The sequence below is a fragment of the Lissotriton vulgaris genome, unplaced genomic scaffold (assembly GCF_964263255.1).
Source record: "Lissotriton vulgaris unplaced genomic scaffold, aLisVul1.2 SCAFFOLD_3016, whole genome shotgun sequence".
NCBI lineage: Eukaryota > Metazoa > Chordata > Amphibia > Caudata > Salamandridae > Lissotriton > Lissotriton vulgaris.
The window spans coordinates 108,814-252,992 of NW_028246033.1; the positions used below are offsets into that span (position 1 = coordinate 108,814).

At 46.8% G+C, this 144,179-nt stretch overlaps 1 protein-coding gene across 2 annotated transcripts; it reads right to left on the minus strand.

The window, feature by feature from the left end:
- Window positions 1-46,785: 46,785 nt before the first annotated feature.
- LOC147666163 (endonuclease domain-containing 1 protein-like) lies at window positions 46,786-104,462 on the minus strand. 2 transcript variants are annotated; one of them, XM_086949254.1, is made up of 3 exons: window positions 104,409-104,462; window positions 80,756-81,054; window positions 46,786-47,750 (listed from the first exon to the last, which is right to left on the minus strand). In XM_086949254.1, the coding sequence occupies exons 2-3, from the start codon at window positions 81,035-81,037 to the stop codon at window positions 47,148-47,150; spliced, it is 885 nt and encodes a 294-aa protein (XP_086805380.1). In that variant the 5' UTR covers window positions 81,038-81,054; window positions 104,409-104,462; the 3' UTR covers window positions 46,786-47,147. The 2 variants fall into 2 exon arrangements, with proteins under 2 accessions (XP_086805380.1, XP_086805381.1); XM_086949255.1 differs by having other exon boundaries at window positions 104,363-104,443.
- Between the last annotated feature and the right edge of the window lie 39,717 nt (window positions 104,463-144,179).

Consider the following 144,179-nt stretch of genomic DNA (forward strand, 5'->3'; position numbering starts at 1 on the left):
TGTGTCACTTTTCCCATGTAAAAAGTGTTGCAAAAGTGGCGCAAGGGGCTTGAAAATTCGCCCCATTGTTTCCAAATACGTAGGGGTCTATTTATGAGCACTTGTGTCACTTTTGCTCGCCGATGCGTCACTTTTTGTGATGCACCAGTGGCGTAAAAAATGCACCTTGTTGCACCATATTTACAAAGTGACGCATCTAGGCAGATGAGTCACTTTGTAAACCCCTTCGCCACATTATACCTGCGTCAGGTATGATGTTTGCAGGGGGGCCATTCCGATGCAAGAAATGGTCGTAGAAGTGACACAGACCACCACTTCTAAGAAGCAAATGTGTCAATATCTTACGCCTGCCTCATGGCAGGCGTAAGACTGACGCAGACACATTTCCCATGGGGCTTGCCCATGTGTAATGACCCATTGCTGGAGTTGCATCACTTTTGTGACAGACTCCAGCAATGCATCATTATTGCGCCTTCAGATATGTCCGAAATACGGACGTATCTGTGACTCCGTGCGACATGATGCGTCATACTGTGAATATGACGTATCATTGGTGTTGCAAGGAGGGCGCAATGAAAAGTGACGCATCGCTGTTTCCATGCAGCGAAGCGTCACTTTTCATAAATGAGGCCCATAATGTGAACTTAGAGTGGGCTTTGGGTCAGCCCCCTGCTCATGACTGGATGGCGCTTGTTGTCCATCGCAGGTATGTGCTCTGAAGTGCGCCCGCCACCCCAATGACCGGCTGCTCCATTGCCTTCCCCACCCATTCCCAATGTATTTTTTGTGTGCTTGGGGGCGGGTGGGAACCATTCTACTGATGCTCTGTTTGGGGGTGGGCGGGGGGGGGATTAAAACTTCACTGCATTTTGTAGTTCCTGTTGTGTGCAGGGTACTACTTTCATCTTTTAAACAAACATTTGCAATCCAATAGGTCTTGCATTTACGTAAGTTTAAACTATTGGCATTGTAAATGACAATGCCTTTTATTTATGTTTTGGTTTGTACAACATAAATTAAAGATATTGTCATTTATAATACCATTTACAATACCAATAGCTCCAAAACTCGCAGTTGCGTGATCTATTGCATTGCAAATGTTGTTTTTTTACCTATGTTACACAGCATAAGCTAAATATTGGCAAAGCCAGTAGGTCAATAAGGTGCGACCTATTGGCATTGCCATTGCTTGTTTTATTAAAAAGCCTAAAGTGTGTATTATTTTTATTAGCTTAAATCGGATGGTTTATCAAAGACACCTTTAGTGTAGGGTTCTCAAAAAGCAGTGTCAGAGTGTCATAGGGCTTCTATGACTATAGTTGACTTGATGCAACAAAGCCATGGTCACTGACTCAAAATAGGGGCGAGCGCCACTTATGACTGTATGGAGAAGCACTGCTGAGCCCACACTGGCACCAACAGACCACAGGACATACCCGGGATATCCAAGGTAAGTGTCAAAACTACACTCTCAGATACTTAAAAAAAATCTAAGGCAAGATGCGATTTATGCGCAGTTTCTCAACTGAGACACCACTGGGTTAAGAGAAATCGGAAACCCCTATAGCTAAACAAACAAGCGGTTATTTCTTTCACCAGAACATTTCAACACTTTCAGAAATGACCGGAGAAGTGACTGCCTGAAATGTTAATGGTGGGCTGCCAATGTTATGCATTTTTTTTGTCCTGCAGTTTTATAGAGTGCAAATTCGACCTGAAGGGATTGGAGCGCTGAAACAAGGACACATAAATCCCGGAACTGTGCTGCTGACGTCTGAAGCTGTTCAATATATACAATGGTTCTGTCGGGTATATAGACTGATTACTTCAAACTGCATATTCATTTTACAAAATTATTTCTTAGTCAATCATCAAATACTTTGAACAATCATGAAATGCAAGCATAATCAAATAGCAAATCCCGTACCAAGGAGAAAAAAGTAACAATATCTTTTTAATCAATGAAAGTGGGAAGGTTTGGTTGCTTGTCGTGAACACTTTATGGGCCAGTTTCGATATTTAATTATAATTTATTCAGTCCGCCACTTCATTTGGCATTCGTGACTGAATATTCTATACTGGTCCGATGGTTATGATATCGTCGACGTTTCGAAATTGTAGTTTTCTAACAAATCTAGATGCAAAGCTACACAGGGTTATTTCTAAGTAGAACTGTGTCCACGACTGGATCTAAAGACTGCTGATTGAGGACTTTGTCTCGAAATTATTCCCTCCAGTATGCAGAAATTAGGCAGCCCAGCCTCGTTGCTAGGTCACTGACAAACTACGCACACATATAGAGGCGTCCTCGTCAATACGGCAATTCAGCGTTCCCGGTTGCCAGGTTTACGCTCGGATGCACCAATTGCAGTTTTTGACAAAATGTAAGTACTGTACCACACGGAATGGTGTGGGATTTGCTATTTGATTATGCTTGCATTTGATGATTGTTCAAAGTATTTGATGATCGACTAAGAAATAATTTTGTAAAATGAATATGCAGTTTGAAGTAATCAGTCTATATACCCAACAGAACCATTGTATATATTGAACTGTTTTGCCCAGGTTCTGAAGGGATCCTGGGTTACCGCCATAGCGATTTATGCTGACGTCTGAAGCAACATAAGCTGTGACTGGCAGCGTGTGTTGCTGAACACGGTTGAGAAGCTTGAAGCAAAACAACTGCTATGTAAACGGTCAGAGGTGAGCTTTGTTCAGCTCGCCTTTGACCGTTGTTGACATAGCAGTTTCTGCTAAAAGCTTTGTGATAGTATTCAGGAAAACACGCTGCTTGAAATGTAACACCAACTGTAAGGAAGTTAAACCAGTTGGCCAGCAGAGGAAAGAAAACAAAGGCGCCCTGCAGGAAACACCATGAAGCGAACACCGTGTCGGGAAAAACAAGACACGCCACAGTAAGGGCATGGATGGGGGAGGAAGGGGGAACATTGGGACATAGCAGGCGTCGCGCTGATTTAGAAAACCATGACGAGAGGAAGCGGCAAAGGGTATGGCATACCAGCGCGTACGCCACAATGGTAATTTATTAAATAAAATATACCTGATATGCATTACTATCTCTTCCACGTGTATGTACTTTTTGTTTTAATCACCTTCTGATCCGCGCCCCGGGAAGTTCACGGATACTCCCTTCTCCTCTACCTCTCCCTTCTCCTCTACCTCGCCCATGGCCAGGTCACGAGCCTGAAAGTGGCAAAGGCGGGTTTTGGTCAGATGCAGGAGCATAGACTGCAACCGTAGGAGAGGCTGCGGCGTGTGTGCTGCAGAGGTGGGGGAGAGATTAACGGAGGGCTGCCGATATTGTCCGGTTTGCACTATTAAAACAAGCATTTGCAATGCAATATGTTAGAATGCAAATTGGTACGGGCCGTCATAAACATAAAGCTTTGTGCACAGCACTTTGTAAAAGCACATACACTTTAGAAGTAACACATTTTTGTGGCACACACGACAATAACAAAGCCTGGCAACTTTATGTGCTGTATTTTTACAAATGTAATAAAAACAATTCACTAAATATATACTCTGTCTGCTATTGTTAAATGTGAAGGCATTGGGGAAAGGCGCTCTGCTATCAATATGAAATGTTAGCGTGCAGTGCAGAAGAGAAATACTTTGCCATGGGCAGCAAAAGAAAGCCTAAAAGCCCTTCGCTTGGAAAAACAAAAAATAATAATTTCCAACATGCGGGCTTTTTTAAGCACAGAATAACGCGAATGTTAAAAAGCTGAAAAATGCTTTGCCATGGGCGGGGAAAGAAAGCCTAAAAAAAAGTCCAACGACGCAAACATATCTCTTCAGACCACGAAGGAATACATGTAAAGGGGCGGATAGCTGTAGGGGTGAATAATCGCCAAAAGGAGGGACATTATGACGGCTTGCACCAACCACAACTTGGACGGAACTCAGGCGGTTTGAGTGACACACCAACAAATGAATCGAAAGTCTGCGAAAAAAGAGGCGGTTACCAAAATCGTATAGTGTATACACCACGTCTCGTCGAGACAGCGCATGCGCTGCCTAGGCGAGACCTAAAAAGTTGCTTGTGATTTTAGCCACTTGATTGTACTTCCTCGTTGCTCTTGACTGGGCTTCCTAGAGGTGCTATTCTATGGAGACAGCGCTCTAATATTTGCACGTGCCCAGCCCATAAAATAAATGCAGCAGCGATATCAGCACCATTTACAGTGTCTGACTGCATGCCACTGGCTGCCAGGGCTTTATCATCACTCAAACGTGCCGACAAACTTCAAACTACAGTAGGTATGGCTGGCAGCCATAACCCTCTCTCCTCTCCTAAACAAGGCTGAGCGGAGGCATTTATTGTTCCTTTGCCAAGATGACTTCCTTGTTACACTCCTTAATCTTACTGTGGTACTTTGAGCTCATTTATTGCTGAAGTTAGCGCCCTTCTTCAGATGAAATATACTTAATCAATGTTGACAAGGAACCACCTCTGAGTCCCAGAAGTTTAATTTTCCCTAATGCATCTAAATTGGGCAATGATTATGTTCTGCGCCTATTGTGTCATTACTTCTGACAAGACGTGTGGCTTACTGGTTAGAAGCGGCAGACCCTGAAGCAGAGGTCGGCCCGGGACCAGGGTTCAATTCCCGATGCGGCAGGGTCTTGGGTCAATGTCCGCGGACTCGATGATTCTCGCCTATGTGCCTACGCTAAACATGGGTCCCACTCTGCAACTCTGGGCAATAGCTTGCTTAATCTCCGCAACGGCCCTATCAGCGCCGTGGATGCCTGGCTTCACCTTGGGGGTGCCCAGGAGGGACCATCTCACAGGGAAAGTCAGGACGGGTTCCCCAGCGGTATACAGCGCCAGGACGCCCCGAGTGATGGGGTAACAGTGCGCTTTACAAGTATACATACATTTACATTTACATTTACATAATGTACGTTGATGTTTCCGTCACAGGAGGTAAAAGAAGTGTATTTGTATGTACGCAAGCAAAATGCTTTCTCAAAAACAAGTCATAACACTTTTGCGGAGTTTCCTTAACTTATATTGCACAACTGCTCACCAACTTAAAACAACAAAAAAATACTATTGATCACATAGGTGAAACCAAATGTATTTAGAAAGGCTTTCTCTCTTCTGTCAATGGTAGGACGCCCGGGCGATCCACTCCCCAGCGCTACGGTGCACGTTTCTGCCCCCTCCCTGAACATCTTCAGGAAGCCGCTCAAGACCTGGCTCTTCAGCTGAACTAACAACCATTGGCAAAGCCAATAGTCCTGGCTTGTTGTAGGTGTAATGTTACCTATTGGATTACATATCTGGATGCAATGACAGAAGCAGCAAAATACCAGTCGGAGGCACACTATGCTAACCACCGATTTTTATATTATGTATTTTTAAGCCACACCCTTAATTACATTGGCCACGCCCCCTTGAGAGATCCCCCAGGTGTTTCATCCCACTTAAAGCCCTGCTTACAGTTACAATTAATTATAGGAGTAATGTAAAGGATGAGAGTTGCTGATGTCAATAAACCTCTGGGCAGCAGGGGTTTGTGGTTGTAACGTGTATGCCACTGATCAGGCAGGGTACAGGGTTCAGCACCTTCTGCTTCAAGGCACATAGTATATTATCTACTTATCCAGATCACCAATTAATACCTTAACAAGCGCATTGCGTGGTGTTGTGTTCTACAGGATTGATTGTGTTACGTTTACTTGTATTGAGTTAAACTGGGTTTGAAGGAATTGAGTTGGGTTCTGTTGAGTTGTGATGTGTTGGAGTTGTGTTCGATATAACTGTGTTATCTTGGTTTAGTTATGTTTACTTCCGTTGTGCTAATTTGTGATGTGTTGAGGTTATGTATTGAATGGTTGTGTTGGGTTTCATTGCTTTGGGTTGTGTTGAGTGGTGCTGTCCTAGACTGAGTTGTGTTTTTTTTTAAGTTGGTTTACTTTGAGCTGTGTTCTCTTGTCTTGCACAGTTTAGCTTGCTCTTTCCAAATTAATTAACATAAGAAGTTCAACAACATTGACTAGACTTTCCATCAAGCGAGTTACATAGCCTACCCCTTTAATAGAGTTGCTTATTCAGAACTCACTGATTTACATGAAAACAAGTGTATAGGAAGACATGATTAGGTATGATGCCAAGTGACTACTTGTGAATGGACATAGCAGTAAATGTCCAGTTAATATTAACATATAACCCGCCTCCTTTTTGAAAGGTAATGATCGATGTGGAACCTATAGTACAGTCTGTAGTTGTTACCAGGAAAGTTCCTCTAATAGTACACCAATTTCATTACTGTATGTAACAGTAGTATTACCAGTAGTAATAACAGCATAAGAAACGCTCAAATTCTATTAGCAATTTGACTAATATTTTGTGCAATATTAATAGTACTAGGCCATGGATTAGTGTTCGGATAGTAGTAATATATGATTGAGCTGTGAGTCTGGTATAGCTCTATAGTTGCCCTTTCAATCGCCTCTTGGCAGTGCCGGCAATCGTGCTTTTATTAGCAGAAGTAATAACGGTAGCGCTACCACTGTTAAAGGCAGTAATAGTTGCATATGCACTGTAGTACGGTTGTAAATGTTGGGGAAAGTTATATTAGCAGCATTAGTAGATGTAATAAGTTACAGCACTAGGAAAAGAACTACAAGTGACGATTGCTTCCAAGAGAATAAAGATTTGACTGTTGATCATTGGATTGAGAAACCTGCTGTGTTGTACTTTTCATTTCGTTGGTAGCTTAGATGCACTGAACATCATGAATTTACCTAACGCACAATGAGCCTCCTCGCGTCAATATACTTTGAAAATGAAAAATCAGTAGATGAAAGTAACTGTGTGCTTTGCAGAAAATGAATGCGGGCCTTGACATAATATATATACCTTCAGCCTCTACAGTGACCACGCTAGCCTTCTTTATATCTCAACAGTGCAACGTAATGAAGTCTCCTGACCAGACTTCTTGAATCACAGTTTAGCAGCATAGTTCGAATCCCACAGTCTGTCATTGAAGGTCGAAACCCTTCCGCTCCCCCGCCCCTGCTAGGTGTCCTTATCTCCTCAGACACTCACCTAGCGTCTACCTGTGTCTCCCCAGCTCCTCACAGTGCCATGTGTCCCCAGCGCCTCGCACTGCCTTTCAATATGTCCCGTGCTCCTCACGCTATCCGTGTGCCCCCCCAGCTCCTCACAACCGGCTCCTCGTGTCCATGCGTCCCCTCAGTGCCTACCCTGTGCCTCCGGTTCCTCACAGTGTGTGTCCGCGCGACCCATGGCCTCCATTATTGTACTTCTCTCCCTGTGCACTGTGTTGCTCTTGGTCGTGTGCTTCTCTCAACACCTTTCCATGTTGCTTTTGTGTATACGCCTCATCTTTCTTGCCAGTGTGCGTGCTTCTCTTCGCCTGCTCCACGCTGCTCTTTTGCACGTTGCCTCTTCTACCCCTCCACCCCCACCACACACACGCGTCATTTTGAAGAATTGTACACGTGAGGTGCTGGCGGCCACGTTATAGTTTTTTTTAAATGTTTGTATTTTAAATACTTTGTCTATGAGCATCTATAAACCACTCGCTCACTCTGTCTCTCTCACACACACACACTCTCTCTCTCACACACACACGCACTCTCTCTCACACACACACACGCACTCTCTCTCACACACACACACTCTCTCTCTCACACACTCTCTCTCTCTCTCTCTCTTTCTCTCTCACACACACACTCTTTCTCTCTCACACAAACTCTCTCCCACACACACACACTCTCTCACACACACTCACTCTCTCTCACACTGCTGCATGCTGCACACTGCTGCACGCTGCACACTGCTGCATGACACACTGCTGCACGCCTCACACTGCTGCACGCCTCACACTGCTGCACGCCTCACACTGCTGCATGCCTCACACTGCTGCACGCCACACACTGCTGCACGCCTCACACTGCTGCACGCCACAGTGCTGCACACTGCTGCAGTACTCACACTGCTGCATGCTGCACACTGCTGCACGACACACTGCTGCATGCCACACACTGCTGCAACACCACACACTGCTGCACGCCACACACTGCTGCACGCCACACACTGCTGCACGCCACACACTGCTGCATGCTGCACACTGCTGCACGACACACTGCTGCACGCCTCACACTGCTGCACGACACACTGCTGCACGCCTCACACTGCTGCAACACCACACACTGCTGCACGCCACACACTGCTGCACGCCACACACTGCTGCACGCTACACACTGCTGCATGCTGCACACTGCTGCATGCTGCACACTGCTGCACGCCTCACACTGCTGCATGCCTCACACTGCTGCACGCCACACACTGCTGCACGCCTCACACTGCTGCACGCCACAGTGCTGCACACTGCTGCATTACTCACACTGCTGCATGCTGCACACTGCTGCACGACACACTGCTGCATGCCACACACTGCTGCAACACCACACACTGCTGCACGCCACACACTGCTGCACGCCACACACTGCTGCACGCCACACACTGCTGCATGCTGCACACTGCTGCACGACACACTGCTGCACGCCTCACACTGCTGCACGACACACTGCTGCACGCCTCACACTGCTGCAACACCACACACTGCTGCACGCCTCACACTGCTGCACGCCACACACTGCTGCACGCCTCACACTGCTGCACGCCACAGTGCTGCACACTGCTGCATTACTCACACTGCTGCATGCTGCACACTGCTGCATGCCGCACACTGCTGCATGCCACACACTGCTGCACGCCACACACTGCTGCCCGCCACACACTGCTGCACGCCACACACTGCTGCACGCCACACACTGCTGCATGCTGCACACTGCTGCAAGACACACTGCTGCACGCCTCACACTGCTGCACGCCACAGTGCTGCACACTGCTGCATTACTCACACTGCTGCATGCTGCACACTGCTGCACGACACACTGCTGCACGCCACACACTGCTGTAACACCACACACTGCTGCACGCCACACACTGCTGCACGCCGCACACTGCTGCACGCAGCACACTGCTGCACGCCACACACTGCTGCACGCCGCACACTGCTGCACGCCTCACACTGCTGCATGCTGCACACTGCTGCATGACTCACACTGCTGCATGCCTCACACTGCTGCACGCAGAGGAGTACTACTCCTCTGAGGCGGAAGCCGGAGGACGAGACAGCTACTATTTTTAAAAATTATTGCTTTTGTTTCTGTTGCGCCTTGTAATTTGTGCTTATTTTAAAATTCCATCACTCACCCCTGCCTCGCCGCATTCACCGCCCGCTCCAAGCGCAAATGATTAGGATCTGACGCGTTGGAGGCAGGGCTTGCCGCCATATTGGGGGTCTGAGTCAGTCAGCGCACCAGTGCTGGGATGAGTCCCGCCCTCCCGCCTACTTAATCGCTCGCCTCTTTGCGCACCCAGATCAGTGAGTACTACTCCTCTGAGGCGGAAGCCTGAGGACGAGACAGCTAATATTTTTAAAAATTATTGCTTTTGTTTCTGTTGCGCCTTGTAATTTGTGCTTATTTAAAAATTCCTTCACTCACCCCTGCCTCGCCGCATTCACCTCCCGCTTCATGCGCAGACGATTAGGATCTGACGCGTTGGAGGCAGGGCTTGCCGCCATATTGGGGGTCTGAGTCAGTCAGCGCACCAGTGCTGGGATGAGTCCCACCCTCCCTCACCCCTTTATAGTTCATACCATTTCCTGTCCGCGCAGCGGGCGGGCGTAGCGGGCGCGCCAAAGGCAAGCCCGGCTGCGCCCATCCGCGCCGGGACCGGGCCTAGGGCCACCCCCCTTGGTCAACTGCACCCTCAAGCCCCAAAGGTCACAGGAACGGTTACTTACACTTTCTCACAACTCTTAGCACTTAATCCATCCCCTAACCTGCCGCATTGTATGCCATCAGTTCTGCACACTGATCCTTCGGTAGGCCCTTTCAAATTTCGTGCTTGCAGAAGATATTCTCCATTACCTGCTATCCCTAAACAGGTCTCGGCAGCACTCATTAACGTGCGTTCCCTTCCAAGACATAAACTTGATATTTTGGAGTTCATTTCGTCCTACAACCTAGATCTCCTGTTCGTCACTGAGACTTGGAGGACAACTCCTCTGGCCCAGACTTCAAAGCAGCCCTACCTGAGGGTTACTGCATATGTAGATTAGACAGAACTATTAAAAGAGGTGGCGGTATAGCCATTATATATAGAGACCGCTATAATTTAAAAACGACAGCCCTTAACTATGTCGGCTGCGAAGCCGTTTCTTTCTCTATTGGCCTTTCCAGCAACCAGTCCTTCACAGCCACTCTGCTTTACCGCCCTCCTGGCCTAAACTTAATTTCCTGGCGAGTCTTAACAATCTAGTCAAGACTACAGCTGGAGCTCCTCACTACACCATATTAGGAGACTTCAATTTCCATTTGGAATCCCTTACTGACATTGACACCATCTCCCTTATTAGTGATTTGTCAGCTGTAGGACTTCAGCAACTTGTCACCCTGCCTACACATAAAGCAGGACACACCCTGGATGGGATATTCACTAACAACCCTGACATTTTGATTTCCACCCCTATTCCCTTCACTTGGACAGATCATTCTGCGGTTTGTTTTTCAGTGAAAATTAAGTCCTTTCCATCTCAAGCCAGACCATCACCCCCAGCTTTAACCTGAGACTGGAAAAACATTGATATTCCTCTTCTGACCTCTATGTTTACCAATGTCCTTAATGTGGTTGAGCCGGATCCGGCACTAGCATCTATTAACTACCTTAGAAACCTGGACACTGCCTGCACCACACGGCACCTCCCAAGACTATTCTCCGTAACCGCAGTTTCCCTTCCGCTCCTTGGTTTTCTGAACCCCTCCGCTTACAAAGACAACACTGCAGAAACTTGGAAAGACATTGGCGCTAGCACTACAACCCCCTTGATAAACATTCTTACAAAAGCGGCCTGTCCAAGTATGAAGAACTCATTTTCGTAGAAAAGACTACATACTTCACGACTAAAATCAATCAGGCACACAACTCTGCAAAAAAACTGTTTCATGTGGTTAACCAATCCCCTAATCCTCTTCCTGACACCTCTCAAGCCCTCTGTAATTCTCTGGCAGATTTCTTCTTGGACAAAGTTACTGCTATCTTTTCTGCTTTCCTTCACGAACCTTCTTCAACACATATCACTGCTAGGCACCCCTGAACCAACACTTCTTTTCCTAAGTTCAATCAGGTTTCTGAGGAACAAATCTCTCATTTATTCTCTATTACCAAATCAGGATCACCCCTTGACCCATGTCCTCCCTCCATCCTCAACCTCATTCCTGATGCCATCTCTCCTGCTTTAGCCAATATTTGCAATACCATGTTCCTCACAGGTTCTTATTCATCAGTATGAAAAAAACTATCATTAAGCCACTTTAAAAAAAAAAGCCACCCTTGATCCCTCATTACCTTCCAGTTGCAGACCTATTGCCTGCCTTCCGTTCCCTGCAAAAATATTTGAAAATCTAATGAATAGGCAGCTCTCCAAATTCATTGACTCAAACCACCTGCTTGACGATACCCAGTTCGGATTCAGGCAAGGGCATGGAACTGAGACGGCCCTTATAAAAGCGGCTGATGAAATCAGAATGACCCTAGACAAAGGCGGTGCAGCAGTTTTGATACTGCTTGACCTGTCCGCGGCCTTTGACACGGTCGATCATGCTACTCTGATCGACCGTGTCTCAGCGATTGGTATCCAGCACAAGGCCAAAGACCTTCTTGCATCTTTTCTTGCCAACCGCTCTCAAGCTGTAAAATTAGGCTTCCTCTTTTCCCCCACTTTTTCCCTTCCTTGTGGAGTGCCGCAGGGCTCCTCGCTAAGTCCGACTTTGTTTAATATCTACGTCTAGGACTTAGCGAGGGTGATCAAGTCTTATGGCATCAGTCTCACAACATATGCCGACGACACCCAGCTGGTTCTATCAGAACATCATGATGTACTTTTAGTTGCAGCGAACTTCCAAGAGGGAATGCTTGCCTTCAGCTCCTGGATGTCCTCCAACTGTTTAAAATTAAACTCTGTAAAGACGGAGGTAATGCCCTTTGGGAAGCTTGAACCCGCTTGGTCCCCACACTGGTGGCCTAATGAGATGGGCTCTCCACCCGAACCCGTCACTAAGGTTCGTAATCCTGGAGTCCTATTTGACGATAGGTTGCTTTTCCATCACCATGTCAATGCGGTAGTTTCCACCTCACTCTTCACCCTAAAGAAAATCAAGAAGCTTCTCCCTTACCTTCCCATAACTGCCTGTAAGACTCTTATCAGCACCCTTATTTTTTCCAGGACAGATTACTGCCATGCCCTCCTCCTTAACGCGCAGGAAAAGGTTCTAAATATAGCTTCAATTGGTGCAGAACGCTTCAGCTAGAATCTTATTGGGCATACCTAAGTACACCTCCATTACACCTTTCATTCGACCGCTTCACTGGCTTCCTGTCAAAAGCCGTACGAAATTTAAGGCACTGTGTATTGCTTACAAGGCTATTAACAATTCTGGCCCGCAGTTTCTTAAACATGCTTTTCGCCCTCTTGTAACCCCCAGGACTCTTCGCTCATCATCAGCTCATCTGCTTAATGTCCAACGCACAAGGAAAGCGAACTGGGGCGACAGATGCTTTGTGATTTCCACGGCTAGATTATGGAATTCCCTTCCCCTTACCATTAAAACCTCCCCCACCCTCCTTAGCTTCAGGAAGCAAGTAAAAACGTGGCTGTTTCCACATTAAAGATCTTGTAACTGTCATCATCTGATCATTTAAGCGCCGAGAAACCCCCGGGTATTTGCGCGGTATGAAAATTGCCAAAACATAAACATAAACACACCTCACACTGCTGCACGCCTCATTGCTGCACGCCTAACACTGCTGCAAGACACACTGCTGTACGCCACACACTGCTGCGTGCCTCACACTGCTGCGCGCCTCACACTGCTGCGCGCCTCACGCTGCTGCACGCCTCACGCTGCTGCATGCCTCACAATACCATCACATCACTTATGGACACCACCACATCACTCTAGGACACCACCATATCACTCTAGGACACCACCATATCACTCTAGGACACCAACATCACCACCACATCACTCTGGGACACCACCACATCACTCTGGGACACCACCACATCACTCTGGGACACCACCACATCACTCACGAACACCACCACATCGCTCACAAACACCACCGCTCACGAACACCACCACATCGCTCACGAACACCACCACATCACTCTGGGACACCACCACTTCACTCTGGGACACCACCACATTACTCTGGGACACCACCCCATTACTCTGGGACACCACCACATTACTCTGGGCACCACCACATTACTCTGGGACACCACCACATCACTCTGGCACACCACCACATCACTCTGGGACACCACCACATCGCTCACGAACACCACCACATCACTCTGGGACACCACCACATCACTCTGGGACACCACCACATCACTCTGGGACACCACCACATCACTCTGTGTCCCACATCACTCTGGGACACCACCACATCACTCTGGGACACCACCACATCACTCTGGGACACCACCACATCATTCTGGGACACCACCACATCACTCTGGGACACCACAACATCACTCTGGGACACCACAACATCACTCTGGGACACCACCACATCACTCTGGGACACCACCACATCACTCTGGGACACCACCACATCACTCTGGGACACCACCACATCACTCTGGGACACCACCACATCATTCTGGGACACCATCACATCACTCTGGGACACCACAACATCACTCTGGGACACCACAACATCACTCTGGGACACCACCACCTCACTCTGGGACACCACCACATCACTCTGGGACACCACCACATCACTCTGGGACACCACCACATCACTCTGGGAAACCACCACATCACTCTGGGACACCACCACATCACTCTGGGACACCACCACATTACTCTGGGACACCACCACATCACTCTGGGACACCACCGCATCACTCTGGGACACCACCATATCACTCTAGGACACCACCATATCACTCTAGGACACCAGCATCACCACCACATCACTCTGGGACACCACCACATTACTCTGGGACACCACCACATTACTCTGGGACACCACCACATTACTCTGGGACACCACCACATTACTCTGGGACACCACCACATCACTCTGGCACACCACCACATCACTCTGGGACACCACCACATCACTCTGGGACACCACCACATCGCTCACGAACACCACCACATCACTCTGGGACACCACCACATCACTCTGGGACACCACCACATCACTCTGGGACACCACCACATCACTCTGGGACACCACCACATCACTCTGGGACACCACCACATCACTCTGGGACACCACCACATCACTGTGGGACACCACCACATCACTCTGGGACACCACCACATCACTCTGGGACACCACCACATCATTCTGGGACACCACCACATCACTCTGGGACACCACAACATCACTCTGGGACACCACAACATCACTCTGGGACACCACAACATCACTCTGGGACACCATAACATCACTCTGGGACACCACCACATCACTCTGGGACACCACCACATCACTCTGGGACACCACCACATCACTCTGGGACACCACCACATCACTCTAGGACACCACCACATCACTCTGGGACACCACCACATCACTCAGGGACACCACCACATCACTCAGGGACACCGCCACATCACTCTGGGACACCACCACATCACTCTGGGACACCACCACATCACTCTGGGACACCACCACATCACTCTGGGACACCACCACATCACTCTGGGACACCACCACATCACTCTGGGACACCACCACATCCCTCTGGGACACCACCACATCCCTCTGGGACACCACCACATCACTCAGGGACAACACAACATCACTCAGGGACACCACCACATCACTCTAATACACCACCACATCACTCAGCTCAACCACATCATCACTCAGCACCACAACAGCATCACTCAGCACCACAACAGCACTGCCCTTGCTTGCTACCAACAAGCATTCCCTTAGCCAATAGGACTCGCATTAGGAAAGTGTAAGCTATTGGCTTTGTGAATAACAATGCTATTAATTTATATATTTTCAAAGCCAACACATATTTAAAAAATTGTCATTTACAATACCAATAGCTCACACTTTCCTAATGCAAGACCTTTTGCATTACAAATGCTTGTTTATTCCTGTTGTGTGCAGGGTACTACTTTCGTCTTTAAAAAAAGTTGCTTGTGATTTTAGCCGCTTGATTGTACTTCCTGGTTGCTCTTGATTGGGCTTCCTAGAGGCACCATTCTATTGAGGCAGCGCTCTAATGTTTGCACGTGCCAGCCCATCAAATGAATCCCGCAGCGACATTAGCGACATTTACAGTGTCTGGCTGCATGCCCCTGGCTGCCAGGACCTTATCATCCCTCAAACGTGCCGACAACCTTCAAATGTTTACAGTAGGGATGGCAGCGATAACCCTCTCTCCTCTCCTAAACAAGGCTGAGCGGAGGCATTTATTGTTCGTTTGCCAAGATAACTTCCTTGTTACACTGCTTAATCTTAGCACTGTACTTTGAGCTCATTTATTGCTGAAGTTAACACGCTTCTCCAGATGTCATATACTTACTCAATGTTGACAAGGAACCACCTCTGGGTCCCAGAAGTCTAATTTACCTAATGCGTCTAAATTGGGCAATGATTCTGTTCTGCGCCTATTGTGTCATTATTTCTGACGTGACATAATGTACGTTGGTGTTTCCGTCACGGGAGGTAAAAGAAGTGTATTGGTAAATGCTTTCTCAAAAACAAGTCATAACACTTTTACGGAGTTTCCTTAACTTATATTGCACAACTGCTCACCAACTTAAAACTTGCAACAACAAAAAAATACTATTAATCACATAGGCGAAATCTAATGCATTTACCAATGCTTGGTCTATTCTGTCAATGGTAGGACGCCCGGGCAATCCACGTCCCAGAGCTCCAGTGCAGGTTTCTGCCACTTCCCTGAACGTCTTCAGGAAGACGCTCAAGACCTGGCTCTTCAGCTGAACGGAGCAGCCGCGGTGCGTCCATTGGGGCGTAGGGGCGGAGCCCCACCAACCACCATGGACCCGCATCGCGGCCGCCGGCTGTATCTTAAAAATTGCGCAGGGGGGGTGGCCTGCTGCAGCTTGAGTGACAGTCCACACATTCAGGCTGCAGCAGACCGTAGTGTGCAGTCCCGCTGGGGAACTTACAGTGCGCATGCTTGAGAAAGTTGAAAACTTTCTTTAGCATGCGCACTGTAAGTTCCCCAGTGGGACCCAGGGGTGCTTCACAGTGCTGTTCGCCTGCCACAGCCCGGGTTTCCTAAGGGCGACAGGGCGAGCAGCAAATGTGACCCCCTAGCCAATCCTGGCGCTGCATGCAGCGCCAGGATTGGCTGGTCCACCGGCGCAGCATCCCATTGGATGCCGCGCGTGGGGGTGGCCCAGCAGCATTCGTCTCGCAAGCTAAGGAGGACTGGTCGTTGGCGCCGGCGGTGCCCGATTCTGGTTTCCCTCACCCTCTTACTGTTTTATAAAGCCCTGAACGCTTCTCTCTTGTTCCTTGCCTAGACTCGTACGCCGTATTTCGCATGCTTGTAAGTTTTTTTCTTTCCCTTCCATAGTAATCCAACTCAACTTTTCGTTCTCCCGTATTTTTATTTATTAAGTGTGATTGTTGGTCTTTTATCTTTTGATTGCCTCTGTTTGTATAGCTCTCCTGATCCGAATGGCCTTGCGGTACTTCATAAACTTCAAACTACATAAAAGAGCACATCGTTATACAACATAGCCTTGGGGTTAGGTACTCAATGAAATGGAGCGTAAGAAAGTGAGAGGAGAGAACGAGACGCAGAAAGGGAGACGGGGGCGACGTGCAGAGAAGGGGACGAGAAGAGAGAAGATAAGAGAATGTAAGAGAGAGGGAGAGAGAGAGGGGGTGAGGAGAGAAGCTAGGTCACTGCTGAGAGGGGAGGGCAGGCACGAAGGAAGAGGAATTGCATGTGAAACATAGGGGGGGAGGGTTGAGGGAAAGAGTGACCCAAGCAAGGGAGAAGGGATAGCTGGGTGGAAGAGAAACGTGTGAGGTGAAGGACAGTAGGAGGAAGTGAGGGAAGAGGGGACAGAACGTGGGAGGGAGTGACACAGAGGAAGGGGGTGACACAGAAGGAGTGAGTTACACAGAAGGAGGGGGTGACACAGAGGGAGGGGTGACACAGAGGGAGGTAGTGATACAGAAGGAGGGGGTGACACAGAGGGAGGCTTGACACAGAGAGAGGGAGTGACACAGAGGGAGGGAGTGACACAGAGGGGTGAGTGACACAGAAGGAGTGAGTTACACAGAGGGAGGGGTGACAGAGGGAGGTAGTGACACAGAAGGAGGAGGTGACACAGAGGGAGGTGTGACACAGAGGGAGGGAGTGACACAGAGGGAGGGAGTGACACTGAGGGGGGAGTGACACAGACAGAGGGGGTGACACAGAGGGAGGGAGGGAGTGACACAGAGAGGGGGTGACACAGAGGGAAGGGGTGACAGAGAAGGAGGGAGTGACACAGAAGGAGGGGGTGACACAGAGGGAGGGGGTGACACAGAGGGAGGGGGTGACACAGAGGGAGGGAGTGACACAGAAGGAGGGGGTGCCAGAGAAGGAGGGAGTGACACAGAGGGAGGGGGTGACACAGAGGGAGGGAGTGACACAGAAGGAGGGGGTGACACAGAGAAGGAGGGGGTGACACAGAAGGAGGGGGTGACACAGAAGGAGGGGGTGACACCGAGGAAGGGGGTGACAGGGAGGGAGTGACACAGAGGGAGGAAGTGACACAGAGGGAGGGGGTGACAGAGAAGGAGGGGGTGACACAGAGGGAGGGGGTGACACAGAGGGAGGGGGTGACACAGAGGGAGGGGGTGACACAGAGGGAAGGAGTGACACAGAAGGAGGGAGGGGGTGACACAAAGGGAGGGAGTGACACAGAAGGAGGGGTGACACAGAGGGAGGGAGTGATACAGAAGGAGGGGTGACACAGAGGGAGGGAGTGACACAGAAGGAGGGGTGACACGGAGGGGGTGACACAGAGGGATGGAGTGACATCGAGGGAGGAGTGACACAGAGGGAGGGAGTGACACAGCGGGAGGGACTGACACCGAGGGAGGGGGTGACACCGAGGGAGGGGGTGACACAGAAGGAGGGGGTGACACAGAAGGAGGGGGTGACACAGAGGGAGGGGGTGACACACAGGGATGGAGTGACACAGAGGGAGGGAGTGAGGGATGGAGTGACACAGAGGGAGGGAGAGGCAGTTGTTGCAACGCCAATACGTTGATTGCTATTGGGCAGTACTTAACTTCGCAGACCACAAAATCGCACGCCCCGACAACGCGTTTTGTTTTTTGTACCCCTCTGTTTCATGTGTGAACTGCTCTTTTATCCTACTGAAATGAAATTGTTGTAAAAAAGACAAGAATACATATCCCATATCGGTCCGTATTTAGCCAGCCACGCATTTCCCAGAGTGTGCTTGCTGCCCGTCCTATAAGGCACCTGGACGCCACCCATAGCGTTATGAAGCGCTATGTAAATATCATTCTTGTTGGGGATAGTCTGGTCCGCTGTGCATGAATTGTGATTGGCTTTAAAATCTGTTCCCTAAAGTGCAATTTATATCGATTCATATTTCGTCAGCCACGCATTTCACAGATTGCGCTTGCTACCCCTTCGATAAGGCACCTGTACGCCACCCAAAGCGGTACGAAGCGCTATGTAAATACCATTAGTGTTCGGGATAGTCTGGTTCGCTGTGCATAAAATGTGATCAGCTTCATAATCTGATTTCTAACGTGCATTTTTCTTTTCTGCTGTGTACGTTTCTTTCGCTTGCAATTACATTTTTGAGGCACAGTGTTTTCTATGGGAACGCAAACTGGCACTGACTGTACATGATTTACGACCTGATTCTTTAAACATGGCTAGTTTTTCTTTTTAAACCTAGTTCATGTACGTAATGGAACAACAGAGGTATTTGTGAATACATTTATTGCAGCTCGCTCCTCCCGTCTACAAAAGGCCCTGAAATGATTATGCCTGCAATTCCATCCATCCACCCTGTACAGACTTACATGAAGCAATTATTAAGTATTTGTTTGCGAACTATCCACCCAATCATCCATCCACCCACCCTTTGATCCATCCACATACCCATCCAGCCATCCTTCACCCATCCACCCTTTGAAACATCCATTCATCCATGCACCATTTCATCTAGCCATCCGCCCATCCTTCACGCACCCACCCTTTCATCCGTCCATGCATCCAGCCACACTTTCATTCAGCCAGCAAGCCATCAATCATCCACCCACCCTTTCATCCATCCACCCAGCCTTTCACCAGTCCTACCATACACCCTTCATCCATCCACCCACCCTCTCCCCATCAATCCACCCATCGCATTAACAAAGGAATGATGATAGTGACATTGCGCACGTTTTACGTTATTTGTAGCTTTGTTGAGCGTTTGCAGTATTAATGAATGCATTACAAGCAATTCAGTCAACTGGCATTAAGTATATGACCGTTATTAAGTATATGAGCGTTATTAATACGCGCGTCAATAAGCTAAGGTGACATAGCCGCTGTTTAAAATAACCATGTCTTCAGCTTTTTCTGAAAATAAAGAAATGAGGTACACTTTCTCAGAGACTCAGGAACAGCGGTCCACAATTTGACTTTGACAAGGATGTTTTTAGGTCTTGTGGTAGCCACGACATTTTGATTTTCCTAACATTGTATACAATATACTTACCTACTGGGGCTTTCAGCCAACCGAATTGGACTGTTGTTGACCCATGTGCACCCTTGACTTGTGCCTGATTTCAAAGCCATGTACTTCAACATGGCTAATGTCCATCTCGGTGGCCATGTTTAGGTCACCAAAAACTTCATAAGTACCTGAGTATGAGAGACAGTGGAGGATGTGGGGCTATTTAATACATGTCCTGGGGCCCAGTTCCACTTTTCAGGTATTGGGTGACCTAGGAACTGAGAGGTTAAATCACAGGAGGGGATGGGAAAGATTGGAAATCATGGGAAGGAAGGCGCATTTATCATGTGGAGGACAAAAGAACTGTAACTGAGACCTCGAAACAATAAGGGAGTGGAAGGATGAAAAATTATGAAACAGGAAAAAAAAAAGAAAAACAAGCAGTGGCTCTGTGTTGAGTAATGTAGTCTTTTTAAACCATACTGCTCACGGTTCACAGGATATAAGCAATACACCGTGATACTGGTCCCCCCAGGGATCTGTAGTGGTGCTTAAAGTTTCAGTAAAAAACTCTCTTGATTTCTGAATAATAAGTATAAAAGTGTTAAGGTAGCCATGTTGTCCTACTTACATTTCATATGCTTTACTCAATCTTGCATCCATATGAGGGTTTGCTTTTTCCAGGAAGGTACTTTTTTTCCAGGCAGCATATCACTCTTGTGCATAATTTGAATTGAGCCGCAACCAGGTACATGTAGCAGGGCACAACTGGGTTGTAGCTGAAGGCAGTGTGGGTGTCTCAGTGGGATAGTATGGTGTTCATTGGTGGATGTGGCACTACGCCAGAGCTGCTGAATTTCGTTCTGGGGAACCAGGTTCAGCCTTCATGAACAGTCCACCAGACCACTCTCCTGGATTCGTGGAGTGCCTCTGACTTCGTTCTGTTTCTTTACTTTTTGTGACTGTTGGTCCTGCGGGGAAACATTTTCAATTTATGTTGTCTTGTTTACTGGGAGCATGGCTTTTATTTTCCTTTAGTGTAATAGGCGGGCTGGTGAAGTGCACTTCCCATAGTGTGCAGTCACTTCAATTTGCCTTTAGGTGACTACCTGGCTTGATGGTGGTTTTCTATTTGATTTAATGTAACTCCTTGTCTTGATGAGTGCATTGGTTTTAGTTTGTTTGAGGTAACTGCTTCACATGCTGGTTTCATCACACAGCTGACACCCACCCTGAGAAAGCCAGAGCTGCCCTGTTATTGGTATCAACACCAGTGCGCTTAGGTTCCTTACAGCTCCTTCACTTGAAGTGGGTTACCACTTACTCGTTTCCTTTTTGTATCCTGCTCGTACCAAGTCAGATCCAGACCCAGACCAGTCATTTTTCTTTCATTACACTGTTTGACTTGCTTGGTGCTTTTATGTTGGTGCCTGCATGCTGAGGTGTACTCTTCTTCAGTTTAAATGTATGTGACTGGCCTGTTGACTAGCATCCTGCTTTCAAAGTGAAGGTTCACAGGTTCACACTTGCTTTAGTTTACTTTTGTATGGTTGACTGCATGCACTGTTTTGCTGGATGCATTGCTTTAAGTTACTACTTGATGCATTGCTTTCAGCTTGCTTTCAAGTAATTGCCTCTAATTTTCCTAATGCTTTGTGAAGGCTGTTTCCCAACTGCTGTGAGACTTCTTCTACTCTTAGAGCTGAGATTTTCATGAAAGTCTTATAGTCTGAATTCAGCACCTGAGAGTAATAGGACGGAATGAATGAAGCTCTGTGGTTATGCTGAATAAGCAGCTACCTATGTTATGTCATCTATTAATGTAATAACTGCACTTTCACAATTGCTTTATTAACCTTCCTGCTTTCTCAAATTTGCTTGAAAATGCACGATTTTTCTTCTTTTTTTTCAAAATTTTCTTGGGGGGGTTAATCCCCCCAAATCCCCCTTTTGGGGTTCAGGCTCGCGCGCTGCGCACGCTCGCTACGGTGCTGTATGCAAATCACTTGGTGCCCCACCGCTTTGAAATGTCACCCACCGCCCCTGGAACGGAGTGGCTTTACCTCCCTCTCCCCCTCCATCCCCCCAGCGCCTTGAGACAGAGCCTCATGTGTGAGCGCTTACACATTCCCTGATTAATTGATTGGTTGTTTGTCCCCCTCTCTTTATGAAGGGATATCCTCACCGCCTGCTCGCCAGTTCCAGCATTGTTGCAGTGTAACATATTCCTGAGGTCTGGGACGGGGGCAGGTCGGGCAGCTCATGCAGTGGGTGATGTCTGAGCAAACAGCAGCAAATGTCCCGCAGGGGCGGCTCAAGGCTCATGGCGGCCCTGGGCAGGGAGCATAGGTAGGGGGCCCCGGAAGAGGGGGTCCGGGTGGGGTGGAGCCCCCCGGAGCTCAGGAGGGGGGGTCAGGGTGTTAGGAAGTGGAACAGAGCCGGAGGCCGCCAAATTCCTGTCAGGGGCTGCCATGCAAATATGTATCCATCCTCAGAGGATTATTATATTAAGGATATATATTGGCGTGCAGACCCCTGGGGTTTGGTGGTCCTGTGCAGGTGCACAGCTTGCACATGCCTAAGACCGCCCCTGTGTCCCGGTCCCACTCCATGCAGCTTCTGGGAATGGGCACAGGACCGAAAAGGTTCATTAAGGGAGAGATTTCATACAACAACCCTCGCGCCACACTGCACAACATGTACATATGTTTTTTCGTACGAAGACAGCGATTCCCACAGTGTGAACGCTCCGGGAAGGACGCTGGGCGGAAGCCCTTGTTCACTACCTTGTAGCACACCATTGCCAACGGTCAGAAGTCTCTCGGAGCCCCCATTGCCATTAAGACCCCCCAAGAGCGTGTAAAGGCAAGGCATGTTTGCTAAAAGGGTTTTTATCATAATTTGGGCTTTGTCCAGCCAATGCACCACAGGTTGCAACTGTTTCGCACCGGCGAACAGTGTTTCTCTATTCATTCTTACAGTCAGGGCTTTAAGTGGGCTGGTCCTGCCGGTGTTCTTAAAAGCAGGAGCTGAGATGGGTCTCTTTCGGACTCTCCATTTTTGTCCTCACCCTCAGGGTGAAAAAAAAATCTTAACTCTGCAGCAGTGCCACCCTTCACTGCCTTTGATGATTAGTTCTTTCACAGTCTCATCATGCCAGGACTGAAGCATTTGAAATGTTTCATACAACGAAGCCATAGTTGGTGCTTATTTATCTTATGCCACTAACAACCATTGGCAAAGCCAATAGTCCTGGCTTGTTTTAGGTGTAATGTTGCCTGTTGGATTATATATCTGGATGCAATGACAGAAGCAGAAAAATACCAGTCGTAGGCCCACTATGCTAAGCACAGATTTTAACTTAGGTGTGTTTGAGCCACGCCCTTAATTCCATTGGCCAGGCCTCTTTGAGAGACCCCCCAGGTGTTTCATCCCAATTAAAGCCCTGCTTACAGTTACTGTTATTGATAAGAGTAATGTAACGGATGAGGGGTGCTTATGTCAATAAACCTTGTGCCAGCAGGGGTTTGTTGTTGTAATGTTAATGCCCACTGGCCAGGCAGGATACAGAATACAGCACCTTCTGCTTCAAGGCACGCAGTATATTATCTACGTATGCAGATCACCAACCAATACCTTAAAATAAGCATGTTGTGCGGTGTTGTGTTCTACAAGATTGATTGTGTTATGTTTACTTGTTTTGAGTTAAGCTGGGTTTGAAGGAATTGAGTTGAGCTCTGTGAGTTGTGATGTGTTAGAGTTGTGTTCGATATACCTGTGTTATCTTGGTTTGGTTACGTTTACTTCCGTTGGGTTAGTTTGTGATGTGTTGAGGTTATGTTGTGGATGGTTGTTTTGGGTTTCATTGTATTGGGTTGTGTTGAGTGGTGCTGTTCTAGACTGAGTTGAGTTTTGTCAGTTGGTTTACTTTGAGCTGTGTTCTCTTGTCTTGCACAGTTTAGCCATGTGTTGTGATATTTTGAGGTTTGTTGTTAAGTTGAATTGTGTTGAGGTGCTTAGTGTCATGCTTTGTGCTACACTGAAGTTGTGCGGTGTTATGTTTTATTGAAAGGCTCTTAATAGAGTGTGTTACGCTGCACTCGGAGTCGTAATCGCTAATACCAGAGGGGTGTTCCACCAAGTGTCCGCCCACTCCCCCGCCGGACATTGCATCTGTATCCATCGACCGCAGTGCCCAAGACTCAGGGGCGTAGCTTTGGGGGAGGTGGGGGTGTGGGGTGTTACACCCCCCTAAACATGTATTCTGTGGTGAATAGTTGATACAGGTGCTTTCAGTCGGGTATTGTGAGGTGTCTGTCGGATTTCACCTGGAATTTTTACACGCTCACACTGACAAAGACACACACAGACTCTTCAGCTGTTTTGAAGGCCTTCAAAAATGTTGATCAGTTTACAAAATATTGTATTTTAAATACCTCTAACATTCCACACTTCTTTTCCTTTCCACGGCCTCTTAAGCCCCCTCATGTCCTGCTTCTCACATATTTATTTATTTTTTATTTATTTATTTATTATTAATCTTATAGAGCGCGACAGCTACCCGTAAGGGTTTCCCGGCGCTAATTGACAGTGAACAGCATAATTGATCCTGAAGAAAGAATTATTGGGCAAAAAGCCAGGTCTTTAAGGCTTTTCGGAAGCGGAGATGGCACTGCTCCATTCGTAGGTCCAGGGGAAGAGAATTCCAGAGTTTGGGTCCCAGTACAGCAAAGGAACGGCCACCTACTCTAGAAAGTCTGAACTTAGGCACGCAGAACAGGTGTTGGGAGGAAGAGCGAAGAGAGCGTGCGGGTATATAAGGTTTGACGAGTGCTTGAAGATAAGTAGGAGCGGCTTCAATTTTAATCTTATGCATAAAGCATAGTGCCTTAAATTTTACCCGGTTGTCGAGATTAAGCCAGTGGAGTTGCTTGATGTGTTCCGTAATTGGATCATATTTCCGGCATCCACACAGAAGCCGAGCCGCGGCATTCTGGACTAGTTGGAGACGGCGCATGACCGCTCTGGTAGCCCCCAGATAGAGCACGTTACTGTAGTCTAATCTAGAGGTCACCAGGGCCGTCACAACAGATCTTTGGGTGTCGGATGGCAGAATCCAGAAGATTTTTCTCAGCCATCTTAGGATAGTAAAACAGGTGGCTGTAACTTTATTGACCTGGTCTTTCATCGATAGATCTCTATCGATAAGAACCCCTAGATTTCTTGCTCGTTCCGATGGAATGGGTAGGTCGCCCATGGCTGACGGCCAGTGTCTAGGATTCCAAAGGTCAAGCTTGTTACCAAAGACGAGCACCTCCGTCTTGTCGCTGTTGAGCTTAAGAAAATTACGGCTCATCCAGCGGGAAATGTCACTGAGACCAGATTGCAGAGAAGAAGGTGAAGAAGGATCGGCTTGGGATAACGAAAACACAATCTGAGAGTCGTCAGCATAAGTAAAGAGATTGAGACCAGAGTGATGTGCAACATGTGCTAGCGGAACAACATAAAGATTGAAGAGGAGAGGACTAAGGATAGAACCCTGGGGAACACCATGAGGCGAATGGTAAGTGTTGGAAGTGGAGGTATTAGAAAAGATTTGAAAAGTCCTATCAGTGAGAAAAGACGAGAACCAGTGCAAGGCTTTGTCGCAAATGCCAAAGGAGGCAAGTCTACTGAGAAGGATACTGTGCGAGACAGTATCGAAGGCTGCACTGAGATCGAGCAATATCAGTGCAGCCGTTTCACCTTGATCTAGTAATTGGCGAATGTTCTCAGTTACTCCTAATAGAGTGGTTTCAGTGGAGAAGCCTTGACGAAAGCCAGATTGGGAGGGGTGAAGAAGATTGTTAGAAGTGACAAAACGTGAAAGATGTAAATGAATGTGCCTTTCTAAAATTTTTGAGAAAGCCGGCAACAATGAAATGGGCCGGAAATTGGCGGCAACATTAGGATCTGCCGTGGGTTTCTTAACCATTGCATGCTTCCAGCTGTGGGGGACCGTGGCTGAGTCAAGGGAAGCATTAAGTAAGGAACAGATCACATTAAGTTGGGGAGACTCAAGATTACGTAGAACCGAAATGGGTAGGGGGTCCATGGGTGAGCCAGATTTTATATTGTTTAAAATTTCCAAAAGAGTGGCAGTAACGAGGTCAGGACAAGTCTTCAAAGAAACCACGGGAGGGCAAAAAGTGGTGGGGGATAAACAAGGACTGGCATTAGATTTCTCGTGGGTTATTATGTCTTTGTAGATTTTGTCAATTTTGGATGTGAAGTACTGGGCGAGTTCGTCACATTTCTTGCTGGAGAGAGGAGGGGGTATAGCAACTGTCTGTGAGCCAGCAAGGTCTTTTACTACTTTGAATAAGGCATTTGATTTATTCATGGCTTCTGAAATCAGGTTATTAACATAAGTGGCTCTAGTGTGAGCACAAGCCTTGTGGTAAAGTTTCAATTCAACTTTGTACGTAAGCCCAGCAGCAGTTGAATAGTCCTTCCTCCAGGTACGTTCTAGTCTCTTACATTGGGCTTTATGTAGACGGAGGGTTTTGTTGTACCAAGGGGCGGGAGAATTATGGACAATATTTTTCTTATTTGTAAGAGGGAGGCAAGTATTTATAGCATCATGGAGCCAGGAGTTCACCGAGTTAGCAGCTGAATTCATATTGTCTAAGTTAGGTAGGTATTTAGGCAATAGGTCGGACAGTTTTTTATTAAGAGCTGCAATGTCCAAATTTTTCCAGACTCTCTTCTTAAGATTGAGAGAGGAATTAGGTATGGTCTGTATTTTGTTTGTAGCTACAGTGAATTTAACTGGATAATGATCAGACCAAGAAACAGGTAAAGCAGGAGAGCTTGTTATTAGCGAAGAGTTTGAAAAAATAGGATCTAAAAGATGCCCGCCCTTGTGGGTGGGACCCTTGTTATGTAAGATTAAGTTCATAGCGGCAAGATCAGTAATGCAGTTTCCTGCTGATTTATCATTGGGGTTGTCCAAATGTAAGTTTAAGTCACCAATGACAAAGAAATTACTGGAAGAAACAAGCACTGATGCAATATAATCCAAAAATTGGGTATACCAGGAATTTACAGTGCCAGGGGGACAGTACATTAGGAGCCCAGTAAGAGTGTTATTAGGATTAAGAGTGAGCTTGAAGTGAAGAGCATCACAACCGCTCAAAGTGATAGGGTCTGAGTGGCATTGGTATTTTTTATTGAAAATGATCGCCACACCACCTCCAGTCCTTTTAGGACGGTCATTTCGGACAATGGCATAATCAATAGGCAACGCTTCGGCGATGTCAGGGCCAAAGCTATCGTGGAGCCAGGATTCTGTGATAAATAGCGCATCCGGCGCCTCATCAGTAAGCAAGTCAAAAATGTTGCGTTTATGTTTGGGCAGTGAGCGACAATTGTGACTGATAAATACAAATCCAGGAGGAGAAGGAATGATAGTTAATTGCTGTTGACTTTTGCATAAATGAGGAGTGTTTAACAAAAATGGACAATCAGGGCAGTGCAGAGGAAAACGGTCGAGCATATCAAAAGAATGCATTGTATGCGTGTTGGGAGGTCTTAAATCAAGTAATTGTTTTCTGGAATATGGGCGAGGAGCCAAAGGAGAAGGACCAGGGGTTCTGGCCCCGGGGCCCGGTTGGGCGCGGACGGGCGCAGACGGGCACGCCTTTGGTGCGCCATCGGCGCGCCCGCTGCGCCCGCCCGCTGCGCGGACGGGAAATGACACACATTTATACAGGAGGAGGGTGGGAGGGTCTGAAAGCCTAGACCGCGATCCCTGCACCTCCCTAAGATGGCGGCTGACCCCCGGCTCGAGCCGCGACAGCGTTAAATCGGCTGTGCGGTCCGAGGTGGGAAGCGGAACAGCGTCAATATGTCAAGAATGTGCAAAATAGCAAAGTTTAAAAGATTGAAATTAAAATCCCAATTTTAACACAAACATATGTAATGAGCTAATTTCCCGGCTTTCCGCCTCAGGAAAAACACGCTGGTATCAATCACCAGGCAGTGTAAAATGAAGGTTTAAATACCCGGGAGGGCGGGAGGGTCTGAAAGCCTAGACCGCGATCCCTGCACCTCCCTAAGATGGCGGCTGACCCCCGGCTCGAGCCGCGACAGCGTTAAATCGGCTGTGCGGTCCGAGGTGGGAAGCGGAACAGCGTCAATATGTCAAGAATGTGCAAAATAGCAAAGTTTAAAAGATTGAAATTAAAATCCCAATTTTAACACAAACATATGTAATGAGCTAATTTCCCGGCTTTCCGCCTCAGGAAAAACACGCTGGTATCAATCACCAGGCAGTGTAAAATGAAGGTTTAAATACCCGGGAGGGCGGGAGGGTCTTAAAGCCTAGACCGCGATCCCTGCACCTCCCTAAGATGGCGGCTGACCTCCGGCTCGAGCCGCGACAGCGTTAAATCGGCTGTGCGGTCCGAGGTGGGAAGCGGAACAGCGTCAATATGTCAAGAATGTGCAAAATAGCAAAGTTTAAAAGATTGAAATTAAAATCCCAATTTTAACACAAACATATGTAATGAGCTAATTTCCCGGCTTTCCGCCTCAGGAAAAACACGCTGGTATCATAATACATACACATAATGTATTCTATCAAGAAACGCCAGAGAGATTTTTGGGAAATCTGAAGTTCACCAAGCTACGCCCCTGGATAACTGTCTCTACACATCCCTTGACATCAATTAATTAATCAATAAATCACTCAATCACTCAGGATTTATAAAGCGCTGCAAATCACCTGTAAGGGCCTTGCAAAGTAAGGGAGTAGTGAGATAGGTCTTAAATTCTCAGCCTGTAAAGGGTCTAATTTAAGCTTTTTGAGCAGGGGAAGTACCATGGCGTGCTTCCACCCTTTTGGAACTATGCCAGAGCAAAACGAGAGGTTGAGCAGCTCCGTTAGTACTGGGACAATGGCAGCATTGCCTTTATCCAAGATGGTTGGGGATGCGGGGTTTAGAGGGGTGCCCGATTTGATTCTCAGCATGAGACTGTGCATATCAGCCTCAGCGATGGGTTGTAAATTCAGGAGTTTACCCATGGTGTCTGGCAGGGTATTGGAGAGATACCGCATCTTAAAAATCTGAGCACTCTCCGGGAAAGAGGTGTAGATGCTATTTACTTTGTTCACAAAAAATCCTTCAATTTGATCACAGCGCTTAGTAGAGGGTGGAATTATCGCTGTGGTACGTTCTGGGGAGGTCAGGGATTTATTTACCTGGAAGATCTCTCTGGTGGAGTTTATGGAGTGTTCAATTTGAAGGGCATAATACTTCGCACTGGCCCACCTAAGATCCTTGTGGTACTATAAGGATGCCAGATAGATGGATTTATGATGTTTGTGGTACTCTTTGTGCCATATTCATTATAACTCTTTGTTTCCTGGAGTTCCTCTGAAAACCAGGGTTCAGAGGGCTTAGATCGCCTGCTAGTGATAGGCTTAGCTGGTGCTAGTGTATCCAAAGCTAGATTACTACACCCCTTAATCTCAGTATTAGCTGTTGAAGGGCATTCTAGGAGAGTAGGTTTGTGAGAATTTAAAACCTATGTGCTTATGTAATGTATGTGTTTAGTAGACGTTTGTCAGAATCACCTTACCCTAGCATCTGCTCATGAATAAATTCACATAGCTTTAGGGGAAGCAGGTCCCAAGCACGGTTCTGCATTTCTGTCTGAAATTCTTGTCTTCAAATATGAAGATGTTGCTCTCTAGGCTGAACTCAATCATGGCAGTCACAGATCTGGATAATTCCATCATCGTTCTTTAGCTCACTTCGCCACCCCAGTTCATACACAGCTATATGCAAATCAGTCTTGACCCTGTGCCTCATGGGAACAGTCCAGCCAGAACTGCTAAGCCATGTCTTCCCTGGACTGGAAACAAGCATCCTGGGACTGCCCTAAGTTGGCAGGGTATGCCCAGACGTGGGTCCCTTGCTCACTTTGCCACTGGGTTCAGGCTAGCCTACCCCCCTAACCCCCCCAAAAAAGAGGATGCTTGTTTCCAGTCTAGGGAGGACCTGGCCTAGCAGTTTGGGCTGGACTGTTCCCATAAGGCACAGGGTCAACATTGATTTGCATATGGCTGGGTCCAAACTGGGGTGGTGAAGTAAGCTAAAAACAATTGATTTAGGCCCAGGTCTCTGTACTGAGGTGAATGTATGACATTGTTCTGCATTCTGTCCATCAACTGTTGTTTTTTGCATTTGTCATCCCGAGTGGTACGGGTATGATCAGACGTGAGTCCCGTGCTGTCCATGCCACTGAAATCAAACTATCTTGGCTGATGAGGGCTGAAAGCCCGAAATCAGTCCTAGGATGCTTGTTTCCAGTCCAGGGAGGACCTGGCTTGGCAGTTCGGGCTGGACTGTTCCCATGGGGCACAGAGTCAAGACTGATTTGCATATGGCTGGGTTCAAACTGGAATGGCATGGTGAGCAAAAAAACGATGGATTTAGGCCCAGATCTCTGTACTGGGGTGAATGTATGACTTTGTTCTGCATTCTGTCCATCAACTGTTGTTTTTGCAAGTTACAATGCTGTCTGTGGTATAAACAGTATTTTCTGTAGTGAGTGATAACTAGGATGCTGTCTTTCATACTGTGTCCTCTGTTGAATGGATACGGGATATGCTGCGAGTCTTGGAGCGTGACCTGCAATGCTGTTGTTTCGTTGGCCTGGAAGATCTTGTGGCTGGGGACGCCTGACGACGAGTCTGAGTCTATTCTAGGTGGAGTGTGTGGCTTAAGCTTGATGACTTTATCCGTCCAGATGAACACCTCTTCAGGTTATTCAAAGAAGTGTGTCCGCAATTTGTAGGACACCCGCAGCCTGGCTGGGAACATCAGGGAGTACTGGATTTGTAAATTCCGCAGTCGAGCTTTGTAAAGGATCGTCAACGCTGATGGACTAGCCTTGTATAGTCCGGAAAAATCATTATAGGATGTGAGGTATAATGGAGGGTCTCCTTAAGCCTGGCTTGCTGCAGTGTAACATCCCTCTCTTTATAGTTTAAGAATCTGGCAATTATAGCCCTTAGGTGGGCACCGGGTGGCAACTTCTGCAGTAGGGCCCCGTGCACATGCTCGATTATGAAGAAGGAGGACAATGCTCCAGATTCGAGCCAGTCTGTTAGCCATTTACCAAGGAAGCCCTTCACATCGACCATTTCCCAACCTTCCGGAAATCCCAGAAATCAGAGGTTATTTCTGCAAGCGCGCCCCTCTGCATCCTCAGCCTGTGTCGCCAGACCCTTCATAATTGACTCCAGGGTTTCTTTTGAAGGGTAGTCACTGTATCTTCTACTGTCGATATTCTGGTTTCTGCTTCAGTTATTCATTGTACTGCATTGCGAAGATACTGCCTGAGTAACATGACATCTGAGCCAACCGCTCCGATTTTGGCCTCTAGTGTGTCTCTGGACTGTGTTATATCTTCTAGTATAGCAGCATTGGCAGGCATGGTTGACGTTGAGTTCCCTGGATTTGGTGCCTGCATATTTGTCCATGGTGCTTTGCCGTTGCGCTGGGGAGTTTATCCTTGGTCATGTTGTAAATATTGGCGAAGGAGCAATCCCTATAAGTAAGTCTAATTTGAGATCAATGTGGTTGGGCCAAATCAAAATTTCAGCTCGATCATGTGGAGCCGTAAGGGCACTGTTGCACCCCTTCAGATCACCCGGGAGCCATCTACATCAATTGAGTGACAGGCCTTGATTAAATGTATATGTGAGTTTTAGTGGTGAATTTCATATATCTGGCCACTTCGGGCACAGTCAACGTAGGAAGTCTGCAGGCACAGTGGTGGGGCAGATATTAGCGGCCCGGCCCCCTCTGTATACCCAGAAGCATGCTTGGGTTGTTTATCGATGCCCGAGGGCTCTGGGCATCCCCACGGCTGCAACCCACCCCTACAGGTAGATACCAAAGCGGGCCATCGTTCCACCGTGTGGAGAGGCCCAGGACCGCTTTCCTTTATTGACGCTGTCTCAGCTAGCTGCAATGAAGGGGGGGCTGCCTGCCAATTTCCCCAGCCCCCTTATGTTGTCGCAGCCCGCCGCCCGTACCTTGGTTCTGGTTACACAAGCTGGGAGCCTTGGCCCACGCAAGCACCCATCCGAGGGTGCTGCAGCCTAGATTTCACTCTGGCCACCTGCGCCGATGTATGTCCCACCTTGAAGCTAGGTATGGCTGCCGATGTATAGATGAAGAGCGGCCTCCTGCGGTGTTAACTGCGTCGCCGTCCTGGCTGCCCGGTAGGAGCGACAGGCTCTACCTGTCAGAAGAGGGGCCCCGAATATGTTCTCCGAATCGGGTCTCACCTCACTCCTCGTTCATCTGTACAGACTGAGGGCAATTGCACCGTGGTCCGCTATAGCTTCCAAAATGTAGATGTCAGCTGCTTGTAGCATGACTGCGGCACTCCTTGCGTATCGGCCACCGGTTGCCTCATCTCAAAGGCACCATTTACCGGCACCGCAGCCCTCACAGCATCTGAGTCTTGGTCGCTGCAGTGCGTCATACGTTCCAACGTCTCCTCTTAGCCGAGGTAGGGGATTTTAGGTCTCAATCGCGCCTTCGCTCTGGGCGGCTTAGCCAGTTCGGGGTGCGACTCCAAGATAGTTTTTGGGGATCGGAGGAGTACAGATAATACTCCCATTGGGCAGAGGTGCAATTTAGAGGGCTGATGCAGCAGGATAGACGTCAGATTTCTACAGGGCTACGGGAGCTCCTTTATGTCGCGTCCACCATGTTGGACCACCTGGCCACGCCCACTGCTTGCTTTTTTTTCTGAGTTTGAAAATTTGCCTCTGATGTTTTCCATTAAGGCTGCTAGGATCCTTAAACTCCTGGATGGCCTTCATGGCTTTGAGACTGTACCAAATAGGACTGTATTTGTGTGGGTGTCTCTCCAGCCTGGTTAACTTTGTCCCCTTTCCCTGCTAATATCTGAAATGTATTACCAGCTTCAAAGCTCGCCATGTTTCCCCTTCTCCTCCTGCACTCTGCTTATCAGTCTCCAATGGTCTGTTATTTCACTTTTGTGGACCTCAAAGTTTGTCGAACAATGTTTGGGAATGGCGGGTGTTGTCATCTGCTTTTTTGGACTGAACCTCAAAAACAATCTTAAAGAGGGAGTGATCTTACTGCGGTCTGCAGGTTTAGCCAAACTCTCCAAATTTTCTTTTTGCTTATACTTTTCACCGGGCCATTATAAAGAAGTCGAGACAGGATTAAGTTATTTTGTTTGTAGATCAAGGTTCCTTGAGTTTTTGTTAGTGTGGTTAACTTCTCCTCTCCCACTGATATTAAGTATAGGAGGGGGGAGATAGAGCTAACTGCTGGCTCCTCCCTCCAGTCCTTGCCTCCAAATATATTTTGTATTTCTTAGTGAATACCTATTTTTGCTCTTCCAAAATCAGCTTCTACAGATCTACAGACCCTTCTACCCCAGGTTACACTGACCATTTTCCTCTTGTTTTCCCTCATGTAGCTGGGGGTACAGGAGACTCTCTGTGTTTCACTCTGCCGCCTGACCCTGCTCATCGTGCTTAGCTCATATGGTGTCTTTCCACATTACACTCTTTCTTCTCTAGCAGCTTCCTCAGAGAAATTGGAGATGGTAGCCAGCCAGTGCTGACACTGCCTGGTATTACCCAGAAGCAAATCTGTGCTGAGCCTCACCTATCCCTGCAGAGCCTCAGCGCCACCTCTTCCCAGAGCCTTGCACCATTATGCTCGCTGCAGCCATCCTGCTCCGGCAAGAGCCAACTCCTGTCAGCCATCCGAGCACCCCGACCCGCCACAAAAAGCCATGCCCAAAAAGAACCTCTGAATAATGCGGACATTCGCCCCAACACCCGAAGTGTCGTAATTAAGCAGCGATTAGATTAAGCATTAGCAGAAGACATCCTGTATTTAGAGACTATCTTGACCGTTTTATGGAATCCATTTTGTATTTCTGGCAGCCATTTTGTTTGCCATATGCTCACCATGTGCTCTGTCCTACCTTCATGTCCACTGCTCTTGAAATCTGCCTAGAGACAAGATATATTTATCCTCCTCTGCTTTGCTTATGCCCAGTAAAGCTTACAGCTGTCCCTAACTTGTAACTGTCAGGATGTGTCCACCAGAATTAGCTTACTGCCAGCCCTTCCCACTTGTTGCTAGCACTCTCTGTATGACCTTGTATGTATTTGAAATTAGTATTCTATACCTTGTACTGCCTTCCTTTGAGCCCCTGTGTGGGTATAAAAGGACCAAGCTCTTTCCAGTCAGTGTGCTACTTCATACACTACCGAAGGGTGTTGTGTGAATGTAGTTCCACCTCATGAGGTTTAATAAACGTTGTCTTTTCTATTCCCGTTTCTGTGCCAAATTCTTCCTATTGGTCTAAAGATTCTGTGCAGAGAACGGCGAATCCCTTGCACTGGTAGCCTTGCTGAGGCTCACCACCACAAATTGACACTTCCAACGCGGGGCTAATCGGCGACTCGGATGGCCGAAGGACTGGTCGCGACGAAGGATTGGAATCTCGCTTTGGACGTGATCACTTCCGGAGGAGACCCGAGTCTTGGCACCCACGGCGTTTTTCCTTTCTTTCTGATCTGACCATCGAGGTGGTGCCGGTCCTCGACTGAGATCTCTTCTGTTAATTCGCCGTGCAGTGACCATTTGGTCGATTTGAGAGCTTGGCAGTTGGAATCTGGACCCAAAGGATTGGTCAGAGTTGTTTGACGCAACACTTGCTGTCGGGTTATGTTGATGCCTTGGACTGGTAAGGTAGTTTAGTAACGCTTACTGAGGCTTAGTATCTAAGTATGCGTTGGCCAACGTTTGATGATTGATGTCTTAGTACATATATGCATTGCGATTCATATAGCCAGGTAATGAGGAGACTTTTTCTACTTTGATTAGTTGAACGGCGCAACGTACGCAGAGTACTTTAAGCGCTACTTTGTTTATAATATTGCATATTTTGCACTATTTTTTGGCTTGCCTGTTTCCAGCACACTTTGTAGGATGTGTTGCTTTTGTAGTGGTACCAGTTTTAAACTCAATGAAACACAACCGCACTCCCCCAGAGGAGACGCCTAATAGGGACATGTATATTAAGTATGGTATTTCTTCCATCATGTACAGCACTTGTAAAGATCCTGAGTTGCGTTGGCCTGTGCATGGGTCATTTGATTTGCGAAAGATTCAGTATGTGGAGCAACAAATGTTTAAGCGAAAGGCTAGGCAAGACATGTTTGACTGTGTGCGAATGTGGAAGAAAGAAGTGTGTGAGCGAATGAAGCGTGAGCAAGCCTTGATTGAAAAAGAACAAATAAAGACTATAATTGCAAAAGCATTGGAAATAAAAAATAAAGAAATTAAAGAGACGGAAGATAGGGAGCGCCACTTACAGGTAACTGGCCAATACGCTGTTAGGCAACCCCTTTATCCTATCCTTAATAAACCTCAAGATGATTTTTTGTTATTAGATTGTTCTCCACCTCCGTATATTTTCCCTTCTGCACCTTCTGAGTCAGATGAGGACTCTCCCACAGATCAGGATAAACCCCGAGACACTCGCTCGATGTTAACTACCGAACGTTCCTCTGAGATTGGATCCGTGGCGCGGAAAGACAATCGTAGTACTATAACAACAATGGAGGAGTACCCCCTGGAATGGAGAATATAGAAAATAATTACTTCTGTATCTAGAGCTTAAGGCTCAGGTTAGCACTAAGTGCCCCAGCCCTACACCGGACAGTGCTTGTCCTTGAAGAAGACCCCTCACTCACCAACCTGGTTGGTGACATGCTTCATCATCGGGGTCCCACCCCATAGGCCGAGTGCCCATAGGGTGTGCTGCGACACCTGATTACAGTGGAGCGGGTTTCTTGTTTTTTTATATGTGCAGAAAAATTACTGTGATATGTGTATTAAAAAGGGCCACGACTACTCACTCCAAGACTTTATTCTTGAGTGCTTAGACCCTGTTAAAAACAATGTGGCACCTGTGCCTATTTAGGAAGGCTTCGGTGTCTCGAGAAGTGTGATAAGTTAAAAATAGCGTAGTGTGCTATGTGATTTAATTAAAAGTAGGTCTACATGTTTAAACCATATTAAAAAAAATTTGGTTTTCGTCAGGACCGTGAGTTATGAGCGGGGTGGTCCGCACACGCTAAGGCGCGTCCAGCCCTCGTTCAAATAGAGACCACAAATTGTGGTCTTGTGTAAAAGAGTGTCTTATCCTGGTTCAGGAAAAAACACTTGAAGCGGTAACTATCGCTTCATGGGCATCGGGTTATCCAAGACGGCAAGTATCCGTCACTTGCGGCTTCTGCGCATCTTGAGTACAAACCTACTTGGTTGCTACTCGCGAATGCCCTGTGGAGTGCACGGGGCATTCGCGAGTAGCAACCAAGTAGGTTTGTACTCAAGATGAGCAGAAGCCGCAAGTGACGGATACTTGCCGTCTTGGATAACCCGATACCCATGAAGCGATAGTTACCGCTTCAAGTGTTTTTTCCTGAACCAGGATAAGACACTCTTTTACACAAGACCACAATTTGTGGTCTCTATTTGAACGAGGGCTGGACGCGCCTTAGCGTGTGCGGACCACCCCGCTCATAACTCACGGTCCTGACGAAAACCTAACAATTTTTAATATGGTTGAAACATGTAGACCTACTTTTAATTAAATCACATAGCACACTACGCTATTTTTAACTTATCACACTTCTCGAGACACCGAAGCCTTCCTAAATAGGCACAGGTGCCACATTGTTTTTAACAGGGTCTAAGCACTCAAGAATAAAGTCTTGGAGTGAGTAGTCTTGGCCCTTTTTAATACACATATCACAGTAATTTTTCTGCACATATAAAAAAACAAGAAACCCGCTCCACTGTAATCAGGTGTCGCAGCACACCCTATGGGCACTCGGCCTATGGGGTGGGACCCCGATGGTGAAGCATGTCACCAACCAGGTTGGTGAGTGAGGGGTCTTCTTCAAGGACAAACACTGTCCGGTGTAGGGCTGGGGCACTTAGTGCTAACCTGAGCCTTAAGCTCTAGATACAGAAGTAATTCTTTTCTATATTCTCCATTCCAGGGGGTACTCCTCCATTGTTGTTATACCTTTCTACGGAGACCAGGAGTTCCGACCACACATAGCCTGTGCAATTTCCCTTACTCTCCCCATTGTTATATACACGATCGTAGTACTATCACTGTTTCTGAACTTCTAGATACTATTGAGAATTTGTCGGAAAGGAAACAAAAATATTTTACCAAGATATTGGCTGCAGAGGTTGTTGATCCATTTAGGAAATATTCGGTGGCAGTAGAACCAGATGATATAGCAGCTGATTGTAAGCAAATACGTGAAGGTTCTTTTGTCTTTTCCCAGGTTACTGACAAATGAGACGCTTGATTAAACTACGTGATGAAGCAGTCCATTTGCGGGAGGAGAAAAAGGCAGCAGACGCAGCTGCACAAACATCCCACATCAGCATGGCACGAATTTCTACTCCTGAAACAGATAAGAATGTTGTAATTAATGTGAAACCCATGCGGGAAGCCGCACCTTTATATGTTCCTCCTAAAGGAGCAGGTGCAAGTGATAAGACTTCTATTGATGCGAAAGGGTACTTTATTTATAATTGGGTTTACACTCCTTGCAATAGAGCAGATGTCATGGCCCTTAAAAATGCATTGCCTGATCCGCGAAAAAATCCAGCAGCTTTTTATGAGGAAGTTGAAGGCGCCATTAGCTCTTGTACTATGACTTTGCCAGATATTGATTTGCTTTTCGGATTGATATTACCCCTTGATATGTGGAGAACTGTGCGTAAGGTTGATGATCGTGCAACTTTTGGGGTGTTATGGACAGAGTTAGAACAAACGGATGTAGAACGGGAAACCGTGTTAATTAATATTAGATCTCTCTGCTGCTATATTAGTTAAATTAAAGACGATTATTCCCTCTAAAAAGATAGATTGGACCATGTTAGCGTCGTGTAAGCAGAAGGCAGATGAGTCAGTGTCAGATTTCTTTACACGCTTTGAGGAAACATTCCACGATTTTAGTGGCCAGTCATTATCGGATGACACGGGCAGACATCTGTTCATAGACAAATATGTCGCCAACTTGTTGCCAGGAGTAGCTAGTCGCCTAAAGGCCAGTGGAGCTCTTCGACCACTTATTATACGGTTTCTCTTTTGACTATGGCTCAATACTGCGAACACCAGGAGCTAGAAGCACAGGGTATTGAGGATAAAAAGACGAAAGATTTAAAAACAAAGGTTATGTTGGCTCAGGCCTATGGTCTGCCTCTTAGAGGAAATGACAGAGGTAGACGTGGATATTATGCTTCGTCTTTTGATCGTTCAAATTTGTCTATTGACCAGTGTGTGTACTGCAGGCAGTTTGGACATTGGATTTCTGACTGTCCAGTACTGCGTGCTCAGCAGGGTTCACGTGGTCGGGGACAAATGAGGAATCGTTCAGGATATTCAGGGCCTAGAGGAAGCACAAATGATCGGGCTTGGTTTGATGCTAATACACGTGGACAGGAGGGGTCTAATACTTTTGACAGACTGAACCAATATCAGATGTACGACTATGAGCCGTCTGATTTGCAAGATTCTGCTTATGCATAGGATTGCCTAGGATGGGGTAAGGAATCAGTTGAAGTTCCAGTAGATCAGAAGGGTCCCTATGTTACAGCACATGTTTTGGGTTCTACTGATCGATACAGGTTGAAACAGGATCTACTCGTAGCGCCTTGTCTAAACACGTGATTCCTAGGGCTCCCCTGTCTGGCTTAACCATTACTTCGATAGGTTTCAATGGAACACCTTCCCTTAGCCCATTGTCACAACCACTAGCATTTCATGTTGATAAGTTTACTGCTCCATGTCCGTTTTTGCTTTCTCCAAACACACCAGACAATATTGTGGGTCTTGATATGCTCAAATATTTCAGGGCTACGATACGAGGTTCTCCGGAAGGAGTACGGGTTATTTTGAATGACAACTACCCTGTGATTGAGAGATCTTGTATTGTTAAAGAGGACAGTGTACTAGCCTCACTCCCTAGTACTTTGTGGGCTACTTCAGACACCGATGTAGGACAAATGGTTATTCCGCCAGTGCATATTGGTGTCAAGGAGGGTGCTTCATTGCCAAGACTGCCTCAGTATAAAATTTCTCGAGAAGGAGAAGAAGCACTTACACGCATTGTTCATGATTTGATTAAAGTGGGGGTTGTGGAAGAAGTTCCTTACAATGTTTGCAATAGTCCGATTCTTCCCATTTTGAAAAAAGATACTGACACTAGGATCTATAGATTTATCATAGATTTGAGAGAAGTAAACAAGATTGTCGTACCACAGTACCCTGTGGTTTCTGACATAACGACACTACTTACTTTGGATCCTCCAACAGCGACTACATTCTCTGTTCTAGACTTGAAGAACGCTTTCTTTTCGATCCCTATTCATCCTGATAGCCGATATTTGTTCGGTTTCACTTTGAATAATCGATCGTACAGATTTTGTAGAGTTCCTCAAGGCTATACTGAGAGTCCTAGTATTTATAGTCAAGCCTTAAAACAACAACTTGATTCCTTTACTTTGTCTGAAGGAGTGGCTCTCATACAATATTTCGATGACATATTGTTGGCAGCCGATCCGCTGGAGCAGTGTGAAAAATGTACTTTGTCTTTACTTTCTTTCCTTGCTACACACAACCATAAAGTATCACAGAAGAAATTGCAATATTGTAGACCGAAGGTAACCTATTTAGGTCATCTTCTGTCTAAGGAGGGACGTGCATTGACACCAGATCGCATTCAAGCAATTTTAGACACCCCAGTACCTTCCACTCAGAAAGATGTCAGTGCATTCATTGGTTTGACTTTGTTTTGTAGGCAATGGATATTGGGCTTTTCACACATTGTGAAACCCCTGCTAGCGCTTTTGACTAAGAACACTCCTATCCCCCTTCCATGGACAGATGAATCTCAAAATGCTTTTCGTCAGTTAAGACAAGCTCTTTGCTCTGCACCAGTGTTAGGTACACCAGACCACACGAAAGCTTTTACACTCTATGTACACGAGAAAGATGGATGTGCATTTTCAGTTTTATTACAGACACACGGTGACAAGCAGCGTCCCTGTGCATATTTTTCTGCAGTTCTTGATCCTGTTGTTCGTGCGTTGCCTGGATGTTTTCGTTCAGTTGCAGCGACAGCTGTGTCTATACGTCAGAGTGAAGGGATAGTTTTGTCACACAATCTGTTGGTGCTAGTACCCCATGCAGTAGATGCCCTTCTGAATCAGACCAGAACGCAACACCTAACTAGTGCTCGCCTGACAGGATACGAATTGACACTGTTAGCACCCCATATTACCCTGAAGAGATGCGCCACACTAAACCCAGCCACTTTGTTGCCATATCCTGTGACTCAGTCCCAGTCAAAGGAGCCTCATGATTGTATATTCCTTACAGAGGAACAGACAAAGGGTTGCATCGATTTGCAAGATACCCCCCTTTCAGATGTAGATGGAGAACTGTGGGTTGATGGGTCTTGTTTGAAGTTACCAGATAGCACGACCTCAGCCGCATATGCAATCACCACGCTTGAGACAGTAGTGGAAACAGCTCGCATACCTCAGAAGTCGGCTCAAGCAGCTGAACTAATCGCTTTGACACGAGCGTGTGAACTTAGCACTGACTTGTGTGTGAACATTTACACAGACAGCCGCTATGCTTTTGGAGTGGCCCATGATTTTGGCCTACTTTGGAAGGAAAGAGGCTTTCTTACATCCCACGGGATGCAGATAATGCATGGAGAACTAGTACATAACCTTTTGACTGCACTGACATATTCAAAAAAGACAGCAATTGTGAAGTGTAGCGCACACAAGAAAGTGACTGATAAGATAGGGCAAAGCAATGCTTTTGCTGATCACGTAGCTCGTGAAACTGCAATGCAACGAAGCACTACTTCCATGTATGTAGTGAAATCTCAAGCTGAGCGATGGCATGATGTTAGAGAGGAAGTACTAGATGTACAGAGATCTGCCTCTCTAGCAGAACTTGAGCATTGGTCCAAAGAAGGAATATTAGACGATGAGGGTTGTTGGCGCAACAAAGACATGGATAAGTGGAAATTACCTGCAGCCTATTTACAACCTATGGTTCAAATGGCACATGGGCTGGCACATGTTGGAGCTCTAGCGATAACAAAACTGCTTACACAAGTTTGGGAGCATCCTGAGGCTGCCAGCACAGCTAAGAGAGTAGTACAGTCCTGTTTGATCTGTTGGCAGTATAATCCTGGTAAAGGGACACAAACTCTTACAGGAGGGTTTGCTACACCGACTGCACCTTTTGAAGTTTTGCAGATGGATTACATCCAACTTGAACGCTGTAACAATCTAAAGTATGTCTTAGTGATGGTATGTGCCTTTAGTAAATGGATAGAGGCATACCCTATGAAGGATAATACAGAATTCACTACAGCCAAGATGCTTTTAAAGGAGTTTTTCCCAAGATATGGTGTTTGTAAATTTTTGTGGAGTGACAACAGATCTAATTTTATTGGGCAAGTTGTTGAGCATGTCCTGAAAGGATTAGGGATCAAACAGAAGTTCCATGCAGTCTTCCACCCACAATCAGCAGGATTAGTGGAGAGGTACAATGCTACTCTGAAACTAAAGTTAGCTAAAATTCTTGCTTCCACTTTCCTTAAAGTGGCCAGATGCGTTACCTCTGGCATTGCTGTCCATAAGATCGGTGCCACACTAACGATCTGGGCTCACACCTTACGAGGTGGTATTTGGAAGAATGATGAATATTTGGGGAGTTCATAAGCCACGCCCCATACATGATGTACCTTGTGTTCTGATGAATGATTAATTGGCACAGTTAACCAACAGTTTAATTTCCATTCATCAACAGGTTTGAGAAGCTCTTCCTGACAGATCTTCAGGTGAGGCTCATGATCTCTGGCCTGGAGACCACGTGATGGTCAAGGTCTTTGACCGATCGAACAGCTTGGAGCCGAGGTGGCGAGGACCAGAGCAAGTCCTCCTAGCAACGAGGACAGCAGTTTGAGTGATGAATAGAAAGAACTGGGTCCACGGCACACACTGCCGACGTGTGTCGCCTACCTTGGTGGAACCTGCTGCGTTGATCGACCATCAAGAGATTTTGGAGACGGAGAAAGGTCAAGCTATCTCACCTGAAGAATCTGCGGAAATCTTCCCGAAACACACGATTCCTGGAGCATCGCAATACCACTTGAGACCGAGGAAAGAATCTGCAGTTTTGAAAAAGACTGTTTGAGCTACCGCCCTGGGTTAGCGGAAACGGAATGCCGATATGACAAGGAGGGGGATCAGCCCTGCGTAGTGTAGTGACACCCGTCTTGATCTTCGGTGAAGAAATCAATGGCTGCCCAAAGGGATAAGAGCTCCAACGATTGTTTCAACGAGTTTGCAGAAAGATTAAATTATCACTGTTGCTAAAATGCTCAACAAGCGAATCATTTGTGCTGTGGGGTTTGTTGTTGCTCTAGTGGTTATGGCGATAATCACCTGGTTTGTTGAGAAAGTGGCTCCTGCTCGACAGCTTTTTGTTGCCACTACGCCAGTTCCAGTGGAACACAACTATTTTACGCTTCCCTATCATGAGCAGAAGCATCGACAATCCTACCTAAATAACACATTCATCCAGATGTTGCATCATACACACAATGCCACAAATACCACCAATTGTTGGGTGTGTGGGATGATACCTGCACACCAAAAGAAAGGAGGAACGCCTTTTATTCCTCTACCGTTTTCTCATAATGGTTCATGTTAAGCTTGGTATGCCCTTTTGTTTGCTTTCAGAAAGCTCTCAGTAGGTGGAATCCTTTTTTGGTTGAATAAAGAATGCTACCAAGACAAAGAAGGTTATCTTCAAGCTAAATGGACTAAATGGGAATGGGAAGAGTACCAACCGGACAATATTTAAACACCATATGTCTTCACAAATGTGAGGACTATTAAAACTAATGGACTCTTTGTGATATCTGTAACAAGAGCTAAAGCAGATTTATGTATTGGCAGTGTTGCGAGAATTCCCGTAGGACGAAGTGAATGTACTTCTACTCTAAACATTGAAGGTGCTAATGACAGTAGTTTTACATTGTCGCACAACACTTATTTTGTATGTGGTAATAAAGGGTATTATCAATTACCTGTTGGGAGGTCAGGGGTATGTTACATATCATTTTTGTTACCCCATGTGTTTTTAGTACCTGCATCATATCACCTTGACCTGAAATTGTACAATGATATTTCTAAGAATAGATACAAATGAGCAATAAGTACAAATGAGGTCGACCAGACAGACACCACTTTGTAACAATATGTCAATTTCAATTTGGGTTTGTTCTTTTTTGTGGGTGCTGCATTAAATAGCAGAAAGATAAGGCGATTAACTCGTGTTGTGGAAGCTGTCACCAATCAGACAGCTATGGCACTTGGGAACATTGCAGAGGAACTGCAAATTGCAAGGATTGTAGCACTCCAAAATAGGATGGTGCTAGACATGATTTTGGCTGATCGAGGAGGCGCATGTCGCATCATCGGTAGCAGTTGCTGCGTCTTTATACCTGACCACTCACCTTCAGTTTATGATGCAATCTCTAAACTGCATAAGATTGCTGCAGACATTCACCCAGAGACTGGTACATGGACATTTTCGAACTGGATATGGACACTCATTGTTACTTGGGGCTGGAAACTACTGACTATTCTATGTATACTACTGGTGATACTGTTTACATGCTGTACTTGTATACAATGTGGTCCTATGCTTTGCTCCATATGCATCACTGCTTGTATACCTGCCAAAAGAAATATTGCAGATATAAAGGCACAGAAAATGTTAAACCAAGAAATTACTAAGATGATGAACATCAATGTACAGGATGCAGATCTAGATTACCCTAGATAGACGAATGTCTTCAGCTAATGCTGAAAGGGTCGTCTGTCGTAATTTAGCAGCGATTAGATTAAGCATTAGCAGAAGACATCCTGTATTTAGAGACTATCTTGACCGTTTTATGGAATCCATTTTGTATTTCTGGCGGCCATTTTGTTTGCCATGTGCTCACCATGTGCTCTGTCCTACCTTCCTGTCCACTGCTCTTGAAATCTGCCTAGAGACGAGAGCTATTTATCCTCCTCTGCTTTGCACATGCCGAGTAAAGCTTACAGCTGTCCCTAACTTGTAACTGTCAGGATGTGTCCACCAGAATTAGCTTACTGTCAGCCTTTCCCACTTGTTGCTAGCACACTCTCTGTATGACCTTGTATGTATTTGAAACCAGTATTCTATATCTTGTACCGCCTTCTTTTGAGCCCCTGTGTGCGTATAAAAGGATCAAGCTCCTTCCAGTCAGTGTGCTACTTCATACACTACCGAAGGGTGTTGTGTGAATGTAGTTCCACCTCATGAGGTTTAATAAACGTTGTCTTTTCTATTCCTGTTTCTGTGCCAACTTCTTCCTATTGGTCTAAGGACTCTGTGCAGAGAAGGGCGAATCCCTTGCACTGGTAGGCCTTGCTGAGGCTCACCACCACAGAAGGTAGGAGTTAAATTGTTCCCGCATGAAACATTAGAATTGCGTGATTATGACACTAAAGCAAGAGATCTACCGGCCAGCCCTCTCAGCCAGCCACAATGTTCCTCCTCACCCACTGGCTAGCCGCGCCCCTAAGGTAGACTACCTGAAGTGAAGAACCAGAGAAGGGTTTTACAATCTTGATTTTTGATGAAATAGCGACGTCCGGGTCAGGGTAATCCCCACTACCCACAGGAAGTGAGCATATAGGGGGCGTTGTTGCCTTAGTGGTAGGTAGACTATTGGCTACTAACTGCTGTTTCCCTAAACAGCCTTAAATTGAGTATTTAGGGGTCCTTCAACACCACATCCCTAGATTCGACTGCCGGGGAACTGAAGAGGACAAAGAAGAGCAGACACCACTAGAACCAAGGACCTTCTCAGAAACTGGCACCAAACCCTGCCTCCTTAAGAATTACAGAGCCCTGACTCATCCTGCAAGGGTGCATCCTCTGCAACTCTCATAAGACTATCAAGCACTTGGGCAACCAGCAATCATCTCCCTTGAAGTGGAGGAGCCATCTCTCCGCTTCCGCAGACACCGGCCGTATCTGCCCTGTTCATGGTGTTCCTGGCCATCGGGCCCACTGGGGAAGCATCACTTCAGGAAGAGGACTTTGTGGCTCTAGGAGAACATCCACATCTCTCAGCTGAGTTTCGGGACGCTAGACCCTCCAGGAGCTCCTCTGCACCAATACCCTGAGTACCGGGGTACTTGCACCAGCCAAGGCTTGCTTCTTGTCCAGCCTGACTCCACCGCCATGTAAGCCTTCTTACATGACAAGGGACATCAGGACAGAAGAGACTGCCGACTAGAGTGGTCCTACTGTCTTGTTTTCTCCCCTCTGCAGATATTCTGACAACCATGAAAGCCTTGAACTCCAGTGGTCAGGCTACCAAGATCCTCAGCATCCGAGCTCCACAGCCCGGGTCCGTGATGTGTGCTTGTGTTCTCTTGGCCTGGGGCCTCTATGACCTGAACCCCCATTTTGGGTTCACCCGGATTTGCCCCAAATCCCTCTTGACATCGGTGTAGTGTTTGAGGTTACCATCCTGACCAGCACCTCTGCACTCGGACAGACCAGGGCAGGTATAGGGAAGCTGCTGGTTGCACTTTGGCCCCTGGCCCCCTAGCACCTTAAGGTCTGAAGGGCATCTCCGAATTTGGTTACAAGTGCCTGCTTGCTATGTGCGTTTTTCTCCCATAGGATTGTAGTGTTCGAGGCTCATTCCTCAAAACCGTTATTCGATTTATTGTGCCATTTTCTTCTAAAATATATATTGCTGCATGTACATAAATTAGTCTAAAGAACTTGGGGCATATGTAGGTAATTTACATTTTGCGATTCTCAAATAGCGATTTGTAAGGAATCGCTATTTGAGAATTGCAAAATGGAATGTAGGTAATAATTCACAATTTTTTTGCAAATCCTTAAAATTCCTTAATTGCGATTAGCAAATTGCGGATCACAATTAAGGAATGAATGGGGATACATTCTCAAATTGCGATTTCCTGTGATTAAATCGCAATTCGAGAATCGCAATTCCAAGGGTGCCAGGGTGTCCAAAGGACACCTGTTGCACCCCTGGAATGTGCCTGTAAGTACATCTGACGCACATACATGCCCTTAAGCCATGTCTGTGCGCCACATGGCACTTTGAATTTTTAAAAAAATGCATTTTGACAGGAAATCGCAAAATAACATCTACTTGGAGTAGGTGGTATTTTGCGATTCCTTAAGCCAAAATCGCAATTTAAAAGGCACCCCTACATAGCATTTAAGGAATCGCAAAATTGCGTTTCCTTAAATGCTTGAGCAAAAGAAGGAATCGCAATTTTTGTGATTCCTTATTTTGCTATGTGGCACCTACATACCAAAATGCCGTTTGCGATTTGCAAACGTCAGAATTCTGTGAATTCCGGTGTTTGCGAATCGCAAACGCCTTCCTACATATGCCCCATAGTGTCTAAATTCTTATGAAAATCTACTTTTATTTTACAAATGTGTCTTTGATTTCTTCACGACATAAAAAGCCAGCTTTTTACACTTTCAGTTACCATCGCCCACAGGGTCAAGATCTGTTCCTCTGCTGTTTTTTTTGGATAATCTCGCTACAGATGATGGATATTTGCCACTGTATTTTGATTCAAAGAGCTATTCTGGCATCACAGGTGAAATCACGATCACAATTCTAAATTCAGTCAATGATGATAGGTTGGATAAGTTTGAAAAGCGTTATTCTCAATAAGAGATTAGTAAATTTATTTTTATTCAAATGAATCAATAAATCTGTAGTAAATTTACAGAAATCTCATAACACGTCATAATTAGAACAAATAGTCAAATAATGAATATTTCTAAGCATCTCACATTAAGGTCAAGCTTTCTAGATCGCAGGATGCAGATTTCAGCAACATTCAGTTCACTTTAGTTGAAGAGACGTGCATTGAAGCATTTCTATGGCCTGAACTAATATCTACGACTGCTTAATGCAGGTTGTACATTTTAAATGTGTCTCATTTCTGCTCTACATTGTACGTTAAGCATTGCACATTTAGCTGCTAATCTACATATTTGCCTTTTAATTACTGGACTCTATCGGTAGCATTTATTGGCAACAGGCTATGATCATCTTCAAGCTCAAAGTAATTGGGCAAAGTGTTTATGGGGCAATCCTTATGGAACAAGCTGACACCTCGGTTTGTGTATTTGCCTATTTCTTCCTGTAATTTATTTATAGTGATATCGTCTACTGTGCTTGCTTCAACATTGTCAGCAATAACAGCCCAGGATTTCACCCCCTTCGCTGTGGTAATACAGCAGGCGGCAGCCCACATCTTGCTGGGCACATTAACCCTCCCATTCGATGTCGGTTTCTTCCCAGGGATGACTCCTACAATGGCGTAAGTCGTTTGGCATCCGTTAGTGTGTCGCCTCATTGTGGCGTCTTCATACTCTTTCCATTGGTGCTGGTTGAGTGTACTGTTCTGTGGCACAATGTTGGTCAGGGTGCAGGTGGACTCGGAGGCGGATCCGTCTAGATGGTGTGAAGCGGGGTTGAGGTGTCCTCGGTCATAACCTGAGTCTTCATAATCAGAGTTAACAGCCTGGCTTGTCGCAAGCTTGTTTCTTTCAATGGTTGTGAGGATCTCGTCTTCCATGTCCTTGCTGTTCTTGCGGTCCACAAGCTGTAAAATATAAAATGGGACAAGTGGTCAGAAGTCTTCTCAGATGACTCTTATTTTACATTTATTCCAGCTATAGACTTGTTATTTTTTGTGAAAAAGACATCATATGTACAGGCAGTTGTGTGTTTTTCTTTCACATAAAGCATTTGGCAGCTAAGCAGTGAAGCGGGGGCCCAGTAGGCACCTAAACCTGAAATGCTGTTTCCTCCAATGCATGGGCGTAGGAAGTGTGGGGGACGCGGGGGATGTATCCCCCCCCCCAGATTTTGGAGTGGGGGGGACACGGGGGACAAGGGTGGGGGGGACGAGGGGACAAAAGAATTTCCCCTCTCCCTTCTGTTATTCAGCAGGGCCATTAGCAAGGAAAGCTACCTAATGGCCCTGCACTTGACCTGCCTGGAGCCAAAGAGGCCCCGCCCTCTGCCCTTTGTTATGCTGCAGGAAGGCTCGGTGTTCTGGGAAGGGCAGAGAAGGGGGGGGAACTGTCTCTTTTCCTTCATACCCATTTCTGTCTCTGTCTCGCTCCTCCTTAAGTTCTGATTTCAAGAGCTCTTATGTACTCTCTCTTGCATCACCTTTTCTTTATTTGTTTCTCTATGAAATGGATCCAAAATAGGCGGACTCTTTGGCTGGATATTTCCTCATTTACTGACCGTTTTATAATTCCAAAGAAAAACCTCGGGACGGAGAAAAAAAAATGAAATACCGAAATAAAGCAAAACAGAGTGGTCAGCAGACAGGCCAGATTGTTATTTACACCCACACATATTAGAACCACTTTACAGAGTTTGCCAGTGAAAGCGCTTTCTTTATTTCTTCTTTCTTTAAGCAACATTGTTTTCCCAGGGTGGGGAAGTGAACCATTCCTAAAGGGACTGCAATACCTGGTTGATTAGTGAAGTGGAAATGTTTAATACCAGCGTTTTCAACTGTTTTAATTATTTTAGCTCATAAAATGTGTACAGCGGCTCTGTGTTTGGGGATGTGATTTTTTTTTAAACCAAACTGCTTACATTTTGAAAGGATATAAGCAATGGACATTGAAACGGTTCCCTCCCTGGTCCTGTTGCCATGTCCTGATTTTTTCAGGAAAAATCACTTACATTTCTGAATAATGAGTTTAAAACTGTTAAGGTAACCATGTTGTTCCTGAATACATTTCACATGATTTGCTTATTCTTGCATTCCTTATGAGTGTTTGCTTTTTTCAGGGTGTTCTTCATTTTTTTCAGGCAGCATTTTACTGTTGTCTTGTGCATAATTAGAATTTAGTTGCAGCACAATTGAGTTGTAGCTGAAGGCAGTGCAAGTTTCTCTCAGTGGGGCACTATGGTCTTCAGTGTGGGAGAGGATGTGGCACTCTGGCCAGAGCTGCTGAATTTGGAACTGTCGCACCATTTTCAGCCTTCATGACCAGTCCACCAGACCGTACTCCTGACCGATCTCATTCCGATGCTACACCTTAGAATGACCGATAGACCTTAGAAGCCCTGGTGTCTTAGCACCCGCAGGTGGACCCTAACGGTGGCAAGTGTGAGTTAACCTTGAAGGCCTGTCCACCACAATCCATACTGCAGTTCACCTCCAGTCTTGCGAGCAGGCATACGAAAAAGCACACCCTAGATTGACAGTGACTGTCACTGAGGTCACAAGATCCTTGAGGCCAGTCCACCGCATCCATTGGTTCCTCAATTGGCCATTTTTCTGCAGTAGTGGTGCAACTTACCAGGGGTTGGCAATGTAGGATTTGCGTGCACACCAAACTTAGGGGGTGATTATAATGGAGGAGCAACCGCCACATCACCCCGTCAGTGGCGGTCCCACCGCCATCGGTGACTGCATCTATGCCAACCATATTACAATGGCGGGTGGTTCCTTGGTGGTCGGAAAGACCAACCGCCACGCACCCGACTGGCTCCTTGAGCCCGCCAGTGCGGCGGAAGGGCTTGTGGTTCCTACAATGCTGGTGGTACCTACCAGGCACCACAGTAAGGATTACAATACCCCTTACCCACTTGTCTATCCATGGCAGTTCACCCACCATGAAAATTTGGTGGAAAGGGACATTGGAGGCCCATAGCGGGCCCCTTTCCCCCAGTCCCAAGACATTGGACCTGGGGGGCATCTAAAAAGCCCCCCTACATATCACTGCACCATGTGGCAGGCACCACATTGTGCCTGCCACGTAGTGCAGTGATATATGTAACATGTCCGTTTTTACATTGCAGCAGATGATGCAGCCAGCATCGGCGAACGCCATAGTGGCGGTCGCATTGAAATGCCTATCTTGGGGCCGCCACCTTGAAGGCCATCGGTCCCATTCCCCGATTCGATGGTGGACGGACTGAAGTCCGCCTGCCTTTTGTAATCAGCCCCTAAGTTTGCAAACTTCATGGTCTCTGCTTCATGCACAAACACTTTTAACATGTGCAGCTTTCTTTCAGGCCACTGGAGTTATGCAGCAATGGAGGCCAAAATTATGTTTGCTGTGTTGACTACATGATGCAACAATAAAAAGGCTGCAGTGTGATGCGGTGCATTTTATGATACTTTATTATTTTAGCATATTTATACATACTAACAGCCTCTGCAAAGCCTTTGCCTCATTAGTACCTGTGTAACATACAAATGCAGCAGAGGGAAAGGTGACCAGTCAACCTTTGCAAAGGGCCCTGCACTTCACAGAACATAAGACACATTTCTTTTAGTAATTTTTGATCCGTTTGTGCTACAAAATTGTTTTGGGTCAAATTGATAGATTATGCAGCAGATGATGTATTATGTGGCAAATATGATACAGCCATAGTTAAGTTGAAAACATTTTTCCACTTAACTTAACTTTGCCCCAGCATTGTAGTTGATCAATTTATAAGTTCTTCAAACCCAAAAGTCGAGATTGGGCACAATTTGCATTTTAAAAGCAGTCCTACAACACAGGGCTACTTTTAAACTGACCTCAGGCTTCAGCAGTGCACACATGCAAGCGCAGAAAGGGCTGCTGGCCTCTAAACTGCCATGCCCTATTATATTCTAGGGACTTAAAGGTAGTTCTAATCTCCCTGCCCTATTATGAACTAGGGCCTTATAGGAGAGGTCATGCCAATCATAGGGGTACCCTAATCCATAGTGCTCCCTAGTGTATGAAGGTGTTTCACAGTATCTTTAAGTGTCTCTTTCAGAATAGCACTGGCCCTGTGCCTGTTCAGGCAGAGGCCAGGGTCAGTCAGAGTCAGGTACCACCAGTACCAGTCAGCAAAACGTTGGGGAGGGCACAGGATGGCTTTGCAACACTAAAGAAGCACAAACTCAGAATTTAAAACATAACACCATGATTGGGGGGTTTTCTTTAATAATCAGAATTGATTTCTTTCCTAATGAACCCATTTTCCAACTTTAGGATAAGGAAAGACTGGGGAAAAATCATAATGTTCTAATCTATACCATGAAGTTTTCATGCAGCTCTTTGTTGACGGTTAATAGTTCACTGTTCAATGTTAGGATTTTAACTTATAAACTGCAAATACCAAAATAATCTCTCAGACAAAAGCAGTAACTCACTGACCAATTTACATGATATCCATTTTGTGATCTGCGTGCTACACATTCTTTGCAGCAGGCATATTAACCCACTGTGTCTACCTTACCAAGAGTCAAAACTTCCACTAGAAAAACCTTAGATCTCTCTCAATAAAGAACATTAATCACCAACGTTATCTTCAGATTTTTATTGTTGCCTGAAAATTGCTGGAGACCAGGAATGCAGCAGCTGGCACTTTTCAAATCATAATGCACTTGCAAACACGCCGCCCCCACCCTAAGTCAGCGACCTATGTTTGCTTGGTGCAGCAAGGTTCATATACATGGTTCTTTAACTTTTGATCTGATTACTATATAAATGTAAATAACAATAAAGCATACATGAAAACTGTGACAACATGCCTGCTTTTCTCAATATTTCACTTCGAAAGTATGCAATTGTATTTGTTTAACGGGCAGTGATTTGTATAGGGTCACTGGAAAGTCCACAAGGTTGTCCCTGTCCCCCCCAGAATTTTAGTGTCTCCTACGCCCCTGCTCCAATGGATTACATTTCATACTTGGAGAAGGTTCTTACTCAGTTCCCTGATTGCACCTGGGCAACCCTGCTTTATAAAAGGACAGTTGTGTTTATTCTCAGTGTTTCAAATATGACATGAACCGTATTTTGGAGCAATAAGATGGTTTTATATAGAAGTGCCTTTACATGAAATGTCCTTCTAGTGACGACAGAGAGCCAGTGGTGTGTACTGATGCTGGTGAGAGACGTGACATCTTTGCCACCCTCTGCACCTACTACTCCATGCCCTCGAGAAGGGGCAAAAGGCAACAGTGTCATAGCGTACTTTGTAAGTAGGTAATGCCCCTGTGATAGCGGGTGGGCGATGAGGAGCAAAGGTGACCCAACATGCCAGGCAACATAGAGAGTTGCGGACACTGCTTTATCAGCTGATCACCTAGAGATGGTTCAACACAAACGAGTAGAATCCTCCAACTAAGAGCCTATTCAGCAAAATACTCTCTGTAGCTTGTATGTCAGAATATTGTTAGCTAAATATTGTTTAAGAGAAATGTTGTTTACAAAAATGTAGTACCCCAATGGGTGTAGATTTTGTCTTATGAATTCCGATGGCACATTATTTTTTAAACACCTTTAGGACATGGTATTTTTGTGACGATAGGCTGGTACCATATCCTGTACAGTCAATCAATCAATCAATCAGGGGTTTAAAGCTCGCTACTCACCCGTGAAGGTCTCAAGCCGAAGAGGCAGTTCTTAAGGCTCTTCCTGAAGGTGTGCAGAGTGGGGAAGCATCTGATGGTGACTGGGAGCTCGCTCCAGGCTTTGGGTGCGATGTAGGAGAAGGCTCTTACACCCACTCTGGTTCTGCGGATGGGCTGGGTTACTGATAGGGCGAGGTCGGCAGAGCGTAGGTTCCTTTTGGGTACGTGGAAGGAGACTCTTTCATTGAGGTATTTGGGTCCGGTGTTGTGGAGGGATTTGTAGGCATGGGTGAATAGCTTGAAGGTTCTCTTCTCGACGGGGAGCCAGTTGAGGTCTCGCAGGAGTTGACTGATGTGCTTGTGTCATGGGATGCCGAGGACGAGTCTGGTCGCGGTGTTCTGGATGGTCTAGAGTTTGCGTAGCAGGGATTTGTTGATTACTGTGTAGACGGCATTTCTGTAGTTCAGTCTGCTTGTTATGAGTGCGTGGGTGACTGTCTTCCTCGCTTCGAGGGGATCCACTTGAAGGTCTTGCGGAGTATGTGGAGGGTGTTGAAGCAGGTGGAGGTGACGATGTTGATCTGTTGGGTCATAGTGAGGGTGGAGTCGAGTATGATGCTGAGGTTTCGCCCATGGTCCGTGGGGGTTGAGGGGTACATGGGCAGAGGGCGATGAGGAGTTGTCCCAAGCGGATGGGGTGAGCCCAATGATGTGGGCCTCTGTCTTCTCTGAGTTGATTTTCAGACAGCTGCTGCTCATCCAAGCTGCAACGTCTTTCATTCCTTCTTGGAAGCGGAGTCTGATGTTTTTGGGTCCTTCATGAGGGAGAGGATGAGCTGGGTGTCGTCGGTGTAGGATACAATGCTGAGTCTATGCTGTCTGACGATGGTGGCGAGGGAGGACATGCAGATGTTGAGGAGAGTGGGGTTAGTGATAATCCTTGTGGAATGGCGGGATTCTGATCCTTTTGGCTCTGCCAGCGAGCAAAGGGTGGAGCCAGTCGAGGGAGGTTCTCTGTATTCTGGCGTCATGGAGTCTGGCTCTGTAGAGTGCTGTGTGCGGCGGTGTCGAAGGCTGCGTAGAGGTTGAGTAGAATGAGGGCTGCGGTGTGGCCTTGGTCAAGGAGCATGCCGATATCGTCTGTGGCGATTATTAGGGCAGTCACGGGTCTGTAGCTGCTGCAGAAACCGGATTGGGAGGGGTCGAGGACGGAGGTCTCTTTGATGAAGTTTGTTAGCTGGGTGTTGGCGATCTTCTCAGGGACTTTGGCTGCGTAGGGAAGGAGGGAGATGGGTCAGTAGTTCTTCGGGTCCACCCGGTCTGGAGAGGGTTTCTTGAGATGGGGCTTGACTTCTGCACGTTTTCAGTCCCTGAGGAAAGTGCCAGATTCGAAGGAGGCGTTGATGGTGTGTCGTAGCTCGGGCGTTATGACGGCGACGGCTCTGTGGAAGATGTGCAGGAGCATGGTCAGTGGGGGCGCCTGAGTGAGTGTTCTTCATGGTCTTGGTGGTACCGGGATCCAGGCGGTGATGTTGGGCTGGCTGTTGTCACTGGAGGGAAGGGTGGTTTCTGGAGTCTCCTCACTGAAGTTGTCATAGAGGGCCTTGAATTTCAGTTGGAAGTAGGAGCCAAGCTTTTTGCAGGGGTCCTGGGAGGGAGTGATGCCCGAGGCTTCGCTGGGGGGTTTGGTGAATTGCTGGACGATGTTGAAGAGTTCCATAGAGTTGCTGGAGTTGGTGGAGATTTTGTTCCGGATGAAGGTCTTCTTTGTGGATCTTATGAGTTGGCGGTATTCTGTCATGGCATTCTTGTAGGTGGTCAGGTCTTCTGAGGTTTTGCTGTTTCTCCATTGTTTTTTCGAGTCGTCTGCAGGAGCGTCTGGCTCCTTGGAGGTCAGAGGTGAACCAGGTGGCCTTCATGGGCATTGTCTGTCGGTGGTGCAGAGTGGTGTGAGCTTATCTGCGCAGTTGGTGATCCAGCGGTGTAGTTCCTTGGCTGCAGAGTTGGCGTCGGTCGAGGCAGGGGGTAGGATTGTGGATGAGGGTGGAGTTGAGGTGCTCCTCTGTGACCTTCAGTCAGTACAACATGATCATTTTACCTCTAATAGGAAGACTACAATCTTGAAAGTTAACCCATGATTTAAGCCCATGTGTCACCTGTGCTGAGCTCCCTGCTCTAGCTTCTGCTTGAGGTCTGCTCTTCCTTCATGATATCTGCGTAAGTTACAAAGCTGTGCTGCAGCAACCTCGGGGCTACCTGAAAAACACAGGTGCATTCACAGGTGGTATTCCTTCTGTGTTCAGGAAAGACATTCTAGGCTGCAGATTACAAATACCAGAAAACACAAACTGAATCATTTTCTCTTAGAAGTATTGAAACGGTCTTAATTCCAGTCTGAGATTAGCAACCAATATCTCACAATATTCCCCTTCAGAAAATATTCAAGGCGCCATCATTGTCTGGGGAGTTTTATTCAAAATGCATTGATTTGAAGGAGATACAAAAAAAGAAAAAGTGTTTCAGGCTACACCTGTCCCACATTGCTGACATGCCAATGAATAGGAAGCTACTTTTTAGCGCTCAGCTCTAGGCAGCGTGCACGAACTGTCTCAAAAAGAGACATGTTGTATCTGCTCTGTGGGCTTCAGCCCAACCATAGGCTTCCGATTTGCTGGCTTCATTTTACTCAATTATTTGTTATCCCATTTGTCCATTGCATGCATACGCCATGGCCCTTCCAGAGTTTATCCCTGCCCGTAAGCAGCGACCAACTACTCCTAAACATATGCAGCAGTCATTTTAGGGCTTTGTTTCGGGACACATTTTTTATTTCCTTAAGAGCATTTTTCACAAGCGCAGCTGTTTTTTTTTTTTACTCGTATCATTCTCAGATGCAACAGTTGCACCTAAACTGGCCTGACTGCTCCTGTTAAAGGTAAACCCTCTCTCTCTCTGCCCTGCCCTCAGCCGGGGAAGGAGTGAAGCCCTCGGTCTGTCGCTGCCGCTCTAAAGGCGCTTTCACCGGCCTGTCCAGGATCACAAGTATCGCTCAGTGCTTGGGGGATCGCCGCCAACGGTGTGAAACTTCTGGTAGGATGATTTCGATTTAATGGGAAAAAGACCTTAGCGCTTGCAGAACTCTGGATAAAATGAAAGTTTCTGTCTGCAGCTCGTGTTCACAGATGCCGGAGTTTCCTCCGTTCGCGTGTTAGCAGGGGGAAGGGGTGAGGCGGGTGGCCTGCGTGATTCACTCGCGGGAGCGACAATTGCTGCCAGATGGTGGCGCGCGCTCCCGCAAGTGAATCTCGCAGAGTGAAATCTCAGGTACAAGCACATGTAAACGGAGGACGTTTTCTCCTAGTGTAGAGTCCAGCCACCCCCTAAACTGGGTGCACCTCCTTCAAAGCGCACTTACGCTATGATTTAGGAGCGTACCATGGGGGCTCTGGGAGGGGCGAGTGGCTGGTGTGACTCAAATGTGTGCAGCGGATGTGCACGCGGACCGTGGTGCGTCCTATTGGCTATGCCAATGCTTGTTGTATTTTGAGTTTGATCCCTTAGACCCATCCAACGCAGAATCAACTGTTGCATGTCCGATATCCTGCACTCGTACTGCCTGCAGTCCAGCAAAAAATTGTCAGTGAAACTATCGGATTTTTTCCAGCGTTGCAGTCTTGCCGCCACTCTGTCAGAATTTGCGTGTTATAGAGACTGCGCGTGACTCTCCTGATGGATGTCTGAAAAACTGGCAGTCACTCTTATGAAATGGTTGCACCTTATGTGATGGTTGATTTGTCACACACTAGATTATTTTCGCACCCCGTGGATACATAGGCGCATTTTGAAACACTCCGCATGTGTTACTAAAAGGCTCTGCAGACGTGAAAACTAATGAAGAGATGCGAGAGTTTGGCCAAATGGTTGGGATGCCTGGGTTTCAGCAGCAATCTGTCCCTAGCTCACAGGCGTGTTGTTAAACAAACACACTTGGGGTGGAATTCGTTAAGTACGTGTGCTTACTTCCCAGGCAGCGGTTTGTCTCTGGCCTCAGAATGTCATGTTAAATGTGGGATGTACGAATTTACAACGCATGCTATTACACCGCGTGCCGTTACAACGCGGTTTTTTCAAAGCAAGTCGTTACCACGACTTGCGTTGGAGGGGGTGCAGACTTAGGAATTTTTTGATTTACTATTCCAACACCAGCCTAAGTACAGTAGGGAAGGTGTTGGATAGTAAATTAAAAAATTCCTTGTCCTGCAGCGCCCTCCAGCGCAAGTCGTGGTAACGACTTGCGTTTTAAAAACCGCATTTTAACGGCATGCAGTGTAACAGCCGCGTCGTAAAGGCTGTTCCCCTACATGTGTTTGTTTGCATACTTCGGAGGTAGCAACTGTGCCGTCTTCTGAGGCAGGCTGCCTCCTGGGTTATAATTCTACCCTGTGCATAAAACGGGTAGTTTTATTGTCGCATTCTATCCCCTGCCTACTAGGACTTGCGTGCTCCCCTAGTTTGTTGTGGCCTCCTGTGTGTGGGGGTGGGGTGATGAGGGGATGGTCGGTTTACATACTCGAGGCAGCATCTAACAGCTGTTATTTTCCCACCACATGTACTTTTCTCTACGGTCCACAGGCTTATAAAGCCGCACGTGGGCTGCTATGTGGTTTACTTTACTTTGAGACATAAAATGCAGTTACATCTGTCTAATGCATCCGTTTAGTCACAGGCCAACAGGGCAATTTAGGCAGCTCAAACACTGGCAGAACGTGTATTTGTGAGCGTACTTGCACTGCTGCTGTTCAAATGGAAAGCACAAACTAGGCTACATTTTCGGCCCGAATGTGTATGTAAATCGGTTGCAAAGGCGAACCTGGGCTCTCGGGCATTTTTTTCGCGTTTTTTAAAGAAGGTTCAACAGAAGACCAAAGTGGTGGTGTTACTTTTGACAAAACCTTCCTGTGGTGGTCTTTTGGTTTCCAGTCAGTGACAAGAGGGCAACCAGAAGCTTTGAAAACAAGACGGAGGGCATTGCTGTGGGGAGGGGGGAGGAGAAATGCGACACGGCCGCAGCAGGGGGTGGAGCGGGGAGAGCGGCGATGAGGGAGAGACACGGCCTGGCAGCCGTGAATAGTGTGAAGCAGCAGGGGCCTTTGAAGTGAAGCTAAGCTTCACTTCAAAGGTGTGGGAGGAGTGCGGCTGAGGCAGAGCGCACGCTGGGGGAAGCTTGTGGGGCGGAGCGAGAAGAGCTGCTGGGGAACAGATGGCTGGCGATTTGATGATGTGCACATGCATTTTAGGTCAAAGCGCACGGGCACAGCATCAAATCGCCAGTCTAGTTAAACCTCTGTTTAAGCCCCTATAGTCTCGCTCCGCTCAATGCGCATGCGCATTGAGAGGCGAGACCTAAAAAGGATTATCTTCCTTTCATCCCCGGAGTTCTCATGACCCTTTCCACCCACCCGGATAGATATTTCAGGTTGTCCATGTTCGGGCTGGCAATAAACGGCATGCCTTACTTTCTTTGTATCATGTTACATTTCAGATCCCCCTGTATTCCATCCACTTGCTCCATTTCTCTGGGCATTCCCGGTTACAATAGACTACTTTTTCGGCTGCTTCACACCAGTCAACTGGTAGTGTAGTCTTGGTGCTCATTTGAACCTTGCCCTGTGTTGACCTTAACCCTGAAGACTGGCTTTGTGGGTAAAGTAATTATCTGTAAAATTGCATTCCTGTTTTCCTCCCATAGGATAACATTGCTCATTTGAACCATTGCCCTAAGTGTGTATTTTTCTTGAACTGTACTGCTGTGTTTAAAGATTGTATGTAACTTCTTAACCGAAGTCCTGCACTATGTATTGATTTACTGGATTGAAAAGTATTGCCAGTTTAAAAACTGCACTTACCTGCAAAAAAAGCCTTTTTGGTTCTAGTAATAAAAGTAACAAAGGCATATTTTTACAAGGCATGTGTTCTTGGATTTAGTTATTAAGTGTGTGTAATCATTTCTTGCCTGAGTATATAGAACAAATGCTTAGCACTGCCCTCTGATAAGCCTGACTGCTCGCCCACACTACCACGAAAGAGTGCATTAGTATTATCTCCTTTAGCCTCTGTTAAGCCTCTGGGGATCCACTGGACTCTGTGCACACTATAACTTACTTTGGTCAGAACAAACAGGCAGTGGCAAAGCCAATAGGTCTTGGCAATCTGAGAGCCATTAGCGTTGTCAATGACAATGTATTTCAGCAATGTGTTATGTTTATGGATGCATGTGGGGTGAAGTGGAATTATGTGGGTTGGATTGTGTGGTGTTGAGTGGAGTTATATGTAGTGGAATTATGTGGCATTTTCTGCAGTGGAAATATGTGGATAGTAACGATGTGATATTGAGTGTACTTGATTTATGTGGATTGATAGTATGTGTCATGGAGTGTGATTTTGTGGAGTATTGTGTACTTGGAATGGCATGTAATGGATTGGAATTAAGTGGTGTGATGTTAAATATTGTGACATGATGTGGAGTTCTGTGGTGTGGATTGGATGTATGTAGTGTAGAGTGGAATTGTATTTTGGAATGGAATTATGTGGTGTGGAATGGAGATGTGTGAAGTTCAATTATGCGGTGTGGAACTGTGTGGTGTTGAGTGAAATGATGTTAAGAGGAATTATGTGGCATGGGGTGGAGTGTATTTATGTAGATTGTTGCTATGTGGTATTGAGTGGTTTTATGTGGGGGTGTATTTAGTTTGTATTGAGTAGAGTGAAATTATGTGAAGTTGAAAAACATTTTGAAAAGACCATACATTCCATAAAATTGACGATGGGTGTCCAAAACGTGCGTGCTTATTACTGAAATTCCTTCCAGTTGCAGTGTTTGTTGATATAACTATAGCATTTTTTAAATTCCAATACACACTTTCATACTGTATTGCAGCAGTTCATGTGGTATATTATTAAAGCAAGCCTGCAAAGAGTCTTTACATACGCATAAAGAGACAAACTGCCTAGGTCTTATTTAATTTTGTTTTCTTTCCAGTGGGAAGCGCTGTGCAGTCCTTCAGTTATTCAATTAATCGAGGACCTTTGTCTTCACTAGAAGAAGTGTTTATTGGAATTACACGAAGACTACACGACAAACTTTGAGGTGTCATTGTCCGCAAGCCTTCAGCTGCATCCCACCAGGGTGAGGAGGGGAGGGCCGGGCTGAGATCGGGGCCGAGAGTGTCCGCCGCCCGCACCCGCTTCAGGGGCCTCATTTTTGAGGCCGTGCGTCACTTTTACGCCGCTGGTGCGTCACTTTTTGTGACACACCAGTGGCGTAAAAAATGCGCCTTGTTGCGCCATATTTACAAAGTGACGCATCTAGGTAGATGCGTCACTTTGTAAACCCCTTTGCCACATTATACCTGCGCCAGGTGTAATGTATGCAAGGGGGGCGTATTGGCGCAAGGAAGGGTCGTAGAAGTGACGCAGTGAAATCTATGAGATTTCACTGCGTCACTTTTAGGACGCCGTTGCGTCAAAATCTTGCGCCTGCCTCACAGCAGGCGCTAGACTGATGCAGGCCCTTTCACATGGGGTTTGCCCCATGTGAAAGGACGCATTGCTGGAGTTGCGTCACTTTTGTGACACACTCCAGCAATGCGTCACGTTTGCGCTTACAGATACGTCAGAAATACTGACGTATCTGTAACTCCTTGTGACATGATGCGCCATAATGTAAATATGACCCATCAGGAATGTCGCAAGGAGTGCGCACTGAGAAGTGACGCATCGCTGCTTTCACGCATCGATGCGTCATTTCTCATAAATGAGACCGCAGATTTTGTGGGCACAGGGTCGGGATAACCATTAACAGTTGTCTCCAGATAAAGCCATCCACCGGCAAAGCTATTGCGTGTACTCCACAAAGGCACTTTTCTTCTGAGAGTCGTGAAGATTGGGACTTGTGAGCCTCTCTGGCAATAATCCAAAATAAAGTGGGAGGGGCTGAATTCAGGAATATTGTCGATTCTGGATAAAGTCCTGAATATTCCTTTTAATGGAAACGATAGTGGTGTCAAACGAAAACGACCTCTTCGCTCCAGATGGAAGTTTGTAGTCATTGTAAAATTGTAGTTCTTTTTGTCCAACTGACTTCTTTTTCGTGTCCCTGCTTAGCTCTTCATTTTTTGGGGAGTATTTTAATCTTACTTTAAAATATGCAGAAGGCCTAAAATTATTGTTTCAAGAAACGAAAGAGAAAATAAAACAACACATTTCCCAGCTTAATAGGGCCAAGGCAAATAATTACGATGTATATAAAGTGCAACACTCTTTCTGTAAACACCGATAACAACGTCATGTGCAATTTTGAAATCTAGGGCCTGATGTACAAAACGCTTTTGTAACAGCAAACCCTGCTACCTGCAAAATCACAGGGTTTCCAAATGCAAAATGGCTTTTCATAATGTACAAAATAAACCCTCTTACATGTCGGAAAAATCTTTCTGAATCGTAAAACGGCTTTTTGTGATCATTTCCAAATTGCATGTAGGAGGGGGTATGAAAGGGGTGACACCCACCTATTTAAGATTCTGAAAAGAATAGATCAGTACCTTATGACTACAATTGCATTAAAAAAAGATTGTCAACTTCTGTAGGTGCTTCATGGGGTGCCTCAACGTCGACGTCATGGGGTGCCTCGACGTCGACGTCATGGAGTGCCTCGACGTCGACGTCATGGAGTGCTTCGACGTCATGGAGTACCTCGACGTCATGAAGTGCCTCGACGTCATGAGGTGCCTCGACGTCATGAAGTGCCTCGACGTCATGAGGTGCCTCGACGTCGACGTCATGAAGGGCCTCGAGTGCCTCAACGTCGACATCAGGGAGTGCCTCGACGTCATGGAGTGTCTCGACGTCGACGTCATGGAGTGTCTCGACGTCGACGTCATGGAGTGTCTCGACGTCGACGTCATGGAGTGTCTCGACGTCGACGTCATGGAGTGTCTCGACGTCATGGAGTGTCTCGACGTCGACGTCATGGAGTGTCTTGACGTCGACGTCATGGAGTGTTTCGACGTCGACGTCATGGGGTGTCTCTATGTCATGGAGTACCTCGACGTCATGGGGTTCCCCGACGTCATGGGGTGCCTCGGCGTCATGGAGCAGTGTTGCTGGACGTCATGGAGCAGTGATGCTCGACGTCATGGAGCAGTGATGCTTGACGTCATGGAGCGGTGATGCTCGACGTCATGGAGCAGGGATGCTCGACGTCATGGGGCAGGGATGCTCGACGTCATGGGGCAGGGATGCTCGACGTCATGGGACAGTGAGGCTAGACGTCATGGAGTGGTGAGGCTCGACGTCATGGAGCAGTGATGCTCCTTTTGGGGCATTGGTCACTTGGGCTCTGCCCTCTTCCGTTGGGTCCGGACGTCACCGTTAGGGATGGATCGGCGTCTCCTTGTTTGACACCTAGTGACATTTTGACGTCTGAGTGTTGGTTGTCGTAGAGACAGTCACTGTCTTAGTGATGGTGATGTCGTAGTGAGGTCGGCGTCATGGGTTACAGCCGCAGAGAACTGCCGGCTCTTGACGCCTGGGTCTGGTTCCAGGCCTCGCTCCTTGGTGAGCCTCCCGTCGTAGAGGGGACTTTGTGTTCCTGGCACCTTCCACTCACGACGCAGAGCAGTTGATCAGCGTCGAGGAACCCTTCTGATGGGGAGTTTGTGGTTACTCACCACGTGTACGTTAGGGACGTTTGTCCTTTTGCTTAGTTTTGAGTGCTTGCATGCCTGCAGGTCTGCTAGGTTGCCTCCTGCTCAACCACTACTGGTGAGACCACCGGGGATGTTTCAGAATCCTCTCGGTTCCCTCTTCCGTCCACCACCCCAGGGGCCTTTTGCCCCTCAGTCTGCGAACCTCCGTGCCTTGATGCCAGGGATGCGTCTGCCATGAGTACGGGGAGTCCCTCTCCGACTCTTTACTGGATGGCGGGACTTACCTTTCGTCCACTACCGCCTGGCAGGAGGTTCTGGCTCCGACCGTGCTCCTGACTTGGTCACAGGGGTGGCGGCATGTAGACCTCGCGCTGTGGCCCGCTGTTGTTGGACCGTTGTTGTGAGATCCCTCTGTGGGGGGGGGGGTTCTTAACTGATTTGTGGTTCCTCTGCCGAGAGACAGGAGGAAAGCCTTACAAGAGATGGTCTAATGGGCCTGATAGTTTCGGATCTAGGCATCGGTGTCGGAGCGAAGATTTTCTCTCCTGCCGAACCCCAGGTATTGTGGGTTTGTCCTACGTTGCCATACTTTTATTCGCCTGACGTCTCTGCAGCCTGTAGCTCAGCAGTGTGCTTCTACTCTCCCGTTCTTTGGGCAACCCTTAGGTTGCTATGAGAGTAGTGAGTGGCCCGCATGAAGTCTGAATCGGAGACTTTTGGACGGCTGTAGGTGGTGGGCATGGAGAACGGCCTGAGGCCTTCTGCCCTTTCTAGCGGCGTTTTTCCTCCCAGGATTTGCCGGTGGTCCCGGGCCGCCATTTCATGCTTTACAAGTATATTGGGCGCATACGCGGGAGAGCTTGTGGCTCCTCGGCGAACAAAGGCAGGCTGGGTCTAAGTCAGTCTTCGGTTCATCGGCCCTCCTCAGCACTTCCTCCAGTCGGCTCGCGGTTTCAGCGGTGCGAGCTCTAAGCAGAGGCCGTTGTCCTGTTTAGGACAAGGGCGATAGAGGACGTACCTCTGTCTCAAAGGGGGAGAGGTCTGTACTCCCGGTTCTTCTGGTTCACAAGAAGGACAGGTACGAGTTCAGGCCCATTCTGGATTTGCGACAAGCAAACAAGTGGATTCGCAGTAGAGGAATTTCGCATGCTGTCGTTGCATCAGGTTTATACTCAGCTGCAACAGGGAGATTGGCTTTGTGCCATAGATCTACGGGATGCATACTCCCATGTGCTCATTGCACACAGGAAGTTCCTGCGATTCCAAGTCGGCGTCCATCATTATCAGTACACAGTACTGCCAGTCGGGCTGAAGTCTGCGCCCAGACTATTCTCGAAGTTCATGGCTGTGGTAGCTGCACGCCTGTTGAAAAACGAGGTGGCTTCTCTAACCGTGCCTGGACGATTGGTTGGTCAGGGCCTCCTCCTTCTCGGAAGCTCAGGCGCACTTCAAGAGGACGTGCGTTCTCTGGAACGAGCTGGGGTTGCACATCAACATGTCCAAGTCTGTCCCCATTCCGGTCCAGTGCATACAGTACTTTGGAGCCTCCGTCAATACGCTGTCAGTAATCGTGTCTCCTTCGGAGGAGAGTCGATTATCTCCCCTTGGGAAGGCTCAGGCTCTTGTGACCGCCCCATCTACGGCAGTGGAGACGGTGTCTTCTCTACTGAGGTCGGTTCTAGAGAGCAGAGGAGTAGCACGCAATATCAAAACAGTCACGGAATCCTCTCCACACAAGATGACTTTGTTCATTGGGCACAAAGAGCGCGTTTGAAGCTTTCCCTCCGTATTAGCAGAGGCTGTGCATTATTTCGTCAGTGTACAGTATCAGCGTGCTTTGGGGGTAGCTGGTGGTCCCAACTCGGCCTGAAGAACTTCAAGCAAACTCCAGTGAAGAGGTGCATGCGGACAACACTCCCAACATGCTGAAAAGAAGCTATTTTGAATGAGTTTCACTACAATGAACAAAGTTGTTAAGGTGCTGTTTGAAGATGATTTAGCAAGTCGACGCAGTCCTCTGACACCAAGGCACGGACCTGGTCTGACAGACGTTTATCAGTATGATCAATGGTTGTCTGTACGACATGAAGCCACACTTATCCCGATGCAAGAAGATTTGGCCATTTGGCTATCTGGCCTACTTGGTCTAGGAATTAAAGCAGAGAAGTTTATGCATGAGCTTGATAATGGCGTAATTCTTTGCAAGTTAACCTATGCCATTGAAAATCTAATTGGAAGATGTGAATTCGAGGATCTCAAGCTGTTCCCTTCAAGAAAAGTTCGATGCAAGGAAAATGCCCCGTCTGGATCATTCTTTGCTCGCGACAACACTGCCAACTTTCTTCGCTGGTGCAGATACGTTGGCGTTGATGAAACCTATCTTTTTGAATCTGAAGGTTTAGTTTTGCACAAAGACCCAAGGCAGGTCTGTCTTTGTCTTCTGGAACTTGGTACTGAGGTCGGTGGCCTCTTGTATATTCCTCACGCCACACGCACGGCTGCTCATGAGACCTTTGCAGGAGTGCTTGGAGGATCAGTGGGATTAGAGGAAAGGATCCTTGGGCGACGAGATACGACTGTCTCTGCGTGCTCTTCAGTCTCTGAAGTGGTAGTGTTCAGCTGAGAATCTCCTAAGAGGGGTTCCCTTTCACAAGGACATTTCCACACAGACTGACGTGATGGAAGCGTCTCTCCACGGCTGGGGGGGGGGCGCTTTCCGGAGACTTGCAGATACAAGGAACGTGGTCCCCGAGGGAGTCCACGTATCACATCATTTTCTGGGAACTCAGAGCTGTTCCCTTGGCATTGAAGGCGTTTCTTCCATCCTTCCAGATCAACTCTCTGCTTGTACAACGGACAATTTGACCACAATGTATTACCTCAACAAGCAGGGGGGTTCGAGATCGCGCACTCTGTCGCAGGAGGCGCGGGCGATCTGGCGACTGACTCTAACGGCTACCCATCTGCCAGGTGTGCAGAATGTTCAGGCAGACGTGCTGAGCAGACTGATTCAGGAAAGCCACGAATGGGTCATAAACGACGAAGTACTAGGAGAAGTCTTCGGCAAATGCCGAGACTTCGCCTCCAGGTACTGCCTGTGGGGAAGCTGGGGAATGCGTTCTGGATTAACTGGTCGAACAGCTTTCTGTACGCCTTTCCACCGTTTCCCTTGATTCCGGTGGTGTTCATCAAGCTGTCCCAGTCCAGGGCGCGGATGATCCTGATTGCCCCGGAATGGCCCAGACAGTGGTGGTTCACGGACCTGCTTCACCGGTCTCTCCGTCCTCTCATACGGAGGCCTTGCAGGCCGGACCTTCTCGCAAAGGTCAGGGGGCAGACATTGCACCCCAACCTCTCGTCTTTGAGTTTGGCTGCATGGCTCCTGAGATAGTGTGATATGGCCATTTGAATCTACCAGAAGTTTGTATGGACATACTGAAGGAGGCTTAGCATCCTTCCACTAGGACTTCTTCTGCTTACTAGTGGAAGAAGTTTTTGCATCTGGTGCAAGTCCAAGGACCATGACCTGTCGACGTGTAAGGAAGATGTCTTCCTTCTGTATCTTCTACGCCTGGCGCAGTCGGGCCTTAATGTCTAATCCATTACGGTTCATATTGCTGCGCTGACTGCCTACAGGAAATGCCCTTCAGACTTCCCTCTTCCAGATCCCTGTGATCAAAGATTTTTTTGGAAGGCTGGAAGAAAGCATTCCCTCCTGTCTGGCTTCCTTCGCCTTCTTGGGAATTGAATGTGGTGCTGTCCAGATTGATGTAGGAGCCTTTTTGAACCTTTTCATAGGGCTTCGTTGCAGCATCTGTCCTGGAAGGCGGCGTTCCTCGTGGCCATCACATCGGCCCGCAGGGGGAGTGATATTCAGGCGTTGTGTTGCCAAGGACCTTATACTGTATTTCATGCTGCTGAGGTTGTTGCGCATACTCACCCTAAATGTCTTCCTAAGGTTATTTCTGGTTTTCATGTCAACCGGACAATAACTTTGCCTACGTTCGTTCAGAATCCGGCATCTCCAGCGGGAAGGTCCCTACATTCCCTGGATGTTAGGAGGGTGTTGGAATTTTATCTGGCTAAAACCAGAGATATTCGTGGTTCAGATCAATTGTTTGTCAATTATGGATCAGTCTGGACCGGTCTTGCTACCTCAAAACAGTCCATCTCTAGGTGGATTGTGTCCTGTACACTATTGTGTTACCAACAGACTAATACAACCTTAGGAGGTAAACCTAAGGCTCATTCCACCAGGGGCAAAGCTGCCACGACTGCTTTGCTGCTTAATGTTCCGATTGCAGAAATCTGCAAGGCCGCCACTTGGAAGACGGTCCATACCTTAGCGAAGCATTACTGTCTGGACACTGATACCAGGGCAGATGCTCAGGTTGGGCAGGCTTTGCTGCGAAATTTGTTCGCACAATAGTGGTGTTATTTCTCGTTTCTCCACCGCCGCTTTGGTGTGGGGATGGGCTTGCCATTCTATTCACTAGATTATGACTATACACAGAGACCCCCTACTACAGAAGGAGTAGTTTCTGTCCTGTAACTCCAGTTCTGTAGTAGGGGTATCTCTGTTATAGTCATAAGCGCCCGCCCTCCTCCCCGGTGGAGAGAGATATTCATGTAAGGAATGCTACAGGTCTGGCGTGTTACGCCTTCAAAAAGAACTGAAGGTGAAAGGGACCTGCACTGCATTCTGGGATACTGTGAGGCTTCTGGAAAGTTCTCTTAAAGGCACAGTATCCTGTTTTGAGCCACATAATGGCAGCCTATGGGGCTTGTCTGTCCACTCCTTCCTCTCTATCATTCCAGAGGGTTTTGCTGTTAAAAGCAAGGTTTTTCTCTGTGGAAAACCCTGGACAGGCTGTGCTGTTGTGGTTTTTGGTGGAATTTCCAGTTGAAGTATTGGACAGTGTAGCCTGTGGATATAGGCTGCATTATCTGTCTTTAAATTCTCTCTTAAGTGTCTATGCAGGTCTGCATGTTTTGACAGTTTAAGAGATTATTTTTGATTGCTCCGGGGTCCGCGCACATGGGCGGGACTATTCACTAGATTATGACTATAACAGAGATACCCCTACTACAGAACTGGAGTTACAGGACAGAAACTACTCCTTACCAACCCCCAAGGTGGGGGGGTAACAGATTAACAAATGGAACACCCCCCCCCCCCGCCCGCCCTTTACCCTTTGTGAATTGTCAGCGGTCTTGCGGTTGGCCCAGGTTACCTCTCCCTGCGCCTCCTGATATTTTCCCAAACTGATTGAGAATGCAAATACAGGTACAGAGGTCTGCCATCCCCAACAGGCCTCTATCACGGCATTTGCAAGCAATTAATTAGGCACGTTGTTTTGCAACCTCATGGGAAAGGACGGTTTGCAATTCGACTATTAGTACGTACACGCCATCTCACATTGCATTCCTATTCACAAATCAGTAAGTGTACAGACCTGGTCAGCCTCCTGGTTTGCGAACGAGAAAGGTTACATCAAGCCCACCAAAAATGAATGTGACCTTGTGTAATGTAACTGGTGCTCAAGTATAGCGCCCCAATACCTTCGGGTCAAGTTTGCGCTATATAAAACCCCCAAAAAGAAAAAAAGAGCCCCAAGCGTGTTAAAATGATGCAGCCCTGGAAACTTAGTTTGGAAATTGTCCTTATTATGTATAGGTTCAGCAGAGAAAAACCCTCTTTTAATTTTCTTTCAACAAGTACTGAATTTTACCTATTTAAGATGTTGTAGAATTTTGTCTGTCCGTACTTTTTGAACTTAATTGCGTGTGTTCTGTACTGTTTAAAAGACCAAGGTCTAATCTAAATAAACAAGTTTCTCTCTCTCTCTCTCAGTGAGGCCATTGCACGAAAAGGCCCAAACAGGTAGCGGTGTATGCATGCTTTCTAGAAACTTTTTATTCTCATGACTAAAAGTGTGTTTTGTACTCAATAAATTGTGAAGTGTCATGCATTAGAAACAAGTATTGTTCCACAGAGAGGTGAGGCCAGGCCTTTCACTGCTCGTTTCAGATGCTTGTCACATGGACGCTGCATGGCATGCTGGTCCCCATGAAAATCTTTGAAGGATGAAGCCTGCAGGGGAGATGTACAGGAACAGGATGTAAGGGAGACACACCACCTTACTTCAAAGCAGAGGGTTAGCATGATTCAGCAGACAGAGAGTGAACCAATGGCACCCCACCGTGCGTGGAGGAAGGGGCAGAGAGCTCTTACTCAGCCCAGCAGGGGCCTCAGGTGCCTCCGGCTGAGACACCTTCATGGATTGTGCTTTAAAACATCTCTGGCATGCCATCACATCATGTAAACATGGACACACACAGTGGCTAAGAGGGAAACTTTCATTCTCTGAGGACAGTCACTCACAAATGGCATATGCAGAGATTGCATTGTCTCACCGTCCAAAACACAATTAATTTCTTTGCATCTCACTCCCTCTTCCCCCTGACTTTTATTAGTAATAATAATGCCAGACACCATGTCATCAAGAGGTTGACAGGGCATAATAATAATAATAATATCCTGGTATTTGTAAAGTACAAACTAATCACCCGTAAGGGTCGCAAGGCGCTGGGGGCTGCCGGGTAGATTAAGTGAGCTATTGCCCAGAGTCACATGATGCTGAGCTGAGCTGCCTCCGAAGCTGAGGATCGGATCATGAGCCCGGGCTCCGAAGTTAGCTGCACTGGCCGCTGCACCACACCTCCTCTCCCCGTAGTGGGCTCCAACCGTGGTGGTTGAGCTTGCGTTCCGCTGGCTCCTGTAGGAACTGTACTACAGCTTTGCAAATAAAAAAAACTGAAAAAGTACACCCCTTCTGCATTTGACTCACAGAGCAGAGACGGAGAGTAGCCAAAGGCGTCTCAGGGGGGTAGTGTGGGACTAGTGAGTCATAACTCGAACAATCACACGGCAGGTACCATAATGTAATTTCCATCCCAATGCTTGTTTTTGTTGTTGTTGAAAAAATATAAGTATTTTATTCACAGCACAACTTAATATGACCGCCACCCCCCCCCCCCCCCCTTGCTACGCTGCTGTATGATGTTCTCTACATACAGAAAATGTGAAATTAATAACCATAAAGCTCAGCTGTAGGCGCACTACGTTGCAGCAGAGCAGCTTCTAAGGTTTTTGTGACCTGTAGGTCAATCCGTACCAAAAGCCTGTTCAGTTCTTGTGTGGAGACAGCGGTGTTCAATAAAATGTTACAGCAAACTCTACTAGCCAAACGTTCACAGTCAATCAATCAATCAAACTTTATTTCTCTGATAAAATACCCACATAAAAAGTATTCTACAGACATAATTTCATTGCTAATTATAACAAGCATTGGCATAGCCAATAGGTCTGGCTTTTGGGACCTTCTAAGTATTTAGTTATGCAGCACAATATCCTTGGTTCAACAACAACTATTGCATGGCTAAACAAATAAGGTCCCAAAGGCAAGACCTATTGGCTATGCCAATGCTTGTTGAATTTCTACATGTTATGACTGCTACAGTTGACTGATGATGTATGTAATGCATCTGCAAGGTCAATAAAAATATATTTTTTTAAATACTGCACTACCAGCGGCACGGGGACAGCCGGGTACAGAGGTCGGATTCAGACTCGGGTGCCCAGTGTTAAGCAATGGAACCAGGGTGCACTCGAAGTCGTGCCAATTACAGGTGTGTAAAGCAGTTTTGGAGGGCAGCCTCAGGGGTTGCGGACAAGCACTGGGGAGGCCACGAGGTAACACCAAACACACACCTTCAGTGGCACAGAGGCAGCCGGGTACGGATTTTTAACACTAGTACGACTGTAGGATTCCTTTTCATGCAACATTTAAATAATTATGTAAAAGTTACATTTGTTTTACTCCGGTCTTAAAATGTGTGTTGTTCTTTCTTGTTTTAATCTGCACTAGTTTTAATGAACTATGCAAATAAACTGATTTTGCTGAGAGGGACATGATCTGGACAGGGGATTTCAACCTCTTCTGGTGAAGACTTCAGGACATAGCTCAAGCCCCAGTCCTCCCTGGCATAGATGGAGACAGGACCCCGCTCAGCGGCATCCCAGGGACCACTCGCTCCCCTGAGTTGTATCCTTAACCCAGCAGGGCGGCTCACCAAGGGGCTGAAGGAATCCCACCATGTCACCTTTGTGCTAGAGGGTCTTCACCGGCTCTCCTCGCAAGCTTGGGTTTCTTAAACATTCGCTGCAAGACTCTCTACACCAAGCCCCCTTTCTGCCAAGCTAACAGAAACTGGAGGCGCACACCAGATGAGGCGCTCAGACGGTGCCAGATGAGATGGTGCAGGCTCTCTACCGAGGCCCGGCCTCTGTACAGCGCCACATTGTTAGCCAGCCAGATTCACACTTCAGAAACACCAACCGTACGTGGCACTCTGGTCAGATTGTACACAGGGAGAGGCTTGCTTAAATGCTTTCTTGAAATGTCTTTGGAACCTGTTAACTGCCTTGGGTTTGAGGGACATGTATATCCATAATGGAGAGGCTTTCCAGAACATGTACCTTGGAAATGCAGAGGCTAGAATCCCCTCACTCAGCCTCCTTTGACAAATGGCACGTTTCTTCTCTTATTACATTCACATCGACCCCAGGTATGCAAGACTCGTTTCAATATGGAGTGAACAGTTAAGGTCGCGATCGTATACGCAATGGCAAGAAAGTCATGTTGTTGTGCATAAGGTAGCCCAATATGCTGTCATAGCTGCAAGGATTCTTCCCTGTAGGGTCTTATGGGTTGGCAGTACAACCATATATGCTTAAATTGTCCATAAATTGAGGTGATAATGCTCCTTGACCATGCCACTGATTTCATGAATTTCTTTAAGAGAGTAAGTTCTCTCGTTATGTGTATTTGTAAAGTGCACAATCACCTGTGTTGGCATTAAGGCACCTCCTCTAACCATGGTGTGCGTGCATTACTTAGTGTGTTATATGTGTGTAGTGCAACAGCTTCTCCTCTACCACCCTATAAGATATCTCACAGGCTTCCTAGGACCCTTTTACCCTTTTAAACAGGTCAGGCATCATGATACCACATCCTATCATCCATCAGACCTAGTTGGAGCTCATGAAAGAATGATCATTAAAGTGGACTGGAGTGAACAGGGAGGGGACGCCATCAGTCTTGGCTGCTGTACTATCATGGCTGCTATCTGCATACAAACTGCAATTCAACCAACCTAATATATCTCATTGAGTGTCCTTGCAAACTCAGGTACGTAGGCATGACAACCAGGAAAGTGAGGACAAGAATTGTAGAGCCCCGAAGCACCATGTGCTACAAGAAGACGCACAGCAAACTTATGGACCACTACCTACAAGAAGGACATACCCCCAACGATATGTCCTGGACAGTGATTGAACACATGCCTTATCACACCAACAATAACAACAAAATCCTATTGGCTAAAGAACAGCGTTGGATATACCGCCTCTCGACCCACACCGACCATTAAATGATAATACACCTTGGAACAGTCTCAGTCGTTTGAAATTTCAAACCGCCTGGGCATGAACACATACAAATCATGAGCTACATACGGTTCATGATAGTGCCCCTTATAACACCTATACAACCTCCAAGACCCACCAACACAGGTCTATATGATGCCAATATGTCGCTCACCACTACCCACCTTGTTTTCCTGGTCTGCATCCCATTACCGCCCTTGAGCAGTGGCCTTGAATACCACATCCCGCTATGATTTCACTCAACAACAGAGCAAATGTCCACATATGATAATCTGTGAACCCACTGATTATACGACACTCTACGCAGATGCATCGGTTGCTTAATATATGGTTAAAACGCTCACCTAAATTGACCCCAAAAACTGCCCTGAAACGCATCTTAATGCTAACTGCCCTAGCATTGAAGTTGCGTTTAAATATATTCTTTTAGTTCATCCCAATGATCTTAACACCCAAAAATATAAGCTTTGCTACAATTGTCGCCTTCCGCTGAACTCGCTACAGCTGTGGCGTCTAGTTGCTATTGAAACACCGACAGAAACACCGCAAAACCATTGACGGAGTTCCTGTTTGGCTGAAGTAGGTTGAGAAGTGGGTGCTGACAAAGGGGACTGGATGTAAGCAGGATGGCTGGGGGCAGAGCTGTGCCCTGCCCCATTTGTTCAAGCACCTTCAAGCACCCTCAAAAGACTCTGACATGGGAAACAACCTTTACACCGCGGTCATTACATCGCGTTACCGTTACAATGCAGCACCATTACAACACAAGTCGTTACGACTTGCTCTAGGTGGCACTCTGAACTAAGGAATAATATAATTTACTATTCCAACACCTTCCCTACTGTTGCACACACGGGAGTTGGAATAGTAAATTATACAATTAAGTCCAGCGCGCCATCTAGAGCAAGTCGTTGTAATGACTTGCGATGTAATGGTACTGCGTTATAAAAGCACGTGATGTAATACCTTGCGCACGTTGTAATGAGATATATTCCTCTGACACCCGCCTATTGTCGCCCTAGACAGTGTGGAGCCTGTACATGGGGAAGAAAAAACTTTCCAGAATCAGATCTGGTGATAGGACAAGGTGCTCGCCCCACACACAAAGTCTGGGACCAGGTATAAATGATGGATCGCCTGAACAACTCTTCAATACACTCTTGAAACTAAAGACATTACAGAAGATGGACTGTCTTTCCTCCTAAGGATTGCTTTGTTCCCCACAGACCTGGCCTGCTGCTTGATGCCAGCCTTGTTCCCTGGAGGCCTGCCTGCTGCTTGCGGCCTGCCTTGTTCCCCAGAGGCCTGCCCTGCTGCTTGCGGCCTGCCTTGTTCCCCAGAGGCCTGCCCTGCTACTTGCGGCCTGCCTTGTTCCCCAAAGGCCTGCTTTGTTCCCCAGAGGCCTGTCCTGCAGCTTGTGCCCTGCCTTGTTCCCCAGAGGCCTGCCCTGCTGCTTGCAGCCTGCCTTGTTCCCTAGAGGCCTGCCTTATTTCCCAGAGGCCTGCCCTGCTGCTTGCAGCCTGCCGTGTTCCCCAGAGGCCTGCCCTGCTGCTTACAGCCTGCCTTGTTCCCCAGAGGCCTGCCCTGCTGCTTGCGGCCTGCCTTGATCCCCAGAGGCCTACTTTGCTCCCCAGAGGCCTGTACTGCTGCTTGCGGCCTGCCTTGTTCCCCAGAGGCCTGTCCTGCTGCTTGCAGCCTGTCTTGTTCCGCAGAGGCCTGCCGTGTTCCCCTGAGGCCTGCCTTGTTCCCAGGACGCCTGCCCTGCTGCTTGCGGCCAGCCTTGTTCCCTGGAGGCCTGCCTTCTGCTTGAGGCCTGCCTTGTTCCCCAGAGGCCAGCCCTGCTGCTTGCGGCCTGCCTTGTTCCCCAGAGGCCTGCCCTGCTGCTTGCGCCCTGCCTTATTCCCAGGAGGCCTGCCCTGCTGCTTGAGGCCTGCTCTCTGAGATGGAAGACTGGACCTGCTCCCTTCATCCCAGGGTACCAGAGTGACTCCTATAGTAAGCTGGCAGACCTCCTGTCTGAGCTATAGGGACATAACAAGTTCTAGAGGCCTCCCTGAAACTGCCCAGCTGACCTGCTGCAACTGGACCTGCAACTGGACATGCCTGAAGCATGCTGGCCTCTGTTGTAATGGATTCCTGATTCCCAAGAGGTCCCACCCCAGGTCATGGACCCTTGGCTGGCATCAGTTGAGCTCCTCCTGTAAAGAAAAGTAGAAAGCTTGAAGTTGGGCGGGTTTCACGACCACAAACTGGCCCATCCGCGCACTGTCTGCCCACGTGAGGCTCTGATGAACCCAAGTTTTGCAAAAAAGTGACTACAAGTGAGGACGGCAATGCAAGATCTGCACTATGAATTACAGCAGTCACAACCCACCGTGCCCGCCAAGGAAAACCTCTAGTGACGACCGTCCGCGGCTCCCGATCAGCTCCTTGCTTTGCAGCGGGGATCCGCCGCCATGCTCTCCCTGCTCCTTGCGGCTGCCTCCAGCGCCCACAGAACTCTTTGTGTCAGACTTTGAGAACGTAACCTTGTCCCTGGATCTGGCCTGCGCTGCATCATGGTCGACCTGAACCTGTGACTTTCCCCCGGTCTCGCATGACCAGATGACCCTGAGTGGCTTTTAGGTGCTGTTTTAACCTGAAACTTTGACAATGCATATCTACGGTTCTACTAATTGGATTTTTGTCTTTCTAATGTCATTTTGTTTCTTAAAATATACTATAGTTTTGTAAATTAGCATGGGATTTTAATTGGGTTGTGTTTTCACTTTATTTATTACTGTTTGTGTGCTGCATAAATACTTTACACTTGCCTCTAAGTTAAGCTGGACTGCATTTGAGCCAGTCTACCAGGGGGTTAAGCTTAGGTGAATTTATTGACCTTTCAGGGTCACCCAGACAAGGATTGCGGTTGTTACTTGAGAAGGGTTTCCACCCCCAAGCTCCAATCAATAACCCCATTTTGTAAAAAAAAAAAATTCAATGTGAATGCCAGCATCAATATATTTATCAGATTTATTGGTTTTAACTGGAATTTTATGAAAGGGACAGGTTCCTTCATGCTGTGCGCGATGGTATAGAGGTTACTATGTCTTAGGGTTTGTTTTGCTAAGAATCTGTAGCAATCATTTCGAACATTTTTCTGAATTGTTTAATCCTAGTTCATAGTAACTTCCTAAAAACGAAGGGGCATATTAGCAACAAATAGCTATATTTATCGCTTTTTTTTATTGCCGCCTATCGCCGGATATTATCGCAGAGATAACGTGCTATTAGCAACGCTTATCTCTAATGCGATAAAATATCCGCCGATAGCGGCTCAATGCGTGAATATTGCTGGAAATCCAGCGATATTCAGGCATTAACGCTAATGGGGACTTAACCTGAATATCCACCTCCCATTGGATATACAGGTTAAGTCATGGTCTGAGCAGGCGTTCGGTTCTGGCGATATTCGGGATTAGAGCGATTTTTTTAATCGCACAGCCTGCCTTGCTAATAGGCGTTAGCTGTGTTAGCGACTGTTTTCAGTCGCTAACAGGTTGGGCACGCCCACTTTGCATGTCATTAGTGATAAATATCGCTGACATGCAAAGTGGGTCCCAAACTGGTAGCTATCACCTTAAAGCTGTCGCTAACTGCTGTTAGCGACAACTTGCTAATAGGGCGATGAAATTATCGCCACTTTAGCGGGAATTAGTCCAGCTAAAGCGACGATATTGCCCTTGCTAATATGCCTCTAAGGGGCACATTATCAAGACAGGCGATAAAATGTTATCGCCTGTCTTGATAATATGCCCCTAAGAGAAACAATTTAAAACAAATAGGTGTAATTAATAAACCTGGTATAAAACCAAGCCCATATATTTTTTAGAGGTTGTCAACACAGTGATTTTTTATTGTGATTATTGTTTAGGTATTTTAAATCAATTACAAATGAAAGTTTACTACCAGAGTATCGAGATTTAAATGCTAGAATACAGTGAAGGTAAGTATGTAGAAGTAAGGATAGGTTTACTATAATTCCCTCTACATGTCTGTACCTTGACGGTATGTACATGGTCATGGTACATAGATGCAGAATTGAGAACAGCACCTACATACTCCTACCTTCACAATATTGTGATAGGCGATATTTGGCAGGGGAGATACAACTCAAGTTAAACACCAGAGTGGAAAGTGTGTGCCTAAGTCCTGCAGGTGAAGGGCTGTAAGGATTCACACAAGTCCATAGAATGTCCTGTATCAATGGAGCTACCAGAGTCTGGCCCGGCAAACCGCCCAGATAGATAACCAGAGACACATACCTATGGCTCCATCATCCAGTCCTCTCCTCTCCTCCCCTCCCCATTCTTCATCCCTCCTCCTCGTCCCATATCTTCCATACCCTCCCCTCTCTTTCCACTCCCCAGAGATTGGCCACACCAGCGGCTCCAGCAATCGTTCACTCCTACCCCCTCCTACCCTCATGTTCCATTACCTCTCCACCCCTCCCTTCAGCAACCACCCCCTCCCCAGAGATGGCACATACCTGGGACTCTATCATCCAGTCAGCCCTCTCCAACCCTCTCCTCATCTGTACGCCCCTCCCTTTAGGATCAATGCCCCCCCAAGAGATGGGTCATAAGCGGGGCTCTATCATCCAGTCAGAACTACCTCCTCCTCCTCCCATCTTTTATCATCTGTCCGCCCTCCCTTTAGCACCACCCCCTCCCCAGAGATGGTACATACCCGGGGCTCTATCATCCAGTCAGTCCTCTCCACCCCTCCCCTCCCCAGGTCTTTTATCATCTGTCCGCCCTCCATTTAGCATCCACCCACCCCTCCCCAGAGATGGTACATACCCGGGGCTCTATCATCCAGTCAGTCCTCTCCACCCCACACCTCATCTTTTATCATTTGTCCGCCCTCCCTTTAGCATCCACCCCCCCTCTCCCCAGAGATGGTACATACCCGGGGCTCTATCATACAGTCTGTCCTCTCCACCCCTCCCCTCATCTTTTATCACCTGTCCGCCCTCCCTTTAGCATCCACCCCCCCTCTCCCCAGAGATGGTACATACCCGGGGCTCTATCATACAGTCTGTCCTCTCCACCCCTCCCCTCATCTTTTATCATCTGTCTGCCCCTCCCTTTAGCATCCACCCCCCCTCTCCCCAGAGATGGTACATACCCGGGGCTCTATCATACAGTCTGTCCTCTCCACCCCTCCCCTCATCTTTTATCACCTGTCCGCCCTCCCTTTAGCATCCACCCCCCCTCTCCCCAGAGATGGTACATACCCGGGGCTCTATCATACAGTCTGTCCTCTCCACCCCTCCCCTCATCTTTTATCATCTGTCTGCCCCTCCCTTTAGCATCACTCCCCCTCCCCAGAGATGGTACATACCTGCGGCCATATCATCCAGTCTGTCCTCTCCACCCCTCCCCTCATCTTTTATCATCTGTCCGCCCTCCCTTTAGCATCCACCCCCCCCCTCCCCAGAGATGGTACATACCTGGGGCTATATCATCCGGTCACTCCTCTCCACTCCTCCCCTCATCTTTTATCATCTGTCTGCCCCTCCCTTCAGCATCCACCCCCACTCTCCCCAGAGATGGTACATACCTGAGGCTCTATCATACAGTCTGTCCTCTCCACTCCTCTCCTCATCTTTTATCATCTGTGCGCCCCTCACTTCAGCATCCACCCCCCGCCCCCCCAGAGATGGTACATACCTGGGACTCTATCATCCAGTCAGTCCTCTCCACTCTTCCCCTCATCTTTTATCATCTGTCCGCCCTCCCTTTAGCATCCAACCCCCCTCCCCAGAGATGGCACATACCCGGGTCTCTATTATCCAGTCACTCCTCTCCACCCCTCCCCTCCCCAGGTCATTTATCATCTGTCCGCACCTTCCTTTAGCATCCACTCCCCCCCAGAGATGGTACATACCTGGGACTCTATCATCCAGTCAGTCCTCTCCACCCCTCCCCTCATCTTTTATCATCTGTGCGCCCCTCCCTTTAGCGTCCATCCCCCCTTCCTCAGAGATGGTACATACCTGAGGCTCTATCATACAGTCTGTCCTCTCCACTTCTCTCCTCATCTTTTATCATCTGTCCGCCCTCCCTTTAGCATCCACCCCCCCTCTTCCCAGAGATGGTACATACCTGGGGCTCTATCAACCAGTTACTCCTCTCCACCCCTCCCCTCCCCAGGTCATTTATCATATGTGCGCCCCTCCCTTTAGCATCCACCCCCCACTCCCCAGAGAGGGTACATGCCTGGGTCTCTATCATCCAGTCAGTCCTCTCCACCCCTCCCCTCATCTTTTATCATCTGTCCGCACCTCCCTTTAGCATCCACTCCCCCCCCAGAGATGGTACATACCCGGGTCTCTATCATCCAGTCAGTCCTCTCCACCCCTCCCCTCATCTTTTATCATCTGTCCGCCCCTCCCTTTAGCATCCATCCCCCCTTCCCCAGAGATGGTACATACCCGGGGCTCTATCATCCAGTCAGTCCTCTCCACCCCTCCCCTCCCCAGGTCTTTTATCATCTGTCCGCCCTCCATTTAGCATCCACCCACCCCTCCCCAGAGATGGTACATACCCGGGGCTCTATCATCCAGTCAGTCCTCTCCACCCCATACCTCATCTTTTATCATCTGTCCGCCCTCCCTTTAGCATCCACCCCCCCTCTCCCCAGAGATGGTACATACCCGGGGCTCTATCATACAGTCAGTCCTCTCCACCCCATACCTCATCTTTTATCATCTGTCCGCCCTCCCTTTAGCATCCACCCCCCTCTCCCCAGAGATGGTACATACCTGGGGCTCTATCATCCAGTCAGGCCACTCCACTCCTCCCCTCATCTTTTATCATCTGTCTGCCCCTCCCTTTAGCATCCACCCCCCCCCCCCCCTCCCCAGAGATGGTACATACCTGGGGCTCTATCATCCAGTCAGGCCACTCCACTCCTCCCCTCATCTTTTATCATCTGTCCGCCCTCCCTTTAGCATCCACCCCCCCTCTCCCCAGAGATGGTACATACCCGGGGCTCTATCATCCAGTCTGTCCTCTCCACCCCTCCCCTCATCTTTTATCATCTGTCCGCCCTCCCTTTAGCATCCACCCCCCCCCTCCCCAGAGATGGTACATACCCGGGGATCTATCATCCGGTCACTCCTCTCCACTCCTCCCCTCATCTTTTATCATCTGTCTGCCCCTCCCTTCAGCATCCACCCCCACTCTCCCCAGAGATGGTACATACCTGAGGCTCTATCATACAGTCTGTCCTCTCCACTCCTCTCCTCATCTTTTATCATCTGTGCGCCCCTCACTTTAGCATCCACCCCCCCCCCCCCCAGAGATGGTACATACCTGGGACTCTATCATTCGGTCACTCCTCTCCACTCCTCCCCTCATCTTTTATCATCTGTCCGCCGTCCCTTTAGCATCCACCCTCCCTCTACCCAGAGATGGTACATACCCAGGGCTCTATCATCCAGTCACTCCTCTCCACCCCTCCCCTCCCCAGGTCATTTATCATCTGTGCGCCCCTCCCTTTAGCATCCACCCCCCTCCCCAGGGATGGTACATACCTGCGGCTCTATCCTCCAGTCAGTCCTCTCCACCCCTCCCCTCATCTTTGTTCATCTGTCCGCCCCTCCCTTTAGCATTCATCCCCCCCTCCCCAGAGATGGTACATACCTGCGGCTCTATCATCCGGTCACTCCTCTCCACCCCTCCCCTCATTTTTTATCATCTGTTTGCCCTCCCTTTAGCATCCACCCCCCCCTCTACCCAGAGATGGTACATACCCGGGGCTCTATCATCCAGTCAGTCCTCTCCACCCCATACCTCATCTTTTATCATCTGTCCGCCCTCCCTTTAGCATCCACCCCCCTCTCCCCAGAGATGGTACATACCCGGGGCTCTATCATACAGTCAGTCCTCTCCACCCCATACCTCATCTTTTATCATCTGTCCGCCCTCCCTTTAGCATCCACCCCCCCTCTCCCCAGAGATGGTACATACCTGGGGCTCTATCATCCAGTCAGGCCACTCCACTCCTCCCCTCATCTTTTATCATCTGTCTGCCCCTCCCTTTAGCATCCACCCCCCCCCTCCCCAGAGATGGTACATACCTGGGGCTCTATCATCCAGTCAGGCCACTCCACTCCTCCCCTCATCTTTTATCATCTGTCCGCCCTCCCTTTAGCATCCACCCCCCCTCTCCCCAGAGATGGTACATACCCGGGGCTCTATCATCCAGTCTGTCCTCTCCACCCCTCCCCTCATCTTTTATCATCTGTCCGCCCTCCCTTTAGCATCCACCCCCCCCCTCCCCAGAGATGGTACATACCCGGGGCTCTATCATCCGGTCACTCCTCTCCACTCCTCCCCTCATCTTTTATCATCTGTCTGCCCCTCCCTTCAGCATCCACCCCCACTCTCCCCAGAGATGGTACATACCTGAGGCTCTATCATACAGTCTGTCCTCTCCACTCCTCTCCTCATCTTTTATCATCTGTGCGCCCCTCACTTTAGCATCCACCCCCCCCCCCCCCCCCCCCAGAGATGGTACATACCTGGGACTCTATCATTCGGTCACTCCTCTCCACTCCTCCCCTCATCTTTTATCATCTGTCTGCCGTCCCTTTAGCATCCACCCTCCCTCTACCCAGAGATGGTACATACCCAGGGCTCTATCATCCAGTCACTCCTCTCCACCCCTCCCCTCCCCAGGTCATTTATCATCTGTGCGCCCCTCCCTTTAGCATCCACCCCCCTCCCCAGGGATGGTACATACCTGCGGCTCTATCCTCCAGTCAGTCCTCTCCACCCCTCCCCTCATCTTTGTTCATCTGTCCGCCCCTCCCTTTAGCATTCATCCCCCCCTCCCCAGAGATGGTACATACCTGCGGCTCTATCATCCGGTCACTCCTCTCCACCCCTCCCCTCATTTTTTATCATCTGTTTGCCCTCCCTTTAGCATCCACCCCCCCCCCCCCCCCCCCTCTACCCAGAGATGGTACATACCTGCGGCTCTATCATCCAGTCAGCTCTATCAGTCTTCCCTGGTTCGTAGATGTAGGCAGAGTAGAGTGGAATGCGGAGAGCAGGGTCATACATGGTGGCAAATTGATACTTATTCTTGAAGCGTTGGCAAATCCGAGCTGCATTTGTAGGTACAATTCCTGAGGGCTCTGTCTTTTTGTAGAAAAACTGAGGGCAGCCATCTTTAAATGCGTTCTTTATAACCTCTGCATTCCCCAGGGTGAGGCTGCACAAGATCACAGGGAGCACAAGAGGCAGATGCATGATGAAGTCGTCTCTCACTAAAAAACATTACAAAAATGAACTGGTGAATTTTGAGAAGAAATGATTGCGATTTAGCTGTTCATAGATGTATGAGTAGGAGGAGCTATTGCTAAGGGCATTGCTGGCATAATAAAAACAAAAGCATTTGAGACCACCAGGAAACATTCCAAGAACACATCAACACCAGTGTTCAACAAACATTGGCTACTGAAGGTCAACCTCTATAAATATAAATACCCCACAACATATCTTTCCCCTTAACAAGAGCGACACTTTTATCATTTTCTAATAGGAAAACTAATTGAAGTCTTAAATAAGAGAAGAATACTTTAAGTAGATGTTAAATCTGCATATTGTTTAGTTTACCAATAGGTCTTCAAAAACTCTGTCATATTATAGTTTTGCTTACATATGAAGTGGGATTTTCAGTATCATTAGAACTTTATTCAAGTTTCAAGGCCTTCTGTATAAAGAGGTAGCAATTAGCGATTCTGTAATAGCTATTTATAAGAAATTGCAATTTCAGAATCGCTAATTGCTATGTATCAAGAAAATCGCAATTTTTCAGCGATTTCTTGATATTCCTTAATTGCGATTTCGCAAATTGCGAATTCGCAATTAAGGAATACTTTCCCATTCATTTCTATAGGCCAGGAGGCCCATAGGAATGAAGGGGAAATTTGCTAATCGCAATTTGCTAATCGCAAATTGAGAATATTTTCAAGGGTGCAGGGGTGTCCAAAGGACACCCTGTTGCACCCCTGAAATATGCATGGGTGCACATGTGACGCACATAAATGCCCTCAGGGCATGTATGTGCGTCACATGGCACTTTGATAAATGCAAAAATATTCATTTTTAAAGGAATTTGCAACTTACCACCAACTAGAAGTTGGTGGTAATTTGCGATTCCTTAAGGCCAATTTGCAATTTTTTTTGGCTTCTTATATTGCATTTAAGGAATCGCCAAATTTGCGATTCCTTAAATGCAATCGCAGAATAAGGATACGCCAATTTTGCGATGACTTATTTTTCAAGCAGATTTCCTTGATACATACTATTAGTCCAAATTTCATTCACAAACGCCGAAATTCTGCGAATTTCGGCGTTTGCGAAGCCAATTTGGCTTGATACATATGGCCCTAAGCAACATATTAAACTCATTTGCTTCAAATTCATCAATCCAGTCATAGTCACAGTGCAGAGTACATTCCATGACATCTTTCTAAATCTAGGCCCAAGAGGAAACGTGGATACACTATCTAAACTACTTAAATCCCATATATTACCAGCACTCCACAAAGCAGGATTGCAAAAGAGCCTATCACTCTTATAGCTGTGAGTGTACCTACAATCCCCCGACACGCCATCTTGTCATTCTTAACTCTCACACAATCACCAACCTTTAGCCCCCTTTTTGTTGTCACACCAGGATTTGTAAACCTCTGGTGCTTACATTTATTGATTTCAACTGTAAGGCCTTTGTTCTCTAGAGTTTTCAAAACTTCCTGAAGCTTCTAGCATCGTTTTACCCCATGGCTGAGATGTCATCCTAAAAAAGCATAATTTCACTCACACCTTCCAACAAGTTAATCAAAAGGTATTGGTACATTAATAACGCCCAAGCAAGGCCGAAGGGCACGCCCCGAAACTGGAAACATCCGACAGATGTAATGAAAGTTGTTAATCTCTTAGTGGGACCTGATGGTACGCAGACTAGTGCAAAATCATTGAACTCCTTTCGTGAGAGACATTTCATGTGTTACTGGTAATGGGCATTGACCTACCAGAATGTTTTTAGTTAACTCTCTGAAATCAACACACAATCTAACACTGCTTTTGGCACTTCTTCCCACAAGAGGAGACACCCCTTCCGTAGGCTCCACAGGTTCTATGACAACATTCTTTGCCCAAGTTTTTTTATTCTGCTATAGCATCTTCCCTGATAACAATGGATTATGCCTCACATTATGTACACATAGGTCGGCATCTGATTTGAATTAGATTTTGTAAACAAAAATGTTTATCAGGCCTATCTTTCCAGAGAAAGCCTTAGGAAATTCCTCTAGTAGTACACATATTTATTTCTCTTCCTTTGTGCCATAAATTCATTAAAATTAACAGCTTCTACGTATTTGCATGATAAATGTACTGTAAAAATCCACAAGAAGTTTGGAATAATTAAATTGTCACAGTTGTTGCAAATTTCAAAGAGAGCAACTCCATTTACGTAGATCCAGGTGAAATGCCAATTAACACAAAACAATGCCATGTCAAATCTATAACAAAACGTTCATCTTTTGTGTACAAATACCTCAACAAATCCTGTAACCTGATGTTCCTGTGGTGTGCAGAAAATGTGTATTTTACTCTTTTACTTTAAACACTGTAAAAAAACATCCATGATGCATTTCATATAGTGACTGTACATTGAAAAAAAGATGACGTGACCCCCGTATGGTTACAGAAGTATCATGTGGAGTAATGCTGAATTAGATTCCATAATTCTTACACTCAATGCAGTGGCAGATAGAAGCAGTGCGGGCCCTGGAAAGAGAAGCGAACCCTAGGGGAGACCACAATGAATCAACCCTGAGGGCGGGAATCAGTAGGGGCAGGAGCCCGGAAAAGCACACACCGCATTGGCAGTCGTGGTTTAAAGTAACCAAAAGGGCAGAAGGGGTGGAGCCTTGACATGCACAAAAGCTGGAAGTGGCAAGCAGCAGACACTGTTTCCTGGATCATTGTGTTGTGTCTTCGGGCCTGGATCACCGCTGTTGAGCCCGGAGCATCTCAGCGGAGGATTGTTGCAGCCAGAGCATCTTGCGAGCTGAATGGGAGTACAGTTTTGCCATCACCAGTACACAGCGGGCCGATTCACGGAACTAACCTGAGACAAAATCCTAAACTTACTAATTATGGTATTCACAGAATGCACTTACGACTACTAACTTTACGTCTGTACTCAAGCTGGAATTTCCTCACCCGGAGCGGAAATTCCGCACCTGGAGCGGAAATCCTGTAATTGTGCTGGAATTTCTGCACTCATGCCGGAATCTCTGCTTCCAGGCCGGAATACCCATAATCTGGTGTTAATTGACTATATCTGATGCATGGTGGGGATGGTAGGCACTTGGACAGGTGATTAGCATTGAGGAAAATGCACAACTGCCCAGGATAAGGGTATTCCGGCCCGGGAGTGGATATTTCAGCACAAGTGCGGGATTTCTGCTCTGGGTGCAGAATTTCCGCTCTGGGTGTGGAAATTCCGCCCCGAATGCGGACGTAAAGTTAGTAGTCGTAAGTGCATTCTGTGAATACCATAAGTAGTAAGTGTAGGATTTTGTCTCAGATTAGTTCTGTGAATCGGCCCAGAGCATTCTCTAGGGTCCACGAACACCATACTGCAGCTGACCTGGAAGTTAGGCACGATGCCGGCTGGCTTGAATATTGAGGCACCTGCTGCCCCCTGAGCTGTTTACAGGCACTGTGGCTCACAGCAGCCCAGCGGCCTCACCACCAGAGCAACACAATCTCAGCATCAGGAGCTGAGCCACACAAAGAAACACACTTCCCTGCATCAGAGGCACCATGCCTCACAGCAGCATCACCAACAGAGCAACACAATCTCATTTTCAGGAGCCAAGCCACACAAGGAAACACACTGCACCACATCAGAGGCACCGGGTCTTGCAGCTGCCCAGCGGCATTCCCAACAGAGCAACACAATCTCAGCATCAGGAGCTGAGCCACACAGAGAAACACACTGCACAGCATCAGAGGCACCTGGTCTCACAGCAGCAGAGCGGCATTGCCAACAAAGGAACACAATCTCAGTGTCAGGAGCCTAGCCACACAAAGAAACACACTTCACAGTATCAGAAGCACTGGGCCTCAGAGCAGCCCAGCAGCATCGCCAACGGAGTGATGTGATTTCGGGGGCAGGTGTCGAACCACACAAAGAAGCCCACTGCATCACTGTGAGAGCGATGACCATCCCACACCACACTATGAAGCACACCGCATTACTGGCTGAGCGATGACCATCCCACGCCATACAATGAAGCCCACCACATCACTGGCTGAGCGTTGACCATCCCATGCCACACAAGGAAACACACTGCTTCACTGGCAGAGTGATGACCATCCCACGCCACAAAGGAAACATACTACATTACTGGAAGATCGATGACTGTGCCCCACCACACATGGATACACACTGCATCACTGGGAGACCGATGCCCATCCCGGGCCAGACAAGGAACACACTGCACCACTGGCAGGGTGATGACCGTCCCACACCACACAAGGAAACAAACTGCATCACTGACAGAGCGATGACCGTCCCACACCACACAAGGAAACACACTGCATCACTGACAGAGCGATGACCATCCCACGCCACCGAAGGAAACACACTGCATCACTGGCAGAGTGATGACCGTCCCACACCACACAAGGAAACGCACTGCATCACTGACAGAGCGATGACCATCCACCGCCAGGAAACACTGCATCACTGGCAGAGCGATGACCGTCCCACGGGAAACATCCTTTACCACGCAACTGTTACCACGCAGTGCTTTTACAACGCAGGTTTTACAACGAAAACCATTACAACGCATTGCACTGGGAGCGCTCTAGGATAAGTAATAGTTTAATTTACTATCCAACACCTTCCCTACTATCCACAGGGACTGGAGTTGGAATAGTAAATTAAACTATTCACTATCCAGCACCCCCCAAAGCAATGCGTTGTAATGGCTTGCGTTGTAAAACTTGCGTTGTAACAGCATGCATGGTAAAAGCATGCGTTGTAACAACGTACATCCGCGTCCCACGCCAGACAAAGAAACACACTGCATCACTGGCAGAGCGATGACCATCCCATGCCACACAAGCAAATACACTGCATCACTGGCAGAGCGATGACCGTCCCGCACCACACAAGGAAACACACTGCACCACTGGCAGAGCGATGACCATCCCACGCCACTCAAGGAAACACACTGCTTCACTGGCAGAGCGATGACCATCCCACGCCACTCAAGGAAACACACTGCATCACTGGGAGACTGATGCCCATCCCACACCACACAAGGAAACACACTGCACCACTGACAGAGCGATGACCGTCACACCCCACACAAGGAAACACACTGCATCACTGGCAGAGCGATGACCGTCCCATGCCACACAAGGAAACACACTGCATCACTGGGAGACTGATGCCCATCCCACACCACACAAGGAAACACACTGCACCACTGACAGAGCGATGACCGTCACACCCCACACAAGGAAACACACTGCATCACTGGCAGAGCGATGACCGTCCCACGCCACACAAGGAAACACACTGCATCACTGGGAGACCGATGCCCATCCCGGGCCACACAAGGAAACACACTGCACCACTGGCAGGGTGATGACCGTCCCACGCCAGACAACGAAACACAATGCATCACTGGCAGAGCGATGACCGTCCCATGCCACAAAAGGAAACACACTGCATCACTGAAAGAGCGATGACCGTCCCACGCCACACAAGGAAACACACTGCATCACTGGCAGAGCGATGACCATCCCATGCCACACAAGGAAACACACTGCATCACTGACAGAGCGATGACCGTCCCACGCCACACAAGGAAACACACTGCATCACTGGCAGAGCGATGACCGTCCCACGTCACACAAGGAAACACACTGCATCACTGGCAGAGCGATGACCTTCCCACGCCACACAAGGAAACACACTGCATCACTGAGAGAGCGATGACCATCCCACACCACACAAGGAGACACACTGCATCACTGAGAGAGCGATGACCATCCCACGCAACACAAGAAAACACGCTGCATCACTGAGAAAGCGATGACCGTCACACCCCACACAAGGAAACACACTGCATCGCTGGCAGAGTGATGACCGTCCCACGCCACACAAGGAAACACACTGCAGCACTGGGAGACCGATGCCCATCCCGGGCCACACAAGGAAACACACTGCACCACTGGCAGGGTGATGACCGTCCCACGCCAGACAAAGAAACACACTGCATCACTGGCAGAGCGATGACCGTCCCATGCCACACAAGGAAACACACTGCATCACTGGCAGAGCGATGACCTTCCCACACCACACAAAAAAACACACAGCATCACTGGCAGAGCGATGACCATCCTACACAACACAAGGAAACACAATGCATCACTGACAGAGCGATGGCCGTCCCACGCCACACAAGGAAACACACTGCATCACTGGCAGAGCGTTGACCATCCTACAGAACAGAAGGAAACACACTGCATCACTGGCAGAGCGATGACCATCCCACGCCACACAAAGAAACACACAGCATCACTGGCAGAGCGATGACCATCCTACACAACACAAGGAAACACACTGCATCACTGACAGAGCGATGACCGTCCCACGCCACACAAGGAAACACACTGCATCACTGGGAGACCGATGCCCATCCCACACCACACAAGGAAACACACTGCACCACTGGCAGAGCGATGACCGTGCCACGCCACACAAGGAAACACACTGCATCACTGGGAGTCCGATGCCCATCCTGGGCCACACAAGGAAACGCACTGCACCACTGGCAGGGTGATGACCGTCCCACGCCAGACAAAAAAACACACTGCATCACTGGCACAGCGATGACCATCCCATGCCACACAAGGAAACACACTGCATCACTGGCAGAGCGATGACCATCCCATGCCACACAAGGAAACACACTGCATCACTGACAGAGCGATGACCGTCCCACGCCACACAAGGAAACACACTGCATCAATGACAGAGCGATGACCGTCCCACGCCACACAAGGAAACACACTGCATCCCTGACAGAACGATGACCATCCCACACCACCGAAGAAAACACACTGTATCACTGGGAGAGCAATGACCATCCCATGCCACACAAGGAAACACACTGCATCACTGGCAGAGCGATGACCATCCCATGCCACACAAGGAAACACACTGCATCACTGACAGAGCGATGACCGTCCCACGCCACACAAGGAAACACACTGCATCACTGGCAGAGCGATGACCGTCCCACGCCACACAAGAAAACACACTGCATCACTGACAGAGCGATGACCATCCCACGCCACCGAAGAAAACACACTGTATCACTGGGAGAGCAATGACCATCCCATGCCACACAAGGAAACACACTGCATCACTGACAAAGCGATGACCGTCCCACGCCACACAAGGAAACACACTGCATCACTAGCAGAGCAATGACCATCCCACGCCACACAAGGAGACACCTTGCATCACTGGCAGAGCGATGACCGTCCCATGCCACACAAGGAAACACGCTGCATCACGGGCAGAGCGATGACCATCCCACACCACACAAAGAAACACACTGCATCACTGGCAGAGCTATGACGGTCCCACGCCACACAAGGAAACACACTGCATCACTGAGAGAGCGATGACCTTCCCACGCCACACAAGGAGACACACTGCATCACTGAGAGAGCGATGACCGTCCCATGCCACACAAGGAAACACGCTGCATCACTGAGAGAGCGATGACCATCCCACGCCACACAAAGAAACACACTGCATCACTGGCAGAGCGATGACCATCCTACACAACACAAGGAAACAAACTGCATCACTGACAGAGCGATGACCGTACCACGCCACACAAGGAAACACACTGCACCTCTGGCAGAGCAATGACCGTCCCACGCCACACAAGGGAACACACTGCATCACTGGCAGAGCGTTGACCATCCTACAGAACAGAAGGAAACACACTGCATCACTGGCAGAGCGATGACCGTCCCACGCCACACAAAGAAACACACAGCATCACTGGCAGAGCGATGGCCATCCTACACAACACAAGGAAACACACTGCATCACTGGCAGAGCGATGACCGTCTCACGTCACTCAAGAAAACACACTGCTTCACAGGCAGAGCGATGACCATCCCACGCCACTCAAGGAAACACACTGCATCACTGACAGAGCGATGACCGTCCCACGCCACACAAGGAAACACACTGCATCACTGACAGAGCGATGACTGTCCCACGCCACACAAAGAAACACACTGCATCACTGGCAGAGCGATGACCATCCCACGCCACACAAGGAAACACACTGCATCACTGGGAGACCGATGCCCATCCCACACCACACAAGGAAACACACTGCACCACTGACAGAGCGATGACCGTCACACCCCACACAAGGAAACACACTGCATCACTGGCAGAGCAATGACCGTCCCACGCCACACAAGGAAACACACTGCATCACTGGGAGACCGATGCCCATCCCGGGCCACACAAGGAAACACACTGCACCACTGGCAGGGTGATGACCGTCCCACGCCAGACAAAGAAACACACTGCATCACTGGCAGAGCGATGACCGTCCCATGCCACACAAGGAAACACACTGCATCACTGGCAGAGCGATGACCTTCCCACGCCACACAAGGAAACACACTGCATCACTGAGAGAGCGATGACCATCCCACACCACACAAGGAGACACACTGCATCACTGAGAGAGCGATGACCATCCCACGCAACACAAGAAAACACGCTGCATCACTGAGAATGCGATGACCGTCACACCCCACACAAGGAAACACACTGCATCACTGGCAGAGTGATGACCGTCCCACGCCACACAAGGAAACACACTGCATCACTTGGAGACCGATGCCCATCCCGGGCCACACAAAGAAACACACTGCAGCACTGGCAGGGTGATGACCGTCCCACGCCAGACAAAGAAACACACTGCATCACTGGCAGAGCGATGACCGTCCCATGCCACACAAGGAAACACACTGCATCACTGGCAGAGCGATGACCTTCCCACACCACACAAAGAAACACACAGCATCACTGGCAGAGCGATGACCATCCTACACAACACAAGGAAACACAATGCATCACTGACAGAGCGATGGCCGTCCCACACCACACAAGGAAACACACTGCATCACTGGCAGAGCGTTGACCATCCTACAGAACAGAAGGAAACACACTGCATCACTGGCAGAGCGATGACCATCCCACGCCACACAAAGAAACACACAGCATCACTGGCAGAGCGATGACCATCCTACACAACACAATGAAACACACTGCATCACTGACAGAGCGATGACCGTCCCACGCCACACAAGGAAACACACTGCATCACTGGGAGACCGATGCCCATCCCACACCACACAAGGAAACACACTGCACCACTGGCAGAGCGATGACCGTGCCACGCCACACAAGGAAACACACTGCATCACTGGGAGACCGATGCCCATCCTGGGCCGAACAAGGAAACGCACTGCACCACTGGCAGGGTGATGACCGTCCCACGCCAGACAAAAAAACACACTGCATCACTGGCACAGCGATGACCATCCCATGCCACACAAGGAAACACACTGCATCACTGGCAGAGCGATGACCATACCATGCCACACAAGGAAACACACTGCATCACTGACAGAGCGATGACCGTCCCACGCCACACAAGGAAACACACTGCATCAATGACAGAGCGATGACCGTCCCACGCCACACAAGGAAACACACTGCATCCCTGACAGAACGATGACTGCCCCAATCCACATAAAGAAACACACTGCATCACTGGCAGAGCGATGACCATCCCACGCCACACAAGGAAACACACTGCATCACTGGGAGACCGATGCACATCCCACACCACACAAGGAAACACACTGCACCACTGACAGAGCGATGACCGTCACACCCCACACAAGGAAACACACTGCATCACTGGCAGAGCGATGACCGTCCCACGCCACACAAGGAAACACACTGCATCACTGGGAGACCGATGCCCATCCCGGGCCACACAAGGAAACACACTGCACCACTGGCAGGGTGATGACCGTCCCAAGCCAGACAAAGAAACACACTGCATCACTGGCAGAGCGATGACCGTCCCATGCCACACAAGGAAACACACTGCATCACTGGCAGAGCGATGACTATCCCATGCCACACAAGGAAACACACAGCATCACTGACAGAGCGATGACCGTCCCACGCCACACAAGGAAACACACTACATCACTGGCAGAGCAATGACCATCCCACGCCACACAAGGAGACACATTGCATCACTGGCAGAGCGATGACCGTCCCATGCCACACAAGGAAACACACTGCATCACTGGCAGAGCGATGACCATCCCACACCACACAAGGAAACACACTGCATCACTGGCAGAGCGATGACCGTCCCACGCCACACAAGGAAACACACTGCATCACTGAGAGAGCGATGACCATCCCACACTACACCAGGAGACACTGCATCACTGAGAGAGCGATGACCGTCCCACGCATTACAAGGAAACACGCTGAATCACTGAGAGAGCGATGACCGTCCTACACCACACAAAGAAACACACAGCATCACTGGCAGACAGATGACCATCCTACACAACACAAGGAAACACACTGCATCACTGACAGAGCGATGACCGTACCACGCCACACAAGGAAACACACTGCACCTCTGGCAGAGCAATGACCGTCCCACGCCACACAAGGAAACACACTGCATCACTGGCACAGCGTTGACCATCCTACTGAACAGAAGGAAATACACTGCATCACTGGCAGAGCGATGACCGTCCCACGCCACTCAAGGAAACACACTGCATCACTGACAGAGCGATGACCGTCCCACGCCACACAAGGAAACACACTGCTTCACTGACAGAGCGATGACTGTCCCACGCCACACAATGAAACACACTGCATCACTGGGAGACCGATGCCCATCCCACACAACACAAGGAAACACACTGCATCACTGACAAAGCGATGGCCGTCCCACGCCACACAAGGAAACACACTGCATCACTGGCAGAGCGTTGACCATCCTACAGAACAGAAGGAAACACACTGCATCACTGGGAGACCGATGCCCATCCCACACCACACAAGGAAACACACTGCACCACTGGCAGAGCGATGACCGTCCCACGCCACACAAGGAAACACACTGCATCACTGGGAGACCGATGCCCATCCCGGGCCACACAAGGAAACACACTGCACCACTGGCAGGGTGATGACCATCCCACGCCAGACAAAGAAACACACTGCATCACTGGCAGAGCGATGACCGTCCCATGCCACACAAGGAAACACACTGCATCACTGGCAGAGCGATGACCGTCCCACACCACACAAGGAAACACACTGCATCACTGAGAGAGCGGTGACCATCCCACACCACACAAGGAGACACACTGCATCACTGAGAGAGCGATGCCCGTCCCACGCAACACAAGAAAACACGCTGCATCACTGAGAGAGCGATTACCGTCCCACACCACGCAAAGAAACACACAGCATCACTGGCAGAGCGATGACCATCCTACACAACACAAGGAAACACACTGCATCACTGACAGAGCGATGGCCGTCCCACGCCACACAAGGAAACACACTGCATCACTGGCAGAGCGTTGACCATCCTACAGAACAGAAGGAAACACACTGCATCACTGGCAGAGCGATGACCGTCCCACGCCACACAAAGAAACACACAGCATCACTGGCAGAGCGATGACCATCCTACACAACACAAGGAAACACACTGCATCACTGGCAGAGCGATGACCGTCCCACGTCACTCAAGAAAACACACTGCTTCACTGGCAGAGCGATGACCATCCCACGCCACTCAAGGAAACACACTGCATCACTGACAGAGCGATGACCGTCCCACGCCACAAAAGGAAACACACTGCACCACTGGCAGAGAAATGACCACGCCACCAAAGGAAACACACTGCATCACTGGCAGAGCAATTACCATCCAACGCCACCGAAGGAAACACACTGCATCACTGGCAGAGCAATGACCATCCCTATCCACCGAAGGAAACACACTGCATCACTGGCAGAGCTATGACCATCCCACGCCACCGAAGGAAACACACTGCATCACTGGCAGAGCAATGACCATCCCACGCCACACTAGAAAACACACTGCATCATTGACAGAGCGATGACCGTCCTACACAACACAAGGAAACACACTGCATCACTGGCAGAGCGATGACCGTCCCATGCCACACACGGAAACACACTGCATCACTGGCAGAGCAATGACCATCCCACGCCACCGAAGGAAACACACTGCATCACTTTCAGAGCAATGACCATCCCACGCCACCGAAGGAAACACACTGCATCACTGGCAGAGCAATGACCATCCCACGCCACCGAAGGAAACACACTGCATCACCGGCAGAGCAATGACCATCACACGCCACCGAAGGAAACACACTGCATCACTGGCAGAGCGATGACCGTCCCACGCCACACAAGGAGACACACTGCATCACTGAGAGAGCGATGGCCATCCCACACTACACAAGGAGACACACTGCATCACTGAGAGAGCGATGACCGTCCCACGCAACACAAGGAAACACGCTGCATCACTGGCAGAGCAATGACCATCCCACGCCACACAAGGAAACACACTGCATCACTGGCAGAGCAATGACCATCCCACGCCACCGAAGGAAACACACTGCATCACTGGCAGAGCAATGACCATCCCACGCCACCGAAGGAAACACACTGCTTCACCGGCAGAGCAATGACCATCACACGCCACCGAAGGAAACACACTGCATCACTGGCAGAGCGATGACCGTCCCACACCACACAAAGAAACACACAGCATCACTGGCAGAGCGATGACCATACTACACAACACAAGGAAACACACTGCATCACTGACAGAGCGATGACCGTACCACGCCACACAAGGAAACCCACTGCACCTCTGGCAGAGCAATGACCATCCCACGCCACACAAGGAAACACACTGCATGACTGGCACAGCGTTGACCATCCTACAGAACAGAAGGAAAGACACTGCATCACTGGCAGTGGATGACCGTCCCACGCCACACAAAGAAACACACAGCATCACTGGCAGAGCGATGACCATCCTACACAACACAAGGAAACACACTGCATCACTGACAGAGCGATGACCGTCCCACGCCACACAAGAAAACACACTGCATCACTGACAGAGCGTTGACCATTCCACGCCAGACAAGGAAACACACTGCATCGCTGGCAGAGCGATGACCATCCCACGCCATCGAAGGAAACACACTGCATCAATGGCAGAGCAATGAGCATCACACACCACCGAAGGAAACACACTGCATCACTGGCAGAGCAATGACCATCCCACGTCCCCGAAGGAAACACACTGCATCACTGGAAGAGCGATGACCATCCCACGCCACTAAAGAAAATACACTGCATCACTGACAGAGCGATGACTGTCCTACACAACACAAGGAAACAAACCTCATCACTGACAGAGCGATGACCGTACCACGCCACACAAGGAAACACACTGCACCTCTGGCAGAGCAATGACCATCCCACACCACACAAGGAAACACACTGCATCACTGGCACAGCGTTGACCATCCTACAGAACAGAAGGAAATACACTGCATCACTGGCAGAGTGATGACTGTCCCACGCCACACAAGGAAACACACTGCATCACTGGCAGAGCGATGACCATCCTACACAACACAAGGAAACAAACTGCATCACTGGCACAGCGTTGACCATCCTACAGAACAGAAGGAAACACACTGCATCACTGGCAGAGCGATGACCGTCCCACGCCACACAAAGAAACACACAGCATCACTGGCAGAGCGATGACCATCCTACACAACACAAGGAAACACACCGCATCACTGGCAGAGCAATGACCGTCCCACGTCACTCAAGAAAACACACTGCTTCACTGGCAGAGCGATGACCATCCCACGCCACTCAAGGAAACACACTGCATCGCTGGCAGAGCGATGACCATCCCACGCCATCGAAGGAAACACACTGCATCAATGGCAGAGCAATGAGCATCACACGCCACCGAAGGAAACACACTGCATCACTGGCAGAGCAATGACCGTCCCAAGCCACAAAAGGAAACACACTGCACCACTGGCAGAGAAATGACCACGCCACCAAAGGAACCACACTGCATCACTGGCAGAGCAATGACCATCCAACGCCACCGAAGGAAACACACTGCATCACTGGCAGAGCAATGACCCTCCCTATCCACCGAAGGAAACACACTGCATCACTGGCAGAGCAATGACCATCCCACGCCACCGAAGGAAACACACTGCATCACTGGCAGAGCAATGACCATCCCACGCCACACTAGAAAACACACTGCATCATTGACAGAGCGATGACCGTCCTACACAACACAAGGAAACACACTGCATCACTGGCAGAGCGATGACCGTCCCATGCCACACACGGAAACACACTGCATCACTGGCAGAGCAATGACCATCCCACGCCACCGAAGGAAACACACTGCATCACTGGCAGAGCAATGACCATCCCACGCCACCGAAGGAAACACACTGCATCACTGGCAGAGCAATGACCATCCCACGCCACCGAAGGAAACACACTGCATCACCGGCAGAGCAATGACCATCACACGCCACCGAAGGAAACACACTGCATCACTGGCAGAGCGATGACCGTCCCACCCCACACAAGGAAACACACTGCATCACTGGCAGAGCGATGACCGTCCCACGCCACACAAGGAAACACACTGCATCACTGGGAGACCGATGACCGTCCCATGCCACACAAGGAAACACACGGCATCACTGACAGAGCGATGACCATCCCACGCCACTGAAGGAAACACACTGAATCACTGGCAGAGCGATGACCATCCCATGCCACACAAGGAAACACACTGCATCACTGACAGAGCGATGACCGTCCCACGCCACACAAGGAAACACACTGCATCACTGACAGAGCGATGACCATCCCACGCCACAGAAGAAAACACAATGCATCACTGAGAGAGCGATGACCATCCTATGCCACACAAGGAAACACACAGCATCACTGACAGAGCAATGACCGTCCCACGCCACACAAGGAAACACACTGCATCACTGAGAGAGCGATGACCATCCCACACTACACAAGGAGACACACTGCATCACTGAGAGAGCGATGACCGTCCCACGCAACACAAGGAAACACGCTGCATCACTGAGAGAGCGATGACCGTCCCACACCACACAAAGAAACACACAGCATCACTGGCAGAGCGATGACCATCCTACACAACACAAGGAAACACACTGCATCACTGACAGAGCTCTGACCATACCACGCCACACAAGGAAACACACTGCACCTCTGGCAGAGCAATGACCATCCCACGCCACACAAGGAAACACACTGCATCACTGGCACAGCGTTGACCATCCTACAGAACAGAAGGAAATACACTGCATCACTGGCAGAGCGATGACCGTCCCACTCCACACAAAGAAACACACAGCATCACTGGCAGAGCGATGACCATCCTACACAACACAAGGAAACACACTGCATCACTGACAGAGCGATGACCGTCCCAAGCCACACAAGGAAACACACTGCATCACTGACAGAGCGATGACCATCCCACGCCACCGAAGGTAACACACGGCATCACTGGCAGAGCAATGAGCAACACACGCCACCGAAGGAAACACACTGCATCACTGGCAGAGCAATGACCAACCCACGCCCCCGAAGGAAACACACTGCATCACTGGAAGAGCGATGACCATCCTACACAACACAAGGAAACACACTGCATCACTGACAGAGCGATGACCGTCCCACGCCACAAAAGGAAACACACTGCATCACTGGCAGAGCATTGACCATCCCACGCCACCGATGTAGACACACTGCACCACTGGCAGAGAAATGACCACGCCACCAAAGGAAACACACTGCATCACTGGCAGAGCAATGACCATACAACGCCACCGAAGGAAACACACTGCATCACTGGCAGAGCAATGACCATCCCTATCCACCGAAGGAAACACACTGCATCACTGGCAGAGCAATGACCATCCCACGCCACCGAAGGAAACACACTGCATCACTGGCAGAGCAATGACCATCCCACGCCACACTAGAAAACACACTGCATCACTGACAGAGCGATGACCGTCCTACACAACACAAGGAAACACACTGCATCACTGGCAGAGCGATGACCGTCCCATGCCACACACGGAAACACACTGCATCACTGGCAGAGCAATGACCATCCCACGCCACCCAAGAAAACACACTGCATCACTGGCAGAGCAATGACCATCCCACGCCACCGAAGGAAACACACTGCATCACTGGCAGAGCAATGACCATCCCACGCCACCGAAGGAAACACACTGCATCACCGGCAGAACAATGACCATCACACGCCACCGAAGGAAACACACTGCATCACTGGCAGAGCGATGACCGTCCCACGCCACACAAGGAGACACACTGCATCACTGAGAGAGCGATGACCATCCCACACTACACAAGGAGACACACTGCATCACTGAGAGAGCGATGACCGTCCCACGCAACACAAGGAAACACGCTGCATCACTGAGAGAGCGATGACCGTCCCACACCACACAAAGAAACACACAGCATCACTGGCAGAGCGATGACCATCCTACATAACACATGGAAACACACTGCATCACTGACAGAGCGATGACCGTACCACGCCACACAAGGAAACACACTGCACCTCTGGCAGAGCAATGACCATCCCACGCCACACAAAGATACACACTGCATCACTGGCACAGCGTTGACCATCCTACAGAACAGTAGGAAATACACTGCATCACTGGCAGAGCGATGACCGTCCCACGCCACACAAGGAAACACACTACATCACTAACAGAGCGATGACCATTCCACGCCAGACAAGGAAACACACTGCATCGCTGGCAGAGCGATGACCATCCCACGCCACCGAAGGAAACACACTGCATCACTGGCAGAGCAATGAGTATCACACGCCAACGAAGGAAACACACTGCATCACTGGCAGAGCAATGACCATCCCACGCCCCCGAAGGAAACACACTGCATCACTGCAAGAGCGATGACCATCCTACACAACACAAGGAAATACACTGCATCACTGACAGAGCGATGACCGTCCCACGCCACAAAAGGAAACACACTGCATCACTGGCAGAGCATTGACCATCCCACGCCACCGAAGTAAACACACTGCACCACTGGCAGAGAAATGACCACACCACCAAAGGAAACACACTGCATCACTGGCAGAGCAATGACCATCCAACGCCACCGAAGGAAACACACTGCATCACTGGCAGAGCAATGACCATCCCTATCCACCGAAGGAAACACACTGCATCACTGGCAGAGCAATGACCATCCCACGCCACCGAAGGAAACACACTGCATCACTGGCAGAGCAATGACCATCCCACGCCACACTAGAAAACACACTGCATCACTTGACAGAGCGATGAACGTCCTACACAACACAAGGAAACACACTGCATCACTGGCAGAGCGATGACCGTCCCATGCCACACACGGAAACACACTGCATCACTGGCAGAGCAATGACCATCCCACGCCACCGAAGGAAACACACTGCATCACTGGCAGAGCAATGACCATCCCACGCCACCGAAGGAAACACACTGCATCACTGGCAGAGCAATGACCATCCCACGCCACCGAAGGAAACACACTGCATCACCGGCAGAGCAATGACCATCACACGCCACCGAAGGAAACACACTGCATCACTGGCAGAGCAATGACCGTCCCACGCCACACAAGGAGACACACTGCATCACTGGCAGAGCGATGACCGTCCCACGCCACTCAAAGAAACACACCGCATCACTGAGAGAGCGATGACCGTCCCACGCCACACAAGGAAACACACTGCATCACTGGCAGAGCGATGACCGTCCCACGCCACACAAGGAAACACACTGCATCACTGGCAGAGCGATGACCGTCCCACGCCACACAAGGAGACACACTGCACCACTGGCAGAACGATGACCATCCCACGCCACACAAAGAAACACACCGCATCACTGACAGAGCGATGACCGTCCCACGCCACACAAGGAAACACACTGCATCACTGAGAGTGCGATGACCATCCCACTCCACACAAAGAAGCACACTGCATCACTGACAGAGTGATGAGCGTTAAAGCAATATGAAGTGTGCGCACTCCTGTTTTTTGCAAAGTTTTCTTAAGTAATAAAGTTTCACTAGAGAATGCGTGCAACCCAGTGACAAGGTAGCCAACCTAGTTCAATGCCAAATTCTTCTGGTGGAAAACCACCGGAGATGAAGAGTCACTCGTAGGCGAGTCAACGCAGCAATGCGGAAATTCAGCGAACAAAGTGGAGTAGGTTTTATTAGGCATGGCTTGCTACACGCCAAGTCCATTGGGTGCTGGGAATCTGATGGAGTGCATCTGTCCAAGGTGGGTATGGCGATCTTCCTATTAGACTTGGGTGAGGCGCTAGAAGCAGCCGGGTGTAGATGAAGAAGGACTAAGGCTAGGTAGTGGGGGCCCTGGGCGCAGCGGGTGCCACGCCCAAGGCTGTGGATAAAGTGCAAGGCGACCCCCCCCCACATGCAGAACAGGCACAGGAACAGGACCTGAAGCCCCAGTGCAAAGGCACAGCTGAGTCATATTAAGCCGAGGGGCCCTTCTCGGGGACTTGGTTCAACGGCACCCCGTTAGTCCTTAGGGCGGTTGTAAGCCTGAACAACCGGGGGTTTGCTAATAAACGCCCCGCCTGGATGGGCAAGGTGTGAGTTGACTCTCCCTTGTCTGGAGGGTGGGGCAGGTGGACGTTAGGTACACCGGTGGGAGGCTGGTGCCTCCCAGAATCGACACCTGGCCAGGGCCAGGGTGTCCGTGCAATTGGCTCAACCTCAGGCGCCCTGCAACAAGGGGTTGCGGGGCGAGGGGGGTCGCCCGTCAGTTAACCCGCTCTGTTATTTGTATCCTCAAATAAACCTGCAACTTCTTATTCCCAAACTCACTTGTCTGTGTTTCATTTGGGTGGTGAGGGTTGTGGGGCGAGGTGTGCCGATGCAACTACTATGAAGGATGCCCGAGGTCCCTGCAAGGGACCCCCATGGGAGGGCAAACCCCGTAGTAGGGCGCAGGGAACCGAGGCCAGCCCGTGGGAGGGAAGAGGCGGGGGAGGCGGGACACGTAGGTCAGGCCACCCCCCTTTCTCTGGGAGTTTATATGGGAGCTCCGCCCTCCCCGCGCCCTCTTTGCTGTTGTCCCCCCACCACTGCGGTCGCCAGGCTGCTCCTCGCCAGCCTCAGGCCCGTTAGCCCCCCTCTAGGCCCTCTCCCTCTCCCCCACGACTCCGGATGCGAGGCCCGAATTCCAGCTCCCCTCCCTACCGCTCACACGCTGGAAGGGGGGAAGTGGTGAGGGGAGAATATTAATGTTGTATTTTGTTTTTCAGGTTGCAGGAGGTGTTACAAGGCGACCCCCCCCACATGCAGAACAGGCGCAGGAACAGGACCTGAAGCCCCAGTGCAAAGGCACAGCTGAGTCATATTAAGCCGAGGGGCCCTTCTCGGGGACTTGGTTCAACGGCACCCCGTTAGTCCTTAGGGCGGTTGTAAGCCTGAACAACCGGGGGTTTGCTAATAAACGCCCCGCCTGGATGGGCAAGGTGTGAGTTGACTCTCCCTTGTCTGGAGGGTGGGGCAGGTGGACGTTAGGTACACCGGTGGGAGGCTGGTGCCTCCCAGAATCGACACCTGGCCAGGGCCAGGGTGTCCGTGCAATTGGCTCAACCTCAGGCGCCCTGCAACAAGGGGTTGCGGGGCGAGGGGGGTCGCCCATCAGTTAACCCGCTCTGTTATTTGTATCCTCAAATAAACCTGCAACTTCTTATTCCCAAACTCACTTGTCTGTGTTTCATTTGGGTGGTGAGGGTTGTGGGGCGAGGTGTGCCGATGCAACTACTATGCTTGGAGCAGTAAACAGCGGCTTGTGTCACTCAAGGATGCAAGCCTCCTATTTGCGTTTCTGCACAAAGGCAGTGATTGGATCCCATGCTTGGGACTTTACCCAATCCCAGGTCACCTCTCCTCGGATATCCTCGGATATCTGGCGTGTTCCTGTCTGTCACACTTTCTGTCGCGAGAAGCCCCTGCTGGATCCAGGGTGCATCCCAGGGCACTGTGAGGGTGTCACACAGAAGACACCTCCCCACATCTGGCACGCTCCAAGGAGATTAAAATGGACGTCACAGACAAATATTTATTTAGTTTTTAGAGACAGACGAAGGGTTAGAATTTTATACAAACTCGACCCTTCCAGAAGCTGACCTGCCCTGGTCACACCGCACGGTAGGGGGCACCTGAAGACACAGAGCCGCCTAGTGGGGGCTGTGGTGTGGACACCCTTTAAAAGTAACCTATTCCCGCCACTCACAGCTCAAACTAGACCATTAATTGTTTAGTTTGGTGACCCTGCAGCAGAAAATAAAGGGGCAGTGGAGACGATGCCAGTGTAATGTGCTGCGCAGCCTGGCACGGTCATTAATGAAAAGATGCAGACAAAATGTGTGACCTTGACCCCGAGAGGAAATGTTTACTTTTGTATTTAATAAAAGTTCTGGATAAAGAATATTCTAAATACTGATTCCCATATTCATAATTCACAAACAAAATGAATCCACATAAATAAATCTGATTTTACACCAGAGAGTGATTTAATCAGCTCTTAAAATTTACCGTACTTGATAATATTTGAAAACAAAAAAACAGAAAAGAAGAGAACACCTTTTGAAAGCTCCCATGAATAGTCACATTTTGTACACATATAAAGGGATTTGGTTGTATAAGTGTCTGAAAATATATACAGCCCACTTTTTTGCCAATCAAACTAACCAAGCTTTTGGAATGCCCACATTATAGTACCACCTAAAAGAAAACATTTTAAAAAACCTGAAGAGAGACTCAGCAATAACAATCACAAAATGTGATGGTCAAAGTTACAATAAGACAAGCAGACTTTGTCCTATATATTATTTCATGTGAAGAGAGAGCGCCCCGAGGAAGGGGGGACAGGGGTCTGGCACATTTGGTCTGTCCCCCCCCCCCCCTCCCCTTGACAGCGCCTTTGCAGTCCCTTGAGGTTGAAACACTCTGGACTTGTTCATTTAGGAGATAATTAACTCAGCCGGGTTATCTCCTACCCAAACTATTAACAGCTGTTAATTGCCAGCACTGCAATTATGGACCCCCGCCAACGGCTGGGGCATATAAGGGAAATGTGTATTAACAGCGTTTAATGACTGGCAGCCAACTGGCAATAATTAAATAATTAATTAGCCTAACTTAGATAAATCCTGAAACTTGGAAGTGTTGACGGCCAAGAACACCAGCCAGTAGGAACAATCTCGCTCTAAGCAGAGCCGTAATTTGGGGGAAATGTACCAATCACAGGCTGCAGAGATCAGAGAAGTTCCTGGTGTGGCGGAGTGCTGAGTGGTTTCAAAACAACAGGTACACTAATTAAATGTGGAAAGTTTACCTTATGAGGCACACAGTTCAATTACAGACTTCGCAGGGTGAGTTTGGTTTCCCCTGCATTGTACAACCTACAGCACAAGCGAATAGCACTGAGGCGATCACACCAGTAAGAAAGTTACACCTGGTGCAGTAACATCTATGGAGAAGAATACCAAATAGACTACAGGCTTTAGGGCTTGGCTTGGACTCCAATCTGTGTCCCTGCTTTAACATCCCATGAATAAAACTAGAAGAAAGACTTATTTTACCACAGAGAGCGGTACTCGCCTCACCTTTGGTAGCCGCAGAGATCAGTACTCACTCACACCTAAACAGAGACTTATTATTTCACCACATTGAGCGGCACTCACCCACACCTTAACAAAGACTTATTTTACAACAGGGAGTGGTGCTCACACCTTATCAAAGACTTCTTTTACAACAGGGAGTGGTACTCACCCACACCTTAACAAAGACTTCTTTTACTACAGAGAGCAGCACTCACCCACACCTTAACAAAGACTTTTTTTACTACAGAGAGCAGTACTCACCCACACCTTAACAAAGACTTCTTTTACCACAGAGAGCAGTACTCACCCACACCTTAACAAAGACCTCTTTTACCACAGAGAGCGGTACCCACCCACACCTTAACAAAGACTTCTTTTACCACAGAGCGCGGTACCCACCCACACCTTAACAAAGACTTTTATTACCACGGAGACAGAGAGCGGTACTCACCCACACCTTAACAAAGACTTCTTTCACTACAGAGAGCAGTACTCGCCTACACCTTCATAAAGACTTTGGTAGCCGCAGAGATCAGTACTCACTCACACCTAAACAAAGACTTATTATTTCACCACATTGAGCGGCACTCACCCACACCTTAACAAAGACTTATTTTACAACAGGGAGTGGTGCTCACTCACACCTTATCAAAGGCTTCTTTTACAACAGGGAGTGGTACTCACCCACACCTTAACAAAGACTTCTTTTACTACAGAGAGCAGTACTCACCCACACCTTAACAAAGACTTTTTTTACTACAGAGAGCAGTACTCACCCACACCTTAACAAAGACCTCTTTTACCACAGAGAGCGGTACCCACCCACACCTTAACAAAGACTTCTTTTACCACAGAGAGCGGTACCCACCCACACCTTAACAAAGACTTCTTTTACCACAGAGAGCGGTACCCACCCATACCTTAACAAAGACTTATTTTACCACAGAGAGCAGTACTCACCCACACCTTAACAAAGACTTATTTTACCACAAGGAGCGATGCTCACCAACACCTTAACAAAGACTTCTTTTACCACAGGGAGCGGTACTCACCCACACCTTAACAAAGACTTATTTTACCACAGAGAGCAGTACTCACCCACACCTTAACAAAGACTTATTTTACCACAAGGAGCGATGCTCACCAACACCTTAACAAAGACTTCTTTTACCACAGGGAGCGGTACTCACCCACACCTTAACAAAGACTTCTTTTACCACAGAGAGCAGTACTCACCCACACCTTAACAAAGACTTTTATTACCACAGAGACAGAGAGCGGTACTCACCCACACCTTAACAAAGACTTCTTTCACTACAGAGAGTGGTGCTCACTCACACCTTAACAAAGACATCTTTTACCACAGTGAGCGGTGCTCACCCACACCTTAACAAAGACTTCTTTTACCAAAGAGAGCGGTACTCACCCACACCTTAACAAAAAATTATTTTACCACAGAGAGCGGCACTCACTCACACCTTAACAAAGACTTCTTTCACTACAGAGAGCAGTACTCGCCCAAATCTCAACAAAGACTTCTTGTCCCACAGAGAGCGGTACTCACCCACACCTTCTGCGTCTCCAAGTAAAGATGTTTCCTGAGTTCCTAAGTGTACTGTATTTATACAGTGCCATATCTGGATACCATCCTTACCCAAACATGCCCTGGCGGTCTGGGTGATAACAGGGTGCTATCACAGAGCCATTAGTAAATTTTCCATATCAAACAACTTCTTAGGAAAATCACTTCGATCAGAAGAAGGACCTTTGGAATTCCAGATATGCTTCCGCCTACACAGGAGTGAGGACAGCAGAGTTACCAGCACAAGGCAATCTGAGCAAACAGAGCTAGGCAGAACTTCGTGTAAAGCATGGAGGTGGGCGAGCCAGCAACCTAGCAGGGAGAGCCGAGCCGGAGCCGAGCCAAGGGGTCAAACTGAGCTCAAAGTGCCCCTGCCCCAGCTGAGCCAGCAAAATATTGGGGAAGTAAATCGTGCACCAAATATCCTGTAATCACAGAACAAGCAGGTTTCCCATTTCGAAAACAGTTTTCCTTTTAATGCACAAGAGAGGATTTTATGTAGCGCATAAACTAAACTGATGCAGTTCAAGGCGCTGTAAAAAAATGCGCTGACGAAGGGGAACGGGGCAGAGTAAAATAACATAATAGCTTAGTATATATCACACAGGTTGTTCAACCGAGGGGCGAAAGGATGTATGAGTGGTCTTGGAGAATCTTTCTGTACAGTTTCCTGAAACAATATTCAAATTGCAGAGAAGTGTTCTGGAAGCCACGTCTTTTGGAAGAACACACATTGAACAGTTTCATGGATTAGACTTTTGTATCCAAACATTTCGGGGTTCTTTTCAGACTTCTTTAACTTTCATTTTTAAAACATAAACAGAAAGGATTCTTTATCAAAGTCCTATATGTGTGTGTGTGTAAGGGGAAACGACCTTTACAATGCGGTCAAAACCACGCAATACCATTATCACACATGTATTACAACGTATGCGCCTTCACCACGCAAAGTTTTACTGACCTAGGGGCATATTATCAAGCAAGGGCGATACATTATCGCCGCTTTTATCGGCAGGAAACTGCCTCTCAAGCGGCGATAATGGGCTTGATAATATGCCCTTGTGAATTCCCACAGCAGCCCAGGTTAACACCAGAACCTGTGCTTCTATAGGAATTCACAAGGGCATATTATCAAGCCCATTATCGCCGTTTTAGCGGCAGTTTCCTGCCGATAAAAGCGGCGATAATGTATCGCCCTTGCTTGATAATATGCCCCCAAATTCCTTACCACGCACGCCCTTACAAAGAATAATGGAAGTATATATATATATATATATATACATATATATATATATATATATGTGTGTGAGGGCAGGGGCGCGTAAGCGTATTTGGGTGGCAAGGGGTTTTTTAGGGTCTCAGGTGGCTAAGGGAATATGGGTGGCTATGGTGTTTTTGCGGTTTAGGGTGCACAAGGGTATTTAGGTGGCCAGGGGATTTTGGGGGGTTTAGGGTGCGTATGGGTATTTGGGCAGGAAGGGAATTTTTAGGGTTTCAGAAGGATAAGGGCATTTGGGTGGCAAGGAGATATTTAGGGTTTAGGGTGAGTAAAGGTATTTGATTCCCGCATGATTTTTAGGGGTTAGTGTGGAAACGGGTATTTGGGTGGCAGGGGATTTTTGGGGGTTTAGCTTGGTTATGGTACTTGGGCAGCAAGGGGATTTTTAGGGATACAGGTGAGTAAGGGCATTTGGGTTGCAAGGGGATATTTAGGGTGATTAGGATGGGCTCGGGTATTTTGATGGCGACAGTGGGTATGGGTATTTAGTTGGCAAGGCTGTTTTTAGGGTTTAAAGTGGATAAGGTTATTTGTGTGGCAAGGGGATTTTTTGGGTTTAGGACGCGTAGGGGTATTTTGGTTCACAAGGGACTTTTTAGGGTTAAGGGTGGGAAGTGTGTTTTTAGGGTAGATAGGGGTACTTGGGTGGGAAGGGTAATTTTAGGGTTTAGGGTGGATAAGGGGAATTTGTGTCATTTGTGTGGACTTGGCTGTTCCTCCGCATTGCTTCCTTCAATATTCATTAAAGTGTGGCGGATACTTACCTGGTGTTGGGCCTCTTCTATAGCAGGCAAACTGTGTTGGTTTGATTGGAAGCGGCTGGCCTGAGCCGCGGAAGAGTGCCCGGCTGCTGTTTCACCAGTCCTGTGGAGACGCAAACCTAAGTAGTCATTTTGGGCATCAGGTTCCAGTATTGGAGGAACAAGCAAGTGGTCAAGTGGTGCGGCATGTGACAGCTGTTTACCGCAATCTACTTGGATGTTACATTTTTCAACACAATCTTGATTGATCGGCAGCTCACTTGAGGACACCAAAGCACTACAGGTACCATAGGCCACTGGGGTGGCCACGCCCATGGTAGGCGGAAGTTATCAGATTTGTAGTAGTGCTGAGAACATTGCCGTTCATTCTCAGTTCAAAACCATGAGCCCCAGAAGAAGTGAGGAGATCACGAAACGCGTCGGGAATGATGGGTGATACTGTGTGGACTTGGCTGTTCCCCTGCATTGCTTCCTTCAATATTCATTAAAGTGTGGCGGATACTTACCTGGTATTGGGCCTCTTCTATAGCAGGCAAACTGTGTTGGTTTGGCATATATATATATATCAATGCAAACAAGCGGTCCCTTCCGGGATCGAGCCCGCTGTCAGGTGGTGCGCGGTACCGGTGGAATCAATTAGAACAAGAAAGAGACCTGCCAAATATATTTAAATGAGGTCCTACAAAAGGATCCTAAAATACAAATATAGGCATAGGAGCAACCATAAAAGGACTCAGATAATCAAATCCAATGATACATTTGATTTTTTTATTTTCCAAAAATCACTTTTTATTTAAGAACATACAAAATTGATATCAAGCCATGATATAGTCATTTTCATTAAAACAAACAACAGTTCTCAACACATTAAGTCCTACACACACCGTTCAAATCTCACAATCATACCAACACACATTCCATCCTTAACCAAACATCATACATCAAACGCACAAATAATCCCAATAGTACATATGCGCCACAAGATGGTAAGATGACAAGGTAGAAATAAATCATCAAGAGGGGGGGAGAAAAAAAAGAATTAAAGAAAGAAGACAATCCAGCCACCCCAGCACGAACAACGCCAAACTCAATGCGCAGCAGAATGGTGGTGACAACAGTGGAAAACCCTCGAATAACATTAGGAAAGCCGCAGCAGTAAGAAGTTTCATACTATCATACTCACCTTGAAAAACTGTTGATATGGCCAAGGTGTTACATAACAAAACAGCGTTTTACTGAGAGGGCTGTGGGGAGGTGAATCTCATCTGAGTCCTTCCTCACTTACCACCATTTGAAAATCGCCAATCATAAGAGACTCCATGAGTTCAAATAACGCGCTGTGCATTCGAACATTGATGCCTCTTTTAAAAGCACTGATGAAAGCTACGGCTGAAACGCGTCTGCAACACATTTAAAGAGTTTTAGTTCCCTGAGTGCCTAAGCGAGCAGAATCTTTGCAAGCGTCGGTGCTGATATAATTTATGACCTTGATTAATGATACGCCATGCATGGAATAATGCGCCTGCCCATCTGAGGGCTTAACCACTCCAGCTATTTTACAGCAACGGATGTACTAAGTGGTAAAGATCTACGTTCAGTAGAAATACTAAGCGACTTAGAACTGGAACATACACAGGACCTTGCACACCTAGATACTGCCCAAAGAGCAGAAATGCAAGGCATTGAACAAGAAAGAGACACTAGTGGATTCAAACCAGTGTCCACTTTTGTTCCCCAGTCCCCTTGGGATGCTGTAGATGTGTTCTCTGAAGCCATGAACGAGGATCTATTGAAGTACCGTAAAACCAACCACCATAACTTACACCAGAACATTACGGATTCACAAAGACTAGCCCTAAAAACACTAATGACAGACATGAGAATTATTGTGAAGCCCTCTGATAAGGGCGGGAATGTGGTTTTAATGACTCGTGACACACAGGAAGCATTAAGGCAGCTCTCAGATGAGAACTTTTATATTAAATGTACTAATGAGACCTACCAGCAAAGCATCACAGATTATGATAAACTCATTGTCAAGTGGTATGACCAACATATGCTGAGTAGAGACGAACATCTGTTCCTACGTACAAATTGCCCTATGACTCATACTTTTTACCACCTCCCAAAATTGCACAAAAATCGTGACTGTCCACCTGGCCGTCCAATTATTTCTTCTATTGGGAGTCTCACAGAGAACATGTCTCGTTTTGTGGACCACACTTTATTCCCTTTGGTGTCCACTTTGGACTCCTATGTGCGAGACACAAAGGATTTTCTGACGAAGTTGCAGAACTTGGTGTGGGAACAGGAATATCTTCTGATGGTATTAGACATTACCAGTCTCTATACAATTATTGAACACCATCATGGACTAGAGGCTGTGAAATGGGCATTAGAACAACGCCAGCTACGATTTTCGAGACATAATATAATGATTCTCGAATTCGTAGAATTTTGCCTGAAACACAACATTTTTCTGTTTGAGGAACAACTATATATTCAGAAGTCTGGAACGGCGATGGGTACCTGCTTTGCCCCCAGCTACGCGAACTTGTTCGTGGGCTGGTGGGAGGAGCAGGTACCCAGGAGCTGCATGGTAGGAGGGAAAGAGGGAAAGGTCATCTGCTGGCATCGGTATATCGATGACCTTTTCCTTGTGTGGAAAGGCAACTCTGAAACAGCCCATGAATATATTAATGTCCTAAACAATAACAAAATCAACCTACATTTTTCGGGAACAGTAAGTCCGGTGGCAGCGGACTATCTGGATCTCAAAATATATGTAGAAGATGGACACCTCCACACAAACCTTTTTAGGAAACAGACTGCTGGCAACTCTACACTGCATGCCAGTAGCAGCCACCCTCCACAACTAATCAACAGTATCCCCTACGGGGAACTGTTGAGACTTCGCAGAAATTGTTCCAAACCATCTGATTTCGAAGCGGCTGCTTCGGAATGCATATCCCGATTTAGGGCTAGGGGGTATGGTGAGAAATTACTAAATAACACCCTCAATAGAGTCAGAAAAATAGAGAGACAGTCCCTCTTGACCAATAACCCTGAACAGGTCAATCGTAGAGGTATACCAGGTGATAATAAGGGCAAGTTCAGAGTCATAACCCCCTATTCATCAGGAGCGGAAAGTTTTAGAGCTATGTTAAGGAAGAACTGGCATATTCTTTTAACTGACAATGTGTTCAAAGAAGATCTACCAACCCAGCCACTCCTAACCTTCAGCAAAGCGAGATCATTAGGCGACATATTAGTGACTAGTCATCTTGAGAAAGTGCCCCAGAGAAGCAATACCTTAAGGGAGCAAAGAGGCTTTTACCCCTGCGGCCGCTGCAAAGCGTGCGCAGGAAGTAAACGTGTCCTTTCTTAAGTCATAACCGACACTGGCAGGAAAATGTACATAAATAAATTCATTACCTGCAGCACACAATATGCCGTCTATTGTTTACAGTGCCCCTGTGGCTTACGCTATATTGGGAGCACGATTAAGGAGATCAAGCTCAGAATACTTGAGCACATGCGAGCCATCGACAAAGTAGACCAGGCTTATCCGGTGGCTCGTCACTTTGCGGAGGCCCACAATCGAGACCGGAACAAGCTCCAGTATTTCGGCCTCGACATCGTACCCCCAAATATACGTGGTGGTGACCGCCTACGCAGATTAAGGAGACTTGAGTCCCGATATATCATTGACCTCTGCACGAAACATCCCAAAGGTCTTAACAGTGGGGAGGAGATGGCTTTCCATTTGGGGAAATAAGCTCATTAGATCAGAGAACAACACCAGGTACACATGATTCCATGATGATAGCTCATTTCAATTAACTGTAATTAGAACTCCTTGAGTATCATCCTGTATGAAATAACTGTACATCAATGTATATAACAGCTCTAGAACCTCCGCTTGACTTATGTCATATACATATAATTGTGTGAGAGACTCTTTTACGCTAAACGACCCATAGCATTTGACTCGTTTTATAACTCTTTATTATGAATTTAAGAGAAATTGGAAATGCTTTGTGCTCTAGATTGAATGAATGTTTAATTTGATTTGGAGTAACATATGGGTACACTATAAGAGACTCTTGTATATCTATTTTCCACTGTACATAATATTGATTTTCACTACACTGGTTTCACTATGGATTTACTTTAATTTTTCTAAATGAAATGTGAATTGTAGATTGTGAATAATCTTACATGATTTTTGCTGCTGTGCGCGATGCATCCCACTATATAAATCCCACACTCCTTTTATAAGTTACCCCTATCACATGGTTGTTGATTTGGAAGTTCCTTATTTTATTTTGGTTATAGGCGTTTTGACTATGTATCTCATCTGGGGACATTAGCCGATCCACGGCTGTATGTTTTTGTCTAATTTATTAATGATACGCCATAAATGGAATAATGCGCCTGCCCATCTGAGGGCTTAACCACTCCAGCTATTTTTTAGCTTGATGTTAATCAGCGTTACATTTAACCAACCCTTGTATAATGTCATTCAGTGTTATATACAAAACACACATTACAAGATGGCCGCCCCTATTCCACGCATGGTGTGAGTCCCCTTGTTTATGTTCATGCCTTATTGAATGTGGGAGTGAACACTAAATGTTTAAAACAATGTCGGGAGTAAACACAGTGCATCACACACTGACGAAGGCAGACCGCCGAAACGCGTCTGTGTGCACCCCTCCGCTAAATAAAATCTAGCGCGTTGAAACCTTCATCCTCGAGTGCTGTCTTGTTCTTTCTGGGAGCTGAAGGGATTTGGAGCGTCATATATATATATATATGCAACACAAAAATTCCCCAGATGTAGGACCGCACTCCGCAGACAGGTAAAGTAACAACTTTTTTATTGAAGAGGCAAGCGACTTTCCCTCCCCACATTTGGTTCCTGGCCTGACGCGTTTCGAAGCGTTTGGTGCTTCTCATCAGAGGCCGTGTTCGCTGACACATTAACGGCTTTCCACACCTCCCCTGCATTTGTCCTTAATGTATGGCTTCCGGTACGCCCACATGATTGTAATTCATTGTCAAAGTATGCTGGGAGATGTAGTCTTTTTCCGCCCATTTGTACCCTCCAGTGGGTTTGTCAGTTTACACGAAATTAGGAACGCCTGTATGCGGAGTGCGGTCCTACATCTGGGGAATTTTTGTGTTGCAAATACAATCGCGGCGCTGCCAGGCCGCGGGGACGACGCACCACCGTAAATCAACACGGACCGAGAGAAGTGAACCTGTCATTTCTTGATGGATGCAGCAGTGAAATAATCAAGGCAAGTGAAGTTCTCTCCTGGAGCCCACTGGAGGGCTTAAAAACTTTTGTTCCTAATTTCGTGTAAACTGACAAACCCACTGGAGGGTACAAATGGGCGGAAAAAGACTACATCTCCCAGCATACTTTGACAATGAATTACATTAATGTGGGCGTACCGGAAGCCATACATTAAGGACAAATGCAGGGGAGGTGTGGAAAGCCGTTAATGTGTCAGCGAACACGGCCTCTGATGAGAAGCACCAAACGCTTCGAAACGCGTCAGGCCAGGAACCAAATGTGGGGAGGGAAAGTCGCTTGCCTCTTCAATAAAAAAGTTGTTACTTTACCTGTCTGCGGAGTGCGGTCCTACATCTGGGGAATTTTTGTGTTGCATATATATATATATATAGATATATATTACCTACTGTCGGTCACCAGTAGGTATATATAGTTAGGACCTAGTTACCATAGGAAATTCTGAACATTCTATTGGGAATAACTTTGGCGCTGATTGAGGGATCTGCCTGTAATTTTCCTTAAATTTGCCTCGCTGTGCTCCGCTCCTTCCCTGAAAGTTTCGGGGGGATTCGTCAAGCGGGGGCCAAGAAAAAAGGGGGGTCCCAAAACGTGTTTTCCCCATGTTAATTTCCATAGGGACATTCTGACAATGCTACAGCTCGAACGGCTGAACGGAATTATACCAGATTTGGCAAAATGGTAGGGACTGGTATGCAGCACTGCCTTTTGTATGTTTGGTGTAAATCCCTCCAGTAGTTCTTGAGAAAATTGAATTTGATATTTTTCAAATGGCATTTTCTATGGGACCTTTAGACACGGCTACAGCCCGAACGGCTGTACGGAATTACACCAAACTTGGCAAAATGGTAGGGACAGGTATGCAGTAGTGCCTTTTCTATATTTGGTGAAAATCCCTCTAGTAGTTGTTGAGAAAATGAATTTGAGCAAATTATATATCTATATGCGCTCAACATTCTATTGGGAATAACTTTGGCGACGATTGAGGAATCTGTGTAATTTTCCAGAATTTTGGACAGCTCCGCTCCGCTCCTTCCCTGAAAGTTTCGGGGGGATTCGTCAAGCGGGGGCCAAAAGGGGGGTCCCAAAACGTGTTTTCCCCATGTTAATTTCCATAGGGACCTTTAGACACGGCTACAGCCCGAACGGCTGAATGGAATTACACCAAACTTGGCAAAATGGTAGGGCCTGGTATGCAGATGTGCCTTTTCCATGTTTGGTGAAAATCCCTCCAGTAGTTCTTGAGAAAATTGAATTTCAAATTTTTCAAATGGCATTTTCTATGGGACCTTTAGACACGGCTACAGCCTGAACGGCTGAACGGAATTACACCAAACTTGGCAAAATGGTAGGGACAGGTATGCAGTAGAGCCTTTTCTATATTTAGTGAAAATCCCTCCAGTAGTTGTTGAGAAAATTGAATTTGATGAAATTATATATCTATATGCGCTCACCGTACGTGCACCGTACGCATACGGTATGCGTACCGTACGCGTACGTGCGCGTATCCTTACGTGCGCGAGCGAGATTCTGATTGGCCGGCAGTCGACTGTCAACATTCCAAACTGTCCAAACCAGGAAGTGTTGGCCACCATCTTGTTTTTCAGGAGAACTGAGGCACAAGAGAGCCCAAAACAAGAGTGGAAAACACAAAAAGGGGGCAGGGTAGAGACCCCTCAACCCTCTAGCCCTTCTCAGGGGGTCCCAAAAGGACCCCCAAGGGCAAAAATTTTTTTTTTTTAAATCACGGGGTATGCGCACCGTACGCATAGGGTACGCGTAGGGTACGCGTACCGTGCGCGTACCGCGCGATTTAAAAATTAATAATACTTGTTTTGCACTTGGTGGTCCTTCTGGGACCCCCTGAGAAGGGCTAGGGGGTCAGGGGGTCTCAACCCTGCCCCCTTTTCGCGTTTTCGACTCTTGTTTTGTGCTCTCTTGTGCCTCACTTCTCCTGAGAAACAAGATGGCTGCTCAGGTGGTCCCAGAAGGATAATAACATATATAAACGTTATCCGCTAATAGAATTAGCATTTACAAAACCTTTGAAATGTAATGAAAAAAAATATAGGTTTCACGCCTGATATAGTTAGAAATTAGCATTTAAAAAACCTTGCAAATTCACTGAAAAAACCATAGGTTTCAAGCCTTATATAGTTAGGAATTAGCATCTAAAAAACCTTGCAAATTCACTTAAAAAAACATAGGTTTCAGGACTCATATAGTTAGGAATTAGCATTTAAAAAAACCTTGCAAATTCACTTAAAAAACCATAGGTTTCAGGCCTTATATAGTTAGCAATTAGCATTTTAAAAACCTTGCAAATTCACTTAAAAAACCATAGGTTTCAGGCCTTATATAGTTAGAAATTAGCATTTAAAAAACCATTGAAATTGCTCCTATATAGTTAGTTGTACTAACTATATTTCACGCACCCGCAATCCACTGCTGATGATGTCACATATTACATCATTCATGACATGGTCAGTGACATCACTGATGACATCACTGATGACATCTCAAATGACATCACTGATGACATCTCATTTGACATCACTGATCATATCACTGATGATATCATTCATGTGATAATACGATGCACCTCATCACACTCTAATATAACCTTTGATTCATCCAGTGTTAAATACAGACTACCATTCTTGAAACCATTGACACACCAATACCAGTTACTACATACGCACTCACTGATTCCTAGGTCTACACACACATTCACTCATTCACCCATACAATCACTCATACATACAGTCACTCATCAATACAACACTATCATATGCACTCATACACCTATACAGACACTCACACACTGCCACTCATCCATGGAGTTACTCACACACCTAGTCAGTCATGCAAAGAATCAATCACACTTCCATTTCCTCAACTATACAGTTATACACACAACACCTTACTTAGTCAAACATATACTAACACATACTTCCTCTCTTATACAATCACTGATACAAGTACACAATGATCCATATAGCCACTCGCACATTCACTGGATCTCATGTATAGTCATTCATATATGCCAACTCTCACATGCACTGTGTTTTACATATGTACGTACTTGCACATGTAGCACTGAGATATCCATTCACTCACCAACACACCCATGCACACAGTCAACCGCCCATATAGCTGTTTCCACATGCACTCTTGAACTTATACACCTAGTGAATCAACTGCTCACACATCTATGCACAGATTCACACACCTCCCAGACACCCACACACACACTCAGTCTCCCATTCAAATACTTGGGCAACCAATCACTAACCCATATAGCCACTCATATAGCTACTGATCAACACGTGCAGCAGCTTACACAACAACAGACATACTGATGCACACATTCAGACAGTTTAGTCACTAACCCATGCATTTAGCAAGACACATTTAATCACTCACTCATACAGTCAGTCACGCACCTACTAAATCCTTCACCCAGACACTTATACATCCACTCATTCTTCAATATGTAAAACATATTTAAACTTTACAGAAACACACAGTCACTGGATGATGTCATCAGTGATGTCATCAGTGATGTCAAATGAGATGTCATCAGTGATGTCATCAGTGATGTCATTTGAGATGTCATCAGTGATGTCACTGACCATTTCATGAATGATGTAATATGTGACATCATCAGCAGTGGATTGCGGGTGCGCAAAATATAGTTAGTAAAACTAACTATATAGGAGCAATTTCAATAGTTTTTAAATGCTAATTCCTAACTATATAAGGCCTGAAACCTATGGTTTTTTAAGTGAATATATATATATATATATATATATATATATATATATATATATATATATATATATATATATATATATATATATATATATATATATATATATATATATAAATATACATATATATATTCACTGAAAAAAACCATAGGTTTCACACACATTATAGTTAGGAATCTGGGAAGAACGTCACATTGTAAATCCCTTTACCAGAAGTACACATTCCTACATGGGGGGCGTTCCTGCGCAGAAACACCTCCTAAAAGTGGTTGACTACAATCTACAAAATTTCACTTTGTCACTTTTGCGCTAATGCCGTGTCAAAACCCTGCACTACCTTGAAGCAGGTGTGAAGATTGACACAGCAGTCTGAGCATAGGGCCCCCAGATCATTGCTGGAGATACGTTGCACTTCTAACATAACTCAAACAATGCACCACCTTTACAGCACAGATACATCACATATATGTGACATTTTTGTCCCATGGTACACCGCATTGTAAATACGGCTCATCCATGGTGGTGGTGTCACGGAGCACAATAACTGACATATTCCATGAGATATGCCAGTTAATGTATATGTGCACATTAGTGTTTTAATGTAGTGATAGGATTATTACATACCGATGAATGGGTGACTACAAAACTAAAACAACAGTGACAGAGTGTTTGCTGGAAGTGTAACGATACAAACTAGTAAATTGAACATATAAAACACAAATTTGCAAGTACATAGAAGGCTACATACCGTCTATAAGGGTTTTGAAGCAGTCTATGCCCTAAAGCCTATTTTAAAGCATGAGTACTTAGATAGTGAGTGGATGATTACAAAACAGCAAGGAAAGAACCTGATTTGAATATATAACAGCATCAGTTGTACCACAGTATACAGATAAACACATACTGCTGAATGGCTCACTACAATATTGAAACAGTAGTGTGAGAATGTTTGTTGGAAGTATTCGGATACACATTGTGGAATTGAACGTATAAAACATAAGTTTGCTGCTACATAGAACAGTGCATCCACAGTCCATAGAGCTTTGAAACAAACTATGCACTAAGGCCTCTTCTTTTAATCCATGAGTATCTAGATATTGACTGCATCATTATACTTCTGCAAAGAAAGTCCCTCACTAAATTTATTACAGCTTCAGTTTTACCCCCGTACAATCAAAAAGAACATACTGCTGAGTGGCTCACTACAATACTAAAACAGCAGTGTCAGGGTGTTTGGTGGAAGTCTAAGGATACAGACTGAGGAATTGAAGGCATAAAACACAAGTTTGCACCTGCATACAAAACTACATCTATACTCCATGCAGACTTTAAGCAATCGATACCCTCAAACTCACTTTGCATATTTTAAATCAATACAAACATTTAAAGAATATATAACTGAATCTATAACCGCTTCACTTTTACTACAATAAATACATTAGTAGATAGTGCTCAAACCTTTATTATTTTTCAACAATAAATTTATTCTTATAACATCTCATAATTTAACAGACATTCCAATACAGCTTCATCAGATATGTCATTCAGATCCATTTCCTCGTCAGCAGGTTCTGATTTAATGTGTTCTAAAATGTCAACATAATTTAAAACATCAACGAAATCTACATCACAGCTTTCATCTTCAAAATCACAATTGATGTCTGCAGCACTAATTTCCCCTTCTTCACTCTCATTGCCTGTGACAGATACGATTAGTTCTTCAATTATACTCAAATTAATATCCAAAATCTCCTAAGTATGAGGCTGTTCTCTTTCCATAATTTTTCCTTTATGTTCTTGCTCCTTGTATAAAAATATAAACAGTTAATTTTATCACTTTTCGTAATATATAATACAAAACCACAGTTTTCACCTATTTTGGCCTACAAAAAATACTATATAAATACAATTATCTAATAACATTCCATTAGTACAGTTGTACTCCTTTGCAAAATTATACAACTATAATTACTTATAAGGATATCCTGTTCTTAGCTTTTCTTAATTTTTTAAAGCAATCACTCCTTATGAGTATAGGAAAACACTCAGGCTGGTATAGTAAAATACACTACTAAAAAATGTAGAATATGTCTATTCACCTTAACCTTTCCAAAATAGTAAGTGTGTTTTACTATAATGGAAAAGATAGTATTCATTGTCGTGAACAACAATGTGTATCTGTGTATATTTAGACATCATTATCACACTACTTTTTGAATACTTCATGTGTTTACTCTATCTCTATTCCTCATCTATAACTTAGTCTAACCCTACTGATTACCTACCCCTTCCAATTTCGAACTAGCCTCTCCTCTAGTATTTATCTGCAACCTTTATTTTTCTCACTGATTTTAACCTATAATTACGTAACATTCATTAACCTAGGCCTCTCACTTTATTGTCTAATTTTTAAATTATAAATTTCCTTGTGTTCTTCTACTAACTTTTCTTTATGCAGTTGCTTGTTATCTATTCTAACAATCCTTCAATATCTTGTGTTTTTCATTAATTTTCCTTCTTAATTCAAAAGTCTTTCTTCTATTCCTAACTCAATGTGTTCTTTCCCTTAAGACCTTGTTCATCACAAATTTTAGCGATTCTTCTTTTAAGTTAGAGAAAATACATCGACTGACTACATTCAATATTGTCTATAATGTCAGGTAAGTTTACTTACTCACTAACTTGTCAAACAATGATCTTTAACTCTCACAGAAATATTTCCACTTTCTCTTCAGGAATGTCTAAGGAGCAATTGAAAACGGTCTGAATTCCGGAACATCCTCGGTGAAGTGTGCACTCGTTAGTGAGCGCGCGCCCCACCAAGGAATCCCCACAATTCTGTGGTAAATGACTAGATCGCTACCGCGTCTTTCAGCCGCGGCCCGTGGAGGAACTTGCGGTGGAAGAGGCAGGCGGGGCGGGGGAGAGGCACGGTGAGGGGTCATAAACAACAGAATCTGGCTGATTGAAGGTAAATAAACACTTACATTAATAAAACTAATTTCGGGCCATATTATCAACAAAACGCGATATCAACAAAAGACAACACATTATCCCCGCTTTTATCAGCAGGAAAGTGCAGATAAAGCAGCGATAATCCTTCTCCTTTTGTTAATAATATGACCCGAAATGCATGCTAATGGCTTTGTGGTGACGATCACGCGTGGTTCGGGGGTCGTACATGCATGTTTAGGCTCTATTTTTATTTTTTATTTTTTAAATCGCAACGTACGTGTACAGCAATATGTACAATTTCGAGCAGGAGCTGCATGCTGATTGGCTGTCAATGCTCCAAACCAGAAAGTGTTGCAAGCCATCTTATTTTTCACGGCAGCCGAGTCACAAGGAAACAGTAAAACAAAGTTGACAAATAAGGAAAGGGAGCACGATAGAAACATTCTCAACTGGAACAAACTTACCACCGACCAGCTCACCACATCGCTAAGCCAAAACCCTCCCGCCAAATCATGGGACCCAAATCAAGCAGCCAGCAATCTCGCACAATGGATCACCCACTGCGCTGACGAATTAGCACCCTTGAAAAAGCAACACAACAAGCCAGGTAGCAAAAAAGCCTCCTAGTTCAATGATGACCTCAAGAACTCCAAAACGAACTGCCGCACCCTCGAGAAAGCCTGGCGAAAAAACCCAACCACAGACAACATGACCGCCCTCAAGGACGCCACCCGCAAACACCACCAGCTAATACGATCCACCAAGAAATCAGCATTCAAGGATCGACTCGACAACAATGCCCACAACAGCAAGGAACTCTTCAGCATCGTCAAAGAGCTTACCAATCCCAGCGCCGACACCAACGACATCACTTCCTCTCAAGCCCTCTGCGACTCTCTAGCCTTGTTCTTCCACAGAAAAATCGCTGACATACATAACAGCTTCGGCGACCAGTCCACTCCCCTTACCACCGAACTGAAGCACACCACCACCACCCTTTGCGCCTGGAACCCAATCAGCACCGAAAACACCATCTGCTTGATGAACTCCATTCACTCCGGATCACCAACCGACCCATGCCCCCACCACATCTTCAACAAGGCCGACTCCATCATCGCACCCCAACTCCGGGATATCATCAACTGCTCCCTCAACACCGCTACCTTCCCGGAAAGCTGGAAACATGCCGAACTCAGTGCCCTCCTGAAGAAACCTACAGCAGACCCAACTGAACTTAAGAACTACCGCCCGATCTCGCTCCTCCCTTTCCCTGCCAAAGTAATAGAGAAGGCTGTCAACAGCCAGCTCACCGCCTTCCTCGAGTCCAATGACTCCCTCGACCCCTCACAGTCTGGCTTCCGAGCCAAACACAGCACCGAGACCGCCCTCATCGCAGCCACAGACGACATCCGAACACTACTCGACAATGGGGAAACAGCTGCCCTTATCCTCCTGGACCTCTCCGCAGCGTTTGACACGGTCTGTCATAACACCCTTGTACAACGCCTCAGCAACGTCGGGTTACAAGGAAAAGCATTGGATTGGATCATATCGTTCCTCGCCGGAAGAACCCAGAGAGTCCGCCTCCCCCCTTTCAGATCAGAGGCCACCGAAGTCATCTGCGGCATACCACAAGGATCATCGCTCAGCCCCACCCTCTTCAACGTCTCCATGAGCCCCCTTGCATCCATCGCACGCCAACACAAACTCAACATCATCTCCTACGCTGATGACACACAGCTGATCCTCTCCCTCACCAAAGACTCAAACACCGCCAAAACCAACCTACACGAAGGGATGAAAGACGTAGCCGAATGGATGAAGAACAGCCGTTTAAAACTGAACTCAGACAAGACGGAAGTCTTCATCCTAGGATCATCCCCTCTGCATGTGACAACTCATGGTGGCCACCGGCCCTTGGCAGCGCGCCCAAACCAACGATCCATGCTTGCAACCTGGGATTCATTCTAGACTCCTCCCTCTCGATGACCAGACAAGTCAACGCTATCTCATCATCATGCTTTAACATCTTACGTATGCTCAAAAAGATCTTCCGATGGATCCCCACCGAAACAAGAAAGACGGTCACCCAAGCACTTGTCACAAGCCGACTGGACTACGGAAACACCCTCTACGCCGGAACCACAGCCAAATTACAGAAAAAACTCCAGCGCATTCAGAACACCTCCGCCAAACTCATCCTAGACTTACCCCGCCACAATCACATATCCAATCACCTGAGAGACCTTCATTGGCTCCCCGTAAACAAGAGAATAACGTTCTGTCTCCTCACCCACGCGCACAAAGCCCTCTACAACCTAGGACCCAAATACCTCAACACGCGCCTAACCTTTTACACCCCCACCTGCCAACTACGATCATCCAATCAATCCCTTGCCGTGATACCACGCATCCGAAGAATCACCATGGGAGGAACATCTTTCTCCTACTTAGCGGCCAAAACCTGGAACTCTCTCCCCACCCACCTCCGCCTTACACAGAACCACCTCTCCTTCAGAAAACAACTAAAACCTTGGGTATTTGATAAGTAACGAACCCCCCCCTCAAGCGCCTTGAGACCCTCCGGGTGAGTAGTGCGCTATACAAAGCTTAACTTGACTTGACTTGCTCAGGGGGTGGTAGATTGATTGTACATATACCAACCACGTATGGACGACGTACAGCTGTACTGTTGAAAGTCATCACGTATGCGTACATAACCAAGAAAACTAAAAATAATTTTAGATATTTATGAAGTGTATTTGTTTATGTGTTGTGTGGCTCTAAAAAGAGCTGTTGTGTTTATTGCGAGATTTTAGTACCTACAAGTAAGTACCAATGCAGAGCCTTAAGTTTATGAGGAGCAGTCTGTTCCCCTCATCTGTAAAATGTACACCATCTCTCCTATAGATGCCATGCATATTGAAACGCAGATTATTGTTATAAATGGACCCCATTCGGTAGTCTCGGAGAAAGGCAGAAACAGATTTATTCATATGTTTCCTAGCTTTATCAAACTGTGGACAATAATGGTTGGACCGCTTCCATCTCTGTCTTTGGCATATATTAGAATATACTTATTTGATATTTTTTTTTTGGTAATGTTACATATATTTTTTTATTATAGGTTGTGTTTATTGATACTAAAAGTACTGCATCATGCCAATGAAGTACCAACAGATGTAACAACGAAAGAAAAGTGTGTATTTGAAGAGAACTCACCAAGAAGATTTACATGAAGAGAGATGTCTTAACAAACAGAAAGAAACTCCTGGTAAGAGCAGGAGCACTTTTTTGAGGAAAATACTAAAGACTAAGAGTAGTGTTCAGGAACAAAAAAATGTCCTTAGTGTATCAGCAACGGAAAAAAAACTACTAATAAACAAAAGAATAATTGAAAATCAAGTGCAGACAAAACTGTGTATAGTACAAGGAGAAAAAATCAATTCATAGAAATTAGGAAAAAAATGTTTTATAATAGATTGGTATCAAATGTAATCAAAGAAATTAAGGTATATAAGAAAAAAAACAGTATTTTATAAGAAGAAGAAAACTATAGAAAATGTAGTTGAGAAAGCTTTGGAATTGAAAAGAAAACTGTTTATTTTAGTAATCAATAGAATTAGATCACTAGATAAACCAAACCATTTAATGAAGAGAAAAAGTAGGTGGAGAAGACTAATTAATCGAAGTAATTTTTGTGAGTTTTTTTGGGTGAATGGAAACATACTTCAACTTCTGAGCCATTTTTAACCCCTCCCACGCTTATGATGGAACCGCTCCGTCATGGCCCCCGGGTGGGCTGTGCTGGTGACAGAGCGGTTCCGTCATGGCCCGCCCGACGTGCCTGCGCGGCGCTGATTTCGCGCCTGCGCTGACGTTCTAAAGAACGGGTGGGGCCATGACGGAACCGCTCTGTCACAAGCACAGCCCACTCGAGGGCCATGACGGAGCGGTTCCGTCATAAGCGTTGGAGCGCCGCGCGGACGCCCCACCCCCTTAGCGCTGCGGCGGAATTGCCACCACAGCGAAAGGGTTAATGAAGAAAGTTATCTTCAGAGTAATGATTTGTTGCATGCAGTTGACACTACTGGTCGTGCTTATGAGGTTAGAAATGGTTGTCCTATTGATAAAGAGAAAATTGTTCCTAGAAATGCAGAAGAGGTGTTAGCTGCTGAAGTTTTAGGGAGACGTCCTAAAGCTCCAGTGTACTCTTGGAATTGTAGTAGTATTTGCAGTGTCCGGAAAGAATCTATTGATTTTTTACGCAATTTCTTACGTGATTATACCAAGAAAAGTGTTAAACAAAAGATTAAGATGTTACAAGGACTAGACCCTTGCAAAGTGAGAGAAAATACTGGTTTACAAGGTCATTCTCTACCTTGTGTTTCTAAAAAAGTATGTCGAAGTGTTTTCCACCATTTCAGGATGTTAGCAGTTCATCATACTCAGATGAGGAAATTAGTCAGAACATTGTATTACGCGAAAAGTCCAAGTAATGTTAAAAAAGTTGAACAGTGCTCTTTTGCGTGGATCTGTATCAGACGTAACAACTGTTTGTGATGAAATTGAGATTAGATACTTTGGTCCTCAGGAAGACAGGGCAGAAAGTGAGAGATTAATAGAAGAAAATGTGGAAGAGAATGTAGGACAGTGCAGTGTAGAAAATTTTGAACAAGAAATTATACAGTTTAAGGTGATTTCAGGTGAAAGGCCAAATTATTCTTGTATCTGTTGTCGACAAATTCATTATAAAAATCAGACCAGGACTGTTGATCTGTATTTAAAAAGTAAAAAGTGAAAAGGAAAATAATAATGAGTGGAAGGATTTTACAACTTATTTGTTGGCAGAGAATTGTTTTGATTTGGGTTCTGATCAGCGTATTTGCAAATATTGTTATAACAAATTAGAAGAGAACAAAATGCCTGCTAGAGCTGTGCATAATAATCTTGAGTTGGTAAATATTCCTTCTGAACTGATGGATTTAAATACCTATGAGTCTATTCTTATTCAATGTGTGCATCCATTTCAGGCTATTGTTCGTATGGAGCCTAAGACAGGAAAATTGCCTCTTTCTGATTTACAGAGAGGATTAAAGGAAAGAGTTGTATATTTGCCTCTAGATTTAAAGAAACATATTGAAACTATTGGTGTAGAAAATGTAGAGGATGAACCTTTAGTTATTCCTGTTAATGGCGTTCCTACTAAGAGTAAGAAAATCTGGCAAGAATAAGTGGATGTTATGAAAGTGAAAAAGGCAACGTTGTATCTGGTAAAAAATAATCAATATTACAAAAATGTGTATGTGGGAGAAGAAGAAATATCTGTACAAGAAGATACTGACTTGCCATCTGGACAAATTGAAAAAGTGGATGTGTCCAGAACTGAAGAAATCTACGAACATTACAGTGTTCATCCATTGCATTCCAAATAAATTTCGGGTAATGCTATAGAGTTATTTCAAATGAAAGAAGCAATAGGAAGTCCCATTAGTGTATGGGAAAAAAGCTTGGAAGCTCGTTGTTTCCCTCAGTTGTTTCCTACAGGAAAAGGAGGACGATATGATGAACGACCTATGCAGATTCCTGCTTCTGAATACCAGACATCAAGATTATATGCAGAAGATGCAAGATTGGGACAATGTATTCCATATTTGTTTCATCTTTTGTTTGAGAGTGATTTGTCTGGACTTTTTTATGCAGTAAACCACATATTGAAAACAGGTGTACATCTGCAAAATGTTTCAGCAAAGGAATTTATGGATAAAGTACAGCAGAAAGATAATGTGTTGGAAACTCAGCTGATTAATCTGATGGCATGTCAGCGTAGTACTAATGAGTACTGGTACCGTTGTCACGGAGAACTCAAATGAATGCTAAGGAACTTAGGAACTCCTACATGGTTCCTTACTCTAAGCTGTGCTGAATATGCTTGGGATGATTTACTTCAATTTCTTTGAGAGGCAAATCCAAATATAGCAAATATCGAATACAAGACACCTGGAGAATTGTTCCCTTTGGATCCTGTTAATGTATGCAGGTATTTCAATCATAAATTCGAAGCTGTGATGTCTTTTATCACCAATAAAAAAAAATCCTCCTCTTGGAGAGGTTCTGGATTTCTTTTGGAGAAAGGAGTATCAAGCGAGAGGTGCTCGTCACATACATATGCTATTATGGATCAAATATACTCCCAAATTTGGAACAGACTCAGATGATACTGTGTTGTCTTTATTGAAGAATATGCTACATGTGAAGTACCCAAAAGTACACAAGATAAGGACTTAAGACAACAAGTCTTACGATTCCAAATCTACAGCAAATACCGTTTTGCATTTCCTCGACCTGTAATATCGAAAGGAAGAGTGAACAGTTTTATGTCATCTTTGCGACATAATATCAAAAGAAAGTCTCCAAAAAATACCTAAAACTTAAGAAGAAATGAAGAGTCAAAATACATAAATGACTATAACTCAGTCATTTTGTCTATGTGGAATGCTAATATGGATATTCAATATGTTGCAGACAATTCCATTGCTGTTGCTCGATATGTGACATCGTACATAACAAAGTCAGAAAAGACGGAATTGAAGGAAATGTGGGAAGAGATTTCCCATGAGAAGAGTCTAAGTAAGAAATTATACAGTTTTAGTTTGAAGATGTCATCTCATCGAGAAATTGGAGCATATGAATGCTCGGATCGCTTTTCATCTGCAAGTCTGTACTCTAAATCCAGAAGAATCATTTGGGTGAGTCTAGGTCTTGCTGCAACACGAAACCGAGTTCTTAAATCTGTACAAGAAATTGAATATTTAGCTGAAAAAGAGCCAGAAAGTACTGATATTCTGAAAACAAATATGATGGATACATATTATTCAAATAGAAGTCATCATCTTGAGAACATTTGTATCTATGAAGTGCTGCAAAACTATATTTTTAAACGGAATAATACCGAAAACATTAATAATGGTATATATGCTGTTATTGGTTCTGAAGGATGTCTGGTGAAACAAAGAAAAGGACATTTGATTAATCACCGTAAACTGAGTTGCGAAACACCTGACAAAAGGGAATTTTACTATTTAGCTCTTTTGCAACTTTTCAAGCCGTACAAAAGGGGTGGTGATGGACGGAGCATCTGAACCAATCAAACACTCCCACCCAGTCAACAGATCTGGGTTTAATCCATCACCGTTCTTTAGCCCACTCTGCCACCACAGTTCAGACTTGGCCATATGCAAATTAGTCTGACCCTGTGCCTCATGGGAACATTCCAGCCCGAACTGCCAAGCCATGCATTCCCTGGACCGGATTCAATCTTCCTAGGACCGGTTTCTGGCATCACAGCCGTCTTCAGCCAGGCTTGCTTGAATCCAGTGGCAAAGTGAGCAAGGGACTCACGTCTGAGCATACCCTGCCAACTTATGGCGGCCAAAGCAGTACAAAAGGGGTGGTGATGGATGGAGCATCTGAACCAATCAAACACTCACACCCAATCAACAGATCTGGGTTTAATCGATCACCGTTCTTTAGCCCACTCTGCCACCCCAGTTCAGACATGGCCATATGCAAATCAGTCTGACCCTGTGCCTCATGGGAACAGTCCAGCCCGAACTGCCAAGCCATGCCTTCCCTGGACCGGATTCAAGCTTCCTAGGACCTGTTTCTGGCATCACAGCCGTCTTCAGCCAGGCTTGCTTGAATCCAGTGGCAAAGTGAGCAAGGGACTCACGTCTGAGCATACCCTGCCAACTTATTGCGGCCAAAGCAGTGCAAAAGGGATGGTGATGGACGGAGCATCTGAACCAATCAAACTCTCACACCCAGTCAACAGATCTGGGTTTAATCCATCACCGTTCTTTAGCCCACTCTGCCACCCCAGTTCAGACATGGCAATATGAAAATCAGTCTGACCCTGTGCCTCATGGGAACAGTCCAGCCCAAACTGCCAAGCCATGGCTTCCCTGGACCGGATTCAAGCTTCCTAGGACTGGTTTCTGGCATCACAGCCCTCTTCAGCCAGGCTTGCTTGAATCCAGTGGCAAAGTGAGCAAGGGACTCACGTCTGAGCATACCCTGCCAACTTATGGCGGCCAAAGCAGTATAAAAGGGGTGGTGATGGACAGAGCATCTGAACCAATCAAACACTCAAACCCAGTCAACAGATCTGGGTTTAATCAATCACCGTTCTTTAGCTCCCTCTGCCACCCCAGTTCAGACATGGCAATATACAAATCAGTCTGACCCTGTGCCTCATGGGAACAGTCCAGCCCGAACTGCCAAGCCATGCCTTCCCTGGACCGGATTCAAGCTTTCTAGGACCAGTTTCTGGCATCACAGCTGTCTTCAGCCAGGCTTGTTAGAATCCAGTGGCAAAGTGAGCAAGGGACTCACGTCTGAGCATAACCTGCCACTTTATGGCGGCCAAAGCAGTACAAAATGGGTGGTGATGGACGAAGCATCTGAACCAATCAAACACTCACACCCAGTGCACAGATCTGGGTTTAATCCATCACCGTTCTTTAGCCCACTTGCCACCCCAGGTCAGACATGACCATATGCAAATCAGTCTGACCCTGTGCCTCATATGAACAGTCCAGCCCGAACTGCCAAGCCATGCCTTCCCTGGACCGGATTCAAGCTTCCTAGGACCAGTTTCTGGCATCACAGCAGTCTATAGCCAGGCTTGCTTGAATCCAGTGGCAAAGTGAGCAAGGGACTCACGTCTGAGCATACCCTGCCAATTTATGGCGGCCAAAGCAGTACAAAAGGGGTGGTGATGGATGGAGCATCTGAACCAGTCAAACACTCACACACAGTCAACAGATCTGGGTTTAATCCATCACCGTTCTTTAGCCCACTCTGCCACCCCAGTTCAGACATGGCCATATGCAAAACTTTCTGACCCTGTGCCTCATGGGAACAGTCCAGTCCGAACTGCCAAGCCATGCCTTCCCTGGACCGGATTCATGCTTGCTAGGACTGGTTTCTGGCATCACAGCTGTCTTCAGCCAGGCTTGCTTGAATCCAGTGGTAAAGTGAGCAAGGGACTCACGTTTGAGCATATCCTGCCAACTTATGGCGGCCAAAGCAATACAAAAGGGGTGGTGATGGACGGAGCATCTGAACCAATCAAACACTCACACTCAGTCAACAGATCTGGGTTTAATCCATCACCGTTCTTTAGCTCACTCTGCCACCCCAGTTCAGACATGGCCATATGCAAATCAGTCTGACCCTGTGCCTCATGGGAACAATCCAGCCCGAACTGCCAAGCCATGCCTTCCCTGGACCGGATTCAAGCTTCCTAGGACCGGTTTCTCGCATTTCAGCCGTCTTCAGACAGGCTTGCTTGAATCCAGTGGCAAAGTGAGCAAGGGAGTCACGTCTGAGCATACCCTGCCAACCTATGGCGAACAAAGCTGTACAAAAGGGGGTGGTGATGGACTGTGCGACTGAACCAATCAAACACTCACACCCAGTCAACAGGTCTGGGTTTAATCGATCACCGTTCTTTAGCCCACTCGCCACCCCAGGTCAGACATGATCATATGCAAATCAGTCTGACCCTGTGCCTCATGGGAACAGTCCAGCCTGAACTGCCAAGCCATGCCTTCCCTGGACCGGATTCAAGCTTCCTAGGACCTGTTTCTGGCATCACAGCCGTCTTCAGCCAGGCTTGCTTGAATCCAGTGGCAAAGTGAGCAAGGGACTCACGTCTGAGCATACCCTGCCAACTTATTGCGGCCAAAGCAGTGCAAAAGGGATGGTGATGGACGGAGCATCTGAACCAATCAAACTCTCACACCCAGTGAACTAATCTGGGTTTAATCCATCACCGTTCTTTAGCCCACTCTGCCACCTCAGTTCAGACATGGTAATATGAAAATCAGTCTGACCCTGTGCCTCATGGGAACAGTCCAGCCCAAACTGCCAAGCCATGCCTTCCCTGGACCGGATTCAAGCTTCCTAGGACTGGTTCCTGGCATCACAGCCCTCTTCAGCCAGGCTTGCTTGAATCCAGTGGCAAAGTGAGCAAGGGACTCACGTCTGAGCATACCCTGCCCACTTATGGCGGCCAAAGCAGTATAAAAGGGGTGGTGATGGACGGAGCATCTGAACCAATCAAACACTCACACCCAGTCAACAGATCTGGGTTTAATCAATCACCGTTCTTTAGCTCCCTCTGCCACCCCAGTTCAGACATGGCAATATACAAATCAGTCTGACCCTGTGCCTCATGGGAACAGTCCAGCCCGAACTGCCAAGCCATGCCTTCCCTGGACCGGATTCAAGCTTTCTAGGACCGGTTTCTGGCATCACAGCCGTCTTCAGCCAGGCTTGTTAGAATCCAGTGGCAAAGTGAGCAAGGGACTCACCTCTGAGCATAACCTGGCACTTTATGGCGGCCAAAGCAGTACAAAATGGGTGGTGATGGACGGAGCATCTGAACCAATCAAACACTCACACCCAGAGCACAGATCTGGGTTTTAATCCATCACCGTTCTTTAGCCCACTTGCCACCCCAGGTCAGACATGACCATATGCAAATCAGTCTGACCCTATGCCTCATACGAACAGTCCAGCCCGAACTGCCAAGCCATGCCTTCCCTGGACCGGATTCAAGCTTCCTAGGACCAGTTTCTGGCATCACAGCAGTCTATAGCCAGGCTTGCTTGAATCCAGTGGCAAAGTGAGCAAGGGACTCACGTCTGAGCATACCCTGCCAATTTATGGCGGCCAAAGCAGTACAAAAGGGGTGGTGATGGAGGGAGCATCTGAACCAGTCAAACACTCACACACAGTCAACAGATCTGGGTTTAATCCATCACCGTTCTTTAGCCCACTCTGCCACCCCAGTTCAGACATGGCCATATGCAAATCATTCTGACCCTGTGCCTCATGGGAACAGTCCAGCCCGAACTGCCAAGCCATGCCTTCCCTGGACTGGATTCATGCTTGCTAGGACCGGTTTCTGGCATCACAGCTGTCTTCAGCCAGGCTTGCTTGAATCCAGTGGTAAAGTGAGCAAGGGACTCACGTTTGAGCATATCCTGCCAACTTATGGCGGCCAAAGCAATACAAAAGGGGTGGTGATGGACGGAGCATCTGAACCAATCAAACACTCACACCCAGTCAACAGATCTGGGTTTAATCCATCACCGTTCTTTAGCTCACTCTGCCACCCCAGTTCAGACATGGCCATATGCAAATCAGTCTGACCCTGTGCCTCATGGGAACAATCCAGCCCGAACTGCCAAGCCATGCCTTCCCTGGACCGGATTCAAGCTTCCTAGGACCGGTTTCTGGCATTTCAGCCGTCTTCAGCCAGGCTTGCTTGAATCCAGTGGCAAAGTGAGCCTGAGCATACCCTGCCAACTTATGGCGAATAAAGAGGTACAAAAGGGGGTGGTGATGGACGGAGCATCTGAACCAATCAAACACTCACACCCAGTCAACAGATCTGGGAGCTTCAATCCGGTCCAGGGAAGGCATGTCTTGGCAGTTCGGGCTGGACTGTTCCCATGAGGCTCAGGGTCAGACTGATTTGCATATGGCAAAGATTGAACTGGGGTGGCAGAGTGGGCTAAAAAACGGTGATGGATTAAGTCCAGATCTGTTGACTGGGTGTGAGTGTTTGATGGGTTCAGATGCTCCATCCATCACCACCCCCTTTTGTACCACTTTTCAAGCCATGGCGTTCAGAATTGGAATTACTTGGAGATTTTGAGAGCTATAAAGATTCCTTCAATGCAACAAAGATACTATAGAATGTCCTAATTTTGCTAATTATGTCAAAATGTTGAATGACGAAATTGAGCAAAAAGCTACAATTGCAGCTGAGATTGCTAGAGACAGTTCTCAAGACAGTGAAACTCTTGCTCCGTTGAGTCAGGGCCCACTGGGAGAACCAATTGTTCTAAATGAAGCAGCAACTGCTATGGAAGTGGTGGAAACAGTAATGTATCAAGGTCAAGAACATCTAACAAACTTAGGAAACTTGGAAGAACAACTAAATCTTGAGCAGAAAGAAATATATGAGCAAGTGAGAGATCAGATTAACCATGGATTTCTTCATGAGAAGAAAGAGTGCTCTTGCTCATCATTTGAACCTATACATATGTATGTGAGTAGACAAGCTGGAACAGCAAAACGTTTTTTAATTAAAGTAATCACAAGTTTTCTACAGAAAAGAACTGAGTCGCATTTGTCTTGTGTTGTCACTGCTCCAACTGGGTTGGCGGCACACAATATTAAAGGAATTACTTTACATTGTTTATTAATGCTACCAGTAGAGCATGACAACAAATTACAATACCACAAGCTATCTGGAGAAGCTTTTTATGAAGTTTCAAGAGTGTTGAAGAAAATGAAGCTTCTCATTATTGATGAGGTAAGCATGGTCTCAAACTTAATGCTTACCGTTGTGCATTTAAGAATGCAGCAAAAAATCTGTAATCTCTTTAATGCCAATACTGCGTGAATGTTCTATATTCAATGAAGAAATGTTAAAGTTGGAAAATGAAGAAATTATAAAATTGGAAGCAATTGATAAAATAGAACATGAGAGAATCAGTATTATTTTGAGTGAAAACTTGAAGAGGAAATTGGATTGTTTAGAGAAATCGATAAGTAAAACTGCTGGTTTAGAAAAGAATTTGTGTAAATTGTAGAGTCATTTTGCGATGTAATTTGGATGTGCAAAAAGGTTTAGTAAATGGAGCAATGGGTAAAATTGTTGATTTTGATAATTATGTAAACAGAGCTGGCATTGAGTTTTTGAAAATCAAATTTGATGAAATTGCTGAAGTACAACAAGTTAGTCCTTGTGCAGCTCGTTTTTTGCTTGTAAAAGATTTGTATGTCTGCAGAAAACAGTTACCTGTTTGTTTGGCATATGCAGTGACCATTCATAAATCTCAAGGTTTAAGTGTAGATTGTGCTTTAATGAATATTGGAAGTACCGTGTTTAAAGAAGGTATGGCATATGTTGCTTTGTCTCGAGTCAGAACTTTATCTGGATTGTACTTGATTGATATTGATGAGACAAAGGTTTCTGCAGATACAAACTGAGTATAATAGGTTAAGAAGAGAATATGCACCCAATTTAGGTCAATATCCAGTGATTGAAAAGCGTGTGGTAGGTAGAAAAAGAAGATTTGAGAATATCGCTTCAGAAACTGTAGAGAAAGAAAAAAACACGATGAAGTTGCGCCTCCAAGCAAAAAGACAAAGGACAGTGTTGAAGAGAATGTTGGTTATCGATTTGAAAATAGTTCTGGTGTCAACTGCTATGCTAATGTAGTTGTTAATGTTGTTTTTTTTCTTCAAAGTTTCCAACAGCAAATTGTAGAAAATCGGGACAAAAGATTGGGGGGCATATTACCAAGCAATAGCGATAATTATCGCTATTGCTTGGTTAGAGACAAAAATGTATCGCCGACCTGCGGCGATTTTTATCGCAGATAAACCTTGATATTACCAAGGTTTATCACAAATGCGATAAAAATCGGCCGCAATGCATGAATATCGCTGAAAAGTCAGCGATATTCAGGCATTACCGAGCTAATGCTCTTAGCCATGTTATCCACCTCCCATTGGATAACATTGCTAAGAACTGCTCAGGGCAGGTGTTAGCTTTTGGAGATATTCGCACTTAGCGCGAATATCTCCAAAAGTTGGTAATAGGAGATAGCGATGTTAGCAACTGTTTCCAGTCGCTAACATCTTGGCACGCCCACTTTGCATGTCATTAGTGATAAATTTCTCTGACATGCAAAGTGGGGCCCAAGATGGTCGCTATCTCCTATTAGCTGTCGCTAACTGGTGTTAGAACAGCTAGGTAATAGGGAGATCATTTTATCTCCGCTTTCTTGGCTTTTAAAGCCAAAAAAGCGGAGATAAACCCCATTGATAATATGCCCCTCTGTTCATTGTTGAATTCTGTTTATGATAAATGTACTAGTGATAAAAGTAAAATAAAAAGTGTTTCTCATATTCGAAATGTTTTGGACATATATTCTGGTTCTACTCAATTTATGCAGAATATTCAGCAAGATTGTCAGGAATTTCTAATGTTTATGCTTGGCGTACTGGAAGATGAACATATAGATTTTGAAAACCTTTTTGGCCTTTCTTATAAATGGCATCATGACTGTCGAAATTGTTTTTTTACATGCAGTACTGACATTAACACTGAGAGATTCATATATTTGACTTTACCTGACTGTGAATCAGTGTCTTTTAACAATCTAATTAGAGGAGCAAGTCAAAACATGGAGTGTAGCCAATGTAAATCAGAAATGTCATCAACGTTATTTATACAAAGATATGGACAGTATGTTATTTTAATGCTGCAACGTTGTAGAACTGATGGAACAAAATTGAAAACTTTAATTAAAAATGTTGTAGCTGGTCAATGTTCAATATCAGGAAGAACTTTTATAGCTGTTGCTATTATTTTTCATGATGGACCTTCTACCACATCTGGACATTACATTGTTTATTTAAAATGTCTGAAAGGTTGGATACAGTGTAATGATACTCAATTAGTTTTTAAGCAATGTTTGCCCAAAGAGTTACCAAATTCTTACCTAATATTATTAAAGACAAACTTTTAAGATCAAAATTTGCCCTTTAGGATTAGTGCTTTTAAGGTACATTAGTCTGGTTTGTAGAATATTTTGTAAGTGAGAGTGAGGAGCTTAAATGTAATCCTTTTGTTGATATTTAGGCAGTGTAGGTGTATCAGGTGGTGGGTGATTTATTTTATTTATTTTATTTATGTAGTTTATAGAGCGCGCAGCTACCCCCGAGGGGGTGTCCCGGCGCTAGAACCTGAACCTCAGGGGGAAAAAAAGCAGGGAGGAAGTCAGCAGAGTGAGTATCAAAGTCCAGAAAATAGCCAAGTTTTGAGTCTAGCCCGAAAAATGGATTCAGAAGGGCAGAATCTAAGATCGATTGGCAGAGAGTTCCACAATTTGGCCGCGATAACACTGAATCCTCTGATGTGATGTGGGTGCAGCCGGGGACATTGATGATCAGTCAGGTAGTGGTCTTTTGGATTTGTTGTAGTTGTTATAGGTGTTTGGCTAGAACTCATCTGGAGAGTGTTTTACCACAGTGTAGTCTGCTGCTGATGAGGGCCTGTGTCATTGTTCTTTTTTTGTTTAGGATCCACTTGTAAATGTTGCGGAGCATGTGGAGGGTGTTATAGCAGTACGAGGACATGGTGTAGACTTGCTTACACATGGAGAGGAAGCAGTTGAGGTTGAATCCTATGTTGTGCACATGGTTAGTAGGTGTTGGTACTCTTCACACTGTAGTCAGGTAGCAGGAGTTGTCTGAGGCTGATGGAGTGGGTCTGGGGATGAGTACCTTCATCTTATGCCAGTTTGTGTTTACAGTGCTGCTCTTTATGTAGTTGGTGACGTCCTTCATTGTGTCGTGGAGGTTCCTTTTGGTGGTATGTGGCTTCTTGGTGACGAAGAGGATGAGCTGGGTGTTCTTTGTGTAATAGATGTTGTTGAAGTTGTGATGGTGGCCTTCCAGTTATGTTAGGCTGGCCATGTAGATGATGAACAGCGTTGGATTGATGGATGAATCCTGGGAGACCCATAGATGATGTCGGTGGTTTTGGAACAGAAGGCTGGGAGGCGAACGTTCAGGATTACTATTGAACAACTTCCAAACAAAGGACTTGATGCATGCAATTTGGCCGTAAGGAAAAGTGTGCGAAACCATTAAGGACTTTTTGCTGTGTATTTTCTCAGCATCTACTTGTAAGTAACATTATTTACAGTGTAAGAAAATTAATCAGAATATATTGTTATTTTATGATTGCTTGAGATATCTTATATTTACGTAAGAAATTGCTCTTAGAAAAAAACATTTAAGATATGTTTTATTTCTATTTTTTATATTGTTATTGATAATGTTGACTTTTTTTTAAGATATCCTTCTGGATTGTCTTTTTTTTGCCCGCTGTTATGTGATGAGTACTACTGAACTCACTGTTTGTAGTGAAATTCAATATATTCTGAGAACAGCAAAAAAGGCAAATGAAATGTTTTACAAATTATTTTGTGTTGTAAAATATATCTAGTAACTGTTTTTTTTGTATCTTCCACAGGTGACAATTTTACAATATATACTTTTTTTATTATTTATTATGCTTAACGTAAGTACAAGTAACTGACTCAGCCGCGGCCCATAGAGGGAGTTGTGGTGAGGTAGGCAAATGGGGCGGGGGAGGGGCAGGGTGGGGGTTATAAACAGTGGAATCTGGATGATTGCAGGTAAGTAAACAATTAAATTAATTAAATGAATTTCGTATCCTGCACCCTGCATCACAAAATGCGATGCAGAACACGGAACGAAGTCGCATATTATCAACAAAAGGCTGTACATTATCGCAGCTTTTATCGGCAGCAAAAATTCTGATAAAAACGGCGAAAATGGGCTTTATAATAGGGCCTTGGAAATTCCCATAGCAGCCCAGGTTCTGGTGTTAACTTGGGCTGTCATGGGAATTCACAATGCCCTATTAACAAGCCCTTTATCATCGCTTTATCAGCAGTTTTCCTGCCGATAAAAACGGTGATAATCTTAATAATGTCTTTCTGTTGACGAACACGCGTTGCAATGCCTGTGACTTACGTCCTTCAAATTAGTTTTTAGGTATACATGTGACCAAGTCTGATAACATCAGAGTTTAAGTACAAACATCGTGGTGTCTGTGCCTCGAAATCTCGTCGATCACAAAGAAAATAGGAGGACGATAAAATGAAACTAACAGATGTTATAAAAACAACGGTGAAAAACTACTAAAATGGCGGTGGACGGAGTACGTGATCAACGTTTGGTGCCTCGGCACTACGTTCCAAATAAATGTAGATAAAATACGATTATTAATATATTACAAAAGTACAGCAGCGGATGACACACACGACCTGGGAAAACAAAGCGCCAAATGTAATACCTGAAATAAAGAAAACTTTGTTTGTTGAACTTGAAGAAAAAGAAAAAAACGTGGGCTTCGAAACGAGGCTGCGCATGCGTAGAGAGTACAAATACTACACAAAAAAAGGAAAGTTTTGCATACTATCATAGAAATGAAGGGGCATATTATCAACAAAAGGTGATACATTACCACCGCAACTGCCGATAAACCAGCGATAATGGCCTTCATAATAGGCCCTTGTTAATTCCCATAGAAGCCCATGTTAACACCAGAACATGGGCTTCTATGAGAATTAACAAAGGAGTATTATCAAGAACATTTTCGCCGTTTCATCGCCACTTTCATGCCCATAAAACAACGATAATTTTAACACCGGTCCCTGATAATACGCCCGTCAGTGCCATATCATCACTAAAGGGCGATGCATTATCGCCGCTTTTATCAGAAGAAAACTGCACCTAAAGCGCCGATAATGGGCTTGATAATAGGCCCTTGTAAATTCCAATAGCAGCCCAGGTTCTAGAGTCAACATGAGCTTCTATGGCAATTCAGAAGGATATATTATCAAGCCCATTATCGCCGCTTTATCGACAGTTTCCTGCCGATAAAAACAGAGATAATGTATCGTCTTTTCTTAATAATATGGCCCATTCCTCTTTTTTTTTACCAGTAAACTTAGCTGCATATCAATAACCACCGGTGTTAAAATTATCTCCGTTTTATTGTCAAGAAACTGCCGATAAAACGGCGATAATGAACTTCATAATACGGCCTTGTTATTTCCCATAGAAGCCCATGTTAACACCAGAACATAGGCTTCTATGGGAATTTACAAGGACATATTATCAAGCCCGCCCTCCCAACATTAATAAAAAACTCCAGACAATGCAGATACCCGGAGCTGAAAGGTCATTTTACATATCACTGCCCCAGAAAGGTGGCGTTCCCCGCGACGTGTACGGGGAGAGAGAGAGAGAGAGCTCAAAACATATATCTTTTTTTTAAAAGACCCCAGGGGTGCCGCTCACCGAGACTGCGGGGAGTTGGACCGTAACCCCCCCACATACTTCAAAATAAAACCAGAGGAGTGCCCTTCCCCAGTGCTCGGGGCACCTTACAAGCCCCGATTATGCAGAAAAATTGCCCCCGTAATATGACTCCCCAGGACCTAATGAATAAAACAGACTTCTAGATTTTTTTTACACCTTTTCCACCGCGTACAAGTACTGCAAGAGTACCCCGCCATTTTTTATTTAAAAAAGAAAAATTGATCCTTAAGATCCCTGTACCACCCCCTGACCAAGACTATAGGCTCAGAATGTGTCTACCCTGCCCCCTTTCCCTATTTCTCAACTTTGTTTTACTGTTTTCTTGTGACTCTGCTCTCCCGACAAACAACATGGCTGCCAATACTTCCTGGTTTGGAGTATTGACAGCCAATCAGCATGCAGCTCCTGCTCGTAACTGTAGGTATTTACATACGCGTACGCCGCAATTTTTCATACTTTAAAATAAAACCAGAGGAGTGCCCTTCCCCAGTGCTCGGGGCACCTTACAAGCCCCGATTATGCAGAAAAATTGCCCCCGTAATTTGCCCCCCCGGGACCTAATGATTAAAATGGACTTCTAGTTTTTTTCACCTTTTCCTCCGCGTACAAGTACTGCACGAGTACTCCGCCATTTTTTATTTAAAAAAAAATAAAAATAGAGCCTAAACATCTATGTACGACCCCCTGAGCAAGCCTAGAGGGTCAAAATGTCTCTACCCTACCCCTTCCCTTATTTATCAACTTTGTTTTACTGTTTTCTTGTGACTCGGTTCTAGCGAGGCACATGATGGCCGCCAACACGTCCTGGTTTCGAGTGTTGACAGACAGTTCACAGCCAATCAGCATGCAGCTCGCGCCCGTAATTGAACAGATTTCAGTACGCATACTGAACTCTGACTCTAGATATCGCTATGATTTTACTTGCAATTTTCTCAGAAAGTACTGAACGAATTTACACCATTTAACAAAAATCACAATCTGTGAACAGAACTCTGCCAAAATTTTTGTAATTCCGTTCAGCCGTTCGGGCTGTAGCCCTGGCTAAAGGTCCCTATTGAAATTGCATGGGGAAAACATGTTTTGGGATCCCCTTTTTTCTCGGCCCCCACTTGACGAATCACCCCCGAACTTTCAGGGAAGGAGCGTAACCGAGCAGGCCATTTCCTTTGAGAAATTCACGAAGATTCGTCCACCGACGTCAAAGTTATTCCAAATAGAATGTTGTGGATTTCCTATGGAAACTAGGTCCTAACTATAACTACCTACTGGCGACCGATGCCTTTTGAAAATTCAGCTGTGTCATCTGTGCAGCCACTGAGCTTACCATCTTGAAACTGAAGCTGAAACGTTGTAGTGGAAATATATTTTTGTTCTTTGGTGAATCTATCTGTTTGAGTCACTTCTTTCTTGGATATTTTATTTCTTTGTGACTCATTGTATCCTTTGGGATCCAGATTGTTGCCCTGGCTGGCTGTTGTTTTCTTGTGATCCTTCATCTTCAAGTATATATATATATATATATATATATATATATATATAACCTACTGGCGGTCGCCAGTAGGTATATATAGTTAGGATTTTTTCTCTATGGGACTTTTGAAAATTCTATGTCTAATAACTTTGGCGTTTGTGGACGGAATCGGCTGAAATTTTCAGGAAAATGGCACATTTTGTTTCTGAGCAGCCCCTGGAAATTTGGGGGGGTTTCGTCAAGGGGGGGCCCAGAAAAAAAGGGGGCCCCAAAACGCGTTTTTAACATTGAGTTTTTCATAGGGCGTTTGGCCTCACTTTTAGCTCGAACGGCTGAATGGATTTGCACGAAACTTGGCAAAATTGTAGGGACTGTTAGCCCGATGTGCCTTTGCTGGGTCTCAATATATGTGCTCCAGTGGATTTTGAGAAATTAACATTTAAAAAAAATTATATATCTGTGACAGCGTCCCGGATAGCGCTCCAGTTCGCGTACTTGTCGCGTAACGGAGCTTTGCGAAGCGAAGCTGATTGGCTCTCCGGTGTCTGTCAACATTCTAAACAGTCCGGAACGGCCGCCATCTTGTCTCTCGGTAGGATCGAGAGAAAAGAGGAGGAGAAAAACGAAGGGGGAATTTAATGAAAGGGGGCAAGGTAGACCCCTCTTGACCCACTAGGAATGATGTTGGGGTTAATAAAGGGTCCCGTGGGAAAAAGAAAAAAAATTGATTTTTCACGGTAGAAGCGCTTCCCGGTTCGCGAACAGGTAGCGAAACGGGAATTCGCCATTTTGTATTTCGTTTTAATTAAATTACAGGGTATAAGGGGGTACGGGAGACGTATCCTGACCCTTTATGTTTTCTGAGGGTGGCTGAGGAGGCTCATATATGTTGATACATGTCTTCCAGCGGCTGCGCGTGAGCGTTTTTTTTTTTTTTTTTTTTGCTGCGTGACGTCTGTTAACGTTCGATTCGAAGGAAATCAGGAAGTATTGACCGCCATTTTGTCACTGCGAGTAAATATTTTGTTAAAAATAATTGTTATAAATTAATCCGTATTGATAAACATTGTCTGCGCCATCTTGCCTTTTTTCCAATGCCACAATTTTGTCGTGCACGGCAGCCATTTTAGATGCCTTGACCAGACCCACTCTCTGCACGTCGCCGATCCTCAGCATGGCTCCCCACCCTCGCAAGCATCTCCCCCACGCACTGGTCACCCCGCTCTCTCTCTCATGCATGGGCCATAAACCTCCCCCCATCTGCGCTGTTCTTCCCTGAGAATCACACCCTGTGCCCGCCCGACACCTCCCTTTCACCCTATTCACTACCGCACCCTCTGACACTCCTCTTCCTCTGTGTCTAATTGTCCAGGCCGGTCCTAGGCTATCACCTAGCCGTGCGGATGTAGTTTATGGCCCCAACTTTAAAGAATCACCCCTGTTCAAAGGAGTTAAGTAGATCAAGGCCCCCACCTCATGAGATCCGTCACAGCACACGTGTTCCTACTATCTGATAACCATCCTGTATTGTGATTGGGGAGGGGATTCTCACTGTGAGGGTGTGTGGGACCGAGCCTGAAGCGGAAGATTCCAGGGATGCCTCTTTGTACATCAAATTTTTTACAATTATGTGTCACATTAAAAATATATAGCACTCCAACAAAGGTAGTAGGATTATAAAACTTTAATAACTTATAAATATATACAATGCAACAAAAACAGTAAACACATTTAAAAAGAAATTTGAAAAAAGAAGCAACAATGGTCAGTAGCTGTCTTTTGTGCGAATAGTCCCAAGGCAGCACAACGTGCTGAGTTCTGGACGGCACCCAGGTGATGTCACCTGGGTGCCGCACTGGTTTTTGGTATCCTACAATGCTGCTCCGAAAAACGTCCTCGTCAGTAGCGGGCTGTTGGGCGAATAGTCCCAAGGCAGCAGAACGCGCTGAGATATGGATGGCATCCAGGTGATGTCCAGTAAGTTGCTGCACTGGTTTTGGTATCCTACAATGCTGCTCCGAAAAACGGCGTGGGGCGCCCCGGGGAGGGGGGGGAGGCGGCATGAACGGGCCTCTCCAGGTGGAGGCTCGTCTGCTGTAGTGGGGCGCCCCTTTACCGTTTCAGTTGCCATTCCGCCCGCTTTTGGTACACTGTGCCAAAATCCGCCATTCAGCTGAGTTGCGCCCACTCTTGCGGTGCACAGTGTTTCTGGATGTTTCAGACTGAAGCTGGCGTCAGCATGAGAGCACCACCATCTCGTAGCTCCGTCGTGGCCATTCCACGAGCAATCATGGCAGTCGCTCACCACCGGAAGTCTGCGGGAGTCGGGGGCCCCGGTGACTTTTGTAGAATCTTCAAGGCTGAGGGGACGCTTTTGGGAATGGGGTCCATGCCCTAGCAGTCAAGCGTCCGAGTTCCAAGGTGTCCCAGGGCCATTTTAGTGGGCCAGGCCTAAATCCGAAGAGCCGGCCGCCATTTTGAGAGTCCTGTGGCAGCCGCCTATCGCTGCACTGCAAGAGTGGGCGCAATTCAAGTGGATGGTGGGCGAGACGCTGTAGCCGCAAGAGCGGGCGCAACTCAGCTGGTTGCGTAAAGCGCTGGGGTGTACATCAGAAACCTCCACCTGGGGAGGTGGGGAGGCTCGTTCGCGCCGCCTCTCCCTTCTAGTGCATCCCACGCCGTTTCCTGGTGCAGGAATATGTGATGGTCGGACTAGGGCACCGCAGGACGTGTCTTCAGGTCGAACGGATTGTGGGACAAGGTCCAGAATGGAAGAGTTACCAAAAGGCAAAAAGTTCTGCTTGATCCCGGGAGCCGGCCGCCTATGTCGGGGGCGATCTCAGGCCACACCAGGGCAACAAGACTTGGGGAGGGGGTCGGAGCCAAGCGCCCCCTCCGAGTCCGCGCCATCACACCGCCCCTCGGGGGCCTCCGTCAAGCGGTTTAGGGAGGCACTGCATCACATTGTTTTCAAATGCAGTCAGGCCCACAAACGGCCCCCACTTACTTTGAGAATAGTGAAGCTGCAGCAGGTGCAAATAAGCTTCAGACAGTGTTACAAGCGCTGCTCAGAACTCTGAACTATGGCACCCAACATCCAGGACTTATGCCATTTGTGCAAGGCAGTGACATCGAAGCAACTCAGGGACCAAAACCATGAACGTACACTCATGTATGAAAATCTTACTATTGATGCTTGACTGAGGCCAAGGAGATCAGAGTGCATGAGTCTCATGCTTGATCGATTGAGCTAGCCGGATCGGGCAACAAAAAGTATAAAATAGTTATGTAAATAGTTATTTAATAAAATGTTTTACCCTGTTACTTTGCTGGTGTGTTGTATATATTTATAATATTTGCATAGGGTTTGTCGTTATTTTGGGTGGGGTGGGTGGCGGAGCCGAGCTGTCTTGCAGCCATCATGGTGTGGAGCTCAGTTCATCTCACTAGTTTCGTATTTCTCATGAGGGGTTGTTGTTAATGTTTCTATTTTAGCGAGGTCCAAAAGAGATCCCATTAGTGGCCTACTGATTTTGCTCGATTCCTTTTGTTTTTTTAAACGATTTTTCACTATCTGCAAAGACTAAACAGAGTATTGCGACTCTGTGCTTGTTTGTAAATAGAGAATGAACCAAAGAGAACCAATTCTAAAACAGTAAATGCTTGGATAACAATCAATTAAATGGAGAGAGAAGCAGGCACGACGGATTACAACGGGGGCAAAGGCCTGCGTTAACTACCCTTCACTATCTGCAAAGAGAGAGTACTCCTAAGAGAAAAGAGGGGGGACAGGGGGGGCAGCGTTCAAAGCACATCAGCGTGCATAAACACGAAAATGTTTTTACCTATCACGTACTTGACATTTGACAGCTTTTGATATTTGCTATTAAAAAACCATTGAAATTCACTGAAAAAACCATAGGTTATAGAACATATATAGTTAGGGATTAGCATTTACAAAACCTTATTTTACTCGCACAAAACCATTGAAATTCGCATATATAGTTAGTTGCGCTAACTATATATCGCGCACCCGCAATCCACTGCTGATGATGTCACATATTACATCATTCATGACATGGTCAGTGACATCACTGATGACATCACTGATGACAACATCCAGTGACTGTATGTTTCTGTAAAGTTAAAATATGTCTTACATATTGAAGAATGAGTGGATGTATAAGTGTCTGGATGAAGGATTTAGTAGGTGCATGACTGACTGTATGAGTGAGTGATTAAATGTGTCTCACTGAGAGCATGAGTTGGTGACTAAACTGTCTTAATTTGTGCCTCATTATGTCTGTTGTTCTGTAAACTGCTGCATGTGTTGATCAGTAGCTATATGAGTAACTATATGGGTTATTGATTGGTTGCCCAAGTATTTGTATGGGAGACTGAGTGTGTGTGTGGGTGGCTGGGAGGTGTATGACTCTGTGCATAGATGTGTGAGCAGTTGATTCACTAGATGTATGGGTTCAAAAGTGCATGTGGAAACAGCTATATGGGCGGTTGACTGTGTGCATGGGTGTGTTGGTGAGTGAATGGATATCTCAGTGCTACATGTGCAAGTGTCAAAGTAAGCACATATGTAAAACACAGTACATGTGAGAGTTGACATATATAAATAACTGTGCATAAGAGCCAGTGAATGTGTGAGTGGCTGTGTGGATCATTGTGAACTTGTATCAGGGATTGTATAAGAGAGTAAATATGTGTTAGTATATGTTTGAATAAGTAAGGTGTGTATAACTGTATAGTTGAGGAAATGGAGGTGTGATTGATTCTTTGCATGACTGACTAGGTGTGTGAGTAACTCCATGGATGAGTGACAGTCTGTGAGTGTCTGTTTACACTGAGTGGATCTAAGGTTATATTAGAGTCTGAAGAGCTTCATCGTATTATCACATGAATGATGTCATCAGTGATGTCATCAGTGATGTCATTTAAGATGTCATCAGTGATGTCATCAGTGATGTCATTTGACATGTCATCAGTGATGTCATCAGTGATGTCATCAGTGATGTAATTTGAGATGTCATCAGTGATGTCATTTGAGTTGTCATCAGTGATGTCATCAGTGATGTCACTGACCATGTCATGAATGATGTAATATGTGACATCATCAGCAGTGGATTGCGGGTGCACGATATATAGTTAGCGCAACTAACTATATATGCGAATTTCAATGGTTTTGTGCGAGTAAAATAAGGTTTTGTAAATGCTAATCCCTAACTATATATGGTCTATAACCTATGGTTTTTTCAGTGAATATATTTATATATATATATCTATACTACTATTATAAAGAGAGAACTTGCACCTTTGACCCAGGTAAACTCGAAAACTACACCACCAATCGAAACACCCAAGACATCTTAGAAAACCTCAGGGGGAGCAGAAGGACATAGGCTACATAAAAATAAAAATAAATGTTGTTTAAAATATTTAGAAATAAAAATAAAGTAGTGCCTTGCAAGTAGCTCCGGCCGGACGTCTGCGTGAGGGGAGGAGCAGCGTTCACCAGCAACAGGAAGAGCGGAGGACGTGAGCGCCGGGAGGAGCTGCGGGGCGGAGTGCGAGAGGAAATACAAAAACGGCAGTGGTTCTGCCTAGAAGCCCCGCACCTAAATGAGCGCCATGCAAATCCGGCATCCTGAACCAAATAAGAAGTAACTTTAAAAGTCCGGGCTGCGGTGCTAGGTGAATGATCATTCCAGCTATCTTTGTGGCAAGTTTCCTACTGAGTTGTTGCAAAGAAATACAATGAAAGTTATATTTTAAATCCCATAATTCCAACTATATTCCTTAGAAATGAGGAATGTGGTACTCGTGAAACAATCTAAAAAGATGTATCACTTCCCAACTTAATTGCGAGACTTCGCTGTTGCCTGCGGCGTGCATATTACCAGGCCGCGGACCACGGCATCTCCTGGTTCCAAAGTCGATGGTCTAGCCGTGAGCCACATCCTCTCACAGACTTGGACGTCAGGAAGTTTTTTCTGGTAAGGCTTTTTCTCGGTGTCCTCAATGGGACCCCGTCAGCACGAGCGGGCTGCGCAGACCGTTTCTGCTCTCACCTCGTGTTTGTGACTTGTGTCCTGAAGTACTGTGCCGTGATCTGACCCGTCACCCTCGACCCGTCCGCCGCCAAATACAGTGAAGGTGCCTCAACAGGC

Bases quoted from the DNA above. Each gene is read 5' to 3' on its own strand.
- LOC147666163 (XM_086949254.1), bottom strand. From the start codon at position 81,037: ATGCATCTGCCTCTTGTGCTCCCTGTGATCTTGTGCAGCCTCACCCTG. The intron at 47,751-80,755 runs GTATGTACCATC...TATATTTTACAG, and splicing joins ACTGGATGATAGAGCCGCAG to CTTGTGGACCGCAAGAACAG.